Here is a 127,395-nt window from a genome sequence, read left to right as displayed (position 1 = left end):
TCCAGCAACTTCCTTCCCCTTTTCCCACTTATAAGGTCCCAAACTGTATGTTGGGAAAGCTGGTGACCTCCATTATACACTGACATACAGGATGCTGGGAAAGCTGGGTGACCTATTATACACTGACATACAGGATGCTGGGAAAGCTGTGTGACCTCCATTATACACTGACATACAGGATGCTGGGAAAGCTGGGTGACCTATTATACACTGACATACAGGATACTGGGAAAGCTGTGTGACCTCCATTATACACTGACATACAGGATGCTGGGAAAGCTGTATGACCTCCATTATACACTGACATACAGGATACTGGGAAAGCTGGGTGACCTCCATTATACACTGACATACAGGATGCTGGGAAAGCTGGTGACCTCCATTATACACTGACATACAGGATGCTGGGAAAGCTGCTGACCTCCATTATACACTGACATACAGGATGCTGGGAAAGCTGGGTGACCTCAATTATATACTGACATACAGGATACTGGGAAAGCTGTGTGACCTCAATTATACACTGACATACAGGATACTGGGAAAGCTGGTGACCTCCATTATACACTGACATACAGGATGCTGGGAAAGCTGGGTGACCTCCATTATACACTGACATACAGGATACTGGGAAAGCTGGGTGACCTATTATACACTGACATACAGGATGCTGGGAAAGCTGTGTGACCTCAATTATACACTGACATACAGGATACTGGAAAAGCTGGTGACCTCCATTATACACTGACATACAGGATGCTGGGAAAGCTGGTGACCTCCATTATACACTGACATACAGGATACTGGGAAAGCTGGGTGACCTCCATCACACTGACATACAGGATACTGGGAAAGCTGGTGACCTCCATTATACACTGACATACAGGATACTGGGAAAGCTGGTGACCTCCATTATACACTGACATACAGGATACTGGGAAAGCTGTATGACCTCCATTATACACTGACATACAGGATGCTGGGAAAGCTGTGTGACCTCAATTATACACTGACATACAGGATGCTGGGAAAGCTGGTGACCTCCATTATACACTGACATACAGGATGCTGGGAAAGCTGTGTGACCTCCATTATACACTGACATACAGGATGCTGGGAAAGCTGGGTGACCTATTATACACTGACATACAGGATGCTGGGAAAGCTGTGTGACCTCCATTATACACTGACATACAGGATGCTGGGAAAGCTGTATGACCTCCATTATACACTGACATACAGGATACTGGGAAAGCTGGTGACCTCCATTATACACTGACATACGGGATGCTGAGAGAGCTGGTGACCTCCATTATACACTGACATACAGGATGCTGGGAAAGCTGGGTGACCTCAATTATATACTGACATACAGGATACTGGGAAAGCTGTGTGACCTCAATTATACACTGACATACAGGATACTGGGAAAGCTGGGTGACCACCATCACACTGACATACAGGATACTGGGAAAGCTGGTGACCTCCATTATACACTGACATACAGGATACTGGGAAAGCTGGTGACCTCCATTATACACTGACATACAGGATGCTGGGGAAGCTGGGTGACCTCCATTACACTGACATACAGGATACTGGGAAAGCTGGGTGACCTCAATTATACACTGACATACAGGATACTGGGAAAGCTGGTGACCTCCATTATACACTGACATACAGGATACTGGGAAAGCTGTGTGACCTCAATTATACACTGACATACAGGATACTGGGAAAGCTGGTGACCTCCATTATACACTGACATACAGGATACTGGGAAAGCTGGTGACCTCCATTATACACTGACATACAGGATTAGGGGAGAGCTTGGTGACCTCCATTATACACTGACATACAGGATGCTGGGAAAGCTGGGTGACCTCCATCACACTGACATACAGGATGCTGGGAAAGCTGTGTGACCTCCATTATACTGACATACAGAATGCTGGGAAAGCTGGGTGACCTCCATTATACACTGACATACAGGATACTGGGAAAACTGGTGACCTCCATTATACACTGACATACAGGATACTGGGAAAGCTGTGTGACCTCCATTATACACTGACATACAGGATGCTGGGAAAGCTGGGTGACCTCCATTATACACTGACATACAGGATACTGGGAAAACTGGTGACCTCCATTATACACTGACATACAGGATGCTGGGAAAGCTGGGTGACCTCCATTATACACTGACATACAGGATTCTGGGAAAGCTGGGTGACCTCCATTACACTGACATACAGAATGCTGGGAAAGCTGTATGACCTCCATTATACACTGACATACAGAATGCTGGGAAAGCTGTATGACCTCCATTATACACTGACATACAGAATGCTGGGAAAGCTGGGTGACCTCCATTATACACTGACATACAGGATGCTGGGAGAGCTGGATGACATGTAAACTTTGGTGCGAGGGGCGGGGCTTATCGCGGGGGGGGGGGGGGCAGGGCTTATCGGGACATATCGGGGCTCCCTCTGTGCTGGATCCCCCACCAGATACTCACCTCTCCCCCTGCTGCCTCCAGGTCCTCTTCTTGGTGAGTCCGTCCTCTTCTGGCTTCCGGTGCAGGCAGCCACCTGTCATACAGAGGCCGCCTGCACAGGAAGCCGCTGTGTCTCTGCCCCGGCTGCTGTTTCCTTTAGCTGTGCCTGCTGTACGCACAGCTAAAGGTCTCTCTGGCCAGGGGATCTGGAACTTAAGATTCCAGATCCCCCGGCCAGCCCTGAGGATGCGGGGGCTGCGGGCCGGGTTCTGTCGGGTGCCGCAGGGCGCCCCCTAGCTGTGGGCGCCCCAAGCGGTGGCCTGGCTCGCCCGCCCCTAGAAACGGCCCTGAGGTGGCTAGGCCTCTCTCTCCTGTGTGTATAGTGCTGAGCTCTGGAGTGAGGGGTAGTGCAGAGGATGATGGTAGTAGTAGTAGTAGTAGTATAGGGTGTAGGTGGCTAGGCCTCCTGTGTGTATAGTGCTGAGCTCTGGAGTGAGGGGTAGTGGAGAGGATGATGGTGGTAGTAGTAGTATAGGGTGTAGGTGACTAGGCTTCTCTCTCCTGTGTGTATAGTGCTGAGCTCTGGAGTGAAGGGTAGTGGAGAGGATGATGGTGGTGGTAGTAGTAGTAGTAGTAGTATAGGGTGTAGGTGACTAGGCCTCTCCTGTGTGTATAGTGCTGAGCTCTGGAGTGAGGGGTAGTGGAGAGGATGATGGTGGTAGTAGTAGTAGTAGTAGTAGTATAGGGTGTAGGTGGCTAGGCCTCTCTCTCCTGTGTGTATAGTGCTGAGCTCTGGAGTGAGGGGTAGTGCAGAGGATGATGATGGTGGTAGTAGTAGTAGTATAGGGTGTTTGTGACTAGGCCTCTCCTGTGTGTATAGTGCTGAGCTCTGGAGTGAGGGGTAGTGGAGAGGATGATGGTGGTAGTAGTAGTAGTATAGGGTGTAGGTGACTAGGCCTCTTCTGTGTGTATAGTGCTGAGCTCTGGAGTGAAGGGTAATGGAGAGGATGATGGTGGTAGTAGTAGTAGTAGTATAGGGTGTAGGTGACTAGGCCTCTCCTGTGTGTATAGTGCTGAGCTCTGGAGTGAGGGGTAGTGGAGAGGAGGATGATGGTGGTAGTAGTAGTATAGGGTGTAGGTGACTAGGCCTCTCTCTTCTGTGTGTATAGTGCTGAGCTCTAGAGTGGAGGGTAATGGAGAGGATGATGGTGGTGGTAGTAGTAGTAGTAGTAGTAGTAGTATAGGGTGTAGGTGACTAGGCCTCTCCTGTGTGTATAGTGCTAAGCTCTGGATTGAGGGGTAGTGGAGAGGAGGAGGATGGTGGTAGTAGTAGTATAGGGTGTAGGTGGCTAGGCCTCTCCTGTGTGTATAGTGCTGAGCTCTGGAGTAAGGGGTAGTGCAGAGGATGATGGTGGTAGTATAAGTAATGGTAGTAGTAGTAGTAGTAGTAGTAGTAGTAGTATAGGGTGTAGGTGACTAGGCCTCTCTCTTCTGTGTGTATAGTGCTGAGCTCTGGAGTGAAGGGTAATGGAGAGGATGATGGTGGTAGTAGTAGTAGTAGTATAGGGTGTAGGTGACTAGGCCTCTCCTGTGTGTATAGTGCTGAGCTCTGGAGTGAGGAGTAGTGCAGAGGATGATGGTAGTAGTAGTAGTAGTATAGGGTGTAGGTGACTAGGCCTCTCCTGTGTGTATAGTGCTGAGCTCTGGAGTGAGGGGTAGTGCAGAGGATGATGGTGGTAGTAGTAGTAGTAGTATAGGGTGTAGGTGACTAGGCCTCTCTCCTGTGTGTATAGTGCTGAGCTCTGGAGTGAGGGGTAGTGGAGAGGATGATGGTAGTAGTAGTAGTAGTAGTAGTATAGGGTGTAGGGGGCTAGGCCTCTTTCTCCTGTGTATATAGTGCTGAGCTCTGGAGTGAAGCGTAGTGGAGAGGATGATGGTAGTAGTAGTAGTAGTAGTAGTATAGGGTGTAGGTGGCTCAGGGCAGTTTCTAGGTCATTTTGACAACAGGGCGAGTCTTGATAAAAGCGCCCCCCCCCCCCCCCCCCCTCACTCAGTTTAGCCCTGGGGAAGGTAGGGGGGCTTTTATCAAGATTCGGGTTATTAGAAAGAAGCAGTGTGTGTATTGCGGCATAGAACAGTGTTGCACCCCTGCCAAATAATGTTCCACTGAATACAAAATCATTATACAGGGACTCACAGGTGACGTCTTCTTTGATCTGACGGGTCCCTTTTCCTCTGCATCCGGCCCAGGCCTCCATGACGGTTTCTTGCAGCTACAATTCATCTCTTTAGGACCTGCCAGACAGACATCTTAGGCTCCGCACTTCCAGCAACTTCCTTCCCCTTTTCCCACTTATAAGGTCCCAAACTGTATGTTGGGAAAGCTGGTGACCTCCATTATACACTGACATACAGGATGCTGGGAAAGCTGGGTGACCTATTATACACTGACATACAGGATGCTGGGAAAGCTGTGTGACCTCCATTATACACTGACATACAGGATGCTGGGAAAGCTGGGTGACCTATTATACACTGACATACAGGATACTGGGAAAGCTGTGTGACCTCCATTATACACTGACATACAGGATACTGGGAAAGCTGGGTGACCTCCATTATACACTGACATACAGGATGCTGGGAAAGCTGGTGACCTCCATTATACACTGACATACAGGATGCTGGGAAAGCTGCTGACCTCCATTATACACTGACATACAGGATGCTGGGAAAGCTGGGTGACCTCAATTATATACTGACATACAGGATACTGGGAAAGCTGTGTGACCTCAATTATACACTGACATACAGGATACTGGGAAAGCTGGTGACCTCCATTATACACTGACATACAGGATGCTGGGAAAGCTGGGTGACCTCCATTATACACTGACATACAGGATACTGGGAAAGCTGGGTGACCTATTATACACTGACATACAGGATGCTGGGAAAGCTGTGTGACCTCAATTATACACTGACATACAGGATACTGGAAAAGCTGGTGACCTCCATCACACTGACATACAGGATGCTGGGAAAGCTGGTGACCTCCATTATACACTGACATACAGGATACTGGGAAAGCTGGGTGACCTCCATCACACTGACATACAGGATACTGGGAAAGCTGGTGACCTCCATTATACACTGACATACAGGATACTGGGAAAGCTGGTGACCTCCATTATACACTGACATACAGGATACTGGGAAAGCTGTATGACCTCCATTATACACTGACATACAGGATGCTGGGAAAGCTGTGTGACCTCAATTATACACTGACATACAGGATGCTGGGAAAGCTGGTGACCTCCATTATACACTGACATACAGGATGCTGGGAAAGCTGTGTGACCTCCATTATACACTGACATACAGGATGCTGGGAAAGCTGGGTGACCTATTATACACTGACATACAGGATGCTGGGAAAGCTGTGTGACCTCCATTATACACTGACATACAGGATGCTGGGAAAGCTGTATGACCTCCATTATACACTGACATACAGGATACTGGGAAAGCTGGTGACCTCCATTATACACTGACATACGGGATGCTGAGAGAGCTGGTGACCTCCATTATACACTGACATACAGGATGCTGGGAAAGCTGGGTGACCTCAATTATATACTGACATACAGGATACTGGGAAAGCTGTGTGACCTCAATTATACACTGACATACAGGATACTGGGAAAGCTGGGTGACCACCATCACACTGACATACAGGATACTGGGAAAGCTGGTGACCTCCATTATACACTGACATACAGGATGCTGGGGAAGCTGGGTGACCTCCATTACACTGACATACAGGATACTGGGAAAGCTGGGTGACCTCAATTATACACTGACATACAGGATACTGGGAAAGCTGGTGACCTCCATTATACACTGACATACAGGATACTGGGAAAGCTGTGTGACCTCAATTATACACTGACATACAGGATACTGGGAAAGCTGGTGACCTCCATTATACACTGACATACAGGATACTGGGAAAGCTGGTGACCTCCATTATACACTGACATACAGGATTAGGGGAGAGCTTGGTGACCTCCATTATACACTGACATACAGGATGCTGGGAAAGCTGGGTGACCTCCATCACACTGACATACAGGATGCTGGGAAAGCTGTGTGACCTCCATTATACTGACATACAGAATGCTGGGAAAGCTGGGTGACCTCCATTATACACTGACATACAGGATACTGGGAAAACTGGTGACCTCCATTATACACTGACATACAGGATGCTGGGAAAGCTGGGTGACCTCCATTATACACTGACATACAGGATACTGGGAAAACTGGTGACCTCCATTATACACTGACATACAGGATGCTGGGAAAGCTGGGTGACCTCCATTATACACTGACATACAGGATTCTGGGAAAGCTGGGTGACCTCCATTACACTGACATACAGAATGCTGGGAAAGCTGTATGACCTCCATTATACACTGACATACAGAATGCTGGGAAAGCTGTATGACCTCCATTATACACTGACATACAGAATGCTGGGAAAGCTGGGTGACCTCCATTATACACTGACATACAGGATGCTGGGAGAGCTGGATGACATGTAAACTTTGGTGCGAGGGGCGGGGCTTATCGCGGGGGGGGGGGGGCAGGGCTTATCGGGACATATCGGGGCTCCCTCTGTGCTGGATCCCCCACCAGATACTCACCTCTCCCCCTGCTGCCTCCAGGTCCTCTTCTTGGTGAGTCCGTCCTCTTCTGGCTTCCGGTGCAGGCAGCCACCTGTCATACAGAGGCCGCCTGCACAGGAAGCCGCTGTGTCTCTGCCCCGGCTGCTGTTTCCTTTAGCTGTGCCTGCTGTACGCACAGCTAAAGGTCTCTCTGGCCAGGGGATCTGGAACTTAAGATTCCAGATCCCCCGGCCAGCCCTGAGGATGCGGGGGCTGCGGGCTGGGTTCTGTCGGGTGCCGCAGGGCGCCCCCTAGCTGTGGGCGCCCCAAGCGGTGGCCTGGCTCGCCCGCCCCTAGAAACGGCCCTGAGGTGGCTAGGCCTCTCTCTCCTGTGTGTATAGTGCTGAGCTCTGGAGTGAGGGGTAGTGCAGAGGATGATGGTAGTAGTAGTAGTAGTAGTATAGGGTGTAGGTGGCTAGGTCTCTCTCCTGTGTGTATAGTGCTGAGCTCTGGAGTGAGGAGTAGTGCAGAGGATGATGGTAGTAGTAGTAGTAGTATAGGGTGTAGGTGGCTAGGCCTCTCTCCTGTGTGTATAGTGCTGAGCTCTGGAGTGAGGGGTAGTGGAGAGGATGATGGTAGTAGTAGTAGTAGTATAGGGTGTAGGTGGCTAGGCCTCTCCTGTGTGTATAGTGCTGAGCTCTGGAGTGAAGGGTAGTGGAGAGGATGATGGTAGTAGTAGTAGTATAGGGTGTAGGTGGCTAGGCTTCTCTCTTCTGTGTGTATAGTGCTGAGCTCTGGAGTGAGGGGTAGTGCAGAGTATGATGGTGGTAGTAGTAGTAGTATAGGGCGGTAGGTGGCTAGGCCTCTCTCTTCTGTGTGTATAGTGCTGAGCTCTGGAGTGAGGGGTAGTGCAGAGGATGATGGTGGTAGTAGTAGTAGTAGTATAGGGTGTAGGTGACTAGGCCTCTCCTGTGTGTATAGTGCTGAGCTCTGGAGTGAAGGGTAGTGGAGAGGATGATGGTAGTAGTAGTAGTATAGGGTGTAGGTGGCTAGGCTTCTCTCTTCTGTGTGTATAGTGCTGAGCTCTGGAGTGAGGGGTAGTGCAGAGTATGATGGTGGTAGTAGTAGTAGTATAGGGCGGTAGGTGGCTAGGCCTCTCTCTTCTGTGTGTATAGTGCTGAGCTCTGGAGTGAGGGGTAGTGCAGAGTATGATGGTAGTAGTAGTATAGGGTGTAGGTGGCTAGGCCTCTCTCCTGTGTGTATAGTGCTCAGCTATGGAGTGAGGGGCCAAAATCCACTACTTCTGGTTCGGAGAATTTCCCAAAAGGTCTTTGCACAACTTCCCCTCCTGAAGGCAAAAGAGACGGTACCGAGGCCAAGTTATCTCTTCTGCCAAATATACTCACGTCCACCAGCTAGGATTCCTGGATTGATGGTTCCCAGTAACAGTACAGGTGTGGGGTCTCTCCTCGGTGTGGAACGTGCAGCAGACAATCTCTCTCCCTCGTGGTCTCACCTCCAGCTGTCTTCTCCTCTGCTTATACTCCAGCAGACTCCTTGCTCCTCTCCTTTAACAGTTCTCTCCTCTGCCTGGTCCCAGCTGCCTCCTGTCACTGAAGGCAGGGCCGGCGTCAGCACCCGGCTAACTAGGGAAAATGCCTGGGCCCACAGCTCCTCTAGGGGCCCAGTTCCGTCTGTTACTACATTTTTTTGTTAGTAAAAAAAAAAAAGTGTAGTAACAAAGGGGACTGGGCCCCTAGAGGCCACATGTGACAGTTAGGGGCCCGCCGATACATACTGGAGTCCCCGGGCACCTGTCTTCCTTCACAAATCTTCCCTACAGCCGAGTAGGAAAGAGAAGGACCTTTGAGTGTGAAGGACCTTTGATGATGTCACGGGTCATGTGATCGGGCACCTGACCTGATAGAGGGCAGCACGGTAGGCTCTGCAAACTAATAGTCTACTGTATGTGCTGGAGCTTCTAGTTGTTTTGTGTATAGAGGTCCTGCTGTAATATATATATATCTATTACAGCAGGATATATATATATATATCTATTACAGCAGGACCTCTATACACAAAACAACTAGATATCTGTATCTATCTATCTATCTATCTATCTATCTATCTATCTCCTATCTTTCTATCTATCTATCTATCTATCTTCTATCTATCTATCTATCTATCTTCTATCTATCTATCTATCTATCTATCTATCTATCTATCTCCTATCTATCTATCTATCTATCTATCTATCTATCTATCTATCTATCTATCTCCTATCTATCTCCTATCTATCTATCTATCTATCTATCTATCTATCTATCTATCTATCTATCTATCTCCTATCTATCTATCTATCTCCTATCTATCTATCTATCTATCTATCTATCTATCTATCTATCTCCTATCTATCTATCTATCTATCTATCTATCTATCTATCTATCTATCTATCTATCTATCTCTCTCCTATCTATCTATCTATCTATCTCCGATCTATCTCATATATATGTGTGTGTGTATATATATATATATATATATATATATATATATATATACACACACTCACCGGCCACTTTATTAGGTACACCTGTCCAACTGCACGTTACCACTTAATTTCTAATCAGCCAATCACATGGCGGCAACTCAGTGCATTTAGGCATGTAGACATGGTCAAGACAATCTCCTGCAGTTCAAACCGAGCATCAGTATGGGGAAAAAAGGTGATTTGAGGCCTTTGAACGTGGCATGGTTGTTAGTACCAGAAGGGCTGGTCTGAGTATTTCAGAAACTGCTGATCTACTGGGATTTTCACGCACAACCATCTCTAGGGTTTACAGAGAATGGTCCGAAAAAGAAAAAACATCCAGTGAGCGGCAGTTCTGTGGGCGGAAATGCCTTGTTGATGCCAGAGGTCAGAGGAGAATGGGCAGACTGGTTCCAGCTGATAGAAAGGCAACAGTGACTCAAATAGCCAACCGTTACAGCCAAGGTAGGCCGAAGAGCATCTCTGAGCGCACAGTACGGCCAACTCTGAGGCAGATGGGCTACAGCAGCAGAAGACCACCCGTTACTAGCATGGTGTACCTAATAAAGTGGCCGGTGAGTGTATATATGACACGTCTATAGCACGGACTCTGCTGACATCTAGTGGTCAGTCCATGAACTGCTCCATTCCTCCCTCACACCCTGACGCCGCTCGCAGCCTGTGTGGACAGTGACAGGGAAGCGGGGTTACAGGTTACAGATACGGAAACGTTTAGAATTACATTACTGAGCGTGTAGCCTCCTGTAGTGTCCTGTACGGGGGAGGGACTACACGAGAAGCCACGCCTCCATACACCGCCAAGTCACGCCCTCACACCGCATAGGCCGGGCCAAATAACCTGACAGGCCACGCCCAACAACCTGATGTATAAGTGCGGGCGCGGAGGGATATGGCTGCAGTGACGCTGCGCTCCACTCCCGGTTATGGCTCCGCGGCAGGTTATGGCTGTGTCCCAGCAGATGGAGAGGACCCCGGGGGGCGTAGCCCCCCCACACCCCCCTCCTCACACCGGAGACCACCGGATACATCCACCAGGAGGAGGCCCGGGACCCGGAGACCGCTCCGCCCGAGCCCGGCGGGGACCTCAGCATCGGCCGCCCGGAGAAGGTGAGGAGCCGCACGGCATGCTGGGAGTTGTAGTGCGCCCTGTATATCCAGGTGTGATGGCTGTGATGTGTAGTACAGGTGTGTGATGTGTATATGTATATTACAGGTGTGTGATGTGTGTATATATGTATAGTACAGGTGTGTGATGTGTGTATATATGTATATTACAGGTGTGTGATGTGTGTATATGTATAGTACAGGTGTGTGTATATGTATAGTACAGGTGTGTGTATATGTATAGTACAGGTGTGTGTATATATGTATAGTACAGGTGTGTGTATATATGTATAGTACAGGTGTGTGGTGTGTGTATATGTATAGTACAGGTGTGTGTATATGTATAGTACAGGTGTGTGTATATGTATAGTACAGGTGTGTGATGTGTATATATGTATAGTACAGGTGTGTGATGTGTATATATGTATAGTACAGGTGTGTGATGTGTGTATATGTATAGTACAGGTGTGTGATGTGTGTATATGTATATTACAGGTGTGTGATGTGTGTATATGTATAGTACAGGTGTGTGATGTGTATATATGTATAGTACAGGTGTGTGATGTGTGTATATGTATAGTACAGGTGTGTGGTGTGTGTATATATGTATAGTACAGGTGTGTGTATATATGTATAGTACAGGTGTGTGATGTGTGTGTATATATGTATAGTACAGGTGTGTGGTGTGTGTATATGTATAGTACAGGTGTGTGTATATGTATAGTACAGGTGTGTGTATATGTATAGTACAGGTGTGTGATGTGTGTATATATGTATAGTACAGGTGTGTGATGTGTATATATGTATAGTACAGGTGTGTGATGTGTATATATGTATAGTACAGGTGTGTGATGTGTGTGTATATGTATAGTACAGGTGTGTGATGTGTATATATGTATAGTACAGGTGTGTGATGTGTATATATGTATAGTACAGGTGTGTGATGTGTATATATGTATAGTACAGGTGTGTGATGTGTATATATGTATAGTACAGGTGTGTGATGTGTGTGTATATGTATAGTACAGGTGTGTGATGTGTGTGTATATGTATAGTACAGGTGTGTGATGTGTGTGTATATGTATAGTACAGGTGTGTGATGTGTGTATATATGTATAGTACAGGTGTGTGATGTGTGTATATGTATAGTACAGGTGTGTGGTGTGTATATATGTATAGTACAGGTGTGTGATGTGTGTGTTACATGTGTATTCTGTATTTGTTTCCTGTTTCACGTTCACACTTTGCCCGGGTCGGGTCGGGCTTCTGCCTCTTCTGTCAGTGACTCCTCTTACTTTGTTCCTCAGAGTCGGCAGGTGCAGCGTGTGAACAATGTGCATCATGGCCGCCTGGTGCTGGCGGCACCTGGGGGTCTCCTCGTGGGCGGTCTCCTTGTATTGGTTGTAGTTCACTTTACTGGTAAGAAACATAAATCTTAGTGTAAATGAGTGTGAGTGTATAGAAAATGGCTGCATTAAGTGCTCCAGAGCAGGAACTCCTTTTATTATAGGGGAGGGACAGGTCGTGATCTGTGAGGGGATTTTCCACAGTTCCTGGGGGTCCGCGGCCGCTCCACACTGATATACAGGGCTGTGCAGTGACTGGATGTGCAGGACCGGCCGCTGCCCCCCTGGGGTCTTACATTGCTCTCTCTCCCTCCAGCCCCCCAGTGCCTGTCCCGCCCTCCGGACTCCTGCCCCAATAAGTGGACGCGGTCAGGTGATAAATGCTTCTTCATATCCAGAGAAACCAACGTGTGGGACTCCAGCCTGGAATTCTGCCGGTCAGGAGGAGGAACACTGCTCCCCGGGGGCCAGGAGAAGCAGGTGAGAGGGGCGGAGACACAGGTAAGGGGGGGAACAGGAGACGCAGGTAAGGGGGGGGGGGGGGTCCGGGAGACGCAGGTGAGAGGGGGGGGGTCCGGGAGACGCAGGTGAGAGGGGGGGGGGGGGGGAGACGCAGGTGAGAGGGGGGGGGGGGGCGGGAGACGCAGGTGAGGGGGGGGGGGGGGGCGGGAGACGCAGGTGAGAGAGGGGGGGGGGGGCCCGGGAGACGCAGGTGAGAGAGGGGGGGGGGGGCCCGGGAGACGCAGGTGAGAGAGGGGGGGGGGTCCGGGAGACGCAGGTGAGAGGGGGGGGGGGTCCGGGAGACGCAGGTGAGAGGGGGGGCTGGAGACGCAGGTGAGAGGGGGGGGGCGGCAGACCCAGGTGAGGAGGGGGTCGGGAGACGCAGGTAAGGGAGGAACAGGAGATGCAGGTGAGGAGGGGTACGGGAGATGCAGGTGAGGAGGGGAGTGGGAGACACAGGTAAGGGGGGGCCGGGAGACGCAGATAAGGGAGGGCCGGGAGACTCAGGTGAGGAGGGGCGGGGGCGGGAGACACAGGTGAGGAGGGGGCCAGGAGACGCAGGTAAGGAGGGGGCCGGTAGATCCAGGTAAGAAGGGGCCGGGGTACCAGGAGACGCAGGTGAGGAGGGGCCGGGGTACCAGGAGACGCAGGTGAGGAGGGGCCGGGGTACCAGGAGACGCAGGTGAGGAGGGGGCCAGGAGACGCAGGTGAGGAGGGGCCGGGGTACCAGGAGACGCAGGTGAGGAGGGGGCCAGGAGACGCAGGTGAGGAGGGGCCGGGGTACCAGGAGACGCAGGTGAGGAGGGGGCCAGGAGACGCAGGTGAGGAGGGGCCGGGGTACCAGGAGAAGCAGGTGAGGAGGGGCCGGGGTACCAGGAGAAGCAGGTGAGGAGGGGCCGGGGTACCAGGAGAAGCAGGTGAGGAGGGGCCGGGGTACCAGGAGACGCAGGTGAGGAGGGGCCGGGGTACCAGGAGACGCAGGTGAGGAGGGGGCCAGGAGACGCAGGTGAGGAGGGGGCCAGGAGACGCAGGTGAGGAGGGGCCGGGGTACCAGGAGACGCAGGTGAGGAGGGGCCGGGGTACCAGGAGAAGCAGGTGAGGAGGGGCCGGGGTACCAGGAGACGCAGGTAAGAAGGGGCCGGGGTACTAGGAGACGCAGGTGAGGAGGGGGTAGGAGTAGAAGCAGACGCAGGTAAGTAGGGGCAGGGGGACCAGGAATTGCAGGTAAGGAGGGGGCTGGGGGTGTAGGATTCATTCAGAATTCCCCCAGATAATATGCCGACTCTATAGAACCTCTGTCCTCATGTTACAGGAGGAGATTAGGGCGCTCCATCATCTGGTCGGTGACTACTGGGTCGGCCTGAGAAAGGACACAGATACCGGGGAGTGGAGGCAGCTGGATGGTTCAGTGTGGACGAGGCCCATAAAGTGAGTAAGAGTGAGCTTACTTCCCCAGACCACCAGGAGTAATGACAGGACCCCCTTACTTCCCCAGACCACCAGGAGTAATGACAGGACCCCCTCACTGCCCCAGACCACCAGGAGTAATGACAGGACCCCCTTACTGCCCCAGACCACCAGGAGTAATGACAGGACCCCCTCACTGCTCCAAACCACCAGGAGTAATGACAGGACCCCCTCACTGCCCCAGATCACCAGGAGTAATGACAGGACCCTCTTACTGCTCCAGACCACCAGGAGTAATGACAGGACCCCTTCACTACTCCAGACCACCAGGAGTAATGACAGGACCCCCTCACTGCTTCAGACCACCAGGAGTAATGACAGGACCCCCTTACTGCTCCAGACCACCAGGAGTAATGACAGGACCCCCTTACTGCTTCAGACCACCAGGAGTAATGACAGGACCCCTTCACTACTCCAGACCACCAGGAGTAATGACAGGACCCCCTCACTGCTTCAGACCACCAGGAGTAATGACAGGACCCCCTTACTGCTTCAGACCACCAGGAGTAATGACAGGACCCCCTTACTGCCTCAGACCACCAGGAGTAATGACAGGACCCCCTTACTGCTCCAGACCACCAGGAGTAATGACAGGACCCCCTTACTGCTGTACATCACCAGGAGTAATGACAGGACCCCCTCACTGCCCTAGACCACCAGGAGTAATGACAGGACCCCCTCACTGCCCTAGACCACCAGGAGTAATGACAGGACCCCCTCACTGCTTCAGACCACCAGGAGTAATGACAGGACCCCCTTACTGCCCCAGACCACCAGGAGTAATGACAAGACCCCTTTAGTGCCCCAGACCACCAGGAGTAATGACAGGACCCCCTCACTGCCCCAGATCACCAGGAGTAATGACAGGACCCTCTTACTTCCCCAGACCACCAGGAGTAATGACAGGACCCCCTTACTGCTCCAGACCACCAGGAGTAATGACAGGACCCTCTTACTGCTCCAGACCACCAGGAGTAATGACAGGACCCCCTTACTGCCTCAGACCACCAGGAGTAATGACGGGACCCCCTTACTGCTCCAGACCACCAGGAGTAATGACAGGACCCCCTTACTGCTCCAGACCACCAGAAGTAATGACAGGACCCCCTTACTGCCTCAGACCACCAGGAGTAATGACAGGACCCCCTTACTGCCTCAGACCACCAGGAGTAATGACTGGACCCCCTTACTGCTCCAGACCACCAGGAGTAATGACAGGACCCCCTTACTGCTGTACATCACCAGGAGTAATGACAGGACCCCCTCACTGCCCTAGACCACCAGGAGTAATGACAGGACCCCCTTACTGCCCCAGACCACCAGGAGTAATGACAGGACCCCCTCACTGCCCCAGATCACCAGGAGTAATGACAGGACCCTCTTACTTCCCCAGACCACCAGGAGTAATGACAGGACCCCCTTACTGCTCCAGACCACCAGGGGTAATGACAGGACTCCCTTAGTGACGGTATATGTTGTGTTACTGACCACCCCTTCTGTGTCTTGCAGGTTTGATGACCCCCAGAGGAGCTGCGCTCTTATTGATTCAGGGCACTATGTGGCTCTGGACTGTTCCACCCCCAGACGCTGGATATGTGTGAGGTCCCTGCAGCGGGGGGATCAGTGATGGGGGGGGGAGCGCCATCTGCTGTATCTTCTCTGCTTTACTGTAGGCTGGGACTGGGCAGTGAGCTTCCTATCCTATCTGTATAATCTTGCGATCCCGTGTGATCGCTACAGGGTGACCTGTCTGTATAGTCACAGGGTGTGATCTCTGCAGGGTCGCCTGTCTGTATAGCCACCAGGTGTGATGTCTGCAGGGTGACCTGTCTGTACAGTGCCTGGGTGCCATCACTGCAGGGTCACCTGTCTGTATAGTCATCAGGTGTGATCTCTGCAGGGTCACCTGTCTGTACAGTGCCTGGGTGCCATCTCTGCAGGGTGACCTGTCTGTATAGTCATCAGGTGTGATCCCTGCAGGGTGACCTGTCTGTACAGTGCCTGGGTGCCATCACTGCAGGGTGACCTGTCTGTATAGTCATCAGGTGTGATCTCTGCAGGTTGACCTGTCTGTGTAATCTCGCGATCAAAAAGTCGTATATGCGCAATCAAGGTACCGATAGAAAGATCGCATCATGGCGCAAAAACTGACACCTGATACAGCCCCATAGACCAAAGGATAAAAGCGCTATAAGCCGGGAATGGAGCGATTTTAAGGAACGTATATTTGTTAACAATGGTTTGAATTTTTTACAGGCCATCCGATACAATATAAGTTATACATGTTATATATCGTTGTAATCGTAACGACTTGAGGAACATATATAACAAGTCAGTTTTACCCCAGGGCGAACGGCGTAAATGCAAAACTCCCCGAAATGAAAACAAATTCGTTTTTTTTCAATTTGACAGCGCAAATGATTTTTTTCCGGTTTCACAACATATTTTATGGAAAAATAATGTCTGTCATTGCAAAGTACAATTGGTTTCGCAAAAAATAAGCACTCATATAGGTCTCTAGGTGAAAAAATGCAAGCGCTATGGACTTTTAAACATAAAATGGAAAAAGCAAAAGCGCAAAAACGAAAATTGGCTTGGACCTTAAGGGGTTAAAGGACTCCCATCTCATTGGGTTGTGTTCACTGCCTACCAGCATACAAAAGGGGGACTCCGCATACACCACCATACATCAGTGACCCATCTCTGGCAGTCGCCATATGGAGAGATTTCTTTATTAACACAACATAACCTCTACCCTCCCTAAGATCCCCCTCACTCCAGACTGCTACACCAGTACTTATCAGCTGGTGTATGTCCTGCAGGAAGTGGTATATTCTCTCCAGTATGACACAGCGCCCTCTGCTGCCACCTCTGTCCGTGTCAGGAACTGTCCAGAGCAGCAGCAAATCCCTATCGAAAACCTGTCCTACTCTGGACAGTTCCTGACATGGACAGAGGTGGCAGCAGAGGGCGCTGTGTCAGACTGGAGAGAATATACCACTTCCTGCAGGACATACACCAGCTGATAAGTACTGGAAGACTGGAGATTTATAAAGGGAAGTAACCTTCCAATCTGTTGTCCCTTTGAGGATTCTGGGAGGTTGGGAGACCTCTGTGGCAGATACTCAGTACATGCGGAGACCTCATCTCATCTGTTCTATAGGAACGTTCTTCCTAGATCCATGATGGAGGAGGATGAGAGTGACTGCTGTGTGTGCCGTATACCTCCAGTTACTATATATTATATAATGATTCCCTACCTGCACTGTTCTATACAGGTACCACAGCAATGGCTGCTACTACAGATCTCACCAGTCTGGGGTGATTAACCCCTCAGATGCTGCAGTCAGTAGTGGCGGAGCAGATTGGGCGCCAGGGCTGACCTGTGCCCCCAGTGATGTCTGCTGCCCGGGTGATGGTGGTGCCAGGTGTGTGGGCGCCCCTGTGCAGCCCGGTCCTGGAAGAGCCGTGTGTGCTCCGTAGTGACCAGATCTCTGCTTATATACAGTGGTCTAGATTCCCCTATATACAGGTACAGCGATGTATATGTGTGGTGGTGCCGGGCGGTAGACGTGTAAACCTTCTCTATTATATTATATATCATATTCACGTTGTTACGTTTACAGGAATTTATAATTGTATCTAATAAATATATAGTCTAATAAATGTATCACCAGATTATCCAAGTCTTTTCTGTGACGGTGACCTTACCATTACTACCCCTCCCCCTCACCCATCCTGCTGCTCCCATATTACTCCCCCACCCTGCTGCCCCCCCTGCTCCCATATTACTCCCCCACCCTGCTGTCCCCTCACCCACCCTGCTGCCCCCCCTGCTCCCATATTACTCCCCCACCCTGCTGCCCACCCTGCTCCCATATTACTCCCCCACCCTGCTGTCCCCTCACCCACCCTGCTGCCCCCCCTGCTCCCATATTACTCCCCCACCCTGCTGCCCCCCCTGCTCCCATATTACTCACCCACCCTGCTGTCCTCTCACCCACCCTGCTGCCCCCCCTGCTCCCATATTACTCCCCCACCCTGCTGCCCCCCTGCTCCCATATTACTCACCCACCCTGCTGTCCTCTCACCCACCCTGCTGCCCCCCCTGCTCCCATATTACTCCCCCACCCTGCTGCCCCCCTGCTCCCATATTACTCCCTCACCCTGCTGTCCTCTCACCCACCCTGCTGCCCCCCCTGCTCCCATATTACTCCTCCACCCTGCTGCCCCCCCTGCTCCCATATTACTCCCCCACCCTGCTGCCCCCCCTGCTCCCATATTACTCCTCCACCCTGCTGCCCCCCCTGATCCCATATTACTCACCCACCCTGCTGCCCCCCCTGCTCCCATATTACTCCCCCACCCTGCTGTCCCCTCACCCACCCTGCTGCCCCCCCTGCTCCCATATTACTCCCCCACCCTGCTGCCCCCCTGCTCCCATATTACTCCCCCACCCTGCTGCCCCCCTGCTCCCATATTACTCCCCCACCCTGCTGTCCCCTCACCCACCCTGCTGCCCCCCCCTGCTCCCATATTACTCCCCCACCCTGCTGCCCCCCCTCCTCCCATATTACTCACCCACCCTGCTGTCCCCTCACCCACCCTGCTGCCCCCCCTGCTCCCATATTACTCCCCCACCCTGCTGCCCCCCCTCCTCCCATATTACTCACCCACCCTGCTGTCCCCTCACCCACCCTGCTGCCCCCCCCTGCTCCCATATTACTCCCCCACCCTGCTGCCCCCCCTGCTCCCATATTACTCCCCCACCCTGCTGCCCCCCCTGCTCCCATATTACTCCCCCACCCTGCTGTCCCCTCACCTACCCTGCTGCCCCCCCTGCTCCCATATTACTCACCCACCCTGCTGTCCCCCCCCCCGCTCCCATATTACTCCCCCACCCTGCTCCCATATTACGCACCCTCACCCACCCTGCTGCTCCCATATTACTCCCCCACCCTGCTGCCCCCCCTGCTCCCATATTACGCACCCTCACCCACCCTGCTGCTCCCATATTACTCCCCCACCCTGCTGCCCCCCCTGCTCCCCTGCTCCCATATTACGCACCCTCACCCACCCTGCTGCTCCCATATTACTCACCCCCCTTGCTCCCATATTACTCACCCTCACCCACCCTGCTGCTCCCATATTACTCACCCCCCCTGCTGCTCCCATATTACGCACCCTCACCCACCCCCCCTGCTCCCATATTACGCACCCCCCCTGCTCCCATATTACTCACCCTCACCCACCCTGCTGCTCCCATATTACTCACCCCCCCTGCTGCTCCCATATTACGCACCCTCACCCACCCTGCTGCTCCCATATTACTCACCCCCCCTGCTCCCATATTACTCACCCTCACCCACCCTGCTGCTCCCATATTACGCACCCCCCCCCTGCTCCCATATTACGCACCCTCACCCACCCTGCTGCTCCCATATTACGCACACCCTCACCCCCCCTGCTCCCAAATTACTCACCCCCCCTGCTCCCATATTACTCCCCTCACACACCCTGCTGCTCCCATATTACTCACCCACCCTGTTGCCCCCTCACCCACCCCGCCGCCCCCCCATAAATAAATCCACTGTACACACGACACAGGATCACATTCTCTTTGTACAAATAAAATATCGAACAATAAAACCAGACGTTTCCTTATAAATCGGCAGCTTGTTAGGCTCCTTCAGTCGCCATCTTGTCTTTGAGGGTCTTGCGTTGGTGTCACATGACTCAGACGCTGGTGAAATATTCCTTCAGGGGAGCGAAGAGATGGCGGATGACCGGGACACTCCAGGACCTGCCCAGGAGCTTCTGCCGGGAGCTGTGACTTATTCTGGAGACGTCCGTGTAATGAGGCGGGAAACCGAAGACCCTGCAGGGGAGGAGGAGAGGGCGGGGTCAGAGGGGAGGGGAGGGTCACTTCTGGCCATGTGACCACTGTGGTCTAGTGTACCGGAGGAGATAATGTTAGTATCCCTGGTGGTCTAGTGTACCGGAGGAGATAATGTTAGTATCCCTGGTGGTCTAGTGTACCGGAGGAGATAATGTTAGTATCCCTGGTGGTCTAGTGTACCGGAGGAGATAATGTTAGTATCCCTGGTGGTCTAGTGTACCGGAGGAGATAATGTTAGTATCCCTGGTGGTCTAGTGTACCGGAGGAGATAATGTTAGTATCCCTGGTGGTCTAGTGTACCGGAGGAGATAATGTTAGTATCCCTGGTGGTCTAGTGTGGTACAGAGGATAATGGCAGCATGCTCTCTATTAGATGGTGGCTCAGGTGTGGGTGTTACCTCTCCATCTCTGTGCACCACAAGACGTCCTCCTTCCCGCTCATAGTGACAGGAAACTCGTGGTGTTTCCCCTGGCGCAGGGAGTACGAGTTGGTGGTTATTGTGCGGATTTTATGGAACTGTGAGAGATACGGACAAATAATCACCAGATACAATATAACTGTACAAGATATCCCTATATCCCTATACCCTGTATACAATATATCCCTATACCCCCTATACAATATACCCCTATACCCCGTATACAATATATCCCTATACAATATATCCCTATACCCCCTATACAATATATCCCTATACCCCCTATACATTATATCCCTATACCCCCTGTACAATATATCCCTATACCCTGTATATAATATATCCCTATACCCTGTATATAATATATCCCTATACCCTGTATACAATATATCCCTATACCCCTATACAATATATCCCTATACCCCCTGTACAATATATCCCTATACAATATATCCCTATACCCCCTATACAATATATCCCTATACCCCCTATACATTATATCCCTATACCCCCTGTACAATATATCCCTATACCCCCTGTACAATATATCCCTATACAATATATCCCTATGCCCCCTATACCCCCTGTACAATATATCCCTATACCCCCTGTACAATATATCCCTATACAATATATCCCTATACCCCCTATACAATATATCCCTATACCCCCTATACATTATATCCCTATACCCCCTGTACAATATATCCCTATACCCTGTATATAATATATCCCTATACCCTGTATACAATATATCCCTATACCCCCTATACAATATATCCCTATACCCCCTGTACAATATATCCCTATACAATATATCCCTATACCCCGTATACATTATATCCCTATACCCCGTATACATTATATCCCTATACACCGTATACATTATATCCCTATACACCGTATACATTATATCCCTATACACCGTATACATTATATCCCTATACACCGTATATAATATATCCCTATACACCGTATATAATATATCCCTATACCCCGTATACAATATATCCCTATACCCCGTATACAATATATCCCTATACCCCGTATACAATATATCCCTATACCCCCTATACAATATATCCCTATACCCCGTATACAATATGTCCCTTTACCCCGTATACAATATATCCCTATACCCTGTAGGCCTGCAGGACCTCCTATAGCTGCACAGAACATTCCCTATCACTGCTCTTACTGTAAAGAATCCTCCAAGAAGATGAAAATGAATGATAAAACCACAGTGACTGCAGGAGGGAGGATGCGGGTGATGGCGATCACTGATCCCTGCTGTGAATATCATGGCTCCTCCTTCACGTCACTTCTCACCTTTGCGATTCTTCCAGGTTCCAAACAGTCCTGAAGTTCCGTCTTATCACTTGCTGTAGCAACCAGAGTTCTAGAACAAGAGGGGAGTCAGTACACTATATATAAGAGGGGGCGGGGGATATGGGAGGTGGGTCTAAATGAAGAGGGGTCAGTACAGTCTATACACAGGGAGATAGTATAGTACAGTCTATATACGGGGGGGGGGGGGGGGGGTAGGACAGTCTATACACAGAGGGGTCAGTACAGCCTTATACAAAGAGTGGTCAGTACAGTCTATTCACAGAGAGGATAGTACAGTCTATACACAGAGGGGTCAGTACAGCCTAGCCAAAGAGTGGTCAGTATAGTCTATACACAGAGGGGATAGTACAGTCTATACATCGGGGTCACTACGGTTTTCAAAAACAGAACCACACATGTCCACAGGTTATAATGTTATCCCCCTGTCAGGGATGAGACACGACATTGAGCCCTAAGCCTGAACCCGCACACTGTCCCTACCTACTTGCCTACTAGGCAGCCGCGGACAACTACGAAGGTGGGCAGACAGACAAACACAAAAAGAAGAGTCAACAAGCCAAGGTCCAAACCAAACGGGCAACGCAGTACAAAATCAGGGGGCAATCGGATAGTGAAAGGTCAGGCGGGCGGGTAACAGGTCGAGCAAGCAGAGGAATTAGGAACGGGGATCGCAGGAATAGACAGGGGGAGCTGGGATCAGGGTATAACCCTTAATAGCCAGCAGAGAAGGACTGGCTCAGCTTTCATTTATGAGGATCAAGAGCCCGGTCCGGATCCTCATTGGACCGGCACTCTGATCCTCAAGGCTCCAGAGAGGCAGAGGAAACGTCAATCAAACCACACTGCCCAGCTGCAGCAATCAAGGCTAGCAGCGAGCGGTGTGACTCCTGCATTGCCAGTAAGCTAAAAAGCAAGCGGGTGTGTCACACAAAAAGTAAAAACAGGCCCAGTTCACACCAGGCTTACTGCACATTCCTGACAGCATCCCCCCCCATCTTACAAGGGGCCTCAGGACCCTTATTCAATGGACCCGGCCTTGAAGGCCTGTACCCAATGAGAATTAAGAATCTTCTCCACCTCATATTCCAACCAGGGGCGTAACTAGAAATGGCTGGGCCCCATAGCAAACTTTTGATTGGGGCCCCCCCGCCCCCCCCCCCCCCCCCCCCCCCCCCCCCTCTCGATCGACCACTATGCCATCAACACACTCAGCTCTACACAGGTTCTGTACACCATATAAATTACAGTACAGTTACATCAGGTGACTTACAGAGGACGTCTTCTCTGATCGGAGTTCTTCCCTTTTCATTTTCTTTTCCATCTGTCCTGGGCCGTTATGAGAACTTCTCCGAGCCACGAATCCACAGAATCTGCCAGACAGACATATTAGGCTCCACACTCTGACACCATCCTCATCTCTACCAACTGCACATCTGTATTGGCCCCTTTACACCCACATTTAGTAGGAAGGCTGACTCTATGTGATCCCATTTTAGTATATGGCCCTCCTCTCTGTCGCCCCTCCTTATAGATAGCTTCCTTATTTTGCCCCCCTCCGCTGTCCCCCTTATAGATGCCCCCCCATGTTGTCTCCTTATAGATGGTCCCCTATGTTGCCCCCCCTATAGATGGCACCCTCTTCCCTTATATTGTCCCCTTATAGATGGCCCCCTTTCCCCCTTTATTGTCCTCTTATAGATGTTCCCCTCTCCCCCAATGTTGTACGTTTATATCCCCCTCTCCCCCTATGTTGTCCCCCTCTCCCCCTATGTTCTCCCCTTATAGATGGCCTGCTCTCCCCCTATGGTGTCCCCCCCTTATAGATGGCCCTCTCCCCCCCCCCCCTTCCTTACAGATGTCCCCCTCCCCCCCTTCCTTATAGATGGTCTCTCTCTCCCCCCTCCCTTATAGATGCCCCCCTCTCCCCCCCTTCCTTATAGATGCCCCCCTCTCCCCCCCTTCCTTATAGATGCCCCCCTCTCCCCCCTTCCTTATAGATGCCCCCTTCTCCTCTCCCCCCCTTCCTTATAGATGCCCCCTTCTCTTCTCCCCCCTTCCTTATAGATGCCCCCCTCCTCTTCTCCCCCCCCCCTTCCTTATAGATGCCCCCTTCTCTTCTCCCCCCTTCCTTATAGATGCCCCCTCCTCTTCTCCCCCCCTTCCTTATAGATGCCCCCTTCTCCCCCCCCCCTTATAGATGCCCCCTTCTCTTCTCCCCCCCTTCCTTATAGATGCCCCCTCCTCTTCTCCCCCCTTCCTTATAGATGCCCCCTCCTCTTCTCCCCCCCTTCCTTATAGATGCCCATGCCCCCTTCTCTTCTCCCCTCCCCCCTTCCTTATAGATGCCCCCTCCTCTTCTCCCCCCCCTTCCTTATAGATGCCCCCTTCTCTCCTCCCCCCTTCCTTATAGATGCCCCCTTCTCCCCCCCCTTATAGATGCCCCCTTCTCTTCTCCCCCCTTCCTTATAGATGCCCCCTCCTCTTCTCCCCCCCTTCCTTATAGATGCCCATGCCCCCTTCTCTTCTCCCCTCCCCCCTTCCTTATAGATGCCCCCCTCCTCTTCTCCCCCCCCCTTCCTTATAGATGCCCCCTCCTCTTCTCCCCCCCCTTCCTTATAGATGCCCCCTTCTCTCCTCCCCCCTTCCTTATAGATGCCCCTTCTCTCCTCCCCCCTTCCTTATAGATGCCCCCTTCTCTCTCCCCCCCTTCCTTATAGATGCCCCCTTCTTCCCCCTTCCTTATAGATGCCCCCTTCTCCCCCCCCTTATAGATGCCCCCTTCTCCCCCCCCCCTTATAGATGCCCCCTTCTCTTCTCCCCTCCCCCCTTCCTTATAGATGCCCCCTCCTCTTCTCCCCCCCCTTCCTTATAGATGCCCCTTCTCCCCCCCTTATAGATGCCCCCTTCTCTTCTCCCCCCTTCCTTATAGATGCCCCCTCCTCTTCTCCCCCCCTTCCTTATAGATGCCCATGCCCCCTTCTCTTCTCCCCTCCCCCCTTCCTTATAGATGCCCCCTCCTCTTCTCCCCCCCTTCCTTATAGATGCCCCCTTCTCTCCTCCCCCCTTCCTTATAGATGCCCCCTTCTCTCCTCCCCCCTTCCTTATAGATGCCCCCTTCTCCCCCCCCCTTATAGATGCCCCCTTCTCCCCCCCCTTATAGATGCCCCCTTCTCCCCCCCCCCTTATAGATGCCCCCTTCTCCCCCCCCCTTATAGATGCCCCCTTCTCCCCCCCCCTTATAGATGCCCCCTTCTCCCCCCCCCCTTATAGATGCCCCCTTCTCCCCCCCCCCCTTATAGATGCCCCTTCCCCCCCCCCCCCCGAGAAAAGCAAGTTTAAAAAAAAGAAAAAAACTCACCTAACAACACGCTCCCCCGTCGAGCCTTCTTCCTGTCACCCCCTGTCTGATACGCGGCTGCCGTCTGATGACGCGTCCTAGCCCCGGCAGCGCGCGTATCATAGAGTTCTGTGTGGGCCTGTAGCCGCGACTTCCGGCACACGTCTCTGTGCCGGAAGTCGCGGGCCGCAGCACAAGCCCACACAGAACTCTATGATCCGCGCGCTGCCGGGGCTAGGACGCGTCATCAGACGGCAGCCGCGTATCAGACAGGGGGTGACAGGAGCGCTGTGGACCGGTCCCGTGCTCCTCCTGGCCCAGTGACTCCTTTTCCCTATGGTTGGGGAAAGGAGTCTCCGGGTCGGGAGGAGCACGGGACCGGCCCCCGGCTACAGCACCCGGGAGGCATGCTCAGCCGCCGGGTGCTGCAGGATATGTCAGCTCCAGGGGCCCGCGTCACGGGCCCCTGATGCGGCGGGGCCCCGTAGCAGCCGCTACGGCTGCTACGGCGGTAGTTCCGCCAGTGATTCCAACTCACCCTGGATGACCAGTGGAGCAGGAGGAGTAGATGGAGATACCGGAGGAATGTATTTTTCAGGAGTGATTTATGGAATACATTATGGACCCGGAATGAAGCAGGCAATTTCAGTCTAAGGGTAGCTTCACACGTACAGACTTGCAGCCTTAATAACGCTGCGAATCGGCTAGGTCCTGGCAGATCACTTTCATTACATACACACAGCGGTCTGAACGACCGCTGCGTGTATGTGATTCTGCCGGCCGCTCAACCCCTTCAGCTGCGCCCGGCGCCCGCTCTGTATACATTACCTGTCCGCGTTGCACGGGGTCCCGGCGTACTGCTCTCCCGCCCGGCCAATCAGTGGCTGCGGCAGGGCAACACACTGATTGGCCGGGCGGGAGAGCAGTACGCCGGGACCCCGTGCAGCGCGGACAGGTAATGTATACAGAGCGGGCGCTGGGCGCAGCTGAAGGGGTTAAGCGGCCGGCAGAATCACATACACGCAGCTGTCGTTCAGACCGCTGGGTGTACGTAATGAAAGTGATCTGCCAGGACCTAGCCGACTCGCAGCGTTATTAACGTTATCTCCACAATGGTATATGGACAAATATATTTGGGTGCCAGTTTGCCGGACTGCACCCTTAACCTTAGGTTCTTTGTAGAGAGCCAAACCTTTCCTCCTGATGGCCAGGTATGCGTCTTTTATTAGCATGTTTTTGGGATTCTTCTTGGGCTTTGACCAAACTGTGGTGAGCTTGGGCCCAAACTGTGCACAGTTTAGAAAATATGGCTTCAGCTAAGGGGTTAACGAATTTGACAAAATGAGTAGAGGAATACATAGGGTTAAACCCATAATTGCAAAAGAACGGTGACATCTTAAGCAAGCGCTGCTCATGATTGTTTAAAGCAAATTCAGCTAGAGATATAAAGTCCCTCCATTTGTCTTGGGCATCAGCAACAAAACATCTCAGAAACTGTTGGAGAGATTGGTTAATCCTTTCCGTCTGTCCGTTCGTTTGCAGGTGAAAGGCAGACGAAAAGGACAAGTACATACCCAATCGACCACAGAACTTTCTCCAGAACTTTGCAACAAATTGAACACCTCGATCAGACACAATATTTTCAGGAATATCATGCAGGCACTAAATGTGGTTTATGAACAGTGTAGCTAAGGTACGAGCATTTGGACACAGAGGGATGAGATGACACATTTTGGAGAATCGATCAACCACAACCCGAATAACGGTCTCTCTCTTAGATAGGGGCAAGTCTGTAATAAAATCCATCGAGATGTGTGTCCAGGGTCTCGTAGGCACTGGTAGAGGATGTAATAAACCCTCAGGTGGCCTACCAGGGACCTTGGACCTAGCACAGGTCTCACACGTGTCCACAAAGGACTTGACATCTCAAGCCCAGGAAGGCCACCAGTAATGGCGCGAGAGCAAGTACCTGGTTCCTGCCACCCCTGGGTGACCTGCCAACACAGAACTGTGAATCTCCTCCAAGACCCGGAGGCAAAAGATTCGGGGGTACAAATAGTACTGATTCCGGAATGTTCTGGGGCACCAGGGCCTGAGACTCAGCGATTTGAGTCACCAGGTCCGGCTGCAAAATGGCCAGTACCACATCAGGGGACAGGATTGTATCAGGTTGGAACCTGGACGTGGTCTCAATGTCAAAGCTGCGGGACTGGGCCTTGACAGTCTTGGAACCAGGCCAGTAGGTTATCTCAAAATTGAACCTAGTGATAAATAAGGCCCATCTGACCTGGCGTGGTGTGAGACGTTTGGCTTGATCCAAGGTTATGATCAGGAAGAACCACCACTTTATGTTTTGCTTCCTCAAGGAAGTGTCTCCATTCATCAAAAGCCATTTTTATAGCCAGCAACTCTCTATTACCTATGTCGTAATTGCACTCTGCCTTGGAGAACTTCCTCAAGAAGAATGCAACGGGTCGGAGGGCTGCGGACCCTTGAGATAGAACAGCTCCTACCCCCACCTTGGATGCGTCCACTTCAACTATTAAAGGACGCTCAAAGTCTGGCTGTATCAGCACCGGAGCCTCTGAGAAACACTGATTAAGCTTGTTAAATGCAAAGTTAGTGTCAGGGGTCCAATTTACCTGATCCGCCCTCTTTTTAGTTAAATCGGTAAGAGGTTTAGGTATGAGCGATGATGAATTTCTGGTAGTAATTGACAAAGCCCAAGAACCTCTACAGAGCCTTAAGGTTATTGGGTTGCTCCCAGTTCTCAATGGTTTGGACCTTTAGAGGGTCCATACTAAACGAGTTTGAGGTTTTTTTTATACCCCAAGAATGAGACCTCCTGAATTCCAAATTGTCATTTAGACAGCTTGGTGCACAACTGATTAGCTCTCAGAAGCTCCATGACAGTGCAGACATGCAAAATGTGAGAAGACCAATCGGGGGAAAAAATTAAAATGTCATCAAAATACACCACAAGAAACCGACCAAGGTACTCACAGAAGATATCATTAACGAAATGTTGGAAGAATGCCGGGGCGTTGTATAACCCAAAAGGCATTACAAGATTTTCAAAATGACCTTTGGGGGTATTGAAGGTGGCCTTCCATTCATCACCTTCCTTAATTCTAATAAGATTATATGCTCCCCGTAAATCTATCTTCAAAAAACATCTAGCACCCACAATCTGATTAAACAAGTCAGGGATAAGGGGTAGCGGGTGCAAGTTCTTAACCGTGATCTTGTTTAACTCCCGATAGTCAATACAAGGCCGAAGCCCACCGTCCTTTTTCCCCACTAAATAGAATCCCGCCCCCAAACAAGAGGAGGAGGGGCGAATGTGACCTTTACGTAGACTCTCCTTTATATACTCCTGCATGGCCTCCCTCATAGGGCGGGAAAAGTTAAATATGCGTCCCTTAGGATACTTTACATTGTAGTGCCCTAAGGCTAATACCAAGCTTGCCACAAGGTAAAACTTTAATTTTAATGAATCAATTAAAATTGTATTTGTGATCCGTGTGTATACAGTGTGATTAAAATAGTCGTGCCACTGTGTGTTTTTATTTTTATTTTTTTCTCTGTAGAATGTAGCGGCGGCGACTAGTACACCATGTGAGATTGATGTTGGCTGCTCACTGAAAAAGGTTGTAGGCTTGGGGGTCATGGCCAAAAGTTTTGAGAATGATACAAATATTATATTTACAAAGTCTACTGCTTCAGTTTTTAAAATGGCAATTTGCATATAGTCCAGAATGTTATAAAGAGGAATCAGCTTAACAGCAATTACTTGCAAAGTCAATATTTGCCTAGAAAATGAACTTTATCCCCCAAAACACATTTCACCATCATTGCAGCCCGGCCTTACAAGGACCGGCTAACATTGTGTCAGTGATCGCTCCAGTAACACAGGTGTGGGATGAGAACAGGGCTGGAGATCAATCTGTCATGATTAAAGAGGACCTGTCACCCCCCGTTCCGGGGTGACAGGCTCCCGACCCCGTTACAGCCCCCTATACTCACCTGATCCCACCGGGTCCCGCTTCCTGATCCGGTCGGGTCACGGAGATATGAGCGCCCGAAGCCCGGCGCGTCACAGGAGAGTCTGACACTCATAGAGAATGAATGGGGAGTCCGATGCTCCGTCATTCTTTATGGGCATCGGACTCTCCAGTGAGCGCACGCGCCGGGCTTTGGGCGCTCATATCTCCGTGACCCGACCGCCTCAGGAAGTGGGATCAGGTGAGTATAGGGGGCTGTAACTCCGACACAGGGGGTGACAGGTCTCCTTTAAGTAAGAATGACACCACTGGACACTTTAAAAGGAGGCTGGTGCTTGGCATCATCATTTCTCTTCTGTTACCATGGTTATCTCTAAAGAAACACGTGTAGTCATCATTGTACTGCACAAAAATGGCCGAACAGGGAAGAGTATCGCAGCTAGAAAGATTGCACCTCAGTCAGCAGGAACTTCAAGGAGAGAGGTTCCATTGTTGCCAAAAAGGCTCCAAGGTGCCCAAGAAAGACCAGCAAGCGCCAGGACCGTCTCTTAAAAGTGTGGTCAGCTGCAGGATGGGGCTACCAGCAGTGCAGAGCTTGCTCAGGAATGGCAGCAGGCAGGTGTGAGGGCATCTGCACTGTGCACTGTGAGACTGCGGAGACTCTTGGAGCAAGGCCTGGTCTCATGGAGGGCGGCAAAGAAGCCACTTCTCTCCAGAAAAACATCAGGGACAGACTGATATTCTACAAAAGGTCCAGGGAGTGGACTGCTGAGGACTAGGGGAAAGGTCCAGGGAGCGGACTGCTGAGGACTGGGGGAAAGGTGCAGGGAGCGGACTGCTGAGGACTGGGGGAAAGGTCCAGGGAGTGGACTGCCGAGGACTGGGGGAAAGTCATTGTCTCTGATGAATCCCCTTTCCGATTGTTTGGGACATCTGGAAAACAGCTTATTGGGAGAAGACGAGGTGAGCGCTACCACCAGTCTTGTCTCATGCCAACTGTAACCGGCATCCTGAAACCATTCATGTGTGGGGTTGCTTCTCAGCCAAGGGAATCGGCTCTCACAGTCTTGCCTAAAAACGCAGCCATGAATAAAGAATGGTACCAAAATGTCCTCCAAGAGCAACTTCTCCCAACCCTCCAAGAGCAGTTTGGCCACCAACAATGCCTTTTTCAGCATGATGGAGCACCTTACCATAAAGCAAAGGTGATAACTAAATGGCTCAGGGAACAAAACATAGAGATTTTGGGTCCGTGGACGGGAAACTCCCCAGATCTTAATCCCATTGAGAAACAAAAACCAACAAATTCTGACAAAATACAAGCATTGATTGTGCAAGAATGGACGGCTATCAGTCAGGATTTGGTCCAGAAGTTGTATGAGAGCAGCCGGGGAGAATTGCAGAGGTCCTGAAGAAGAAGGGGAAACACTGCAAATATTATAGACTTTCTGCAGTTACTCAGTCTAACTGTCAGTATAAGATTTTGTTACTCATAATATGATTGCAATTCTATTTCTGTATGTGATAAAACATCTGACAAACACAGAAAAACCAGAGGGCAGCAGATCAGGGGAAAATAGAAGATTTGTGTCATTCTCAAAACTTTTGGCCATGACTGTATGATTGATGTTGGCTGCTCACTGAAAAACGTTGTAGGCTTGGGGTTACGCTACCTCCAAGTCTAGTTTAAGAATAAATTGTTATTTGTGCGCCTGTAGAATTGCGCGTATGGTGAAGCAGTAAGGGGGGGTTCTCAGCGGTGAATCGCGGACACGAGATGCCACAGCCTAATACTTCAGGGTGAGCACAATGCCTAATCTCTATTATGCCTTACTGCCAGATACTGCTGGTCCAGTCGGACCTAGCCCATCAGAATTCTTATACTAGACTTGGAGGTAGCGTAACCCCAAGCCTACAACGTTTTTCAGTGAGCAGCCAACATCAATCTCACATGGTGTACTAGTCGCCACCGCTACATTCTCCAGAGAAAAAAATAAAAATAAAAACACACAGTGGCACGACTATTTTAATCACACTGTATATACACAGATCACAAATCCAATTTTAATTGATTCATTAAAAGTTAAGTTTTACCTTGTGGCAAGCTTGGTATTAGCCGTAGGGCACTACTATGTAATGTAGATCATACCTCCCACAAGGTTGGGATCCTCATTTCCCTCCCTTAGGATACTTGGCACCTGGTAAGAGATCAATAGAACAATCATAGGGTTGATGGGGGGGGGGGGTAAACCCTCTACCGAACCCTCATCAAATACGTCCGCATAGTCATTTAAAAACTCTGGAATCTCCCCCTCCCCAGGGGAACATTGTGTGAGTGACACAGCAACACAATGAGGACCGTACTTAGGCCCCCACTGAACCAGTTCCCTGCTGGACCAATTGCACACTGGGTTATGTGCTTTCAGCCAGGGCGACCCCAGGATCACATCAGAAGACAGATGGTTCATGAGGAGAAAATCGAGAGTCTCCACATGAACAGACCCCACCTTAACTTCGAGGCGGGGGGTAATGTACCGAACATCCCCCTGAGCAAAGGGGGTAGAGTCTGCTCCAGTGACATTCACCGGACACCTGAGCCTCAGGGGACATGCCTCTAAACCAGACCAAAACATGGGATCAATAAAATTGGCAGAAGAACCAGAATCTACCTGGGCGTACCCAGAAATACATCTATCCCCAAACACAAGAGATATAGGTAATTATAATTTACTTATTTAGTTAAGGTTACCTGTGCACCTGAGTGACCCCCTCAATAGTTGTTTAGGCGCCTGGAGATTTCTGGTGGTGGTTCCGGCATGGAAGGACATTGCCGTACTCTATGTCCCGCATTCCCACAGTACAGACAGAGGTTGTTCTGCAGACGGTGTGTCCGACTGGCCTTGGTCTCTGTGGCATCCACTTGCATGGGTTCCTCCAGAGGGGGAGAAACAGGAGGGGAAGGTTTTGGGAAGGAGGTCGGAGACAAGAAGGTTCTGGTAAGGTCTGGGGTACCCCTCTCCTACTGTCGGTCCCTCAACCGTCATCCACCCGAATGGTCAAGGACATGCTTTCCTTGAGGGTGTCAGGACTCGGGTAGGGCACTAAAAGGTCTTTAGCTTGAGCAGTAGTCCTCAACTGGATGTTTACCCTGCCGTAACACGGTTAGTTGTCGCTCGGCATTGGCTGCACTGTCCTGGTCATCATTCTCCAGGCCCAATGCGGAGAAGAACCATTCGACTGTTTGCAAGTCGGGGGAGTCAGATGACACGGAGAAGGCCCATTCCTGAGGAGGCCCTTGGAGGAGGGACATAACTGTGCCCACCTTCTGAGTCTCATCTCCAGAGGAACGAGGACACAGTCATAAAAAAAAAAGCTTACATCCCTCCCGGAAAGTGCAGAAGCTTCTCCTGTCCCCCTGACCCCCCACACACTGTCCCTACCTACTTGCCTCAAACGGCCCTAGGCACCTGTGAACAACCACGAAGGTGGTCCCTGCTCTGGTATAAGTGTAACACAGAACGGGACAGACAAATAAACACAAAAGGAGAGTAAGCAAGCCAAGGTCCAAACCAAACGGGCAACGCAGTACAAAATCAGGGGGCAATCGGATAGTCAAAGGTCAGGCGGGAGGTCAGGTAACAGGTCGAGCAAGCAGAGGAATTAGGAACGGGGATCGCAGGAATAGACAGGGCGAGCTGGGATCAGGGTATGAACCTTAATAGCCAACAGAGAAGGACTGGCTCAGCTTTCATTTATTAAGATCAAGAGCCCGGTCCGGATCCTCATTGGACCGGCGCTCCGATCCTCAAGGCTCTGGAGAGGCAGAGGCATGCGTCAATCAAACCACACTGCCCAGCTGCAGCAATCAAGGCTAGCAGCGAGCAGTGTGACTCCTGCATTGCCAGTAAGCTGAAAAGCTTTTTGTGTTAGACAAAAAGTAAAAGACAGGTCCAGTTCACACCAGGCTTACTGCACATTCCGGACACCCCCCAATCACTTCAGTGGAGCTGATCTGTAATACTAGACACAACTCATGGACAGGTGGGGAGATGTTTCTGGAAAAGTCCATCAAATATTGGTGAAACAGAAACGGATTTCAGATCTGATCTGGTAATAGCTTATTATATAGCTATGAATGGCACAGGGGCCCCGGGGGTATATAAGGGGAAGCGGCTAATCATCACCATGGCTCCCAGAGAAATTGTCACCGTGAGAAAGCCATGATGGAGGGCCCCATAGGGGCCCCATATACTGGTCCTACATAGGGGCCCTCTGCTGAGGATCACACAAGGTCCGGAGAGTAGGACCTCCATTAATGGCTGCTTATTGAGACCCAACCATAGACAGGGGTGTGCTGCAGGATCAGTGCTGGATGGGTGGCGATGTTTCGGCTCTCCTCATCACTCTCTAACACGCCAACCACTTAATGAAAACATGAGAAGGTGCCTCCTCCTCCTTACATCAGAATGATAACAATCACCTTCATTACTGCAGAGGATTCGCTGATCTCATTGTGGGAACAAAGACAATGGTGTCTATTCGGCGGTAATGTTTGTCTTACGACACATCTCCTCATCGCTGTCATAACCCTAAAGACTATAAAAGCTGCCACAACCAGCACGGCTTAAAATAGTTCTGCAGGATGTGATACACTATGTACGGACGTGCAGACATGTATATTGTCTCCATACCAGTCTATAGTTCCTGGGGGGGAGCGCACTATGCATATGGTCTCCATACCAGTCTATAGATCCTGGGGGGAGGCTACGCATATGGTCTCCATACCAGTCTATAGTTCCTGGGGAGATGTTACACATATGGCCTCCATACAAGTCTATAGATCCTGGGGGGGGCACTATGCATATGGCCTCCATACCACTCTATAGATCCTGGGGGGGCACTATGCATATGGTCTCCATACCAGTCTATAGATGCTGTGTGGGGGGGGGGGCACTACGCATATGGTCTCCATCCATACCGGTCTATAGATCCTGGGGGGGGGGGGCACTATGCATATGGTCTCCATACCAGTCTATAGATTCTGGGGGTGGCACTATGCATATGGTCTCCATACCAGTCTATAGATCCTGGGGGGGGCACTATGCATATGGTCTCCATACCAGTCTATAGATGCTGTGGGGGGGGGGGGGGGGCACTACGCATATGGTCTCCATCCATACCGGTCTATAGATCCTGGGGGGGGGGCACTATGCATATGGTCTCCATACCAGTCTATTAATCCTGGGGGGGGGCACTATGCATATGGTCTCCTGGGGGGGCACTATGCATATGGTCTCCATACCAGTCTATAGATCCTGGGGGGTGGTGGGGGGCACTACGCATATGGTCTCCATCCATACCGGTCTATAGATCCTGGGGGGGGGCACTATGCATATGGTCTCCATACCAGTCTATTAATCCTGGGGGGGGGGGGAACACTATGCATATGGTCTCCTGGGGGGGCACTATGCATATGGTCTCCATACCAGTCTATAGATCCTGTGGGGGGGCCATTATGCATATGGCCTCCATGGCATTCTATAGATCCTGGGGGGAGGCTACGCATATGGCCTCCATACCAGTCTATAGATCCTGGAGGGAGGGTATGCATATAGCCTCCATACCAGTCTATAGATCCTGGGAGGGGGGGCACTATGCATATGGCCTCCATACCAGTCTATAGATCCTGGGGGGGGGGGCACTATGCATATGGCCTCCATACCAGTCTATAGATCCTGGGGGGGGCACTATGCATATGGTCTCCATACCAGTCTATAGATCCTGGGGGGGGGGGGGGCACTATGCATATGGCCTCCATACCAGTCTATAGATCCTGGGGGGGGGGCACTATGCATATGGTCTCCATACCAGTCTATAGATCCTGGGGGGGGGCACTATGCATATGGTCTCCATACCAGTCTATAGATCCTGGGGGGGGCACTGTGTATATGGCCTCCATACCAGTCTATAGATCCTGGGGGGGGGGCACTATGCATATGGCCTCCATACCAGTCTATAGATCCTTGGGGGGGGCACTATGCATATGGTCTCCATACCAGTCTATAGATCCTGGGGGGGGCACTATGCATATGGTCTCCATACCAGTCTATAGATCCTGGGGGGGGGGGGCACTATGCATATGGTCTCCATACCAGTCTATAGATCCTGGGGGGGGGGGGCACTATGCATATGGCCTCCATACCAGTCTATAGATCCTGGGGGGGGGGCACTATGCATATGGTCTCCATACCAGTCTATAGATCCTGGGGGGGGGGCACTATGCATATGGTCTCCATACCAGTCTATAGATCCTGGGGGGGGGGGGGCACTATGCATATGGCCTCCATACCAGTCTATAGATCCTGGGGGGGGGGGGGGGGCACTATGCATATGGTCTCCATACCAGTCTATAGATCCTGGGGGGGGGGCACTATGCATATGGCCTCCATACCAGTCTATAGATCCTGGGGGGGGGGCACTATGCATATGGTCTCCATACCAGTCTATAGATCCTGGGGGGGGGGCTCTATGCATATGGCCTCCATACCAGTCTATAGATCCTTGGGGGGGGGGGGGCACTATGCATATGGCCTCCATACCAGTCTATAGATCCTGGGGGGGGGCACTATGCATATGGTCTCCATACCAGTCTATAGATCCTGGGGGGGGGGCACTATGCATATGGCCTACATACCAGTCTATAGATCCGGGGGGGGGGGGGCACTATGCATATGGTCTCCATACCAGTCTATAGATCCTGGGGGGGGGGCACTGTGTATATGGCCTCCATACCAGTCTATAGATCCTGGGGGGGGGGCACTATGCATATGGCCTCCATACCAGTCTATAGATCCTGGGGGGGGCACTATGCATATGGCCTCCATACCAGTCTATAGATCCTGGGGGGGGGGCACTATGCATATGGCCTCCATACCAGTCTATAGATCCTGGGGGGGGGGGGGCACTATGTATATGGCCTCCATACCAGTCTATAGATCCTGGGGGGGGGGCACTATGCATATGGCCTCCATACCAGTCTATAGATCCTGGGGGGGGGCACTATGCATATGGTCTCCATACCAGTCTATAGATCCTGGGGGGGGGCACTGTGTATATGGCCTCCATACCAGTCTATAGATCCTGGGGGGGGGCACTATGCATATGGCCTCCATACCAGTCTATAGATCCTTGGGGGGGGCACTATGCATATGGTCTCCATACCAGTCTATAGATCCTGGGGGGGGCACTATGCATATGGTCTCCATACCAGTCTATAGATCCTGGGGGGGGGGGGGCACTATGCATATGGTCTCCATACCAGTCTATAGATCCTGGGGGGGGGGCACTATGCATATGGCCTCCATACCAGTCTATAGATCCTGGGGGGGGGGCACTATGCATATGGTCTCCATACCAGTCTATAGATAGATCCTGGGGGGGGGGGCTCTATGCATATGGCCTCCATACCAGTCTATAGATCCTTGGGGGGGGGGGCACTATGCATATGGCCTCCATACCAGTCTATAGATCCGGGGGGGGGGGGGGCACTATGCATATGGTCTCCATACCAGTCTATAGATCCTGGGGGGGGGCACTGTGTATATGGCCTCCATACCAGTCTATAGATCCTGGGGGGGGGGGCACTATGCATATGGCCTCCATACCAGTCTATAGATCCTGGGGGGGGCACTATGCATATGGCCTCCATACCAGTCTATAGATCCTGGGGGGGGGGCACTATGCATATGGCCTCCATACCAGTCTATAGATCCTGGGGGGGGGCACTATGCATATGGCCTCCATACCAGTCTATAGATCCTGGGGGGGGGGGGCACTATGCATATGGCCTCCATACCAGTCTATAGATCCTGGGGGGGGGGGCACTATGCATATGGCCACCATACCAGTCTATATATCCTGGGGGGGGGGCACTATGCATATGGACTCCATACCAGTCTATAGATCCTGGGGGGGGGGGGGCACTATGCATATGGCCTCCATACCAGTCTATAGATCCTGGGGGAGGCTACGCATACGGTCTCCATACCAGTCTATAGATCCTGGGGGGGGGGGGCACTATGCATATGGCCTCCATACCAGTCTATAGATCCTTGGGGGGGGCACTATGCATATGGCCTCCATACCAGTCTATAGATCCTTGGGGGGGGCACTATGCATATGGCCTCCATACCAGTCTATAGATCCTGGGGGGGGGCACTATGCATATGGCCTCCATACCAGTCTATAGATCCTGGAGGCGCTAGATTGATGACATTTTATCTCAGCATCACCAACCTGTTCATGCCGGGCAGGTTACCCCAGAAGTATCTGGGGCGATAAGCGGCCGACACCAAACCCGCATCAATCTTCACTGGGTTTGTCTGGAGGGAAAAAAAAAATGATTGAGGCCCTGATGTGCTCCTGATATTACACTGACGGTAGAATGTAGAACAGCGGTAAGGCAGGGATCAGGCGTGGGGTGAGACATCACAGACTCAACCCGCTACTGTATTACTAGGCCTTATACTCCAGTCACCTCCAGAGCAGCATTCAGAATTCTGGTCCTTACTGGCTGCTGAACAGCTTGGGATGTAACTGGAGATAGTTATAGTGGCCCCCGCTATATACTGCGCCTCACCTCTAGGTGCTGGGATATAGTTCTCTGGAAACGCTTCTCCATGGCCACCACATTTTCGAACAACCAGAAAAACGGGCGATCTTCGCCGGGCTGAGGCCGGACTTTATGCAGCAGACGAGGGAAATCAAAAAAGAGCGGTCCGGAGCCCCCTGGTGGAGAAGACCATGAATATCTACACATCCCCTCATCCACAATATCAACTTTCTTTCTGGATTTCTCCAGAATTGTGACCTCCCATTCAGTATTGTCCTATATCTCTACATCTCTATACAATACACATACCGTCATACTATACACATAAAAATGTACCATATAGACCTTTCCGGGCCGGGTTCACCAAAGATAAATCATTACATGGACTCCCACCGATCAGCAAATCAAAGGGCCCCCAATCCTGTATCTGCAGGGAGAATCATAGGAAAACCAGTATTATAGTAGTATATTCCTGTATATAGGAGCAGTATTATAGTAGTTATATTCCTGTATATAGGAGCAGTATTATAGTAGTTATATCCCTGTATATAGGAGCAGTATTATAGTAGTTATATTCCTGTATATAGGAGCAGTATTATAGTAGTTATATTCCTGTATATAGGAGCAGTATTATAGTAGTTATATTCCTGTATATAGGAGCAGTATTATAGTAGTTATATCCCTGTATATAGGAGCAGTATTATAGTAGTTATATCCCTGTATATAGGAGCAGTATTATAGTAGTTATATTCCTGTATATAGGAGCAGTATTATAGTAGTTATATTTCTGTATATAGGAGCAGTATTATAGTAGTTATATCCCTGTATATAGGAGCAGTATTATAGTAGTTATATTCCTGTATATAGGAGCAGTATTATAGTAGTTATATCCATGTATATAGGAGCAGTATTATAGTAGTTATATTCCTGTATATAGGAGCTGTATTATAGTAGTGATATTCCTGTATATAGGAGCAGTATTATAGTAGTTATATTCCTGTATATAGGAGCAGTATTATAGTAGTTATATTCCTGTATATAGGAGCATTATTATAGTAGTTATATCCCTGTATATAGGAGCAGTATTATAGTAGTTATATTCCTGTATATAGGAGCAGTATTATAGTAGTATATTCCTGTATATAGGAGCAGTATTATAGTAGTTATATTCCTGTATATAGGAGCAGTATTATAGTAGTTATATTCCTGTATATAGGAGCAGTATTATAGTAGTATATTCCTGTATATAGGAACAGTATTATAGTAGTTATATTCCTGTATATAGGAGCAGTATTATAGTAGTTATATTCCTGTATATAGGAGCATTATTATAGTAGTATATTCCTGTATATAGGGAGCAGTATTATAGTAGTATATTCCTGTATATAGGGGGCGGTATTATAGTAGTTATATTCCTGTATATAGGAGCAGTATTATAGTAGTTATATTCCTGTATATAGGGGGCAGTATTATAGTAGTTATATCCCTGTATATAGGAGCAGTATTATAGTAGTTATATTCCTGTATATAGGGGGCAGTATTATAGTAGTTATATTCTTGTATATAGGGGCAGTGTTATAGTAGTTATATTCCTGTATATAGGAGCAGTATTATAGTAGTTACATTCTTGTATATAGGAGCAGTATTATAGTAGTTATATTCTTGTATATAGGAGCAGTATTATAGTAGTTATATCCCTGTATATAGGAGCAGTATTATAGTAGTTATATCCCTGTATATAGGAGCAGTATTATAGTAGTTATATCCCTGTATATAGGAGCAGTATTATAGTAGTATATCCCTGTATATAGGGGCAGTATTATAGTAGTTACATTCTTGTATATAGGAGCAGTATTATAGTAGTTATATTCCTGTATATAGGAGCAGTATTATAGTAGTTATATTCCTGTATATAGGAGCAGTATTATAGTAGTTACATTCTTGTATATAGGGGCAGTATTATAGTAGTTATATTCCTGTATATAGGAGCAGTATTATAGTAGTTATATTCCTGTATATAGGAGCAGTATTATAGTAGTTATATTCCTGTATATAGGAGCAGTATTATAGTAGTTATATTCTTGTGTATAGGAGCAGTATTATAGTAGTTACATTCTTGTATATAGGAGCAGTATTATAGTAGTTATATTCCTGTATATAGGAGCAGTATTATAGTAGTTATATTCCTGTATATAGGGAGCAGTATTATAGTAGTATATTCCTGTATATAGGAGCAGTATTATAGTAGTTATATTCCTGTATATAGGGAGCAGTATTATAGTAGTATATTCCTGTATATAGGAGCAGTATTATAGTAGTTACATTCTTGTATATAGGAGCAGTATTATAGTAGTTATATTCCTGTATATAGGAGCAGTATTATAGTAGTTACATTCTTGTATATAGGCCCAGTTCACACTGAGCAAAACAGGCAGAATTGAAGAGGAAAGTTTACTGACTGAAATTCTGGCGTACTGATTTTGCACATAATTCTGCCGTTTTTGCTCAGTGTTAAATCCTTTTTAAATTCAGCGCTGAATATTTACAAGGAGTAAAAATTCTCTCCATTGATTTTCCATGGGATCCGCCTAGCGTAATCCACCCAAAGAATTCACATGTTAAATCTTTTGGACGGAAAGCGCATCCGCGGTGGAATTTTCCACACGGAATTCCGTAGAATTACGCAGTGTGAACAGTATAGCGGAAATCCCATTGAAATCAATGGGAAATCAATCGGCAGCTTTTTTTAGGCAGAATTTTGAGCGGAATAGGCGGAAAATTGACGCGGATTACGCTTGAAATTCTGCCTGTTTTGCTCAGTGTGAACAGGGCCTTAGGGTTGAAGTGTTTTTATCACATTTGCAGTTTTTATTTCTGACCTGTTTTCGGGTGATGTCCTGTACGTCCCCCACATATTCAATCTCTCCCGGATGTCGCACTGTTCCCACTGCGATGGCGTCCTCACACACCTCAGATGCAATATATCTCTCCACCCTGATACCGAGGGTCTTCAGCCCCAGTAACCCTGCGTCACGTAGGATTAGATGATCAGCCGTGAGTTGTGAACTATAAGAAGGACTATGACCATACCGCCCGTCACATACTGTCCTGTCCTCCACCGTATCACCCCCTACATGGTAAGGTCACTGCCCCTCTCTCTGCATACTCTGCTCCTAAAATACTCTGTGCTGCGGGGGACCTGCTCTTTATTCTGTCCCCAACCCCCCAACCACACACAATATAAAAACCATTCCCTCCTAAAACCCTCTGTGAGGAGAACAATGAGTGGGGATCTCCTGAAATCCTCTGCGCTGCAGCTCACCTGTTGCAATTCCATCAAAGAGGGATAGGACCCGGAGCGGCCTCCTCCTGTTTGCGGGCAGTGGGGGGTAGATCACTGGAGGGTCCTGTAATATTGGTAGTAAATGACTTGATCTTTAGACACCATGTGTATGTGACGCCACAGTCGCCCGTGCTACTCACGTAGTCCAGGTCGTGAGTGTTGCACAGCAGGTATTGCAGGTGGGTCGACCAGTCTTTGCGTCTCTGCAGGAGGTCGTGCACCTTCTCCTCTCTGCACATGTAGCAGTTCCAGGGATCTTCCTCTTCAGCGGCCTGAGCTGTTCCTGGTCCCACCAACAAGTCCACACAGTCCACACAGAAACACCTGGGACACAAAGGGTTACTGGCCTGCATGTGCATGACGACTTGCAGATCTCACTCATTCCCTGAGCTGCAGTACTCAAGTAACTTAGGGGCACAGAGGGGACCTGACTACTATATGCGGAAAAAGAGGGGACCTGACTACTATATGCGGGCACAGAGGGGACTTGACTACTATATGCGGGCACAGAGGGGACCTGACTACTATATGCGGGCACAGAGGGGACCTGACTACTATATGCGGGCACAGAGGATACCTGACTACTATATGCGGGCACTGAGGGGACTTGACTACTATATGGGGGCACAGAGGAGACCTTACTACTATATGGGGGCACAGAGGGGACCTGACTACTATATGGAGGCACAGAGGATACCTGACTACTATATGCGGGCACAGAGGGGACCTGACTACTATATGGAGGCACAGAGGATACCTGACTACTATATGCGGGCACAGAGGGGACCTGACTACTATATGCGGGCACAGAGGGGACCTGACTACTATATGCGGGCACAGAGGGGACCTGACTACTATATGCAGGCACAGAGGAGACATAGAAACATAGAAACATAGAAACATAGAAGATTGTCGGCAGAAAAAGACCACTGGGTCCATCTAGTCCGCCCTTTTAGTATTTTCTTCCTTATTATCTTAGGATAGATATATGTCTATCCCAGGCCTGTTTAAATTCTGTTATTGTATATTTACCAACCACCTCTGCTGGAAGTTTGTTCCAGGTATCTACTACTCTTTCAGTAAAATAATATTTTCTTACATTGCTTCTGATCTTTCCCCCAACTAACCTCTCACTGTGTCCTCTTGTTCTTGAGCTCAGTTTTTTACTAAAAACACTTCCCTCCTGAACCTTATTTAGTCCCTTAACATACTTAAAGGTTTCAATCATGTCCCCCCTTTCCCGTCTTTCCTCCAGACTATACAGATACAAATCCTTCAGTCTTTCCTGATATGGTTTATGCCTCACACCCTCCACCATTTTTGTAGCCGTCTTTGGACCCGTTCTATTTTATCAATGTCCTTTTTTAGGTGAGGTCTCCAGAACTGGACACAGTATTCCAGATGTGGCCTCACCAGAGCTCTATACAGCGGGATCACAATCTCCCTCTTCCTACTGGTTATACCTCTAGCTATACACCCCAGCATACCATTATATATATATATATATATATATATATATATATACAGCCCAGCATAGCATTATATATATATATACACCCCAGCATACGATATGCTTTCCCCACCGCCTGGTTGCACTGGTGACTCATTTTAAGGCTTTCAGAAATCATTACCCCTAAATCCTTCTCTTCAGAAGTCTTTTCCTACACAGTACTGCCGATGTGATACTCGGATAGAGGATTCCTCCTCCCCAGGTGCATTATTTTACATTTGGAAACGTTGAACTTCAATTTCCACTGTTTGGACCACGTATCTAGCAAAGATAAATCATTTTCCATATTACTGACACCTCCAGGAATATCCACCCTATTGCACACTTTTGTGTCGTCAGCAAACAGACAAACTTTACCTATCAACCCTTCTCCTATGTCACTATCCTTACCCACCAACCCTTCTCCTATGTCACTATCCTTACCTACCAACCCTTCTCCTATGTCACTATCCTTACCTACCAACCCTTCTCCTATGTCACTATACTTACCTACCAACCCTTCTCCTATATCACTATCCTTACCTACCAATCCTTCTCCTATGTCACTATACTTACCTACCAACCCTTCTCCTATATCACTATCCTTACCTACCAATCCTTCTCCTATGTCACTATACTTACCTACCAACCCTTCTCCTATATCACTATCCTTGCCTACCAACCCTTCTCCTATGTCACTTACAAACATATTAAAAAGAATAGGACCCAGAACAGACCCTTGTGGCGCACCACGTGTAACCAGTCTCTGATCGGAATATTCACCATTAACAACAACCCTCTGATATCTATCCTGCAGCCAACCACAAATCCACTGAACTATCCAGGGATTTAGTCCAATTTTCTCCAACTTCTCTATCAGCTCTTTATGGGGAACTGTATCTGCGGCTTTGCTGAAGTCCAGATAGGCGATATCCACAGCACCACCTTCATCCAGCACTTTTGTGGCATAATCAAAGAAATCAATGAGATTAGTCTGACATGATCGGCCCTCAGTAAAGCCGTGCTGGTTTGGATCCATCAAATTGTTGATTCTTAGGTGATCCATTATCTTATTTTTTAGAAGAGTTTCCATCATTTTCACTACTACAGATGTCAGGCTCACTGGCCTGTAGTTACTGGGCTCTTCTCTATTCCCCTTCTTGTGGATTGGTATAACATTGGCTGTTCTCCAATCATCGGGGACATCTCCTGTTAGCAGGGATTGGTTATACAGATCTGTCAGGGGGGCAGCAATCACAGATCTGAGTTCTTTAAGAACCCTGGGATGGACGCCATCTGGACCCATCGCCTTAATTAGCTTTAAACGGGCAAGTTCCTCTGCAACTTCAGCCTCTGAAAATACTGTAGTTGAACCCATATAGCTGGAGGCAATGCTGTGTCCAACCATCCTGTGATTGTGAAGGCCGCCTTCTGAAAACACTGAGCAGAAGTAACTATTCAAATAGTCAGCGACCGCCTTATCTCCACCAATAAACGTATTCTCCCCATTACTTATTTTAGTAATGCTGCAGCCATTCTTCTTCTTCTTCCTGTCACTTATATATCTGAAGAAGGTTTTATTCCCCGCAGTAACAGATTTTGCCATTTCCTCTTCTTTTGAGTCTTTAGCAGCATTTATAATCTGCTTTGCCTCCTTCTGTATACTTTTATACGTCTCTCTGTCAGCTACCCCCCCCCCCCAGGCTCTGTATACCTCCTATAGGATATGCCTCCTTCTGTATACTTTTATACGTCTCTCTGTCAGCTTCATTCCCAGTCTCCTTATACTTCCTATACGCTGCCTTTTTTCCTTTTACAATGGCCTTAACCTCTCTAGTAAACCATAATGGATTCTTCTTCCTTTTACTTTTGCTAACTTCTCGTACATATAGTCTAGTTGCCTTTAATATGACATTTTTTAATTCTGCCCACTGAGTGCTCGCTCCCGATGTTTTATCCCACCCTCCTAATTCTTTATCTAAATACTCCCCCATTTTATTAAAATCTGTCTTCCTAAAATCCAATACTCTTGTTGTAGTATGGGATTGGACGTAGTCAGATTGTACGTCAAACCATAGACACTGGTGGTCACTGGAACCTAGATTTTCTTCCACTCTAACTTCAGACACCCGATCCACATTAGTAAATACTAAATCTAGAATGTTCTCTCCTCTGGTAGGTGACCTCACAAGCTGTTTCAGAGATGCCCCTGTAAGGGTCTCTATTATATTCTTGCTTTTACATGTAAGTGCAGAAGGGATATTCCAATCCACATCCGGCATGTTAAAGTCGCCCATAACTACAATGTCCCCCTTTAATGACATTTTAGTAATTTCATCCATCAGCATATTATCATAGTCCTCGCTTTGCCCCGGAGGCCTATAGACAACACCTATCCTAATAACAGATCCCTATAGACAACACCTATCCTAATAACAGATCCCTATAGATAACACCTATCCTAATAACAGATCCCTATAGATAACACCTATCCTAATAACAGATCCCTATAGATAACACCTATCCTAATAACAGATCCCTATAGATAACACCTATCCTAATAACAGATCCCTATAGATAACACCTATCCTCATAACAGATCCCTATAGATAACATCTATCCTAATAACAGATCCCTATAGATAACACCTATCCTAATAACAGATCCCTATAGATAACACCTATCCTCATAACAGATCCCTATAGATAACACCTATCCTAATAACAGATCCCTATAGATAACACCTATCCTAATAACAGATCCCTATAGATAACACCTATCCTAATAACAGATCCCTATAGATAACATCTATCCTAATAACAGATCCCTATAGATAACACCTATCCTAATAACAGATCCCTATAGATAACACCTATCCTAATAACAGATCCCTATAGATAACACCTATCCTCATAACAGATCCCTATAGATAACACCTATCCTAATAACAGATCCCTCTTTGGACTGCATACAAACCCAGAGAGTCTCCAGCTCTTTATATGTATTTTGGATGAGTGTCGATTTAAGACTATCCCTGACATAAATGGCTACCCCGCCTCCCCTTCTCTCTGCTCTGTCTTTCCTGTATACTATATACCCCGCCTCCCCTTCTCTCTGCTCTGTCTTTCCTGTATACTATATACCCCGCCTCCCCTTCTCTCTGCTCTGTCTTTCCTGTATACTATATACCCCGCCTCCCCTTCTCTCTGCTCTGTCTTTCCTGTACAGAATATATCCCGGTATAACTATTTCCCAATCATTAGACTCTTTGAACCAGGTCTCTGTTACAGCAACAAGGTCCAAATCATCTCTAGACATAATGGCCGTCAGCTGACAGATCTTGTTTCCTAAGCTGCGAGCATTCGTACACATTGCCCGAAGATTACTAAGCTTCATAATACCTTTATTCCCAAATTCATCTACCGCACCAACAGCACCTTCCTTACCACCAATAACCGCACCAACCATTGCATCTACAGCACCAATAACCGCACCAACAACTGCGTCAACAGCACCAACAACTACATCAACAGCACCAACCACTGTGTCTACAGCACCAACCACTGCACTTTCACCAATCCGGATACACTTATTTGTCTTTACTGGTCGGGGACAGAAATCCTCCTCCTCTATTATACTTCTGTCCCCTTCATCTAGTTTAAATGTCTGTCCAAAAACAATCTGAATTCCTCACCAAGTACCTGTGTACCTATGTGTGATGGGTGCAAACCATCCCTCTTGAACATCTCCTTTTTGGACCACTTGCAAAAGCTATGACTACCAAACCCAAACCCTTCTGCCTTACACCACTGCCGTAACCATGCATTAAACTCTGAGATACGACATGCCTTGTTGTTCTGATTACAGACCGGCAAAACCTCTGAAAATGTCACAGAATCTGTTATCTTGCTCAGCTCCAGACTAAAAGTTTGAAATTCCTTTTTAACCAAATCCACATCTCCTTGGGACAAGTCATTGGTTCCAAGATGAACCACCAGATCAACCTTGCTATCTATACTAGCAGCCTTCACAATGTTCACAATCCGTCTCCTATCCCTCCTGACAGTAGCACCTGGGAGACATCTCACCTCTCTAAACACATCCTCCTCCTGTCCTACCACAACACCTCTAACAATCGAGTCACCAACTAGAAGACGCCTTCTCTTCTTACTAACCTTTACTTCTGCCCTCAGTGGCCCATCCAAAACAACATCCCCATTGGAAATAACCTGAGCAGCCATGTCTCCAACAGCAACTGCATCTCTATCAATATCAGCAAGAACACTAAAACTATTCTGCACAGAGAGGCCAAACGTGCTATGCTTCTGCTCTACAGCTCGCAACCTACCTGAACCAACTGTTTTCCAAACCGCCCGTCTCCTCTGAGGTCTTTGAGGAAGAGGTGGCTGATAACCAGGCTGCACAGCAACTCCTGGCTGGGATAGTCTCCTCACATCAGATTGCAGTGTACAGACTAAGGACTGCAGCCTAGAAATTTCACAACGTAAACCAGAAATCTGCATGCAAACTGGACAGCACCCCAAGTCCCAAAGGGTTCTACGGAAAACTACAGCCAAACAAGAATTACACTGCACCAAACCAGACATCATTTAAGAACAAGTGAAAGCAAGTACTGAAAAAAAAAAGAATCTCGTGCAGTCACCAAACTCCTGCTGTTTTCAAACTACTGCAGTTTTTTAACTACTCACTTTTGCCTCATTGCACTTCTGCCACGCTGCTTCTACCAGTAGTCAACTCTCCTACTATATGGGGGCACAGAGGAGACCTGTCTACTATATGGAGGCACAGAGGAGACCTGTCTACTATATGGAGGCACAGAGGAGACCTGTCTACTATATGGAGGCACAGAGGAGACCTGTCTACTATATGGAGGCACAGAGGAGACCTGTCTACTATATGGAGGCACAGAGGAGACCTGTCTACTATATGGAGGCACAGAGGAGACCTGTCTACTATATGGAGGCACAGAGGAGACCTGACTACTATATGGGGGCACAGAGGAGACCTGTCTACTATATGGAGGCACAGAGGAGACCTGTCTACTATATGGAGGCACAGAGGAGACCTGTCTACTATATGGAGGCACAGAGGAGACCTGTCTACTATATGGAGGCACAGAGGAGACCTGTCTACTATATGGAGGCACAGAGGAGACCTGTCTACTATATGGAGGCACAGAGGAGACCTGACTACTATATGGGGGCACAGAGGAGACCTGTCTACTATATGGGGGCACAGAGGAGACCTGACTACTATATGGGGGCACAGAGGAGACCTGTCTACTATATGGGGGCACAGAGGAGACCTGTCTACTATATGGAGGCACAGAGGAGACCTGACTACTATATGGAGGCACAGAGGAGACCTGACTACTATATGGAGGCACAGAGGAGACCTGTCTACTATATGGGGGCACAGAGGAGACCTGACTACTATATGGGGGCACAGAGGAGACCTGTCTACTATATGGGGGCACAGAGGAGACCTGACTACTATATGCAGGCACAGAGGAGACCTGTCTACTATATGGGGGCACAGAGGAGACCTTACTACTATATGGGGGCACAGAGGAGACCTGACTACTATATGCAGGCACAGAGGAGACCTGTCTACTATATGGGGGCACAGAGGAGACCTTACTACTATATGGGGGCACAGAGGGGACCTGACTACTATATGGTGGCACAGAGGGGACCTGACTACTATATGGTGGCACAGAGGGGACCTGACTACTATATGGTGGCACAAAGGGGACCTGACTACTATATGGTAGCACAGAGGGGAACTGACTACTATATGGTGGCACAGAGGGGAACTGACTACTATATGGTGGCACAAAGGGGAACTGACTACTATATGGTGGCACACTGAGGCATTACTACTATGTTGATTCACAGATTGGACCTTACTACTATATGAGGGCACAGAGGGGGGCCAAATTACTATATGGGGGGAAAGATCACACCTGTGCAGTCTCTCCCTCCTGCAGTCAGTATGTGCAGTCTCCTCTTTTTGTGCAGTCAGTATGTGCAGTTTCTTCCTGCTGTGCAGTCTGTATGTGCAGTCAGTATGTGCAGTCTCCTCTTTTTGTGCAGTCAGTATGTGCAGTCTCTTCCTGCTGTGCAGTCTGTATGTACAGTCTCTCCCTCCTGCAGTCAGTATGTGCAGTCTCTTCTCCCTGTGCAGTCAGTATGTGCAGTCTCTTCCTCCTGTGCAGTCAGTATGTGCAGTCTCTTCCTCCTGTGCAGTCAGTATGTGCAGTTTCTTCCTCCTGTGCAGTCAGTACGGCAGTCAGTATGTGCAGTCTCTTCCACCTGTGCAGTCAGTATGTGCAGTGTCCCTTCGTCCTAGCACATCCTGTCATCAGCTATTCTTGTATGTCTCTATGCTCTGGACTGAAGGTTGCAATGTTGCAGATAAAGCCTGCCAGGGACTTGTTTACATTAGTCATCTCAGAAGGGAGGAGGGAGGAGGAGGAGACAGAGAGAAAAGCTCCCACACAGATTTTTGTGCCTTCAGCAGAAAGCAGCAGCTGAGAACTGGGGGAAGGAGACTGAATAGATAATAACAGGTATGGAAGGAATTGTTAGTCTCACTAGGGCAGCAACATATCAGAAGTTATGTCTGAGTAGAGTACCCCTTTAAGTGAAGTGTTCCACTTCTTTAAGAGCTTGTGGTTACACCGTCCTCACACCTACACCTGTGTGTCCGTGTACCTGGGGGAGGGCACACCTTTCCTTGCCCCAGTGACCAGTGCCGAGCCACTACCCCTAACACCTCGCCCGCTGCTAACACCCGCACCCCCAGGTGACCCCAAACTATCAGTGCTTCTAATCCAGAGGCTCCTCCCCTTCTCTCTCCAGGCTCCACCCCCTCCCTCCAGTGCAGAGACTAAGAGCCCTATTCCACCGGACGATTATCGTTCGCATAATGGTTAACGATTAACGATCTCAAACAACCGCTATTGCGAAAGACCTGAAAACGTTCACTCATTTCCATGGAACGATAATCAATATTATTTCTTCGCTAATTCTTCGCTATTGCGTTCGTATCTACTGCGAATGACCGAACGACGTCTTATTCAATGCGAACGTTTTGCGAACGAGCTACGATAAAAATAGGTCCAGGTCTTATGAAGCGATCAACGATTTCTCGTTCGGTTGTTAATCGTTAACTGCATTTCAACCGAACGATTATTGTTTAGATTCGAACGATTTAACGATAATCTGAACGATAATCGTCCGGTGTAATAGGGCCCTTAGTGACTGGGTCTCTGTGCAGTGTCCCGGTACCTGTGGGACGTTGTTGTGTGGCTGAGGCATCTGTGTACCTGGGTGTTTGTGAGCAGATTATACACAGTCACCTCTACTATTGTTATCTACTATTGCATCTGTGACCATACAGACTGCCAGAGGGACTACTACCCTCATCAGCCTAGGACTACTCCACTCATCCTCCTCATGGACACCACAACTGTCACGTGTGACACATAATGTGCATCAATGACCAAACAACCATCAGGGATGTGTCAGCCAGGCCAGAGCCTTTACAACTAGAAAAACAAGGAATGCTGGGAGCTGTAGTCCTTCATTCCTTAGTATGGCCAGCGGATGGCAGTGAAGCCTTTATAAGGCCATGTTCACACAACGTACGTTCTGTACCAATCACAGCTGTTGTTACAACGGCCGATAGGGAACTTATGTTGTGCTGCAGCTGAGGGAATCCCAGCCAGAGTGTATACACATAATACACACACATATATATATATATATATATATATATATATATATATATATACACACATAGTATACACATAGTACATATATACATACACATAGTATACACATAGTACATATATACATACACATAGTACATATATACATACACATAGTATACACATAGTACATATATACATACACATAGTATACACATAGTACATATATACATACACACAGTATACACATAGTACATATATATACATACACATAGTATACACATAGTACATATATATACACATAGTATACACATAGTACATATATACATACACATAGTATACACATAGTACATATATACATACACATAATATACACATAGTACATATATACATACACATAGTATACACATAGTACATATATACATACACATAGTATACACATAGTACATATATACATACACATAATATACACATAGTACATATATACATAGTATACACATAGTACATATATATACACATAGTACATATATACATACACATAGTATACACATAGTACATATATACATACACATAGTATACACATAGTACATATATACATACACATAATATACACATAGTACATATATACATACACATAGTATACACATAGTACATATATACATACACATAGTACATATATACATACACATAGTACATATATACATACACATAGTATACACATAGTACATATATACATACACATAGTATACACATAGTACATATATACATACACATAGTATACACATAGTACATATATACATAGTATACACATAGTACATATATACATACACATAATATACACATAGTACATATATACATACACATAGTATACACATAGTACATATATACATACACATAGTACATATATACATACACATAGTATACACATAGTACATATATACATACACATAGTATACACATAGTACATATATACATACACATAGTATACACATAGTACATATATACATACACACAGTATACACATAGTACATATATACATACACATAGTATACACATAGTACATATATACATACACATAGTATACACATAGTACATATATATACACATAGTACATATATACATACACACAGTATACACATAGTACATATATACATACACATAGTACATATATACATACACATAGTGCACACATAGTACATATACAAACACATAGTACATATATACATACACATAGTATACACATAGTACATATATACATACACATAGTATACACATAGTACATATATACATACACATAGTATACACATAGTACATATATACATACACATAGTATACACATAGTACATATATACATACACATAATATACACATAGTACATATATATACACATAGTACATATATACATACACATAGTATACACATAGTACATATATACATACACATAGTATACACATAGTACATATATACATACACATAATATACACATAGTACATATATATACACATAGTACATATATACATACACATAGTATACACATAGTACATATATACATACACATAGTACATATATACATACACATAGTATACACATAGTACATATATACATACACATAGTATACACATAGTACATATATACATACACATAGTATACACATAGTACATATATACATACACATAGTACATATATACATACACATAGTATACACATAGTACATATATACATACCCCTGTATACACATAGTACATATATACATACACATAGTATACACATAGTACATATATACATACACATAGTACACACATAGTACATATATATACACATAGTACATATATACATACACATAGTACTCACATAGTACATATATACATACACATAGTATACACATAGTACATATATACATACACATAGTATACACATAGTACATATATACATAGTATACACATAGTACATATATACATACACATAATATACACATAGTACATATATACATACACATAGTATACACATAGTACATATATACATACACATAGTACATATATACATACACATAGTATACACATAGTACATATATACATACACATAGTATACACATAGTACATATATACATACACATAGTATACACATAGTACATATATACATACACATAGTATACACATAGTACATATATACATACACACAGTATACACATAGTACATATATATACATACACATAGTATACACATAGTACATATATACATACACATAGTATACACATAGTACATATATATACACATAGTACATATATACATACACACAGTATACACATAGTACATATATACATACACATAGTACATATATACATACACATAGTGCACACATAGTACATATACAAACACATAGTACATATATACATACACATAGTATACACATAGTACATATATACATACACATAGTATACACATAGTACATATATACATACACATAGTATACACATAGTACATATATACATACACATAGTATACACATAGTACATATATACATACACATAATATACACATAGTACATATATATACACATAGTACATATATACATACACATAGTATACACATAGTACATATATACATACACATAGTATACACATAGTACATATATACATACACATAATATACACATAGTACATATATACATACACATAGTATACACATAGTACATATATACATACACATAGTATACACATAGTACATATATACATACACATAATATTCACATAGTACATATATACATAGTATACACATAGTACATATATATACACATAGTACATATATACATACACATAGTATACACATAGTACATATATACATACACATAGTATACACATAGTACATATATACATACACATAGTATACACATAGTACATATATACATACACATAATATACACATAGTACATATATATACACATAGTACATATATACATACACATAGTATACACATAGTACATATATACATACACATAGTATACACATAGTACATATATACATACACATAATATACACATAGTACATATATACATACACATAGTATACACATAGTACATATATACATACACATAGTATACACATAGTACATATATACATACACATAGTATACACATAGTACATATATACACACACATAGTACATATATACATACACATAATATACACATAGTACATATATACATACACATAGTATACACATAGTACATATATACATACACGTAGTATACACATAGTACATATATATACACATAGTACATATATACATACACATAGTATACACATAGTACATATATACATACACATAGTATACACATAGTACATATATATACACATAGTATACACATAGTACATATATACATACACATAGTATACACATAGTACATATATACATACACATAGTATACACATAGTACATATATACATACACATAGTATACACATAGTACATATATACATACACATAGTATACACATAGTACATATATACATACACATAGTATACACATAGTACATATATACATACACATAGTACATATATACATACACATAGTATACACATAGTACATATATACATACACATAGTATACACATAGTACATATATATACACATAGTACATATATACATACACGTAGTATACACATAGTACATATATACATACACATAGTATACACATAGTTCATATATACATACACATAGTATACACATAGTACATATATACATAGTATACACATAGTACATATATACATACACATAGTACATATATACATACACATAGTATACACATAGTACATATATACATACACATAGTATACACATAGTACATATATATACACATAGTACATATATACATACACGTAGTATACACATAGTACATATATACATACACATAGTACATATATATATACACATAATATACACATAGTACATATATACATACACATAGTATACACATAGTACATATATACATACACATAGTATACACATAGTACATATATATACACATAGTACATATATACATACACATAGTATACACATAATACATATACATACACATAATATACACTCCGGCTGGGATCTCTAGCGGCGCCCTAGAAATATGATATGTCAGTTTTCTGCGGCCGCTATTCAGTGAATAACGTCCGCAGAAAACCATGTCAGTGCACACAGTGAAGCAAGCGGCTGCGGGCCGTACGCTCCATGATGTGCGTGGGGAGTTCAGATGCAGGTGCGCACGGCTGCTCCCGCATCAGACCTCAGCACCGCGACAGATCATCCAGTACCGGCCGGGATGATCTTTTCTGAGACCGGCCGTTCCGTGATCCGGCCGGGTCACGGAACGGCCGGTCTTATAGCAAATGTGAATAAGTTACATATCCTAAATTAGTTTCTTGAAAGTATAGACTTTATCACCACCTGCTGGCCAGGACAGGCACTACGTCTTTGTATTCAGCAGGACTGCCAGTGGAGGGTCGTCCCCCGTCTAGAGCGCCCCCTCTGATCACACATAGGAACAGGGACACAACAGGGACGCAGCTGCCTGCACTGAGGGATTCAGAGCACAAGATCCAACCTATCTACCACAATAGGGGTCTACTTACTGTATGCCTAATATATACAGAGCCCACCTACCTACTATATACAGAGCTCACCTACCTACTATATACAGAGCTCACCTACCCACTATATACAGAGCCAACCTACCTACTATATACAGAGCCCACCTACCTACTATATACAGAGCCCACCTACCTACTATATACAGAGCCCACCTACCTACCATATACAGAGCCCACCTACCTACTGTATGCCTAATATATACAGAGCCCACCTACCTACTATATACAGAGCTCACCTACCTACTATATACAGAGCTCACCTACCTACTATATACAGAGCCCACCTACCTACTATATACAGAGCCCACCTACCTACTATATACAGAGCCCACCTACCTACTGTATGCCTAATATATACAGAGCCCACCTACCTACTATATACAGAGCCAACCTACCTACTATATACAGAGCTCACCTACCTACTATATACAGAGCTCACCTACCTACTATATACAGAGCCCACCTACCTACTATATACAGAGCCAACCTACCTACTATATACAGAGCTCACCTACCTACCATATACAGAGCCCACCTACCTACTATATACAGAGCCAACCTACCTACCATATACAGAGCCCACCTACCTACTATATACAGAGCCAACCTACCTACCATATACAGAGCCCACCTACCTACTGTATGCCTAATATATACAGAGCCCACCTAGCTACTATATACAGAGCCCACCTACCTACTATATACAGAGCTCACCTACCTACTATATACAGAGCTCACCTACCCACTATATACAGAGCCAACCTACCCACTATATACAGAGCCAACCTACCTACTATATACAGAGCCCACCTACCTACCATATACAGAGCTCACCTACCTACTATATACAGAGCTCACCTACCCACTATATACAGAGCCAACCTACCTACTATATACAGAGCCCACCTGCCTACCATATAGAGCCTACCTACTGTATGCCTACTATATACAGAGCCCACCTACCTACTATATAGAGACCACCTACCTACTGTATGGGGGGCACATTATTACTGTATGGGGGCACATTGTTACAGTGTGTGTGGGGGCACATTATTACTGTGTGTGTGGGGGCACATTATTACTGTGTGTGTGGGGGCACATTATTACTGTGTGTGGGCACATTATTACTGTGTGTGTGGGGGCACATTATTACTGTGTGTGGGCACATTATTACTGTGTGTGGGGGGGCACATTATTACTGTGTGTGGGGGGGCACATTATTACTGTGTGTGTGGGGGGGCACATTATTACTGTATGGGGGGCACATTATTACTGTGTGTGTGGGGGCACATTATTACTGTATGGGGGGCACATTATTACTGTGTGTGGGCACATTATTACTGTGTGTGGGCACATTATTACTGTGTGTGGGGGCACATTATTACTGTGTGTGTGGGGGGCACATTATTACTGTGTGTGGGGGGCACATTATTACTGTGTGTGGGGGGCACATTATTACTGTGTGTGGGGGCACATTATTACTGTGTGGGGGGGCACATTATTACTGTGTGTGGGGGCACATTATTACTGTGTGTGGGGGCACATTATTACTGTGTGGGGTGGCACATTATTACTGTGTGGGGGGCACATTATTACTGTGTGTGGGCACATTATTACTGTGTGGGGGGGCACATTATTACTGTGTGGGGGGGCACATTATTACTGTGTGGGGGGGCACATTATTACTGTGTGGGGGGGCACATTATTACTGTGTGGGGGGCACATTATTACTGTGTGTGTGGGCACATTATTACTGTGTGGGGGGCACATTATTACTGTGTGTGTGGGGGGGCACATTATTACTGTGTGTGTGGGGGCACATTATTACTGTGTGGGGGGCACATTATTACTGTGTGGGGGCACATTATTACTGTGTGTGGGGGCACATTATTACTGTATGGGGGGCACATTATTACTGTGTGTGTGGGGGCACATTATTACTGTGTGTGTGGGCACATTATTACTGTGTGTGTGGGGGCACATTATTACTGTATGGGGGGCACATTATTACTGTGTGTGTGGGGGCACATTATTACTGTGTGTGGGCACATTATTACTGTGTGTGGGCACATTATTACTGTGTGTGGGCACATTATTACTGTGTGTGGGGGGCACATTATTACTGTGTGTGGGGGCACATTATTACTGTGTGTGGGGGCACATTATTACTGTGTGGGGGGGCACATTATTACTGTGTGGGGGCACATTATTACTGTGTGTGGGGGGCACATTATTACTGTGTGTGGGGGCACATTATTACTGTGTGTGGGGGCACATTATTACTGTGTGTGGGGCACATTATTACTGTGTGGGGGGCACATTATTACTGTGTTGGGGCACATTATTACTGTGTGGGGGCATATATTACTGTTGGGGGGCACATTATTACTGTGTGGGGTGCACATTATTACTGTGTGGGGGGCACATTATTACTGTGTGGGGGGCACATTATTACTGTGTGTGGGCACATTATTACTGTGTGTGTGGGGGCACATTATTACTGTGTGTGTGGGGGGCACTTATTACTGTGTGGGGGGCACATTATTACTGTGTGTGGGGGCACATTATTACTGTGTGTGTGGGGGCACATTATTACTGGTGTGTGGTGGGGCACATTATTACTGTGTGTGGGGGCACATTATTACTGTGTGTGGGGGGGCACATTAGTACTGTGTTGTGGGGGCACATTATTACTGTGTGTGGGGCACATTATTACTGTGTGGGGGGCACATTATTACTGTGTGTGGGGGCACATTATTACTGTGTGTGGGGCAACATTATTACTGTGTGGGGGGCACATTATTACTGTGTGTGTTGGGGCAATTATTACGTGTGTGGGGCACATTATTACTGTATGGGGGGCACTAGTTATTACTGTGTTGGGGGGCACTATTGATTACTGTGTGTGGGGGCACATTATACTGTGTGGGGGCACATTATTACTGTGTGGGGGGCACATTATTACTGTGTGGGGGCACATTATTACTGTGTGTGGGGGGGCACATTATTACTGTGTGTGTGGGGGCCACATTATACTGGTGTGGGGCACATTATTACTGTATGGGGGGCACATTATTACTGTGTGTGTGGGGGGCACATTATTACTGTACTGGGGGGCACATTATTACTGTGTGTGGGGGCACATTATTAACTGTGTAGTGGGCACATTATTACTGTGTGGGGGCACATTATTACTGTGTGGGGGGGGCACATTATTACTGTGTGTGGGGGGCACATTATTACTGTTGTGTGGGGGCACATTATTACTGTGTGTGGGGGCACATTATTACTGTATGGGGGGCACATTATTACTGTGTGTGGGGGGGCACATTATTACGTGTGTTGTGGGGGGCACATTATTACTGTGTGTGTGGGGGGCACATTATTACTGTGTGTGTGGGGGCACATTATTACTGTGTGTGGGGGCACATTATTACTGTATGGGGGGCACATTATTACTGTGTGTGGGGGCACATTATTACTGTGTGTGGGGGGCAAGTTATTACTGTGTGTGTGGGGGCACATTATTACTGTATGGGGGGCACATTATTACTGTGTGTGTGGGGGCACATTATTACTGTGTGTGTGGGGGCACATTATTACTGTGTGTGTGGGGGGGCACATTATTACTGTGTGGGGGGCACATTATTACTGTGTGTGGGGGCACATTATTACTGTGTGTGTGGGGGCACATTATTACTGTGTGTGGGGGCACATTATTACTGTGTGTGGGGGGCACATTATTACTGTGTTTTGGGGCACATTATTACTGTGTGTGGGGGCACATTATTACTGTGTGTGGGGGCACATTATTACTGTGTGTGGGGGCACATTATTACTGTGTGGGGGGGCACATTATTACTGTGTGTGGGGGGGCACATTATTACTGTGTGTGTGGGGGCACATTATTACTGTGTGTGGGGGGCACATTATTACTGTGTGTGTGGGGGCACATTATTACTGTGTGGGGGGGCACATTATTACTGTGTGTGGGGGCACATTATTACTGTGTGGGGGGCACATTATTACTGTGTGTGGGGGCACATTATTACTGTGTGTGGGGGCACATTATTACTGTGTGTGGGCACATTATTACTGTGTGGGGGGCACATTATTACTGTGTGTGGGGCACATTATTACTGTGTGTGGGGGGGCACATTATTACTGTGTGTGTGGGGGGGCACATTATTACTGTATGGGGGGCACATTATTACTGTGTGTGTGGGGGCACATTATTACTGTATGGGGGGCACATTATTACTGTGTGTGGGGGCACATTATTACTGTGTGGGGGCACATTATTACTGTGTGTGGGGGCACATTATTACTGTGTGGGGGCACATTATTACTGTGTGTGGGGGGCACATTATTACTGTGTGTGTGGGGGCACATTATTACTGTGTGGGGGCACATTATTACTGTATGGGGGGCACATTATTACTGTGTGTGTGGGGGCACATTATTACTGTATGGGGGGCACATTATTACTGTGTGTGGGGGCACATTATTACTGTGTGTGGGCACATTATTACTGTGTGGGGGCACATTATTACTGTGTGGGGGGGCACATTATTACTGTGTGTGGGGGCACATTATTACTGTGTGTGGGGGCACATTATTACTGTGTGTGGGGGCACATTATTACTGTGTGGGGGGCACATTATTACTGTGTGTGGGGGGGCATATTATTACTGTGTGTGTGGGGGGGCACATTATTACTGTGTGTGTGGGGGGCACATTATTACTGTGTGTGTGGGGACACATTATTACTGTGTGTGGGGGCACATTATTACTGTGTGGGGGGGCACATTATTACTGTGTGTGGGCAGATTATTACTGTGTGTGTGGGGGCACATTATTACTGTGTGTGTGGGGACACATTATTACTGTGTGTGGGGGCACATTATTACTGTGTGTGGGGGCACATTATTACTGTGTGGGGGCAGATTATTACTGTGTGTGTGGGGGCACATTATTACTGTGTGGGGGCAGATTATTACTGTGTGTGTGGGGGCACATTATTACTGTATGGGGGGCACATTATTACTGTGTGTGTGGGGGCACATTATTACTGTGTGTGTGGGGGCACATTATTACTGTGTGTGTGGGGGGGCACATTATTACTGTGTGTGTGGGGGCACATTATTACTGTGTGTGTGGGGGCACATTATTACTGTGTGTGGGCACATTATTACTGTGTGAGGGCACATTATTACTGTGTGTGGGCACATTATTACTGTGTGGGGGCTTATTATTACTGTGTGGGGGGGCACATTATTACTGTGTGGGGGCACATTATTACTGTGTGGGGGGCACATTATTACTGTATGGGGGGCACATTATTACTGTGTGTGTGGGCACATTATTACTGTGTGTGTGGGCACATTATTACTGTGTGTGTGGGGGGGCACATTATTACTGTGTGGGGGGCACATTATTACTGTGTGTGTGGGGGCACATTATTACTGTGTGTGGGGGGGCACATTATTACTGTGTGTGTGGGGGCACATTATTACTGTATGGGGGGCACATTATTACTGTGTGTGTGGGGGCACATTATTACTGTGTGTGGGCACATTATTACTGTGTGTGGGCACATTATTACTGTGTGTGGGCACATTATTACTGTGTGTGGGGGGCACATTATTACTGTGTGTGGGGGCACATTATTACTGTGTGTGGGGGCACATTATTACTGTGTGGGGAGGCACATTATTACTGTGTGGGGGCACATTATTACTGTGTGTGGGGGGCACATTATTACTGTGTGTGGGGGCACATTATTACTGTGTGTGGGGGCACATTATTACTGTGTGTGGGGGCACATTATTACTGTGTGGGGGCACATTATTACTGTGTGGGGGGCACATTATTACTGTGTGGGGGCACATTATTACTGTGTGTGGGGGGGCACATTATTACTGTGTGTGTGGGGGCACATTATTACTGTGTGGGGGCACATTATTACTGTATGGGGGGCACATTATTACTGTGTGTGTGGGGGCACATTATTACTGTATGGGGGGCACATTATTATTGTGTGTGGGGGCACATTATTACTGTGTGTGGGCACATTATTACTGTGTGGGGGCACATTATTACTGTGTGGGGGGGCACATTATTACTGTGTGTGGGGGCACATTATTACTGTGTGTGGGGGCACATTATTACTGTGTGTGGGGGCACATTATTACTGTGTGGGGGCACATTATTACTGTGTGTGGGGGGGCACATTATTACTGTGTGTGTGGGGGGGCACATTATTACTGTGTGTGTGGGGGGGCACATTATTACTGTGTGTGTGGGGACACATTATTACTGTGTGTGGGGGCACATTATTACTGTGTGTGTGGGGGCACATTATTACCGTGTGGGGGCACATTATTACTGTGTGGGGGCAGATTATTACTGTGTGTGTGGGGGCACATTATTACCGTGTGGGGGCACATTATTACTGTGTGGGGGCACATTATTACTGTGTGGGGGCACATTATTACTGTGTGTGGGGGCACATTATTACTGTGTGGGGGCACATTATTACTGTGTGGGGGCACATTATTACTGTGTGTGGGGGCACATTATTACTGTGTGGGGGGGCACATTATTACTGTGTGGGGGCACATTATTACTGTGTGTGGGGGCACATTATTACTGTGTGTGGGGGCACATTATTACTGTGTGTGGGGGGCACATTATTACTGTGTGTGTGGGGGGCACATTATTACTGTGTGTGGGGGCACATTATTACTGTGTGTGGGGGCACATTATTACTGTGTGGGGGCACATTATTACTGTGTGGGGGGGCACATTATTACTGTGTGTGTGGGGGGCACATTATTACTGTGTGTGGGGGCACATTATTACTGTGTGGGGGCACATTATTACCGTGTGTGGGGGGGCACATTATTACTTTGTGTGTGGGGGGCACATTATTACTGTGTGTGGGCACATTATTTCTGTGTGTGGGGCACATTATTACTGTATGGGGGGCACATTATTACTGTTATTACTAATGTTATTGAGGGAGGGCACTATGGGTGGGGACCTTTTTGTCCCTTGCCCTGGTACATTATGGGTGAGTGCCCGCTTCCCTTGGGGTCACCTATCCCCCCATCTCTCACCTCCAGCAGCTCCTGTTGCTGCAGATCAGGATCTTCTCCCCAGAGGAGCAGACACTGCAGTAGCTCTGCCGCCCCTCCTCGTCTACATAGTAGCCCCAGCTCAGGAACCAGGTCTACAGGGGGGAGAGGAGGGACAGCAGTGTATGAGGGTGGGTCCGCCGCAGATATACCCCCCCCCCCCGGTGACCCCTGTATATCACAGCCTCCTCATGATTGTAGTCCCCTGTATACTCTATGGGAGAATCATTACCGTACATCTGCTGCACAGACCCCCAACAAAGAGGGGGTGCCGGCCGGTGACGCCCAGGACTCCACAAGCCAGGCAAAAATCTGTAAGAAGGAGAAGACGTCACAAGATGGTCTGATGGTGGGAGATACGAGTATGAGTATGAGTGGAGACTCCACACACGTCCCTCACCTTCCAGGTCTCTTAGCTCCTTCCTCACATCATCAATGAGGCGCCCTGAAAAACAGAAAGGACCCATATGTGTACCCATGTTATACCATAATCTGTGCCCATGTTATACCATAATCTGTAACTATGTTATATCATAATCTGTACCCATGTTATACCATAATCTGCGCCCATGTTATACCATAATCTATGTCCATTTTATACCATAATCTGCAACCATGTTATACCATAATCTGTGCCCATCTTATACCATAATCTGTGCCCATGTTATACCATAATCTGTACCTATGTTATATCATAATCTGTGCCCATGTTATACCATAATCTGTACCCATGTTATATCAATAGCCGTACCCATTTTATACCATAATCTGCACCCATTTTATACCATTATTTGTACCCATGTTATACCATAATCTGTACCCATGTTGTAACTCTCTGTCCCCCCCCTCTGGCTCTCTGCCCCCCCCCTCCGGCACTCTGTCCCCCCCCCTCCTCTGGCTCTCTGTCCCCCCCTCCGGCTCTCTGTCCCCCTGCAGTGTCCCAGTACAGGCTGTCCCTTTCTCACTTTAAATCTACTTTTATTATTATGGTCCTGCCTGTCCTGGTAACTCTATGCACTGCAACTACTTGCTGTTTCACCCCTATTGCTCTCAGGATCCTGTACAATTCTATGTATGTTTCTGTGTGTATAACTATGTACAGTGGTATACAGAGGCTGGTGATCACGTGACCGTGCCCCGTAGCCATGGTTCCTCCAATGGCCGTCGAGCTTTGGCCAGGGGTTACCATGTGACTTCCCATTATTGCGTAGTTCTGTCCTCTACCTCAAGAAGGACGGATGTATTCCTGCAGCCCCTCTTCACCTTTAGAAGAGAGGCTGGTGCGTTGCTGTTGCAGTTATCGGCTGTCCGTCTGCTCAAGTGCCAGGAGTATCCTCTCATCTGGGTGTCGTTCCTGTTCTCCATCTCCTCATCAACTCAAGATATTCACTGCAAGTACTCTAATCCACCCAGCCTCTCTATTCCTCTATCACTACTACTCCCATCATCCGGCACGTTTCACTCTCAGCCTATGCAGCACCACCCTTGCTCTGCAAGTCCTGCATAGTACTGCAGACCGGCCTCCAGCTGTGCCACCCTCGTGCCCTAACCGTGACCACTCTACATCCCACAGCTGCCCCGGTTACTGGCTGCAATACCATCCGCACTGCGGAGTGACCCCCTCGGGTCAGGGCATCGCATTTTGGCGTCACGAACAGGATACACCAGGCGGTGTCCATCATTCTACTGTCTGCAAGCTAGTCGTCCCCCAAAGAGACTTTGCCCGATTATCATGGGTGTAATTGAAGTGCTCCGGGCCTCAGACTGTGCACAAAATGGCCGCTGTCTTCTTCAATTTTTAGCTGCGCCATACCCCGGAGAGGAGGGGGTTAACCGCCTTGCTGCTAAAGAGCGGGAATCGCACCATAGACTTTGCATGGACTGGTCCTGATTGGCTGCCTGTGCCAGATGACGTCACTGTTGCCGGGCAGACTACAGGGCCGGAACTTCAGCCCCTGCGCTCCGCCTCCTCCCAGGTCCTCAAGGCCGCGCCAGAACGTGACAACATGGCGACCCCCGAGGAGTGCATCTCTGCTGCCGCTGCTCCAGTAGTGCCCGAGTGTCCCGAAAGCCTATTGGAATTGGACCAGGCCTGTCTCCTAGCTCCGCTACCTCCGGACAGCGACTCCAGCAGAGGCTCCGCTGCGTCGGAGGACGCAGGTTCCACCCGGGCCTCCACTCCGCTCCGCACTGACCGGGCCGAGGAGTCCTTAGCTGATGACAGTCTCTCCTTGGGCACTGGCCGTTCTAGTGAATCCGACCTGGCCTTCTCCATCGGAGGATCCACTTCACCAGACGGTGACTTGAGTGTGAGTAGTGAAGCCCCGGGGCCCCCTATCCCTGTCCCTAGCGGGGAAAGAAACCTCAAAGCTTCCTGCTTTACGAGCCCCTGGCGGCTTCCGGGGCCCGAGACACCTCCATTACCCCAGTGGGTGTTCCGGGATGAGCCAGCCATCGTTAAGCTAGCAGAGGAGATCCGACAGGCACTGTTTCTGCTTCCGCCCGCCACTAAAACCACTTTCACTATGGTTACGACGGTACCAGCGCCTCTACTTCTGTCCGGCACACCACCACAGCTCCCAGTGCCAGTGAGGTACCACCTGTCAAAACCGGCCTAGCGCCTGAACCGCCTCCTGCCGTGCCTTACCCGGATTATGCCCCGCTCTGGGGACACCCCTACACCCCATACCTGGAGTCCAATGCTGCATCCGAGCGGCTCTTTATTCGGAAGCTCAAATGACCCAGGCCAGGCTCAGCCCCTCTGGAGAGAAGAAGGGGCACCGTCACTAAGTTTGATAAGAAGCGGGGTTATGGCTTAGTGATGGACTCATACACCGGCCTCCTGGTGTTAGTCAATCGCCGGGCTGTTACGAGGGACTATCAGCCGGGTTATCTGAACAACCTCACTCCCGGGGAGATTGTGGAATATACCCTCGTAGGGTCCCCAAAGGTCCCTGGGCTGCAGCTGTGACTAGGCCTAAGAAGGCTGTACAACGGCCCTTCTTGCCAACCCCCTCAGAGGATTGGGACGAGGACTGGCAAGACTTTACCCCCTTGGGATCTCTCAAGGCTATTTCCAGAGCTGCAGCTTCCACCCCCACATCGGTTCCGTCTGCTGCTTCCACTGTGGTGGCTAAAGCCGCTTCTTCCCTGTCACCACGGTGACATATCATGTGGCTCCTATAGTCTCCCCTGTCACCACGGTAACCCCTAGCATTGTGATCACCACTACCCCTAGGGATGCCTCTTCTTCTGGCCCTCCATGTGTTTGCTACCCATGGCAGAAGAAGAGGAAGAAACCTGCTGGGGAGTCCTCTGCCTCCTATTAAGGCTCCAGTCCGGAGCTCGGCCCTATGGGATATACTGTTCTGTTGTTTTTTTTTTCTTTTGTTGTTTACTGTTCTGCTCTGTTCAGGTTCTTGTGTGATTAAAGTTTATCTGCAACGTTTAAGGTTCGCACCTGGTCCTCCTGACCAAGCTCCCTGCACTATCCAGCCATGTGATGATGGACACTCAGGTTATTGTATTGTTCTCTAGTGCCTGTCCCATTCTCTAGTGCCCGTCCCATTCTCTAGTGCCTGTCCCATTCTCTAGTGCCTGTCCCATTCTCTAGTGCCCGTCCCATTCTCTAGTGCCCGTCCCATTCTCTAGTGCCCGTCCCATTCTCTAGTGCCCGTCCCATTCTCTAGTGCCCGTCCCATTCTCTAGTGCCCGTCCCATTCTCTAGTGCCCGTCCCATTCTCTAGTGCCTGTCCCATTCTCTAGTGCCCGTCCCATTCTCTAGTGCCCGTCCCATTCTCTAGTGCCCGTCCCATTCTCTAGTGCCCGTCCCATTCTCTAGTGCCCGTCCCATTCTCTAGTGCCCGTCCCATTCTCTAGTGCCCGTCCCATTCTCTAGTGCCCGTCCCATTCTCTAGTGCCTGTCCCATTCTCTAGTGCCCGTCCCATTCTCTACTGCCCGTCCCATTCTCTAGTGCCCGTCCCATTCTCTAGTGCCTGTCCCATTCTCTAGTGCCTGTCCCATTCTCTAGTGCCCGTCCCATTCTCTAGTGCCCGTCCCATTCTCTAGTGCCTGTCCCATTCTCTAGTGCCCGTCCCATTCTCTAGTGCCCGTCCCATTCTCTAGTGCCTGTCCCAGAGCCTTTTACATGGACAATGGTCTAATTGCCTAAAAGAGACTCCACCTAACAGAGACACTTAACCCATTATTCCCCAAAGTACTTTTTATGATTATGGGATATCAACAGGTTATTATTGCACTTATTCTAGTGATGCACCTATTTCTATGTTGCACTTCAAGTCGTATCAAGGGTATTTGTGTATTTCCTCCTCTGAGTCAGCAGAAGGTCCCTGAGAGCCTCAGAGTAGAACCGAGCCGAAGAACCTTGTCTCCACTCAGAGTAGAGCGCCTCTTTTGGAAAACAGTCTATATTTTTCTGGTGTCAGAGTCAGATAGCTCCTCCTCTGAGTAAGAGAAGTCAGTCTATATACATCTCAGAGAAAGTATAGTTTTGTAGGAGTGTATTTTCTTATAAAGTCTTGTGTTTTCCATTACAGTATTATTATATCTACAACTGGAAAGATTAGTGGAGCCAGTTTTCTTCAGATTTCTTCAGATCTATTTGAGCCAGTTCACCTTAAGACCTCACAGTGTTTGTTGTCTTCTGTGTTTCCCTTCCTTTTGTTTCCAGTATTTGTTCACCTCTGTCTTGTCCCCACATAGTAGTTATCACACATAGTCACACTCAACCTTTACATTTGTCCATACACATCGCACCCTGGATTCCTTTTCGTGTGTTCGGCCTATGGAGTGCTTGTGTGGTATGATTGGGTGGTGTGTATGAGGGTACCTAGATGTATGTTTGCTTTTATTATTTTATTCTTTCTCTTCCAGGTGTCCAGGACACTTCACACAAACACCCAAGGCAGTACACAGGTCTTCACAGTTCTCTTTTTCCAGTAGGGTAACACATTTCACTGTAAACCTACTGTCTAACTGGCTGGAATATTGAGGGTCACCCGCCAGCAGTTAAGTTGTCCTGGCTTACATGTCAGATGGTTCACGCACTAACTACCTGTAACCAGAGTAAGTTAGGCACCCCTAGGTGAAGTCCTGCCACTAGGGTTTTCTTCTTCTTCACTCTCCCTGTTGCCACCTGTGCCTTGAGCGTGGGAAACACACACTTCAACACTCACAGTCACCATTCATTCCTGTTGTCTAATTGTCCAGTCCATTCATGTACCCCTCCAGATTCGCCGAGGTCGGCTCAAACTTGCTAGGGAGGTATGCAGTGTCCCAGAACAGGCTGTCCCTTTCTCACTTTAAGTCTATTTTTATTATTATGGTCCTGCCTGTCCTGGTAACTCTATGCACTGCAACTACTTGCTGTTTTACCCCTATTGCTCTCAGGATCCTGTACAATTCTATGTATGTTTCTGTGTGTATAACTATGTACAGTGGTATGCAGAGGCTGGTGATCACGTGACCGTGCCCCGTAACCATGGTTCCTCCAATGGCCGTTTAGCTTTGGCCAGGGGTTACCATGTGACTTCCCCTTATTGGATAGTTCTGTCCTCTACCTCAAGAAGGACGGATGTGTTCCTGCGGCCACAGAAGAGTGGCTGGTGCGTTGCTGTTGCAGTTATCGGCTGATCGCCTGCTCAAGTACCTGGAGTATCCTCTCATCTGGGTGTCGTTCCGGTTCTCCATCTCCTCATCAATTCAAGATATTCACTGCAAGTACTCTAATCCACCCAGCCTCACTATTCCTCTATCACTACTACTCCCATCATCCGGCACGCTTCGCCTCAGCCTATGCAGCACCACCTTTGCTCTGTTTGTACAAATCTGCTATATACCCGGTTGCATCCGGAAGAGACTGTTGCTACCAGTTACCTCAGTTACAATAAAACTGTAACCACTGCTGTTACTGAGCCCTGGCATTGGTGTCCAATATCTGGTGCCCTGACTAGGTACAACGAGGAATCGCATGCCCAGTGTCTCCGCATAGTACCGCAGACCGGCCTACAGCTTTCCCACCCTCATGCCCTAACCAGGACCACTCTACATCCCACAGCTGCCCCAGTTACTGCCTGCAATACCATCCGCACTGCGGAGTGACCCCCTCGGGTCAGGGCATCGCACCCCCCCCTCCGGCTCTCTGGCCCCCCCCCCTCCGGCTCTCTGTCCCCCCCTCCGGCTCCCTGTCCCCCCCCCTCCGGGTTGTACCATGTTAGTTATCTTTCTTGGACTGACCTCGTTTCTGCAGATTCCTCTTTCTCCTCGCTTTCTCCATGAGATACGATTCCTCATCATCAGGAACATAGATATAATCGACTGTAAGGAAAAGGGATCAGTCAGACCACCCATATGTGATATACGCATCCCCCCGCCTGTATACATGTCCCTCCTGCCCTGTATACATGTCCCCCCCGCCCAGTATACATGTCCCCCCGCCCAGTATACATGTCCCCCCCGCCCAGAATACATACCCCCCGCCCTGTATACATGTCCCCCCTGCCCTGTATACATGTCCCCCCCGCCCAGTATACATGTCCCCTCGCCCTGTATACATGTCCCCCCTGCCCTGTATACATGTCCCCCCCGCCCAGTATACATGTCCCCCCGCCCAGTATACATGTCCCCCCCGCCCAGAATACATACCCCCCGCCCTGTATACATGTCCCCCCTGCCCTGTATACATGTCCCCCCCGCCCAGTATACATGTCCCCTCGCCCTGTATACATGTCCCCCCTGCCCTGTATACATGTCCCCCCCGCCCAGTATACATGTCCCCCCCGCCCAGTATACATGTCCCCCCGCTAAGTATACATGTCCCCCCGCCTGTATACATGTCCCCCCACCTGTATACATGTCCCCCCGCTCAGTATACATGTCCCCCCCACCCTGTATACATGTCCCCCCCGCCCTGTATACATGTCCCCCCCCGCCCAATATACATGTCCCCCACCATGTGTTTTAATACAATACAGTTCTAAAAGCCATAGAGACCCCCATATCACTGCCACACAGTGCCACCCATATCACTGACCACACAATGCCCCCATATCACTGACCACACAGTGCCCCCCCATATCACTGACCACAAAGTGCCCCCCCCATATCACTGACCACACAGTGCCCCCCATATCACCGACCATACAGTGCCCCCCATATCACTGACCACACAGTGCCCCCCATATCACCGACCACACAGTGCCCCATATCACCGACCACACAGTGCCCCCCGATATCACTGACCACACAGTGCCCCCCATATCACTGACCACACAGTGCCCCCCCCATATCACTGACCACACAGTGCCCCCCAATATCACTGACCACACAGTGACCCCCCATATCACCGACCACACAGTGCCCCCCCATATCACTGACCACACAGCGCTCCCATATCACTGACCACACAGTGCTCCCCATATCACCGACCACACAGTGCCCCCCATATCACTGCCACACAGTGCCCCCCATATCACCGACCACACAGTGCCCCCCATATCACTGCCACACAGTGCCCCCCCATGTCACTGACGACACAGTGCCCCCATATCACCGACCACACAGTGCCCCCCATATCACTGACCACACAGTGCCCCCCCATGTCACTGACGACACAGTGCCCCCATATGTCACTGACGACACAGTGCCCCCATATCACCGACCACACAGTGCCCCCCATATCACTGACCACACAGTGCCCCCCATATCACTGACCACACAGTGCCCCCCATATCACCGACCACACAGTGCCCCCCATATCACTGCCACACAGTGCCCCCCCATGTCACTGACGACACAGTGCCCCCCATATCACCGACCACACAATGCCCCCCCATATCACTGACCACACAGTGCCCCCCATATCACTGACCACACAGTGCCCCCCATATCACTGACCACACAGTGCCCCCCCATATCACTGACCACACAGTGCCCCCCATATCACTGACCACACAGTGCCCCCCCATATCACTGACCACACAGTGCCCCCCATATCACTGACCACACAGTGCCCCCCATATCACCGACCACACAGTGCCCCCCATATCACTGCCACACAGTGCCCCCCCATGTCACTGACCACACAGTGCCCCCCATATCACCGACCACACAGTGCCCCCCATATCACTGCCACACAGTGCCCCCCCATGTCACTGACCACACAGTGCCCCCCATATCACCGACCACACAGTGCCCCCCCATATCACTGACCACACAGTGCCCCCCCATATCACTGACCACACAGTGCCCCCCATATCACCGACCATACAGTGCCCCCCATATCACTGCCACACAGTGCCCCCCCATGTCACTGACGACACAGTGCCCCCCCATATCACTGACCACACAGTGACCCCCATATCACTGACCACACAGTGACCCCAATATTACTGACCACACAGTGCCCCCCATATCACCGACCACACAGTGCCCCCCCATGACACTGACCACACAGTGCCCCCCCATATCACTGACCACACAGTGCCCCCCATATCACCGACCACACAGTGCCCCCCATATCACCGACCACACAGTGCCCCCCATATCACCGACCACACAGTGCCCCCAATATCACTGACCACACAGTGCCCCCCCATATCATAGAAACATAGATTATGTAGAAACATGGGGGCACCTGATGTGTTGTCATCATCATCATCATCATCTATCATCTTCTTCCTCTTTGAGCTTCCCGCTGTAGAACCTGGTTCATCCTCCTCCTCACTGGACTCCACATATATGTAGTCTGCTATAATATAGGAACAAGCAGAGACAGCGCTCCATGGTGTAGAAGTATCAAACAGCGGTAAGGGTGGGCGCCCTGACCTGGGGGAGATGGGCAGACCGAGGCATAACCCTCACTACAGCGTCTGCGGGACTATGGGATATGGGGGGCACTGTGTGGTCAGGAATATGGGGGCACTGTGTGGTCAGTGATATGGGGGGCACTGTGTGGTCGGTGATATGGGGGCACTGTGTGGTCCGTGATATGGGGGGGGGCACTGTGTGGTCAGTGATATGGGGGGCACTGTGTGGTCGGTGATATGGGGGCACTGTGTGGTCGGTGATATGGGGGGCACTGTGTGGTCAGTGATATGGGGGGCACTGTGTGGTCGGTGATATGGGGGCACTGTGTGGTCAGTGATATGGGGGGCACTGTGTGGTCGGTGATATGGGGGGCACTGTGTGGTCAGTGATATGGGGGCACTGTGTGGCAGTGATATGGGGGGCACTGTGTGGTTGGTGATATGGGGGGCACTGTGTGATCAGTGATATGGGGGGCACTGTCAGTGATATTGGGGGCACTGTGTGGTCAGTGATATTGGGGGCACTGTGTGGTCAGTGATATGGGGGTCGCTGTGTGGTCAGTGATATGGGGGGCACTGTGTGGTCAGTGATATGGGGGGCACTGTGTGGTCGGTGATATGGGGGCACTGTGTGGTCAGTGATATGGGGGGCACTGTGTGGTCGGTGATATGGGGGGCACTGTGTGGTCAGTGATATGGGGGCACTGTGGCAGTGATATGGGGGGCACTGTGTGGTTGGTGATATGGGGGGCACTGTGTGATCAGTGATATGGGGGGCACTGTCAGTGATATTGGGGGCACTGTGTGGTTAGTGATATTGGGGGCACTGTGTGGTCAGTGATATTGGGGGCACTGTGTGGTCAGTGATATGGGGGTCGCTGTGTGGTCAGTGATATTGGGGGCACTGTGTGGTCGGTGATATGGGGGTCACTGTGTGGTCAGGGATATGGGGGGGCACTGTGTGGTCAGTGATATGGGGGGGTGTCAGCATACAGACACAGGTATTGATAATTCACCCCTCCCCCATAACAGACAGTAAATAGAAACATGGCGGCACCTGATGTGTTGTCATCTTCATCATCATCATCATCATCATCATTTATCATCTTCTTCCTCTTTGAGCTTCCCGCTGTAGAACCTGGTTCATCCTCCTCCTCACTGGACTCCACATATATGTAGTCTGCTATAATATAGGAACAAGCAGAGACAGCGCTCCATGGTGTAGAAGTATCAAACAGCGGTAAGGGTGGGCGCCCTGACCTGGGGGAGATGGGCAGACCGAGGCATAACCCTCACTACAGCGTCTGCGGGACTATGGGATATGGGGGGCACTGTGTGGTCAGGAATATGGGGGCACTGTGTGGTCAGTGATATGGGGGGCACTGTGTGGTCAGTGATATGGGGGGCACTGTGTGGTCAGTGATATGGGGGGCACTGTGTGGTCGGTGATATGGGGGCACTGTGTGGTCAGTGATATGGGGGGCACTGTGTGGTCAGTGATATGGGGGGCACTGTGTGGTCGGTGATATGGGGGCACTGTGTGGTCAGTGATATGGGGGGCACTGTGTGGTCGGTGATATGGGGGCACTGTGTGGTCAGTGATATAGGGGGCACTGTGTGGTCAGTGATATGGGGGGCACTGTGTGGTCAGTGATATGGGGCGCACTGTGTGGTCAGTGATATGGGGGGCACTGTGTGGTCGGTGATATGGGGGACACTGTGTGGTCAGTGATATGGGGGGGCACTGTGTGGTCAGTGATATGGGGGGCACTGTCAGTGATATGGGGGAGCACTGTGTGGTCAGTGATATGGGGGGCACTGTGTGGTCGGTGATATGGGGGGGCACTGTGTGGTCAGTGATATGGGGGGCAATGTGTGGTCGGTGATATGGGGGGCACTGTGTGGTCAGTGATATGGGGGGCACTGTGTGGTAGGTGATATGGGGGGCACTGTGTGGTCAGGGATATGGAGGCACTGTGTGGTCGGTGATATGGGGGGCACTATGTGGTCAGTCATATGGGGGGCACTGTCAGTGATATGGGGGGCACTGTGTGGTCGGTGATATGGGGGGCACTGTGTGGTCAGTGATATGGGGGGCACTGTGTGGTCAGTCATATGGGGGGCACTGTCAGTGATATGGGGGGCACTGTGTGGTTGGTGATATGGGGGGCACTGTGTGGTCGGTGATATGGGGGCACTGTGTGGCAGTGATATGGGGGGCACTGTGTGGTTGGTGATATGGGGGGCACTGTGTGGTCAGGGATATGGGAGCACTGTGTGGTCAGTGATATGGGGGGCACTGTGTGGTCGGTGATATGGGGGGCACTGTGTGGTCGGTGATATGGGGGGCACTGTGTGGTCAGTGCAGGGGCGCATTAACTTTACCATAGGCCCCGGGCTGTTCAATAAGCCTGGGCCCCCCCACCCCACTGTAACTATGGCAGCACTAGCGTGGCGTTCATAGTACAGGACAGATAATATCATGATGTCCTGATTTGTGCAAAATTGCCATAAAAACACAGTGATTTTTTGCAAATCATGGCAGAAGTGTAGCCAGGAGACAGTACACCATTGAAAGTATAAGTCTTTTTGGGTGGTCATGGGCCCCCCAGGAGCTCAGGGCCCCGGGCTGCCGCCCAAAACGCCCCTATTATAATCCACTACTGGGTCAGTGATATGGGGACACTGTGTGGTCGGTGATATGGGGGCACTGTGTCGCAGTGATATGGGGGGCACTGTGTGGTCAGGGATATGGGGGGCACTGTGTGGTCGGTGATATGGGGACACTGTGTGGTCAGTGATATGGGGGGCACTGTGTGGTCAGTGATATGGGGGCACTGTGTGGTCAGTGATATGGGGGGCACTGTGTGGTCAGTGATATGGGGGGCACTGTGTGGTCAGTGATATTGGGGGCACTGTGTGGTCAGGGATATGGGGGCACTGTGTGGTCAGGGATATGGGGGGCACTGTGTGGTCAGGGATATGGGGGGAGCACTGTGTGGTCAGTGATATGGGGGGCACTGTGTGGTCGGTGATATGGGTGGCACTGTGTGGTCGGTGATATGGGGGGCACTGTGTGGTCGGTGATATGGGGGCACTGTGTGGTCGGTGATATGGGGGCACTGTGTGGTCAGTGATATGGGGGGCACTGTGTGGTCAGTGATATGGGGGGCACTGTGTGGTCGGTGATATGGGAGGCAGTGTGTGGTCAGTGATATGGGGGGCACTGTGTGGTCAGTGATATGGGGGGCACTGTGTGGTCAGTGATATGGGGGGCACTGTGTGGTCGGTGATATGGGGGCACTGTGTGGTCAGTGATATGGGGGGCACTGTGTGGTCGGTGATATGGGGGGCACTGTGTGGTCAGTGATATGGGGGCACTGTGTGGCAGTGATATGGGGGGCACTGTGTGGTTGGTGATATGGGGGGCACTGTGTGATCAGTGATATGGGGGGCACTGTCAGTGATATTGGGGGCACTGTGTGGTCAGTGATATAGGGACACTGTGTGGTCGGTGATATGGGGGCACTGTGTGGCAGTGATATGGGGGGCACTGTGTGGTCAGTGATATGGGGGCACTGTGTGGTCAGGGATATGGGGGGGCACTGTGTGGTCAGTGATATGGGGGGGTGTCAGCATACAGACACAGGTATTGATAATTCACCCCTCCCCCATAAAAGACAGTAAATAGAAACATGGCGGCACCTGATGTGTTGTCATCTTCATCTTCATCATCATCATCATCATCATTTATCATCTTCTTCCTCTTTGAGCTTCCCGCTGTAGAACCTGGTTCATCCTCCTCCTCACTGGACTCCACATATATGTAGTCTGCTATAATATAGGAACAAGCAGAGACAGCGCTCCATGGTGTAGAAGTATCAAACAGCCGTAAGGGTGGGCGCCCTGACCTGGGGGAGATGGGCAGACCGAGGCATAACCCTCACTACAGCGTCTGCGGGACTATGGGACCCCCATCCTCCTGTGACCACACAATTGGGGGGAATCAGCAACCCCCCCCCCCCCCAATCCACTTCATCTAGAACCCAGGTAAGTAGGCGCAGGTCGTCCACCACAAGGGACAGATCATAGGGAATATAAGATGTAATAACCAAAACAATAAAATACATAAAAGGGTAAAAGCACAACTATCACACTCTATATATATATATAAGAACAAAGGAAATGACATTGTCATTCATAAAAATAAAGATGGCGCTCAATTTAAAGAGACAGTACCAAATAAATACAACTTGACAAGTAATAAAAAATACAATGCAACAAACATATAAGACTATACCAGCTCAATGGTCTCATAATAAATAGACAGACATACTGGATTTTCAGGTTGTGCGCACAAGCTCCAAATGGTCTCAATGAGAGAGGAGGAGGAGGGGGGAGCGGCTGTCACCGGGAACAGGTGAGACCACCGAGAGGAGGAGGAGGAGGGTAGAGAGGCTGTCACCGGGAACAGGTGAGACCACCGAGAGGAGGAGGAGGAGGGTAGAGAGGCTGTCACCGGGAACAGGTGAGACCACCGAGAGGAGAAGGAGGGGGGAGACTGTCACCGGGAACAGGTGAGACCACCGAGAGGAGGAGGAGGGGGTAGCGGCTGTCACCGGGAACAGGTGAGACCACCGAGAGGAGGGGGAGGCGAGGCGGCTGTCACCGGGAACAGGTGAGACCACCCAGAGGAGGAGGAGGAGGGGAGAGCGGCTGTCACCGGGAACAGGTGAGACCACCCAGAGGAGGAGGAGGAGGAGGGGAGAGCGGCTGTCACCGGGAACAGGTGAGACCACCCAGAGGAGGAGGAGGAGGAGGGGAGAGCGGCTGTCACCGGGAACAGGTGAGACCACCGAGAGGAGGAGGAGGGGGGAGCGGCTGTCACCGGGAACAGGTGAGACCACCCAGAGGAGGAGGAGGGGAGAGCGGCTGTCACCAGGAACAGGTGAGACTACCAAGAGGAGGAGGAGGAGGGGAGAGCGGCTGTCACCGGGAACAGGTGAGACCACCGAGAGGAGGAGGAGGGGGGAGCGGCTGTCACCGGGAACAGGTGAGACCACCGAGATGAGGAGGGGAGCGACTGTCACCGGGAACAGGTGAGACCACCGAGAGGAGGAGGAGGGGAGCGACAGGTCACCGGGAACAGGTGAGACCACCGAGAGGAGGAGGGGAGTGACTGTCACCGGGAACAGGTGAGACCACCGAGAGGAGGGGGAGGTGAGGCGGCTGTCACCGGGAACAGGTGAGACCACCGAGAGGAGAAGGAGGGGGGAGACTGTCACCGGGAACAGGTGAGACCACCGAGAGGAGGAGGAGGGGAGCGACTGTCACCGGGAACAGGTGAGACCACCGAGAGGAGGAGGGGAGCGACTGTCACCGGGAACAGGTGAGACCGCCGAGAGGAGGAGGAGGGGAGCGACTGTCACCGGGAACAGGTGAGACCACCGAGAGGAGGAGGAGGGGAGCGACAGGTCACCGGGAACAGGTGAGACCACCGAGAGGAGGAGGGGAGTGACTGTCACCGGGAACAGGTGAGACCGCCGAGAGGAGGAGGAGGGGAGCGACTGTCACCGGGAACAGGTGAGACCACCGAGAGGAGGAGGAGGGGAGCGACTGTCACCGGAAACAGGTGAGACCGCCGAGAGGAGGAGGAGGGGAGCGACAGGTCACCGGGAACAGGTGAGACCACCGAGAGGAGGAGGGGAGTGACTGTCACCGGGAACAGGTGAGACCGCCGAGAGGAGGAGGAGGGGAGCGACTGTCACCGGGAACAGGTGAGACCACCGAGAGGAGGAGGAGGGGAGCGACTGTCACCGGGAACAGGTGAGACCGCCGAGAGGAGGAGGAGGGGAGCGACTGTCACCGGGAACAGGTGAGACCACCGAGAGGAGGAGGAGGGGAGCGACTGTCACCGGGAACAGGTGAGACCACCGAGAGGAGGAGGGGAGCGACTGTCACCGGGAACAGGTGAGACCGCCGAGAGGAGGAGGAGGGGGGAGCGGCTGTCACCGGGAACAGATAAGACCATTGAGAGTTTGAAATAAAAGCTGGTTTACATGCCCAGAATTAGTTACATATATCGCTATAGTCTTATATTGGTTTTCTTTATGTTTGTTGCATTGTAACTTTTATTACTTGTCAAGTTGTATTTATTTGGTACTGTCTCTTTAAATTGAGCGCCATCTTTGTTTGTATGAATGATGATGTAATTTCCTTTGTTCTTATATATATAGAGTGTGATAGTTCAGTCCCCTCATGCACCTGAGGAAGAGGCAGCTCCGGCCTGGAAACACGTTGTGCTTTTACCCTTTTATGTATTTTATTGTTTTGCTTATTACATCTTATATTCCCTATGATCTGTCCCTTGTGGTGGACGACCTGCGCCTACTCACCTGGGTTCTGGACGAAGTGGATTGGAGGGGTAGTTGCTATAATATAGGATGGAGGTGAGGGGATACACAGGAGCCCCCCTGCCCCCTGGGATATACCGGAGGAAATGACCACTGATCACTAGAGATGATGGACATTCTCTAAATCCTGACCCACCAACCCACCTGGTGACATCCTCTGCCCCTCCCCTTGCCCAGTGACATCATCTGCCCCTCCCCCTGCCCAGTGACATTCTCTGCCCCTCCCCCTGCACTGCCCAGTGACATCCTCTGCCCCTCCCCTGCACTGCCCAGTGACATCCTCTGCCCCTCCCCTGCACTGCCCAGTGACATTCTCTGCCCCTCCCCTGCACTGCCCAGTGAAATTCTCTGCCCCATCCCCTGCACTGCCCAGTGACATCCTCTGCCCCTCCCCCTGGCCAGTGACATCCTCTGCCCCTCCCCCTTCCCAGTGACATCCTCTGCCCCTCCCCCTGCCCAGTGACATCCTCTGCCCCTCCCCCTGCCCAGTGACATCCTCTGCCCCTCCCCCTTCCCAGTGACATCCTCTGCCCCTGCCCCGTGACATCCTCTGCCCCTCCCCCTGCCCAGTGACATCCTCTGCCCCTCCCCCTGACCAGTGACATCCTCTGCCCCTCCCCCTTGCCCAGTGACATCCTCTGCCCCTCCCCCTGCCCAGTGACATCCTCTGCCCCCCTGCCAAGTGACATCCTCTGCCCCTCCCCCTTCCCAGTGACATCCTCTGCCCCTGCCCCGTGACATCCTCTGCCCCTCCCCCTGCCCAGTGACATCCTCTGCCCCTCCCCCTGACCAGTGACATCCTCTGCCCCTCCCCCTTGCCCAGTGACATCCTCTGCCCCTCCCCCTGCCCAGTGACATCCTCTGCCCCTCCCCCTGCCCAGTGACATCCTCTGCCCCTCCCCTTGCCCAGTGACATCCTCTGGTTATATCCCTTGCCCCTCCTCCTCCCCCGTTGACGTCCCTTGCGCCCCCACCTCCCGCGTGCACTCACCATCTTTTCCGTCCTCCTCTTCTTCATCAGACTCCACATTGATGCAATCTGACAGAACAGAGAGGAGAAGCAGTCAGTGACATCACAGCCTAGTAGCCCCGCCTCCTATAGGACCCTATGACAACTCTGACAACTCAGACTATGATGTTTCCCAGGGATCCTTGCTACTTCCTCCATCATGGCTCCTGATGCTACAGGGGTCATCTGTCCATTATCTGCAGGGGTCCGACTGCTGGGACCCCCACACATGTGCACTGACGCTCCCACTATTAGGGTCCCTATAATGCTGGACCCTTACCTGGGACCCCTCCTCTTATTAGGACCTCAGCTGTCTCACCTGTGGGGTCCAGCCGGCCGGGGGTCCTGGACGAGCTCCATCCTGCGGTGTCCTTATCAGCTGTGCTCATTGTGTCGTCACTGTACAAAGAGACCACCCTGGTTATATATATTCCTGCCCCCTCCCCCCAGGGGGTAACACTATAATATACTGCACATAGAGACCACCCTGGTTATATATAATCCTGCCCCCTCCCCCGGGGGGGGGGAGGTAACACTATAATATACTGCACATAGAGACCACCCTGGTTATGTATAACTGCCCCCCCCTCCGGGGTAACACTGTAATGTACTGCACAGAGATGAGATGTGGTGTCCCACTAGGGGTGTTACTGTTACATACACCCTTCGCAAAAGTCTGTACTTTTTGTGGTCTTTTTATGGTGAAAGTAGTATTAAGAGTTGGCCACTAGATGTCGCTGTATTGTGTGAACATAGCCTTAAACCTCTTAGGAGAGGACCAGCCAAAAGATAATCTCAACCCACGCTGTGGACAAGGAGAAGTCACAGAGCAGGACAGTATCCACTATTAGTGATGAGCGAATACTGTTCGTTCAAATAGATATTCGATCGAATAGTGAGGTATTTGATCTATCGAATATTATCGAATAGTTTGCTGAATATTCGATAAATATTCGATAAGCGTTCAAATCCCCCAGCTTCCGGATTTTACCTCCAAGTGGTCAAATAGATGTTTTTCAATAATCGAATACTTGTTCCCATAGACTTCAATGGGATCGAATATTCGAATATTTCACTATTCCCTCATCACTACCCACTATAGAGACACAGAGCCAGGAACTGATCCGGGGGGAGCAAAGTTGCAGTAAGTCTATTAACTCCATCTCGCAGCGCAGGTGTCAGCAGGGAACCCTCAGCATTCCGCTCAACAAGGTCTGGGGCTTGTGTCACCCATAAGTACGGTTCAACCAAAGCTAGTGGGTATAAAGTGGTGTGAAGACTGAAGTGAAAGGTCAATACACAGGCACAGGTCTTCTTCTTCTTCTACTAAGTATTCTTCTTCTACTAAGTATTCTACCTCATCCTCCAACATCCCGGCAGAGCACATTACTACATGGGTTGAGACTCTCACGGCATCCTCCTCTCTGCTACTCTACCTCAGCACAACTCCACCGGCACACTTATATCCCACACTGCACTTCTACTACAGATCTGATTGTTCTCTTATCAAGTGTTTATTGGAACTTTGTCAAGTGTCTCAGAGACTTTTAACTAAAGGAACTTTATACTGTCACTTCTGTATTACCTGCTGCACATCTACAAGGAGTAAACCCCCTCAACGTTATCCATAGAGTCTGTGATCATTCATCACCACCTACACAGTATATACACTATACACCGGAACCTTGGGACACTTCCTTTCTGTGGGTGGCGGTCCTACTATCCGGGAGGGTCATCACACCGCTCTGCCCATCGGTGACTACAGCATCTGTGACTACACTATCCCAAGGGACCTGGCAGCACCCCGACAGGACACCGACCACAGGGGAGAAGGGTACAACCCTTTACACACTAAAAGCAGGCGTGCCATCACACCTGTGTGCCCACCAGGCACTGGCGTCATGTGACAACATAATAAGGTCCGGCTGTATCTCGGCCAACCACCACAGGAGTGGCCTCACACTTCCATCTAGCAAGTGATCGGCCGTCCCTCCGATATAACACCATCCGGGGGGGTACACAGCACATACAATATACAATAATACACACACACATACAATAATACACAGCACATACAATATACAATAATACACACACACATACAATAATACACAGCACATACAATATACAATAATACACACACACATACAATAATACACAGCACATACAATATACAATAATACACACACACATACAATAATACACAGCACATACAATATACAATAATACACAGCACATACAATATACAATAATACACACACACATACAATAATACACAGCACATACAATATACAATAATACATACACACATACAATAATACACAGCACATACAATATACAATAATACATACACACATACAATAATACACAGCACATACAATATACAATAATACACACACACATACAATAATACACACACATACAATAATACACACACACATACAATAATACACACACATACAATATACAATAATACACACACAATGACACAATGATATAGTACAATCATACACTATATACTGTATATATGATCTACTCCTCACACCCAGTAATATAAAACATATACAATAATATCAGCTATTAGACTCAGCACATACTGTATCACAGCACACAGACACTAATACACCTGACATATACAATAACACACTATATATACAGTTATATACAACTATATACACTAATACACATCATATATACAGTTATACATAGCTATATACACTAAAACACATCACATATACAGCTATATACACTAATACACATCACATATACAGTTATATACAGCTATATACACTAATACACATCACATATACAGTTATATACAGCTATATACACTAATACACATCATATATACAGTTATACATAGCTATATACACTAATACACATCACACACACATACATGTATACATAGTTATATACCACTGCACTGTCTTGCTGTATTATTATCTGACTCCTCCTCACCTTTCTCGGGCGATTTGTAGGCTGCCGGCAGAGGGCGCAGTATCTGTGCACAGCAATACCCTGCACTTCCACATAAGAGCAGCAGAGGGCGCACTATCTGAGCACAGCAATACCCTGCACTTCCACATAAGAGCAGCAGAGGGCGCACTATCTGAGCACAGCAATACCCTGCACTTCCACATAAGAGCAGCAGAGGGCGCTGTGTAACCGCTTATTACAGATAATAGGGTGAATAGGAAGGTGGAGAAGGTGAGATAGGGAGAGCAGGGTGTTTTATATGAAGTCCCTGATCTCCCCCCATAGACCTGAGCCAGTAATATGTGGGGTGAGAACATCCCTGGGAATGGTGGGAATACGTATTGTACTGCGCTACAGCTCTGATTCATATGATTCCAACGCAACATCTCCTGGCTGTCAATCACTCCACTAATAATATAACCAAATACTAAATAGGGGAACAGAGACAACCCCCATCATCTGCTGCATGGCTATCCCTGGAGACAACTCCCATCATCTGCTGCATGGCTATCCCAGGAGACAACCCCCATCATCTGCTGCATGGCTATCCAGGAGACAACCCCCATCATCTGCTGCATGGCTATCCCAGGAGACAACTCCCATCATCCCCTGCATGGCTATCCCAGGAGACAACTCCCATCATCTGCTGCATGGCTATCCCAGGAGACAACTCCCATCATCTGCTGCATGGCTATCCCAGGAGACAACTCCCATCATCTGCTGCATGGCTATCCCTGGAGACAACTCCCATCATCTGCTGCATGGCTATTCAGGAGACAACTCCCATCATCTGCTGCATGGCTATCCAGGAGACAACTCCCATCATCTGCTGTATGGTTATCCAGGAGACAACTCCCATCATCTGCTGCATGGCTATCCAGGAGACAACTCCCATCATCTGCTGCATGGCTATCCCAGGAGACAACTCCCATCATCTGCTGCATGGCTATCCCAGGAGACAACTCCCATCATCTGCTGCATGGCTATCCAGGAGACAACTCCCATCATCCCCTGCATGGCTATCCCTGGAGACAACTCCCATCATCTGCTGCATGGCTATCCCAGGAGACAACTCCCATCATCCCCTGCATGGCTATCCCAGGAGACAACTCCCATCATCTGCTGCATGGCTATCCCAGGAGATAACTCCCATCATCTGCTGTATGGCTATCCCTGGAGACAACTCCCATCATCTGCTGCATGGCTATCCCAGGAGGCAACTCCCATCATCTGCTGCATGGCTATCCCTGGAGACAACTCCCATCATCTGCTGCATGGCTATCCCTGGAGACAACTCCCATCATCTGCTGCATGGCTATCCCAGGAGGCAACTCCCATCATCTGCTGCATGGCTATCCCAGGAGACAACTCCCATCATCTGCTGCATGGCTATCCAGGAGACAACTCCCATCATCTGCTGCATGGCTATCCCAGGAGACAACTCCCATCATCCACTGCATGGCTATCCAGGAGACAACTCCCATCATCCACTGCATGGCTATCCCAGGAGACAACTCCCCTCATCCCCTGCATGGCTATCCCAGGAGGCAACCCCCATCATCTGCTGCATGGCTATCCAGGAGACAACTCCCATCATCTGCTGCATGGCTATCTAAGAAGACAACTCCCATCATCCTTTCTTGCTGTTGGCTTCTCTGCTATCACCGTTCTGTCCCAGTATAACCAGTAATACCAGTATATAGAGAATATATCACCGCACCTTGACAACCACCGTCTCCACCACACACATAAAGGTAGATACAGCTGGTACACAGGCGCTGCACCCCATGTAAGTGATTACAGAGCAGTTACCTCCAGTGACTCACAGGGGGGGCGGCTTCTCTGATGGGAGTCGCTCACTTAGGGCCGGCCGTCATGAAGACGTCTCCCAACCACAACTCATCTTTGCAGAATCTGCTCTGCTTCGGCCGCATGCTCCATTGTTGGCTATGGTGAATTGGGATGCGGGTGAACACGGAGACAAATGGGGGCAGTCTCAGGATGGCAGGACACATGGAGCAGTCTCAGGATGATGGGTCACATGGCATCATTCTCAGGATGGGGGGGAACACATGGCAGCAGTCTCAGGATGGTGGACACATGGGGGCAGTCTCAGGATGGTGGACACATGGGGGCAGTCTCAGGATGGTGGACACATGGCAGCAGTCTCAGGATGGTGGACACATGGGGGCAGTCTCAGGATGGCAGGACATATGGAGGTAGTCTCAGGATGGCAGGACACATGGGGCAGTCTCAGGATGGGGGGGACACATGGGGGCAGTCTCAGGATGGGGGGACACATGGGGGTAGTCTCAGGATGGTGGACACATGGCAGCAGTCTCAGGATGGTGGACACATGGGGGCAGTCTCAGGATGGTGGGACACATGGGGGCAGTTTCAGGATGGTGGACACATGGGGGCAGTCTCAGGATGGTGGGACACATGGGGGCAGTCTCAGGATGGGGGGGACACATGGGGGCAGTCTCAGGATGGTGGACACATGGGGGCAGTCTCAGGATTATGGAACACATGGGGGCAGTCTCAGGATGGGGGGAACACATGGCAGCAGTCTCAGGATGGTGGGTCACATGGGGGCAGTCTCAGGATGGGGGGACACATGGGGGCAGTCTCAGGATGGGGGGGAACACATGGCAGCAGTCTCAGGATGGTGGGACACATGGGGGCAGTCTCAGAATGGGGGACACATGGGGGCAGTCTCAGAATGGGGGACACATGGGGGCAGTCTCAGGATGGTGGACACATGGTTGCAGTCTCAGGATGGGGGGGACACATGGGGCAGTCTCAGGATCATCGGTCACATGGCATCAGTCTCAGGATGGTGGGACTCATAGGGGCAGTCTCAGGATGGGGGGGACACATGGGGGCAGTCTCAGGATGGGGGGACACATGGGGGCAGTCTCAGGATGGGGGGGACACATGGGAGCAGTCTCAGGATGATGGACACATGGGGGCAGTCTCAGGATGGTGGACACATGGGGCAGTCTCAGGATGGTGGGACACATGGGGGCAGTCTCAGGATGGTGGGACACATGGGGCAGTCTCAGGATTATGGGATACATGGGGCAGTCTCAGGATGGGGGGGGGGACACATGGGGGCAGTCTCAGGATGGTGGACACATGGGGCAGTCTCAGGATTATGGGACACATGGGGCAGTCTCAGGATGGGGGGGGGACACATGGGGGCAGTCTCAGGATGGTGGACACATGGGGGCAGTCTCAGGATGGGGGACACATGGGAGCAGTCTCAGGATGATGGACACTTGGTGGCAGTCTCAGGATGGTGGGACACATGGGGGCAGTCTCAGGATGATGGACACATGGGGGCAGTCTCAGGATGGTGGACTCATGGGGCAGTCTCAGGAATGGGGGGGCACATGGGGGCAGTCTCAGGAATGGGGGGGACACATGGGGGCAGTTTTAGGAATGGGGGGGACACATGGGGCAGTCTCAGGATGGGGGACACATGGGGGCAGTCTCAGGATGGTGGGGCACATGGGGGGCAGTCTCAGGATGGTGGGACACATGGGGCAGTCTCAGGTTGGGGGGACACATGTGGCAGTCTGAGGATGGTGGGACACATGGGGGCAGTCTCAGGATGGGGGACACATGGGGGCAGTCTCAGGATGGGGGGACACATGGGGGCAGTCTCAGGATGGGGGGACACATGGGGCAGTCTCAGGATGGGGGACACATGGGGGCAGTCTCAGGATGGGGGGACACATGGGGGCAGTCTCAGGATGGTGGACACATGGGGGCAGTCTCAGGTTGGGGGGACACATGGGGGCAGTCTCAGGTTGGGGGGACACATGGGGGCAGTCTCAGGATGGCGGGACTCATAGGGGCAGTCTCAGGATGGCAGGACACATGGGGGCAGTCTCAGGATGGGGGGACACATGGGGGCAGTCTCAGGATGGTGGGACACATGGGGGCAGTCTCAGGTTGGGGGGACACATGGGGGCAGTCTCAGGATGGTGGGACTCATAGGGGCAGTCTCAGGATGGCAGGACACATGGGGGCAGTCTCAGGATGGGGGGACACATGGAGGCAGTCTCAGGATGGGGGGACACATGGGGCAGTCTCAGGATTGGGGGGACACATGGGGGCAGACTCAGGATGGGGGGGACACATGGGGGCAGTCTCAGGATGGTGGGACACATGGGGCAGTCTCAGGATTGGGGGGACACATGGGGGCAGACTCAGGATGGGGGGGACACATGGGGGCAGTCTCAGGATGACGGGGCATTACCCTAAAATTAGGAATGGTTGGGTGGTAGGTATAAGGTTATGGGGGTCTCCCGACTCTCCACCTTCTGATGATGTCAGTGGTGATTGGGGTCACATGTGATGGATTTTCACTTGTTGTTCTCATTGATCTCTGACACCAGTGTTTTTTCTATGACCCCCACCACATCCTGACACCAGAGTTATATCAGGGATCCTGTGACCCACGGCCACATCTGTATGTATGTAAATCCCTGCACAAGTCGGTCATCTCTCCCGGAGCTTTATATTTTCCTTCTCCCTGGAAATATAAAGGGATGAAAGCCGCCTCTCTGGCTCCCCCTGGTGCAGGCAGCGTAGGGTAAGTCAATGTCCCGGAGTCTTGGGGTTCTTCCCATTCCTCCATCGTTTTGGGGGTGACCAAAATACAGCAGCTTTTTGGGTGTTTTTACATTATAATCTCTTGTGTTTTATGCTTCAGATTGGAGAAGAGAGGCGACCACCGACAGGAATGGAAGTGGCCTCTGGGATCAGCGCTGTCGCTGATCTCCTGCACGGACGCACGACGTCCGATCACGGACACATAAAACTTCTCTACCTGTCACTGGGTTATTGAGTTGTTTAGATGTTGGTTATAATTGTGATGATTGTTGAGCTGTGGATTCTATCACCTAGGGAGGAGGAGACGCTGAGCGGCGCTGCGGTTACCTGGGACTGCTGAGGAGCCACCTCCAGGGTCTGACGCCTCCGAGAGACCTGACGTATAAATGTATGAGATAAAGGGAGGACGCAGAGAGAAGAGACTGAGGGGAGACGCTGCCCCCCCCCCCATACACCGAGAGCAGTGAGTACCCACAACCTCACCGATGTAGCAGAGCTGACCGCTGCAGTCCTATGTAACAGCACAGATAACACAGGGATATCCCTGAGTACAGATAATGTAGTAGTCACCTGCAGTCCTATGTAACAGCACAGATAACACCGTGATATCTCTGAGTACAGATAATGTAGTAGTCACCTGCAGTCCTATGTAACAGCACAGATAACACAGTGATATCTCTGAGTACAGATAATGTAGTAGATGCCACCTGCAGTCCTATGTAACAGCACAGATAACACAGTAATATCTCTGAGTACAGATAATGTAGTAGTCACCTGCAGTCCTATGTAACACCACAGATAACACAGTGATATCTCTGAGTACAGATAATGTAGTAGTCACCTGCAGTCCTATGTAACACTACAGATAACACAGTGATATCTCTGAGTACAGATAATGTAGTAGTCACCTGCAGTCCTATGTAACACCACGGATAACACAGTGATATCTCTGAGTACAGATAATGTAGTAGTCACCTGCAGTCCTATGTAACAGCACAGATAACACAGTGATATCTCTGAGTACAGATAATGTAGTAGTCACCTGCAGTCCTATGTAACAGCACAGATAACACAGTGATATCTCTGAGTACAGATAATGTAGTAGTCACCTGCAGTCCTATGTAACACCACAGATAACACAGTAATATCTCTGAGTACAGATAATGTAGTAGTCCCCTGCAGTCCTATGTAACAGCACAGATAACACAGTGATATCTCTGAGTACAGATAATGTAGTAGATGTCACCTGCAGTCCTATGTAACGCCTCAGATAACACAGTGATATCCCTCTGAGTACAGATAATGTAGTAGCTGTCACCTGCAGTCCTATGTAACACCACAGATAACACAGTGATATCTCTGAGTACAGATTATGAAGATGTCACCTGCAGTCCTATGTAACAACACAGATAACACAGTGATATCTCTGAGTACAGATAATGAAGATGTCACCTGCAGTCCTATGTAACAGCACAGATAACACAGTGATATCTCTGAGTACAGATAATGTAGTAGTCACCTGCAGTCCTATGTAACAGCACAGATAACACAGTGATATCTCTAAGTACAGATAATGTAGTAGTCACCTGCAGTCCCATGTAACACCACAGATAACACAGTGATATCTCTGAGTACAGATAATGTAGTAGTCACCTGCAGTCCTATGTAACAGCACAGATAACAGTGATATCTCTGAGTACAGATAATGTAGTAGTCACCTGCAGTCCTATGTAACACCACAGATAACACAGTGATATCTCTGAGTACAGATAATGTAGTAGCTGTCACCTGCAGTCCTATGTAACACCACATAACACAGTGATATCTCTGAGTACAGATAATGTAGTAGATGTCACCTGCAGTCCTATGTAACAGCACAGATAACACAGTGATATCTCTGAGTACAGATAATGTAGTAGCTGTCACCTGCAGTCCTATGTAACAGCACAGATAACACAGTAATATCTCTGAGTACAGATAATGTAGTAGTCACCTGCAGTCCTATGTAACAGCACAGATAACACAGTGATATCTCTGAGTACAGATAATGTAGTAGATGTCACCTGCAGTCCTATGTAACGCCTCAGATAACACAGTGATATCTCTGAGTACAGATAATGTAGTAGTCACCTGCAGTCCCATGTAACACCACAGATAACACAGTGATATCTCTGAGTACAGATCATGTAGTAGATGTCACCTGCAGTCCTATGTAACAGCACAGATAATACAGTGATATCTCTGAGTACAGATAATGTAGTAGTCACCTGCAGTCCTATGTAACAGCACAGATAACACAGTGATATCTCTGAGTACAGATAATGTAGATGTCACCTGCAGTCCTATGTAACACCACAGATAACACAGTGATATCTCTGAGTACAGATAATGTAGTAGTCACCTGCAGTCCCATGTAACACCACAGATAACACAGTGATATCTCTGAGTACAGATCATGTAGTAGATGTCACCTGCAGTCCTATGTAACAGCACAGATAATACAGTGATATCTCTGAGTACAGATAATGTAGTAGTCACCTGCAGTCCTATGTAACAGCACAGATAACACAGTGATATCTCTGAGTACAGATAATGTAGATGTCACCTGCAGTCCTATGTAACACCACAGATAACACAGTGATATCTCTGAGTACAGATAATGTAGTAGTCACCTGCAGTCCTATGTAACAGCACAGATAACACAGTGATATCTCTAAGTACAGATAATGTAGTAGTCACCTGCAGTCCCATGTAACACCACAGATAACACAGTGATATCTCTGAGTACAGATAATGTAGTAGTCACCTGCAGTCCTATGTAACAGCACAGATAACACAGTGATATCTCTGAGTACAGATAATGTAGTAGTCACCTGCAGTCCTATGTAACAGCACAGATAACACAGTGATATCTCTGAGTACAGATAATGTAGTAGATGTCACCTGCAGTCCTATGTAACAGCACAGATAACACAGTAATATCTCTGAGTACAGATAATGTAGTAGTCACCTGCAGTCCTATGTAACAGCACAGATAACACAGTGATATCTCTGAGTACAGATAATGTAGTAGTCACCTGCAGTCCTATGTAACAGCACAGATAACAGTGATATCTCTGAGTACAGATAATGTAGTAGTCACCTGCAGTCCTATGTAACAGCACAGATAACACAGTGATATCTCTGAGTACAGATAATGTAGTAGTCACCTGCAGTCCTATGTAACACCACAGATAACACAGTGATATCTCTGAGTACAGATAATGTAGTAGATGTCACCTGCAGTCCTATGTAACAGCACAGATAACACAGTGATATCTCTGAGTACAGATAATGTAGTAGCTGTCACCTGCAGTCCTATGTAACAGCACAGATAACACAGTAATATCTCTGAGTACAGATAATGTAGTAGTCACCTGCAGTCCTATGTAACAGCACAGATAACACAGTGATATCTCTGAGTACAGATAATGTAGTAGATGTCACCTGCAGTCCTATGTAACGCCTCAGATAACACAGTGATATCTCTGAGTACAGATAATGTAGTAGTCACCTGCAGTCCCATGTAACACCACAGATAACACAGTGATATCTCTGAGTACAGATCATGTAGTAGATGTCACCTGCAGTCCTATGTAACAGCACAGATAACACAGTGATATCTCTGAGTACAGATAATGTAGTAGTCACCTGCAGTCCTATGTAACAGCACAGATAACACAGTGATATCTCTGAGTACAGATAATGTAGATGTCACCTGCAGTCCTATGTAACACCACAGATAACACAGTGATATCTCTGAGTACAGATAATGTAGTAGTCACCTGCAGTCCTATGTAACAGCACAGATAACACAGTGATATCTCTAAGTACAGATAATGTAGTAGTCACCTGCAGTCCCATGTAACACCACAGATAACACAGTGATATCTCTGAGTACAGATAATGTAGTAGTCACCTGCAGTCCTATGTAACAGCACAGATAACACAGTGATATCTCTGAGTACAGATAATGTAGTAGTCACCTGCAGTCCTATGTAACAGCACAGATAACACAGTGATATCTCTGAGTACAGATAATGTAGTAGCTGTCACCTGCAGTCCTATGTAACAGCACAGATAACACAGTAATATCTCTGAGTACAGATAATGTAGTAGTCACCTGCAGTCCTATGTAACAGCACAGATAACACAGTGATATCTCTGAGTACAGATAATGTAGTAGATGTCACCTGCAGTCCTATGTAACGCCTCAGATAACACAGTGATATCTCTGAGTACAGATCATGTAGTAGATGTCACCTGCAGTCCTATGTAACAGCACAGATAACACAGTGATATCTCTGAGTACAGATAATGTAGTAGTCACCTGCAGTCCTATGTAACACCACAGATAACACAGTGATATCTCTGAGTACAGATAATGTAGTAGTCACCTGCAGTCCTATGTAACAGCACAGATAACACAGTGATATCTCTGAGTACAGATAATGTAGTAGATGTCACCTGCAGTCCTATGTAACGCCTCAGATAACACAGTGATATCTCTGAGTACAGATCATGTAGTAGATGTCACCTGCAGTCCTATGTAAAAGCACAGATAACACAGTGATATCTCTGAGTACAGATAATGTAGTAGTCACCTGCAGTCCTATGTAACACCACAGATAACACAGTGATATCTCTTAGTACAGATAATGTAGTAGCTGTCACCTGCAGTCCTATGTAACACCACAGATAACACAGTGATATCTCTGAGTACAGATAATGTAGTAGATGTCACCTGCAGTCCTATGTAACACCACAGATAACACAGTGATATCCCTCTGAGTACAGATAATGTAGTAGATGTCACCTGCAGTCCTATGTAACACCACAGATAACACAGTGATATCTCTGAGTACAGATAATGTAGTACCTGACACCTGCAGTCCTATGTAACAGCACAGATAACACAGTGATATCTCTGAGTACAGATAATGTAGTAGATGTCACCTGCAGTCCTATGTAACACCACAGATAACACAGTGATATCTCTGAGTACAGATAATGTAGTAGTCACCTGCAGTCCTATGTAACACCACAGATAACACAGTGATATCTCTGAGTACAGATAATGAAGATGTCACCTGCAGTCCTATGTAACAACACAGATAACACAGTGATATCTCTGAGTACAGATAATGAAGATGTCACCTGCAGTCCTATGTAACAGCACAGATAACACAGTGATATCTCTGAGTACAGATAATGTAGTAGTCACCTGCAGTCCTATGTAACAGCACAGATAACACAGTGATATCTCTAAGTACAGATAATGTAGTAGTCACCTGCAGTCCCATGTAACACCACAGATAACACAGTGATATCTCTGAGTACAGATAATGTAGTAGTCACCTGCAGTCCTATGTAACAGCACAGATAACAGTGATATCTCTGAGTACAGATAATGTAGTAGTCACCTGCAGTCCTATGTAACACCACAGATAACACAGTGATATCTCTGAGTACAGATAATGTAGTAGATGTCACCTGCAGTCCTATGTAACAGCACAGATAACACAGTGATATCTCTGAGTACAGATAATGTAGTAGCTGTCACCTGCAGTCCTATGTAACAGCACAGATAACACAGTAATATCTCTGAGTACAGATAATGTAGTAGTCACCTGCAGTCCTATGTAACAGCACAGATAACACAGTGATATCTCTGAGTACAGATCATGTAGTAGATGTCACCTGCAGTCCTATGTAACACCACAGATAACACAGTGATATCTCTGAGTACAGATAATGTAGATGTCACCTGCAGTCCTATGTAACACCACAGATAACACAGTGATATCTCTGAGTACAGATAATGTAGTAGTCACCTGCAGTCCTATGTAACAGCACAGATAACACAGTGATATCTCTAAGTACAGATAATGTAGTAGTCACCTGCAGTCCCATGTAACACCACAGATAACACAGTGATATCTCTGAGTACAGATAATGTAGTAGTCACCTGCAGTCCTATGTAACAGCACAGATAACACAGTGATATCTCTGAGTACAGATAATGTAGTAGTCACCTGCAGTCTTATGTAACAGCACAGATAACACAGTGATATCTCTGAGTACAGATAATGTAGTAGATGTCACCTGCAGTCCTATGTAACAGCACAGATAACACAGTGATATCTCTGAGTACAGATAATGTAGTAGCTGTCACCTGCAGTCCTATGTAACAGCACAGATAACACAGTGATATCTCTGAGTACAGATAATGTAGTAGATGTCACCTGCAGTCCTATGTAACACCTCAGATAACACAGTGATATCTCTGAGTACAGATCATGTAGTAGATGTCACCTGCAGTCCTATGTAACAGCACAGATAACACAGTGATATCTCTGAGTACAGATAATGTAGTAGTCCCCTGCAGTCCTATGTAACACCACAGATAACACAGTGATATCTCTGAGTACAGATAATGTAGTAGTCACCTGCAGTCCTATGTAACAGCACAGATAACACAGTGATATCTCTGAGTACAGATAATGTAGATGTCACCTGCAGTCCTATGTAACACCACAGATAACACAGTGATATCTCTGAGTACAGATAATGTAGTAGTCACCTGCAGTCCTATGTAACAGCACAGATAACACAGTGATATCTCTGAGTACAGATAATGTAGTAGATGTCACCTGCAGTCCTATGTAACACTACAGATAACACAGTGATATCTCTGAGTACAGATAATGTGGTAGTCACCTGCAGTCCTATGTAACAGCACAGATAACACAGTAATATCTCTGAGTACAGATAATGTAGTAGTCACCTGCAGTCCTATGTAACAGCACAGATAACACAGTGATATCTCTGAGTACAGATAATGTAGTAGATGTCACCTGCAGTCCTATGTAACACCTCAGATAACACAGTGATATCTCTGAGTACAGATCATGTAGTAGATGTCACCTGCAGTCCTATGTAACAGCACAGATAACACAGTGATATCTCTGAGTACAGATAATGTAGTAGTCCCCTGCAGTCCTATGTAACACCACAGATAACACAGTGATATCTCTGAGTACAGATAATGTAGTAGTCACCTGCAGTCCTATGTAACAGCACAGATAACACAGTGATATCTCTGAGTACAGATAATGTAGATGTCACCTGCAGTCCTATGTAACACCACAGATAACACAGTGATATCTCTGAGTACAGATAATGTAGTAGTCACCTGCAGTCCTATGTAACAGCACAGATAACACAGTGATATCTCTGAGTACAGATAATGTAGTAGTCACCTGCAGTCCTATGTAACACCACAGATAACACAGTGATATCTCTGAGTACAGATAATGAAGATGTCATCTGCAGTCCTATGTAACAACACAGATAACACAGTGATATCTCTGAGTACAGATAATGAAGATGTCACCTGCAGTCCTATGTAACAGCACAGATAACACAGTGATATCTCTGAGTACAGATAATGTAGTAGTCACCTGCAGTCCTATGTAACAGCACAGATAACACAGTGATATCTCTGAGTACAGATAATGTAGTAGTCACCTGCAGTCCTATGTAACACTACAGATAACACAGTGATATCTGTGAGTACAGATAATGTAGTAGTCCCCTGCAGTCCTATGTAACAGCACAGATAACACAGTGATATCTCTGAGTACAGATAATGTAGTAGTCCCCTGCAGTCCTATGTAACAGCACAGATAACAGTCATATCTCTGAGTACAGATAATGTAGTAGATGCCACCTGCAGTCCTATGTAACAGCACAGATAACACAGTGATATCTCTGAGTACAGATAATGAAGATGTCACCTGCAGTCCTATGTAACAGCACAGATAACACAGTGATATCTCTGAGTACAGATAATGAAGATGTCACCTGCAGTCCTATGTAACAGCACAGATAACACAGGGATATCTCTGAGTACAGATAATGAAGATGTCACCTGCAGTCCTATGTAACAGCACAGATAACACAGTGATATCTCTGAGTACAGATAATGTAGTAGTCACCTGCAGTCCTATGTAACAGCACAGATAACACAGTGATATCTCTGAGTACAGATAATGTAGTAGTCACCTGCAGTCCTATGTAACACTACAGATAACACAGTGATATCTGTGAGTACAGATAATGTAGTAGTCCCCTGCAGTCCTATGTAACAGCACAGATAACACAGTGATATCTGTGAGTACAGATAATGTAGTAGTCCCCTGCAGTCCTATGTAACAGCACAGATAACACAGTGATATCTCTGAGTACAGATAATGTAGATGTCACCTGCAGTCCTATGTAACAGCACAGATAACACAGTGATATCTCTGAGTACAGATAATGTAGTAGATGTCACCTGCAGTCCTATGTAACACCACAGATAACACAGTGATATCTCTGAGTACAGATAATGTAGTAGATGTCACCTGCAGTCCTATGTAACAGCACAGATAACACAGTGATATCTCTGAGTACAGATAATGTAGTAGATGTCAACTGCAGTCCTATGTAACAGCACAGATAACACAGTGATATCTCTGAGTACAGATAATGTAGTAGTCACCTGCAGTCCTATGTAACACCATAGATAACAGTGATATCTCTGAGTACAGATAATGTAGTAGATGTCAACTGCAGTCCTATGTAACAGCACAGATAACACAGTGATATCTCTGAGTACAGATAATGTAGTAGTCACCTGCAGTCCTATGTAACACCATAGATAACAGTGATATCTCTGAGTACAGATAATGTAGTAGTCACCTGCAGCCCTATGTAACAGCACAGATAACACAGTGATATCTCTGAGTACAGATAATGTAGTAGTCACCTGCAGTCCTATGTAACACCACAGATAACACAGTGATATCTCTGAGTACAGATAATGTAGTAGTCACCTGCAGTCCTATGTAACAGCACAGATAACACAGTGATATCTGTGAGTACAGATAATGTAGTAGTCCCCTGCAGTCCTATGTAACAGCACAGAGAACACAGTGATATCTCTGAGTACAGATAATGTAGTAGATGCCCCCTGCAGTCCTATGTAACAGCACAGATAACACAGTGATATTTCTGAGTACAGATAATGTAGTAGCTGTCACCTGCAGTCCTATGTAACAGATAACACAGTGATATCTCTGAGTACAGATAATGTAGTAGTCACCTGCAGTCCTATGTAACAGCACAGATAACACAGTGATATCTCTGAGGACAAATAATGTAGTAGTCACCTGCAGTCCTATGTAACACTACAGATAACACAGTGATATCTCTGAGTACAGATAATGTAGATGTCACCTGCAGTCCTATGTAACACCACAGATAACACAGTGATATCTCTGAGTACAGATAATGTAGATGTCACCTGCAGTCCTATGTAACACCACAGATAACACAGTGATATCTCTGAGTACAGATAATGTAGTAGATGTCCCCTGCAGTCCTATGTAACACTACAGATAACACAGTGATATCTCTGAGTACAGATAATGTAGATGTCACCTGCAGTCCTATGTAACACCACAGATAACACAGTGATATCTCTGAGTACAGATAATGTAGTAGATGTCACCTGCAGCCCTATGTAACAGCACAGATAACACAGTGATATCTCTGAGTACAGATAATGTAGTAGTCACCTGCAGTCCTATGTAACACCACAGATAACACAGTGATATCTCTGAGTACAGATAATGTAGTAGTCACCTGCAGTCCTATGTAACAGCACAGATAACACAGTGATATCTGTGAGTACAGATAATGTAGTAGTCCCCTGCAGTCCTATGTAACAGCACAGAGAACACAGTGATATATCTGAGTACAGATAATGTAGTAGTCCCCTGCAGTCCTATGTAACAGCACAGATAACACAGTAATATCTCTGAGTACAGATAATGTAGTAGTCCCCTGCAGTCCTATGTAACACCATAGATAACAGTGATATCTCTGAGTACAGATAATGTAGTAGTCACCTGCAGTCCTATGTAACAGCACAGATAACACAGTGATATCTCTGAGTACAGATAATGTAGTAGTCACCTGCAGTCCTATGTAACAGCACAGATAACACAGTGATATCTCTGAGTACAGATAATGTAGTAGATGTCACCTGCAGTCCTATGTAACAGCACAGATAACACAGTGATATCTCTGAGTACAGATAATGTAGTAGCTGTAACCTGCAGTCCTATGTAACAGCACAGCCTTTGCTGCACCTGGGTTATGTTGGTATATCTCGGTGATATAATCTCCTGTATATCAGATGTCCTGGAGCCTGAGGCTGGGCTCAGTATGAGGTGTCTGGGGGTCTCCCGGGGGTCTCTTCTGAGATATCTGGCCCAGGGTCCTGTTACAGTTAGGAGGTCACCTGGATATTCTCGTCTTCAGGACAATCCACCAAGAAGGGAGTGATCATCAGTGGAGCAAACAGCACAAGCCGAAGTACTCCATTGGATCTTGCTCGTCCTATTCGGGTAATCTTGAGGGGTTGTGTCCCCCTGGGACTCGTACTATCAGACCGGACCCTCACTGGACTTGTTTGGCATAAGACGGTCTAGGATCCTTCTTCTCCTCCTAACTGTGAGTTTGAGACTCTTCTTCTCTACTAAAACTCTCTACAACCATCCCGGCAGAGTACTGTACTGTGAGGCCCCTGCACCTAGCTAGTCTTTCCTTCTACCTACTGCAGCCTCCGGGGTTGGAGTGGCCCCAAAGCTGGGCTCCCAGATACTGCCCCCAAATACTGCCCCCAGATACTGCCCCCAAATGGGCCCCCAAATACTGCCCCCAAATGGGCCCCCAGATGCGCCCACAGATACTGCCCCCAGATGGGCCCCCAGATACTGCCCCCAGATGGTCTTCTCCTCGGTCTCCGCAGTCTTCTCCTCGGTCTCCGCAGTCTTCTCCTCGGTCTCCGCAGTCTTCTCCTCGGTCTCCGCAGTCTTCTCCTCGGTCTCCGCAGTCTTCTCCTCGGTCTCCTCCTCGGTCTCCGCAGTCTTCTCCTCGGTCTCCGCAGGCTTCTCCTCGGTCTTCGCAGTCTTCTCCTCGGTCTCCGCAGTCTTCTCCTCGGTCTCCGCAGTCTTCTCCTCGGTCTCCGCAGTCTTCTCCTCGGTCTCCGCAGTCTTCTCCTCGGTCTCCGCAGTCTTCTCCTCGGTCTCCTCCTCGGTCTCCGCAGTCTTCTCCTCCGTCTCCGCAGTCTTCTCCTCGGTCTCCGCAGTCTTCTCCTCGGTCTCCGCAGTCTTCTCCTTGGTCTCTGCAGGCTTGTGCTCCGGTCAGAGGGCCGGTGCCCCTGGGTCTGTAGATTCAGTGTCTTCTTCTTTGTCTTCTGGGCGGTCTAGCAGTCTCTTCACCTCCCTGGTCTCTCTCTGCAGGACCGCAGGCTACTGACTGATTTCCTTTATTACTAGAACCTTCTAGTGGGCGGGGTGGAGGCCTTAACAGATACAATGTTTCAGCTTTAGCCTGCCATAGACTTGTATTGAGTTTCCATACAAGTCTATGGGAATTATACAGCAGCTTCTTTCTAGACATAAACAACGTTGATAAGGTCAACATGTCAGCTTGTTTCCCTCCAAAAACTCAGCCCTGCAGACTATCGCACAGCAACAATGGAAAATTACCGGCTTCTAAGCTTTCTGTGCCATTGCTTGGCTTTCTATTAACCCCTTCAGAGTCTGGTGCAGGTGAGGTGACCATAACGAAGACACATTACATAGCAAACAATGCTAGTAATACTACAACACAGTACAAGGCTACGCTCACACAATGTAAGTTTAGTATTAATCACGGCCATTGGTGCCGATTTGCAACAACGGCCGTGATTAATACTAAACTTACATTGTGCTGCAGCTAGAGGGCAACCTGGCCGGAGTGTATACACATAAATAGTACATAGATACATACACATAGTATACACTCCGCCCGGGATTCCTAGCGGCTGCACAAGAAACTGACATGGCATATAGACTTACTGTCCTTCTGTATTCCGGCCTCCAGCAGGACCATCGAGCCACCATCACTCCGCTCTCGGCTGTCGGCGACTAGTCAGCTGCAGGAAACACGACATGATGATCTTTTTTTAATCTTTTTTCTTTGGTAACGATGGAAACCAGGAACCAAACCGTCCTGACAGAGTTCATCCTGATTGGATTTCCTCAGAATCTGAAGACTTGTGTCGCCATATTCGTCTTCTTCTCCCTACTCTACGCTTTGACCATTGTGGGTAACACGTTCCTGATCTGTACGGTTGTGGTCAGTCCTCGGTTACACAGCCCGATGTACTTTTTCCTCTCTAACTTATCCGTCTTGGACCTCTGCTATTCATCCAGTTCTCTGCCCAAGGTCCTACTTGATATGTTCTCCAAGAGAAGAACCATTTCCGTCCTCGGGTGTTTGGCCCAAATGAACCTCGGGCTGTTTCTTGGAGAGACTGAGTGTATCCTTCTGGCGGTGATGGCCTACGACCGCTACATTGCCATCTGCTTCCCCTTGTATTACACCACTGTGATGAATCGGAGGGTTTGTAGGAACGTGACAATCCTCATGTGGTCAGTGAGCTTCATGACATCAACACTTCCCGCCATCTCCAGGCCCCTGGTCTTCTGCAGAAGGAATAAGTTGGACCACTTTGTCTGTGAGATCTTGGCGCTCCTCGAGTTGGCCTGCGGTGACCTCTCCTTCTATAAGACCACAATCTTTTTTATGAGTCTTTTCACCCTTTTAGCCCCGTTTCTTTTCATCACCGGTTCATATATTTGCATCATTTTTGCCATATTAAAAATACGTTCCACAGAGACAAGAACCAAAACCTTCTCCACCTGCGCCTCCCACCTGACCGTGGTTCTTATGTTTTATGGAGCAAGTATGACCATGTATCTGGGGCAGACAAGGACATTTTCATATCAACTAAAATATATCTCTCTGATGTACGGGGTCATGACTCCGGCCTTAAACCCTTTGATCTACAGCTTGAGGAACAATGACGTTAAAGAGGCTTTTCGGAAAATCATGGACAACCACTGTCTGGCGAAATCGATCTGACTACATCATCGCCGATCCCATAGGAAGCCTCTGCCACCTCGTAGACGTTCAGAGCCTTGGACTTTGCACAGTGTTTGGGCTTCAGAGCTGTTCCTCTACTATAAGTTATGGAGAACCTGGATGCGAATCTATGTAGGCACCTTCTTCTCTTCCCCATTTGCTTCCATATCTGATGTATACAAAGCTGATCACACACATTGCATAGTGTAGAGACTGTATAATGAGTATGGTGACCTCCAAACCCTTCTCCAGTGGCAGATGTTGGAGTAGAGATGGATCGGGCATGTTGGATTTCAATTGCTCCATCCATTTGTTCTTGTGGAGATAAAGCGCCACCACAGGAACCAGTGAGTATATATGTATATGTGGGTCTAGGCATCTATTGGGCAAATGAGTGATCAGCCAACAACTGCATTATGGGAGTGGGCTCTAGTCACACCATTGTGTCCATCGTGTAGGGACATCACATGACAGCCCACTGGCAGCCTCCGAGCCAACAAGACCAACCTCCTTCTAGAGTTTTCATTCATTTCAGGAAAATCTGTTTCGGAATGATATGTGATTTAAGGTTTCAGCAGTTTTTTTGTTTCTTTCTACTCCTGAATAAAACTCCATAGTATTCTGTCACTTTATTGACCGTTTTAGTGTTTTATCAATGATATCAATGAAAAATCTAAAAAAACAAATAAACAAAAAAAAAAAAAAAAATTAAAAAAAAAGTGAAGCTGAAGCTCAGATGCCCCAGGGGGCAGATACTATGGAGATGTGGATGGTAAAATTCAAGATGAAGAGGTTTCACACTGTATTTTTTGCACTCTGTTTTTTATCGTTCTTCTGCAAAAAACTGATGAAAAAACGGATGTATTTGTGTGCATCCATTTTGATCCACTTTTCTGGTGGTCACACGTTTTTTTTTATATAATGGAAGTCAATGGAAAAATGGATGCACACAAATACATCTGTATTTTCATCTGTTTTTTCATCCCCCCCCCCCCAAAAAAAAACCCAAACAGATGCAAAACAGACAGCAAAAAACCCAATATACGTTTATTTTAGCAAACTGTAGAAAAAGGCGGAACTCCAAAAATCCATTGTGTATGTATCTCCCGACTTCAGCAAAGTGCGGGGGTGGTGGAGGTACATTGACGACGTTTTCCTTGTCTGGGAGGGGACTGTGAATGAGTTGGAGGACTTCTTTAGATTCCTGAATGATGCTGATCCAGACATGAAATTTGCAATGAATTACCCTAGTGGGGGGCTCCAATTCTTGGACACGTGGAGATTCAGGGAAGAGGGAGGTTGTGTACAGACATTTATCTGAAACCGACGGATAGAAATAACCTTTTCAGGTTATCTACACCCCAGAAAAATGGTGGAATCCCTACCACGTAGCCGACTCCTGGATAGGAGATTAGGGGAGATGAGTCAGAAGTTGCAATGTAGGGGGATACCCAAATAAACTGGTTAAGAGAAATGTGACACAGATTAAACACTTAAAGGGGAAGTGCGGCGTTTAACATTTATTCACTAAATAACACACATTACAAAGTTATACAACGTTGTAATGTGTGTTATTTAAGTGACTGGCCCCCTTCCCTGTGTTCCCCCCACCCTGGAAGTGTGGTGCAGTATACTTAGTCGACCCCAGCCGCCATCTTGGGTCAACAACATCATCTTCAGGAGGCCGACCGGACCGCTCCAGCCCTCCCTCATGCCGGCCCCCCTCTGCCGCGTCATCAGCTGCTCAGCCTCCCAAAGATGACGTCGTCGACCCAAGATGGCGGCCAGGGTCTACAGCAATTGATAAGTATACTGCACCACACTTCCGGGGTGGGGGGAACACGGGGAAGGGGGTCATTCACGTAAATAACAGACATTACATAGGTGTGATGTTGGTGCGATGCCCTGGCCCCTAGGGGCCACTCCGCTATACAGATGTTGGATGGGTGCAGGAATCGGGGCAGCTGTAGGATGTAGTGGTCACGGTTTAGGCACGAGGGTGCTACAGCTGGAAACCGGGCTCCTGACCGTGCGGGAATACTGGGCATGCGATTCTTCGTTGTCCTTAGTCAGGGCACCAATGATCACACCAATGCCAAGGTTCAGAAACAACGGTAGTTGTATATTTATTGTAACGGTGGTAACTAGTAGCAACAGTCTCTCCGGATGCAACCGGGAATAAGGCAATCTTGGATAAAGCAGAGTAATGGGTGATGCTGCAATAGGCTGTGAGAGTAGCGTGCTGAATGATGGGGGTAGTAGTGATACTGAAGCAGAGATGCTGGGTGGAATGAGACTTGAATTGAATACTTGCTGTTGATGATTTGAGAAGATGATGATGAGATGAACTGAAGAATGACTGAAGAATCGACACCCAGATGAGAATCTTGAGACTTGAGACAGGAACACAGCCAGTGGACTGGAGCAGCAGAGCACACAGAGGCCTCTCTCCTTAGCAGGGAGAGAGAGGACCAACAGACAACCTATCCCCTTGATGGCAGGGAACAGACTGAGGTAGCACAGGAAGTCACATGGTAACCCCAGCCAAAAGCTCGATGACCATTGGTGTTACCATGGAAGCAGGGCACAGTCACGTGACATCCAGCCATTGCATCATCACACCATTAGGCATATACAGAGGAATATGCATGAGAAGTACCATCCTTGAACACTAGGAGGCGACATAATACCTTTTGACACTGATACTTGAATTCACATGCAATAAATGACTGAAATGGCAGACTTAAATACTGAGAAGGGGGACACAATACACGCAGTTTGCAGTGGACCATAGCTTTCCAGAACAGAACTGTTTATAATGAAAGTGTGAGCATAAGAAGGGCTGTTCTGGGACACTGCATTGGTACCTGCTGTTTTGTGCGGCTGGCTGTGTTCCCCCTAATGGTCAGTGACCTGCCGGGCTGTGATGGGTCCCATGGCCTCTTGTCACATTAGTCCTGACCCCACTGACCCACCTGGACTGTCAGTACCGCCACCCAAAGAAAGGGGAAAAATAACTCAAGACGTGCGGCTAGTGTGTATGGGTGCTGGTGCGGAGGAAGAGATGACCCAGTGATATCAAAATATAACAGCTTTACTGTACAGTCTCTTAGTACAATACTCTCCCCCAACTGAGAAAATCTGAGCGTGAGTCCACGGCCTAGCACCTGGGGAAAAGGATTGCCTGAGAGCTTAAGGCACAGCATGGGTTATAATAGAAGAATGTAAAATAGACATAGAAAACATTATAAATAACTTTGGCATTAGGCGGGGCGTGGCCTGGAGATGGCGCCGAGCGGACGCACCTGAGCAGAGCTCCGTAGCAGCCGCCGCTCCAGAGCCGACAAACAGCGTCTGACAGCCGGGAAAACAGTGCCCATATGCCGGGTAAGCCCCGCAGACGCCTCCGGCACTCACCCGCAGCGATACCGGGCCGGACCCGCAGCGGCATCCGACGCTTCTTGGTGGACTCGTCCCCACGCGGCCAGAGCAAGATGGCCGCCCACCCCGCCACAGCAACTTTGCGGCCGGATCCTCAGGCGCCAGCAGCAGCCTCCCCTCAAGCCCTGTCACAGGACTTCCCGGCTCTGCTCCGGGACGCAGGGCCTCCGGACTCTGGGAATGAGGTACAGCACAGCTCTTCCCCACACATTCTGGGGGCACAGCACCATATCTCTTGCCCCACACAGGGGCTTGACCTCCTTTCTCTGCAATCTCACATGGCTTCTATGCCTACTAAGACTGATATGGAGGGGTACATTGCACGCATGGAGGCTGTATGTAAGGCTGAAATCCGGTCCCTGAAAGAGGACATAGGGACTCTGTCCACTACTGTGCACACACTAGAGCAGAATACTGCTGACTTGCAAATAGCTCAAACTTCCCACCAACAGCAGTTGGACTTGCATGCACAACAAATCCAGGCCCTGTTCGACATGGTGGACGACGCGGAGAATAGGAACCGCCGCAACAATGTCAGGGTGAGAGGGATACCGGAGGCGGTTAAACAGCCAGACATCATGCCCACCCTCCAAGGCATTTTTAACTCCCTCTTGGGGAGACCACCGACTGCTCCACTGGACATTGATAGAGCTCACAGAACCCTGGGCCCGCCGAGCACTGACCCTGATAGGCCGAGGGACATTGTGTGCAGGGTGCACTACTTCCAGGAGAAAGAAGAGATAATGCGCAGGGCCAGAGAGGCGGGCTCCGTGGATTTTGATGGCGCCACTATTTTGCTCCTCACCGATCTGTCTCGTACCACACTGGCTAAACGCAGAGCTCTGCGCCCATTGCTTCACCTTCTTAGGGACAAAGGTCTGGCGTATTCCTGGGGGTACCCATTTCAATTGCAAATCCGATGTGACAATCGCACCTATCACCTACGTACCCCAGGGGATCTCCCCCAGCTCCTTGAGGACTTGCGACTCCCCCCGGTTACCATCTCTGAGTGGCCACCCCTCCCCCCTCTGCAACAGAGAGCCCCCCGACGCACAACAGGTCCATCTAGGGGCCCCTTACCGAATAGAAGACGGAGGCGGCGCTCGTCTGATCGAGGCCCGAATAGACCGGAGGACTGAGCATCTCCCTGGAGCACCCCTCTCCCGACAGGCTTCAATCCCCTCGTGACTGCCTAGCGGCTATTATAGCGTTCGGCTCCTAGTCACTCGGGGGCATTTCATAAGTGCCTCATTAGCCATACGTTCTTTTTTTTGTTTTGGCGTTGTCCACCGTTGGAACAGGGCAATGCCTGAATGTAATGCGTGTGTCTTGTTTGCCTATGTTACTGTTTTTGCTGGTTAAAATCGTGTTTATATTGCCATTTTCCAATGCAGGTGCCGCCACCCCCCCCCCCCCCCCCTCATCCCTCATCCCGCATCCCTCATCCTGTTTTTCCTGCCCTCCCATCAGTCCCTGCCCTCCCACCAGCCACCGATCCTCCTGAGTTAGCCCCTTCTTCCCCTCCTCCCCACCCTCCCCCCCCTCCCACACCTCCCCCCTCCCTCCCCCTACCTTCTCCGCTCCTCCCCACCTTTCCCTCCCCTCAACACCTCCCCCCTCCCTTCCCCCTTCCTTCCCTCCCCCCTCCTCCCCTTCCCACCTTTCTCCCCCCCCCCCTCCCCCTTGCAGCTAGCGGGGGTGCCTCGGCTCAGTTTGTTATCCGATATAACTGTCTGTTTTCCCATGCCACCTCCTTAGGTGGTTTGTCTCAATAGCAGGTTCTGGGAGCTAAGGCTTCAGCATTTTGATCGGTTCATTCCCAGTTACCTCCCCACTTAGGTTTTTATGACGGTATAATTATTGTCACCGTCCTTACTGGTTCCTTTTCCTTGGCCCTTAGTGGACCAAGTCGGATAGTCTGTCTGTAGACTCGTCCTTATCTCCTTTGCTACCGGCTGGTAGCGGCTCCGTTTACTTTCCCCTCCTCCGGGAGGTGCTGTTCCTTTTCTCTCTCCTTAGCCTGACCTTTTTTCTCCCTTCTCTCTTTTCCTCTCCCTGCCCTCCCTTTGCCCCTTCCCCAGGGACACTGTCCGGAGGGGAGGCCGCCATGGCTTCTTTGAAGATTACCTCACTGAATATTAGAGGCTTTAACAAGCCAGAACGGCGGTCTCAACTCCTATATCATATGCACAAGCAGAGAACGCATATACTTTTACTGCAGGAAACCCACTTCAAGACGGGTCATGCTCCAGCAATGCCCACCCGGTACTTTAACCAGTGGTATCATAGCACTAACCCAGTTGCCAAAACAAAGGGTGTCAGCATAGGACTTCACAAATCACTGCCTGCCTCTGTCCTTGACACGCTGATAGATCCCGAGGGACGTTATCTTTTCCTGAAGATACAGCTCGCAGGTCGCCTGTTCACCATTGCTAACTTTTACTTTCCTAATCATCACCAGGTCCAGACGGGGCACCGGTTAGTGGAGGAGCTCGCCAGATTCTCGGAGGGACTCCTAATAACAGCGGGGGACTTCAATTTGGTCCTAGACCGCAGCATGGATTCCTCTTCGGGCAGGTCTGCTATGACGCCTTCGCAAGTTCGTTCTCTTCGGTCACTCCTCTTCAAGCACAGGTTGGTGGATGTGTGGCGGATCCTGCACCCGGGAGTGAGAGATTATACCTTTTACTCTGGAGTGCACGATTCCTACAGTAGGATAGATTTCTTCCTCATAGACCATCACTTGCTCTCCTGGCACCCTCACTCAGATATAGAGCCCATGACGTGGGCAGATCACGCCCCAATCACCTTGTCGCTGACTTTGCCTGACTCGGCTCCGCGGGAGTGGACGTGGAGGCTTAACCCTAACCTCCTTAGGGACGTGGCTTGTCAGGCGGACATCAGGAAGGCAATTAGCGACTTTGCCTCCACGCATGTCGACGACAACACTCCCTTACCCTTCCAATGGGAGGCGCTCAAGTGCGTGTTGAGGGGGGTTTTCATTAGTCACGGCTCTCGTCTCAAAAGAGACCATGCCGTTAGCATTCAGAAGTTGGTCGCCAAGATCCACGAAGGCGAGATTAATCACAAACGCTCTCGTGACCCCGCAGTGCTGGCTACTCTTATGGCTGATAGAAGCCAACTGCTCCTGCTCCTGGACAAAAAACATGCACGCTTCAGGGAACGTATGAAACGTTTCTTCTATGAGCACTCGAACAAGTGTGGGGCTTCCCTGGCGAGGTTCCTTCACCCCAGGTCGGCAAACACATTTGTTCCTCTGCTTAAAGCGGCGGACGGGGGGACCAGTCATAAACCGATAGAGATAGTGGGGGCCTTCCAGTCATACTATAGCTCCCTATATAACCTAAAAGGCCCCTTAGCAGACATGGATCCTCAGGCATTCCATGCTAAAGTTGAGGCCTACGTAGCCAATACAGGTCTCCCAACACTGCCTGCGGAGGTGGCGGCTGGCTTGGAGGACCCGTTCTCTGTCGGTGAATTGGCGGCGGTCCTCAAAGACACGCCCAGTGGTAAGAGCCCGGGCCCAGACGGGTATACCGCGCACTTTTACAAACTTTTTGCCTCGCAACTGACTCCTTTCTTGGCCAAAGTTTTTAATTCTATATCCCCATCCTGCCCCTTCCCCCGACAATCCCTGATGGCTACAATAGTGGTACTCCCTAAGCCTGGGAAGGATGGTGCGTATTGCTGCAACTATAGACCAATCTCCCTCATCAATGCGGACGTAAAAATGTTTTCTAAATTGATTGCAAATAGACTGGCCCCACACCTCCCTACACTGATTCACACTGACCAAGTGGGCTTTGTCCCAAAGAGGGAAGCCAGGGACAACCTGAATAAGACTGTCCTGCTGCTCTCCCATGCCCAAACTGCTAGGATCCCCGCGTGTCTTGTTTCGGTCGACGCCGAAAAGGCGTTCGACCGAATACATTGGACATTCTTGCGTTCCGCGCTGCTCCAAACGGGACTGAGGGAAGGCTTACTGGGGAAAATCATGGCCCTGTATAACAATCCAACGGCCAGAGTTAGGGTTAACGGCCTCATGTCCACCTCCTTTGCCATTGCTAACGGCACCAGACAGGGATGCCCTTTGTCCCATGCTGTATGTATTGGCAATGGAGCACCTGGCTGTAGCCCTGCGGGCCTGCACAGACTTTACTGGCATTCCAGTTGCCCGCTCCCAATATAAATTAGCTTTATACGCAGATGACCTGCTTCTTTATGTCACCAAGCCGCTTATCTCCCTCCCTGCCATCTTAGGTGAGTTCGAAAAGTTTGGCCAGGTCAGCAACTTTAAAGTGAACTACAATAAGACGGAGGCGCTGAACGCTTCCCTCCCACCCTCGCTATTGCCACAGCTAAAAGCCGCTTTTTCATTTAAATGGAAGGACAAAGCGATCAAATATTTGGGTGTATGGGTCCCTGCTGACCTTGACACCGTCTTCGCTTTGAACTTTCCACCCCTCTTGGCACGCACGAGAGCAGAACTGACGGCCTACAACCGGCCTCAGTTGTCTTGGTTTGGCAGGATGAATGCCATTAAAATGGACATCCTCCCCAGGTTTTTATATTTTTTTCAAGCATTGCCTATCAATGTCCCTCACACCTTTCTAAGACACCTTCAGGCTGCTCTCACGAAGTTCGTGTGGGGTTCCCTGCGACCCCGGCTGAAATTCAAAACACTCACCCGGCCCAGGCATCTGGGGGGGGCTGGCCTGCCAAACCTCTCCCTGTATTACAAAGCGGCGGTCCTGATGAGAGTGGTGGATTGGTTCCATGGCGCTGGAGTTAAGCAGTGGGTCGGTCTGGAGGCGGAGATGTCCCCGATTGCTCTACGTTCCCTACCATGGGTGTTGCCCATTCATAGGCCTCAGATGGCGTCCCTTCCGTACCTGACACGCTGCTTTCTCCGGGTTTGGGATAGGCTACTACCTGTGTACTCTCTGTCTCACCGGCCGGGCGTCATGAGCCCTCTATTCGGCAATCCGGCTTTTCCCCCAGCCATGCGCAGGGACACCTTTCTCCTGTGGTCAGCCTCTGAGGGTGCCAGGTTGAGCCAGGTTTTGGAGGGAAGCTCCTCTCTGCGCCCCCTTCCTGAATTGCAGCGGGACTGCCCGGAGAGAGTCCTTTCTTGGTTTGAATACGAACAGCTGAAGGCCTTTCTATGGACCCACTTCCCCTCTGGGATTCTGGTGACCTCTTCCACGGACCTGGAAACCCTGCTGCTGCAGACCGCCCCGCCGACCAAGGTAATTTCTCAATTATATAGGCTGTTGTTGAGCAAGGAAGCTGATGGGACTCTTCCGTTTATTTCGGCGTGGGAGAGAGACCTTAACATCACCCTATCTGAAACCGACCAACTAAAGATCTTCACATTAACGCATAAACTACCGGTGGCCTGTGTTGCCCAGGAAAAGAATTTCAAAATCCTCACAAGGTGGTATAGGTGCCCTCAGCTCCTACACAAATGCTACCCGACTGTTCCCGAGACCTGTTGGCGTTGCGAGGCGGAGATAGGCTCAATGCTACACATTTGGTGGGACTGCAGGGTGCTCCAGCCGTTCTGGAAAAATGTCTTTAAAATCTATACCCAGGTAACAGGCAAATCACTTTCCCCTACACCCAGCATTGCTCTGCTTTCATTGATCCCCGGCCCGGTCTCTGCGATCAAAAAGGGACTGCTACGCCACTTTCTGACAGCAGCTAGGGCAGTCATACCCAGGCATTGGAAGTCCACAGCTCCCCCATCCATAGCGGAGTGGGCGACCGAAATGGACTTTCTTTTCCGTATGGAATCCATGATGGCGGATGACCTCGACCGGGGATCTAAGGTGGAACGGCTGTGGCTGCCATGGTCCTCTTTTAAGGAGGGCCAGGCCCTTACACCATACCTCTAAGCAACGACCCTAGAGGCGCCTCACTGCTTTCTCTGATTGGTTGGCTCTCGCACTTCTGGACAGTGTCCTTGCCCCTCCCCCTCTCCCCCCCCCTTCCCCCCGCCCCCCCCCCCCCCCCCTTCTTGCTTCCATTCTCCCCATATTTTTCCTCTGATCTTTTCTTATTTCTTATACTTTACGGCTCCTTAACCGCTGGTTGCGGTACATGCCTAGACTAACGTATAGCGGGGGCCCTAGACCGCACCTCGTGTTACTGGGAGGTCGGTATTTCAGCATACTTTGACGTTCAAGGAGCAGCGGGATAGTGCTAAGCTTTTCGTGTATCAACATGTTGTACACAATGGTACATATTTTATCTATGACTTGTTTATAATGCTGCTGATCTCAACCCGCTATTTTCTATTCTTTCTTGTATGGTTTGATTTAACGATTCTTATGGCTGGGATTTTTCCCCGCCAGGCATTTGCTACTTTCTAAATGTCTTTTTCCTTTCTGTTATGCTTCAAATATCTTCTAATAAACTTTGATTTACAAAAAAAAAAAACTTTGGCATTAGGCTATATCGTCCATAGGGCAATAACTTATTAGTAAACTGGAACAACAGGATGCTTCAGTCCATATACACCCTCAGTGCTATGTCAGTCCATATACACCCTTAGTGCTATGTCAGTCCATATACACCCTCAGTGCTATGTCAGTCCATATACACCCTTAGTGCTATGTCAGTCCATATACACCCTTAGTGCTATGTCAGTCCATATACACCCTTAGTGCTATCTGCATACCTCCCAACTTTTGCAAAAAGCAAAGAGGGACATGTGCGCCGCGGTCCCCATAGCCACGCCCCCATAGCAAACCTCCATAGCCACGCCCCCATAGCAACCCTCCATAGCCACTCCCCTACAGTCACCACATGCTGCTGACTGAATAGTGCCCTATACAGTATCCAATCCCCCCAAAAATGCCCTATATAGTATCCAATCCCCCATTATAGTGCCCCACCTAGAATCCAATGCCCCCATATAGTGCCCCACATAGTAGCCTATGCCCCCATATAGTGCCCCCCATAGTAGCCTATGCCCCCATATAGTGCCCCACATAGTAGTCTATGCCCCCATATAGTGCCCCACATAGTAGCCAATCCCCATATAGTGCCCCACATAGTAGCCAATCCCCCATATAGTGCCCCACATAGTAGCCAATCCCCATATAGTGCCCCACATAGTAGCCAATCCCCCATATATGCCCCACAGAGTAGCCAATCCCCCATATATGCCCCACAGAGTAGCCAATGCCCTCATATAGCGCCTCCCATAGTAGCCAACCCCCCATATAGTGCCCCACATAGTAGCCAATCCCCATATAGTGCCCCACATAGTAGCCAATCCCCCATATATGCCCCACAGAGTAGCCAATCCCCCATATATGCCCCACAGAGTAGCCAATGCCCTCATATAGCGCCTCCCATAGTAGCCAACCCCCCATATAGTGCCCCACATAGTAGCCAATCCCCATATAGTGCCCCACATAGTAGCCAATCCCCCATATATGCCCCACAGAGTAGCCAATGCCCTCATATAGCGCCTCCCATAGTAGCCAATGCCCCCATATAGCGCCCCACAGAGTAGCCAATCCCCCCATACAGTGCCCCACATAGTAGCCAATCCCCATATAGTGCCCCACATAGTAGCCAATCCCTCATATAGTGCCCCACATAGTAGCCAATGCCCCCATATAGTGCCCCACATAGTAGCCAATGCCCCCATATATGCCCCACATAGTAGCTAATGCCCCCATATATGCCCCACATAGTAGCCAATGCCCCCATATAGTACCCCACATAGTAGCCAATCCCCCATATAGTGCCCCACATAGTATCCAATCCCCCATATAGTGCCCACAGAGTAGCCAATCCCCCATATAGTGCCCACAGAGTAGCCAATCCCCCATATAGTGTGGCCCCAGCTAAAAAAACAATAAACCAGTAACTCCCCTGTCCTCCGGTCCCAGCAGCTCCTCTCCCGGCAGAGCGCGCACTCCCGTCATCCTCCGGGGCGGGCAGCGGGATATACAGACACTGACTGTACCGGAAGTGAGTCATGACAGAGGCTGCAGGTCACTTCCGGCACAGTCAGTGTCTGTATATCCCGCTGCCCGCCCCGGAGGATGACGGGAGTGCGCGCTCTGCCGGGAGAGGAGCTGCTGGGACCGGAGGACAGGTGAGTTACTGATTTATTGTTTTTTTCGCTGGGGCAACATATAATGCGGGACAAGGGGGGGGGCGTTCCGGGACTGCGGGACAGCACCCCGAAAACGGGACTGTCCCGCGGAATCCGGGACAGTTGGGAGGTATGGCTATGTCAGTCCATCTTTTTAGTAGCAACACAAGTAGATTTTGGAAGGCACTTGTTCCTAACAAGAAACGGGATGAAAGGGAAGGGGATGACGGCTAGGCCGGGCACGACAGCTTAACAGGGGTGTTGCTAACTGGGGACACTGCACACAAAAACTTTGGGGAGCCAACGGGGCTCAACTTGAGCTCAGAAGAGCGTCCATCTTTTCTTCTTAACAGAAGAGCGTCCTTAGTTGTAATGTCACAGGACACTCTCTACTCCTGTGCAGGAACTGGAGGCGCAGCAGGTGCAGTGGTTGTCACAGGAGTACCCCGGGTATAGTCTGGGCTGGGGGTATATACACCGGGTATAGTCTGGGCTGGGGGTATATACTCTGTTACCCCGGGTATAGTCTGGGCTGGGGGTATATACACCGGGTATAGTCTGGGCTGGGGGTATATACTCTGTTACACCGGGTATAGTCTGGGCTGGGGGTATATACTCTGTTAAACCGGGTATAGTCTGGGCTGGGGGTATATACTCTGGTTACACCAGGTATAGTCTGGGCTGGGGGTATATACTCTGGTTACACCGGGTATAGTCTGGGCTGGGGGTATATACTCTGTTACACCGGGTATAGTCTGGGCTGGGGGTATATACTCTGTTACACCGGGTATATAATCTGTTACACCGGGTATAGTCTGGGCTGGGGGTATATACTCTGTTACACTGGGTATAGTCTGGGCTGGGGGTATATACTCTGTTACACCGGGTATAGTCTGGGCTGGGGGTATATACTCTGTTACACCGGGTATAGTCTGGGCTGGGGTATATACTCTGTTACACCGGGTATAGTCTGGGCTGGGGGTATATACTCTGTTACACCAGGTATAGTCTGGGCTGGGGGTATATACACCGGGTATAGTCTGGGCTGGGGGTATATACTCTGGTTACACCAGGTATAGTCTGGGCTGGGGGTATATACTCTGTTACACCGGGTATAGTCTGGGCTGGGGGTATATACTCTGTTACACCGGGTATAGTCTGGGCTGGGGGTATATACTCTGGTTACACCGGGTATAGTCTGGGGGTATATACTCTGTTACACCAGCTATAGTCTGGGCTGGGGGTATATACTCTGTTACACCAGCTATAGTCTGGGCTGGGGGTATATACTCTGTTACACTGGGTATAGTCTGGGCTGGGGGTATATACTCTGTTACACCGGGTATAGTCTTGGCTGGGGGTATATACTCTGTTACACCGGGTATAGTCTGGGCTGGGGGTATATACTCTGTTACACCGGGTATAGTCTGGGCTGGGGGTATATACACCGGGTATAGTCTGGGCTGGGGGTATATACTCTGTTACACCGTGTATAGTCTGGGCTGGGGGTATATACTCTGTTACACCAGGTATAGTCTGGGCTGGGGGTATATACTCTGTTACACCGGGTATAGTCTGGGCTGGGGGTATATACTCTGATACACCGGGTATAGTCTGGGCTGGGGGTATACACTGGCCTGTTACACCGGGTATAGTCTGGGCTGGGGGTATATACACGGGGTATAGTCTGGGCTGGGGGTATATATTCTGTTACACCGGGTATAGTCTGGGCTGGGGGTATATACTCTGTTACACCGGGTATAGTCTGGGCTGGGGGTATATACTCTGTTACACCGGGTATAGTCTGGGCTGGGGGTATATACTCTGGCCTGTTACACCGGGTATCGTCTGGGCTGGGGGTATATACTCTGTTACACCGGGTATAGTCTGGGCTGGGGGTATATACTCTGTTACACCGTGTATAGTCTGGGCTGGGGGTATATACTCTGTTACACCGGGTATAGTCTGGGCTGGGGGTATATACTCTGGCCTGTTACACCGGGTATAGTCTGGGCTGGGGGTATATACTCTGTTACACCGGGTATAGTCTGGGCTGGGGGTATATACTCTGTTACACCGGGTATAGTCTGGGCTGGGGGTATATACTCTGTTACACCGGGTATAGTCTGGGCTGGGGGTATATACTCTGGCCTGTTACACTGGGTATTGTCTGGGCTGGGGGTATATACTCTGTTACACCGGGTATAGTCTGGGCTGGGGGGTATATACTCTGGCCTGTTACACCGGGTATAGTCTGGGCTGGGGGTATATACTCTGGTCGGTACATGGAGCAGTATAACAATATCTGCGGTCTGACTTATACATCTAGAAGGAACCTATGTGGAATAGTGTAAGAACTCATTCATAAAACATTCCAGCCAATCACTGTCCTATGTTGACGCGGCATTGCTGAAGCGCTGTTTTCCTAGTGTCACACCTTATACAACACTGCCACCTAGTGACCAAGCTTGATAATTACATCTGACTATGTTATATACTGGTTCCCAGCAATTCTCTCCTACATGTATTTCCATTCACACTCAGTCCCGATATTTTACGTCACATTTTATTATACTTTAATAATAAGCCAAGTTTTATTCTCCCATCTCTGCCACCATCTCTGCCCCCTCATCTCTGCCCCTCATCTCTGCCCCTCATCTCTGCCCCCTCATCTCTGCCCCTCATCCCTACCCCTCATCTCTGCCCCCTCATCTCTGCCCCATATCTCTGCCCCCTCATCTCTGCCCATCTCTGCCCCTCATCTCTGCCCCTCATCCCTGCCCCCTCATCTCTGCCCCCATTATCTCTGCCCCCTCATCTCTGCCCATCTCTGCCCCTCATCTCTGCCCCTCATCCCTGCCCCCTCATCTCTGCCCCATATCTCTGCCCCCTCATCTCTGCCCCATATCTCTGCCCCCTCATCTCTGCCCCTCATCTCTGCCCCTCATCTCTGCCCCTCATCCCTGCCCCTCATCTCTGCCCATCAATCTACCCCTCATCTCTGCCCCTCATCTCTGCCCCCCTCATCCCTGCCCCCTCATCTCTGCCCCTCAATCTACCCCTCATCTCTTTCCCTTATCTCTGCCCCCTCATCTCTGCCACCATCTCTGCCCCCTCATCCCTGCCCCTCATCTCTGCCCCCTCATCTCTGCCACCATCTCTGCCCCTCATCTCTGCCCTTCATCTCTGCCCCCTCATCTCTACCACCATCTCTGCCCCCTCATCTCTGCCACCATCTCTGCCCCCTCATCTCTGCCCCTCATCTCTGCCCTTCATCTCTGCCCCCTCATCTCTGCCCACCATCTCTGCCCCCTCATCTCTGCCACCATCTCTGCCCCTCATCTCTACCCCTCATCTCTACCACCATCTCTGCCCCTCATCTCTGCCCCTCATCTCTGCCCCTCATCTCTGCCCCTCATCTCTGCCCCTCATCTCTACCACCATCTCTGCCCCTCATCTCTACCACCATCTCTGCCCCTCATCTCTACCACCATCTCTGCCCCTCATCTCTGCCCCTCATCTCTACCACCATCTCTGCCCCTCATCTCTGCCCCTCATCTCTGCCCCTCATCTCTACCACCATCTCTGCCCCTCATCTCTACCACCATCTCTGCCCCTCATCTCTGCCCCTCATCTCTACCACCATCTCTGCCCCTCATCTCTACCACCATCTCTGCCCCTCATCTCTGCCCCTCATCTCTGCCCCTCATCTCTGCCCCTCATCTCTACCACCATCTCTGCCCCTCATCTCTGCCCCTCATCTCTACCACCATCTCTGCCCCTCATCTCTGCCCCTCATCTCTACCACCATCTCTGCCCCTCATCTCTGCCCACCATCTCTGCCCCCTCATCTCTACCACCATCTCTGCCCCTCATCTCTGCCACCATCTCTGCCCCTCATCTCTACCACCATCTCTGCCCCTCATCTCTACCACCATCTCTGCCCCTCATCTCTACCACCATCTCTGCCCCTCATCTCTACCACCATCTCTGCCCCTCATCTCTACCACCATCTCTGCCCCTTAGAATCATAAAATTAACCCTATCAGGGACTCTCTACTTTTATGTGCTGGCACTTCTAATTTAAAGGCCTGTATGTATATATATGTATATGTGTGTGTAGTCATACAGGTATGGTGCAAAAAGGTAAAATCCCATCCCCTGGCCTTATCAGGGGCACCTAGGCCTCAGTGTATATAGGGGGCACCTAGGCCTCAGTGTATATAGGGGCACATAGGCCTCAGTGTATATAGGGGGCACATAGGCCTCAGTGTATATAGGGGGCACATAGGCCTCAGTGTATATAGGAGGCACATAGGCCTCAGTGTATATAGGAGGCACATAGGCCTCAGTGTATATAGGGGGCACATAGGCCTCAGTGTATATAGGGGGCACATAGGCCTCAGTGTATATAGGGGGCACATAGGCCTCAGTGTATATAGGGGGCACATAGGCCTCAGTGTATATAGGGGCACATAGGCCTCAGTGTATATAGGGGGCACCTAGGCCTCAGTGTATATAGGGGGCACATAGGCCTCAGTGTATATAGGGGCACATAGGCCTCAGTGTATATAGGGGCACATAGGCCTCAGTGTATATAGGCCTCAGTGTATATAGGGGCACATAGGCCTCAGTGTATATAGGGGCACATAGGCCTCAGTGTATATAGGGGGCACATAGGCCTCAGTGTATATAGGGGCACATAGGCCTCAGTGTATATAGGGGCACATAGGCCTCAGTGTGTACAGGGGCACATAGGCCTCAGTGTATATAGGGGGCACATAGGCCTTAGTGTATATAGGGGGCACATAGGCCTCAGTGTGTACAGGGGCACATAGGCCTCAGTGTGTACAGGGGCACATAGGCCTCACGGAAATGCAAGCCCCAACCCCCAAACACTTATCTAAAAGAAAAACACTACAACCTTTATCATTGGAAAACTTTATGGCCGCGGATCTTCATAAGGGTTTACAAACCATCATAAATTGCATAAATAAATAATTAACTCATAAAACACCATAGTCCATTGCCAGTCACATATCCAGCCCAGAATAGACTGGGCGATTAACCCCCACTAGCCTGAGACACAGTCACAGCCCCCCCCCCCAAAAGAACCGCGGCACCAGCCTCAATCATGGACTGAAGGTCCATGTTGAATATATCCAAACCGATTTCTGATAAGTGTACCAAGTCGGACCAATAAAGACCAGGTAAGAAACCTTCAAGCTCAGTGTGTCTATAAGAGACACCTCCAATAGATGGCATAAATTTTTCTATACTGTGATTAATGCGCTTACGAATACGCTCACAGTACATCATTCCTTTTACTTTCCATTCCAGTCTTGGTACAATATCAGAAAAAATTATACACACCTGTGGAAAAAGGAGAGTTAACAAATATAGATCCCTTTTCATTTCTTCAATGAGGACATCTGTCCTGACCTTGCTCACATCATTGCCTCCCATGTGAATGATCAGGATGTCAGGTGGGGGCAATGATGTAGCTGAACGTAGCACTTTGTAATATAACTCCTTCCACCTCAACCCTCTATAGCCGAACCAGTAAATTAAATAACTACTAGGGTCCATGTCTAAGTTAACTGAATACGAACGTATGCTTGCTCTCTGTTCTGCCCAGTATATAAAGGAGTGTCCCACAATCCACACAGAAAGCTGCTTACCTAGAAAAGAAAGAGTTAAGATACTACAAGTCCTGGACGAACATACAATTTATACCTACTAGAACTCCATCTACCAATACGCTTTACAACTTGTTCTTGCAGACCCAAGGCAGCCGCCTCGGTTGCTGCGCCAATTCTAAAAGAATGACTGCTAATTTTTAAATTAGATAAACCCAGATGAACTAAACTTTTTTTAAAACTGAATTAAACTGAAAGATAGACAAGAAAGACCAATCTTCATGCAACAGAAACACCCCATCCACTGGTGGGCGAATCGCTAAGTAATCTACAACTGCTTGTACAGGACAAACAGGGGACCCGCTATAACGATTAACCCGAACTATAGTCCCCCTACCCAATACATCCGTTTTGGAAAAACGAATTAATATATTCAAACCAGAGGGATAGACAGTCACATCTGACAGAAAAAGACCAGATACTGTAGTTTTATTTTTTGCTACCAGTTCACTGATTCTCAGAGCAGCAAAAAATGCCAAACAAAATGCTACATACAAGGGGGAGCTACACACCACCTGAAGAACATTGCACAGCTTCACTAACAAGTCTACAGTAATAGGCCTGCGTAAGTCACGAAAAGGAGATTGTTTCCTGTAACCTTTTAAAGCCTGGGCCACAGGAAAATAACTCATTAGACTCTGGCCACCAAACAATTTCAGAAAGAACGAGATACCAGCTAAGTGCTTGGAGAGGGTAGCAAACGACCACTTCCTAACAGAAACATGCTCTAAATAGGCCAAAGCCAACCACACATCCCCTTCTAAATACTCAACCTGCCTAGCTTCACAAAAACGCTTCCACTCCAGCCATGCGGCTGAATACCCAGCCCATGTTCTGCTGGACAGAGAACTAGCCAGTAAGCTAGGAACTATTCCCATACGAGATCCCACAGGTGACACGGGCATGTTACCCCCTTTTGCTCTGCTCCTGGGGCCAGGGTTCTGAAGATGGCAAACTGTCGACGAGAGAGAGAATCGGCAATTACATTTTTTGAACCTTCTAAATACGCAGCCTTAAGCCATATGTTAAACTTCATACAACACAGCACTAGATGGCGCAACACTTTTACTACCTCTGGGGACATAGATGACAGGCAATTTACCGCAAATATCACACCCTTGTTGTCAGATCTCAACAATATTCTTTTATTCTTAAAATACTGACCCCAAACCACTATGGAAACTAAAACTGGAAATAGCTCTAACAAAACAATATTCTTAACTAAGCCATTAACTACCCAGGACTCAGGCCAGGACTCTGCAGACCACTTCCCATCCCAGAATGCCCCATAACCTAGTGAACCGGCTGCATCCGTATACAATAGTAAAGACTCCACAAATTCCTCTTGCCAAACAGTTCGACCATTGAAGCGAAATAAAAATTCCTGCCACATACTTATATCCTCCTTTAATGGCTTAGTCAGCCGAATGTGCGCATAAGGCGACTTTAGACCTGCAGTAGCCATATATAATCGTCTGGAGAATATGCGGCCCATGGGAATCACTCTAAGTGTAAAGTTTAATAAACCCAACAAGGACTGCATTTCCTTCAGCAAAACTTTCTTTTTAACTAAAAACTGTCCTAATAAATTATTCAACCTAGTCAATTTATCTGCTGGGAGTCTAAATTCCATATTAACTGTATCAATAGTAACACCTAAAAACTCTAAGCACTGGCATGGGGAAACTGTCTTGTCCTCTGCAATAGGAATGCCAAACTTACTAGTGACTAAACGAAATCTATTCAATAAATCAAAACACACACTAGAATCTACCCTCCCAATAAATAAGAAATCATCAAGATAATGAATAATACCCCCTTCTGGCACCCCAACACTAACTACCCACTCAACAAATGTAGCGAAGCTCTCAAAATAAAAACATGACAGAGTGAAACCCATAGGTAAACATTTATCAAAGAAAAAATTACCATCAAAGAAAAATCCCAAAGAATTGAAACCCTCCGGATTGACGGGCAAAAGTCTGAAAGCTGACTTAGCATCACTTTTAGCGAGCAATGCACCCACACCAAAAATTCTTAATACACGTAATGCGTCCTCAAAGGATGCATACTCCACGGATGCATACTCCACGGATGCATTGCTTTTGTCCGTCAATGCGTTTAACGAATCCCCAACAGGAAATGATAAATGATGAATCAACCTAAATGAATTAGGTTCCCTCTTGGGCACAATACTTAAAGGGGAAACTCTGAAATCAGGGAAAGGAGGGGCAGGAAAAGGACCTGCCACCCTCCCCTCCCTCACCTCTTTGAAGATTTTTTCCCTCACAATTTCTTTAAAACGATGCACAGACTTTAAGTTATCAACAATGACACAACCTGACCCAGTATAAGCAGGAACGTGAAAACCGTAAGTAAAGCCAGCGCAAATGAGGTCAGCCCTCTGTCTGTCTGGGTAGGCTTCTAGCCAAGGCAACATGTTTTGGAGGTTCACTGGCGTCCACGCTTTTAACCATTGCCTGGTGGTGGGCTGCTGGGACGCCTGAGCTGCCTTTTTGAAGCAGTGACACATTGAGTGTTGTCCGCCACAGTGAGAGCATTCATGGCGATATTTACAGTTGGCTGCCCACTTGCACTGGCCCTCATTATATGCGAAACAAAAACCTGCTCTACGAAAATTAGACTGTGTACTACCAGGTTGTTTAGAAATCACACTCCTCTGTGGTAACATTAGGTTCAGCCACAGCCCAACATCCTTTGAACCAAAACGCATATTGGGATGTACTGCCAGTTTCTGACGATACATTTCGTCGTATGAAAACCATCCCATACCACCAAAATTTCTATACGCTTCTAAAATACTATCAAGATGTTGGAAAAGGGCTGAACACAATTCGGGGTGTTTCTCTCCAAGAACCGCACTGTAAATACAAAACCCCTGGATCCAATTAAATATTGATCTAGGCACTCTTTTTCGCTCCTCCTCTTTATCATCTTTTTTGTCAGATTTAACCATAGGCTCTTTTACTGAGGGGAGCAATGACAATACATCCACAAACTCTCTCTTCCATATTTTCTCCTTTACATTACCACTTAGATAATAACCCAAGGGCGAGAGTTCGCACGTCAGAGCCTCTTTAACGCAAATTTCAGCAGTACCCGCACCTTTCTCCAAACATGGAGGAATAGAGCGCTCTGGAAACAAGGTCGGCATAGCTGGAACATCCCATACATTGGCCAAAGGTGGCGTAACTGGTGCCCCCTTTGCCAATAAGCCACAAAATTGCCTTACAGCAGGATTAGCAAGTAACATAGAAACATCAGACAAGGCAGGGTTAACTGCCAACTCACCCCCAGCTGCTGAAGACGATCCTCCTGGCTGCTGTGGTGTTGAAGTAGAAGCTGGAGGAGGCTGGATCTCCACGGCAGAGTGGCTACTGGCATGACCATGTGAGTGCCTGCTGACTCTTCTGATGGAATGCCTGCTGGAGTGCCCGCTGTGGTGCTCGCCTGAGCGCCTGCTGGAATGCCCGCTGGAGTGCCCCCTGCACTGACTGTCAGTCGACCTCATCTCTGCTGACCGACCTCTGACAGGGAAATCTCTGGGAGCAGACCTCTCTCGGCTAACCGGGCAGCTGCTTACAGGGGGGGCCGACGAAGGCGGAGGATGGTTAGCTCTTTTACCCCTCCGCCTCCGCTTGACCGGCCTTTCCCCCCTCCGCAGCTCGCCCTCTTCTGGCTCCTCGCTCGCCGCTTCCACCGCTTGCTCGTCTTGTCTAGGGGGCAGGATGGGGAACACCAGCCTGGTAGGGGCACTGCTCGGGACCTCCAGTGGCTCTTCTAGGCATCTCCTCAGCCAGGCCTCTCCGCCGGAGCTCTCCGCTCTCCTCAGCAGTGCCGACAGCAGGTCCTTCATCTTGATGACGTCGGGACCGGATGACAGTAGGCGGGACTTCCGGTTCCGGGGCCGGTCACTTCCTGTTGCCGCGCAGCTCCTTCTCGCCTGACGACCCGCTGCTGCGATGCCGCGCCAGCCCAGGGGAAACAGCTTGACCGCAACGAGTCTCCGCTCCCACGCTGCTGGGCAGTTTCTCCGCTCGCCACCGGCTTCTGCTGCTCCGCGCCGCTCCTCTCAGCTCCGCTGGACCTCTTCAGTCTTCCTCCAGGTAGCTTCTTCTCCTAGGGATCCGTGCCGACTGAGCTCCCAGCTGCGCGTCTCCCCTTAAATTCAAACCCAATCTCCCGCACTTTTTTAAACAGCCAATCCCAGCTGACAGCTCGACCGTTGCTCCAATCAGCTGTTGGCAACAGCTGTTCAGGGAGAATCTTCTAGAATCCAACCGAACCATCTGTGAGGAGAAAAGAGGTGGAGGGCGACAAAGGTAATGGGACAGACCAAGTCTGCCCTATACACATATATAGCAAAAATGGGGGGGGGGGCTGCAGTTCCGTGTGTCCCCCCATTAATTTGGGGGGGCCCTCGCAGTGTATATAGGGGGCACATAGGCCTCAGTGTATATAGGGGCACATAGGCCTCAGTGTATATAGGGGCACATAGGTCTCAGTGTATATAGGGGCACATAGGCCTCAGTGTATATAGGAGGCACATAGGCCTCAGTGTATATAGGGGCACATAGGCCTCAGTGTGTACAGGGGGCACATAGGCCTCAGTATATATAGGGGGCACATAGGCCTCAGTATATATAGGGGGCACATAGGCCTCAGTGTATATAGGGGGCACATAGGCCTCAGTGTATATAGGGGCACCTAGGCATCAGTGTATATAAGGGGCACACAGTGTGTACAGGGGGCACATAGGCCTCAGTGTGTACAGGGGCACATAGGCCTCAGTGTATATAGGGGGCACATAGGCCTCAGTGTATATAGGGGCACATAGGCCTCAGTGTATATAGGAGGCACATAGGCCTCAGTGTATATAGGGGCACATAGGCCTCAGTGTATATAGGGGTACATAGGCCTCAGTGTATATAGGGGGCACATAGGCCTCAGTGTGTACAGGGGCACATAGGCCTCAGTGTGTACAGGGGGCACATAGGCCTCAATGTATATAGGGGCACATAGGCCTCAGTGTGTACAGGGGCACATAGGCCTCAGTGTATATAGGGGGCACATAGGCCTCAGTGTATATAGGGGCACATAGGCCTCAGTGTATATAGGGGCACATAGGCCTCAGTGAATATAGGGGTACATAGGCCTCAGTGTATATATGGGCACATAGGCCTCAGTGTATATAGGGGGCACATAGCCCTCAGTGTATATAGGGGTACATAGGCCTCAGTGTATATAGGGGGCACATAGGCCTCAGTGTGTACAGGGGCACATAGGCCTCAGTGTATACAGGGGCACATAGGCCTCAGTGTATATAGGGGGCACATAGGCCTCAGTGTATATAAGGGGCACATAGGCCTCAGTGTGTACAGGGGCACATAGCCCTCAGTGTATATAGGGGTACATAGGCCTCAGTGTGTACAGGGGCACATAGGCCTCAGTGTATATAGGGGGGCTGCTTCCCCTTGGTGACACCAGATCGCACAGGCGGCTGATGGTATCTCAGGACTGACTGTGGTGTGAATCCAGGACACCAGGAGATGGAAGGATGAGACCAGACAATGCAATGCTATGGGTAACTTTACCTTCAGTAAGGATCATCTGTAGTGTACAACACAATTGCAGCAGCTGGGCCTAGGATGGCACCTGATCACCAACTCTATGTCCTATGTAAAGTCATGCTATGTACTCTCTGTCACTGGCAGAGAATGAGTTACATTGCCTCACACTACACTGGCAACAGTGACACCTGCAGGCCTTTGTAGGAACTGCCTTAGGTAGTGTTAGAAGTTTCCAGCTCTTTCTAGAACCTGGGTGGAGCATGCTAATAGGTTCAATACAAAACTCCAGCTGTAGCAGGCAGTGGGGTTGTTCAGTGAGTAGGCCAGTCAAGGCCAGACAGTCGGTCTACAGGTAATAAGGCGAAAGAGACCAAGGAGAAGAAGTGACAGTGTGTGAGAGAGTTCTTCAGGAGTGCTTTCTATAACAGATACATCTGCTGTTAGTGAGGATTCTCCTCAACCCAGGAACCCAAAGCAAGTGGGCTTGAGTATATTTGGTAGCAAATTAACTTAGGTCTCTGTACCATATCTTTCTGGGTTCAAAGGGGAGGTTGAACAAGGACCTTTGGGCAATCCTAGGAACTGCAAGTAGCAGCTTTTGGCCCGGCATGGATACTTAAAAGAGTATTCCACTCAAAACTTTTATTAGTTAGTTAAATGTAGAAGCATACTTACTTGCATTCTGTAATATGCTTCTATTTTCATTTTTGCTGTTTTTTCCTCTCTCAGATGATGGAATCAGCTTCTCTTCAGATCCACTCTGACATGCTCCTCTTCTCTTTCTCCCTCCAGCTGAGAAGGGGTCACGTGATCCATGGTCAGGTCAGCTAACCAATGAGATGTCACTATATGCAGCTTCTCCCCTAATGATTCCCCCCCCCAACCCCGCTGTCAGCGCTGGCCCGGCCCGCTCCTGTTATCTGTGCCGCCTGCATCAGTCCCACTTCGCCCTGGGTATACTCCGCTGGGGATCGCTCCTGACCTCGGATGAGATCACCCCACACCCCTGTCTGTACCAGTCCCTCACCAACAGAGCGATCGCACACACCCCCGACCTGCACCAAGACCCCCCCAACCCCGCTGTCAGCACCGGAGCGGGGGGCTGGGGGGTGTCTTGGTGTGGGATGGGGGGCGATCCCCAGCAGAGTTTACCAAGGGGGAGGGGGACTGATGCACCACGCGCCATGGATTTCTGTCAGCCCCGTCCCGGCCGACTCCCCTGATCCTGCTATCCATCCACATGACAATTTATCAGACATGACAATTTATTGGATGCATAGCAGCTTGCTGGGATCTGTACTTCTACAGAAGCTCTGAGACCTCATATATTGTGTAGAACTACTGGTGCCAGCAAGCTGCTATCCATCCACATCACAATATATCAGGTCACAGAGTTTCTGTAGAACTACAGGTTCCGGCAAGCAGTGAGAAGCACGGCATGCTGGGAAATGTAGTTTCCTGGCCGGCGCCATATTGGATATAGATGGTTTTAGAAAAACTTTTTTTCAGGAACGGCAGCGGCTAGAAAGACTGGAGACGACTCAAAATATTCAGGGGGATTAAGTGAATAAGACCAGCTAGGTTTGGGGTCATTTAATTTTTTTAGCTCGTGGGGGTAATACCCCTTTAAGCAGAGAGCTCCCTAGCGGACTGGGAGGGAAAGACTCAAGCTTCAATAGGAAAGATCTGGATCATTGTGCCCCTCAGCGTCCCACTCATAGTAACAATCTGTGGTTTCACACCGAGCACAGGAAACCATTCTTGGTCACCAGCCTTAAGAACTGTATGTAAGTGTCTATAAGTTATCAGTAAAGTATCCCTCGCAATAATCCCTGGGAGGGTGCGTGTGGGTGGACTACATGGAGGCCAGTGTCCCTAGTAAAACTACCATATTACCGGCAAAATGGCCGCTGCATGCGTGTGGGCTGTTTGGTCTATATACGCCATCTGTTCCTCAGGACTTTACCTTGATAGGGAGGAAAGCGATGAAGGAGAGGAGGTAAGTGATCACTATGGTCCGGAATATTTGGAGACGAATGTTAGAAAAAAAGAAAGTGAAATTATGAAAAAAATCTGTAAATGGACTTAAGAGTATCAGCCTGAATGTATATGGTCTATAGTATATATATGTTATACAGTCAGGGCATATGTTATGTAAGGGTATATAGTGTCATTGTATGTATTAGATAGAAGAATAATCCATCCATCTGCCTGACACAGAGTTACGTTCCGGCACAGTCTCTGCAGAAAGGAACTCTATGGGGAACGTGTGTAATAAGACGACGCTTACTCTCTTACTGCTATACGTGCGGAGCTATAATCACAGTGCGGTGAATACAGCGGACGGGAAGCTCAGGTGTCGTCTGATTTAATTATCACTTAATTTCCCCGGCGGCTCCGAGCGGCAGAAACCCCTGTGGGGAACCTGATGAGAAGAAGAATATACACCTGTGGATTCAGCGACATCTTATTGTCCTTTATGTCTTTACTATTGATCTACGGTATTTTATGTATATGAGGTGGAGTCACTTAGAATAATCCATGTTACACTGACTTATATGGCCAAAAATATAGTAAATAAGAACTTAGTAAATATCTCATTGTTAAACCATGATGGACATTACAGGGGTTATCGGGACTCCCAAAATGATGAAGACCCTTGTATTGCATCTCAATTATTCAGCAGATGAAGGAGGAAACACTGACAGAGCTAAATGAGCCGTGGACCATAGATAGAAACCATAACCAAGAGAGCCATCATACAACTCCTACAGAACACGTATGTCTATGGGGGGAGAGGACCTCCAGGTGGGATCTAATGTCTTACGTCCCCACAGTATCTATTTCCAGACAAGTAAATACAAAAAGTGACAACCGTGGCTGACGGGTTAGTAAGGATAAAACATAATCTGTCTGATGGATACAAATCCATAGGGAATAGAAGTAACATATAGGAAGTCCCTACAGCTGTAGTAGTTACTAGGTCAACATGGAGCAATGGTGAATGTCCATGGGAGAGTAACAGGTAGTGGAATAACAGGTGTTGTTTGTCCTGGTAAGTCTCTGCCTGATCACTAAGGACCTGAGCTGCAGTAACCAGACGCAACCTCTACACAGTGACTGGGGACAAACTCCCTCCATCTGCATTCACTCTGTAGAGCAAGCAGTTTATGGTGGAGACCACTAACTGACTTGTGGTGACCCGGGGTGCTAGGTGGTATATGCAGGGACTAATGTTGTGGTACCGCTGCGGCACTTGTCACAGGGCTCAGAGTGGTAGTAGCCCTCCCTAGGTACCAGCACACACCCATGATAAGGTAACATCTGTGCCCCCTGTAGTGTGGTGGTGCAGGACAATACACCACAAAGTCCAGGATGCCTATTAGCTTTAGCAGGCAAGCTGAGAATAATCTTAAGGTTTTGGTAAAGTCTCTTGTAAAAGGTGGCTTGTTAAAGATGTAGACTTGTGAACTAGGCTGGGAACTATCTAGTTGGTGCTGTACTCTGCTGTCGGGGCTCTAACCACTTTGGAATCAATATACTTGAAGACCCAACCTGCACTTACAGCTATAATGATCCGTCTATTGCTCGGCGAGGGTATTGAGTGACACGTGCTGGCTGAAGACTAAGGGGCCTATTCCGCTCTGTGTTCCCCGGGTCCCGTGGCGCAGCATCAACTCCGGAGCGGCCTGACTGAGCTGTCATACTGCTCAGCCAATCACAGGCTGGGACCGCCGCGGCCAGTGATTGGCTCCGGAATTGATTCTGCGCCGCGGGACCCGGGGATGAAGACAGCGTGGAGAAGACCTGCAGGTAATGTATGATGCTGCAAGGGCTTCAAGGACATCGGTAACGATGTCCCTGCAGCCCTCGCTAAACGATCATCGGGCCATGGAATAGGCCCAGTAAACGAGCGCCGATCTAGCAGATTGGCGCTCGTTTACATCGGTGATCGGCCCGTGGAATAGGGCCCTAAAGCTCCTGTAGAATTCAAAACTTGGAAAGAACAGGATAGCCCGTCAGCGTGGATGGGTTGTAAAGTCCCCTTTAGCAGTAGCTACACCCAAAGTTTACTAGCCCGACATGGCTAGTGTACAGGAACACTGTAAAACTGACAGGATCAGGATACACCATACTCCTCCAAATACTACACTGATTGGCACTGTTCTGAGAACTCCACTAGTCTGAGCACATGGTCCACTCCACTTCTACTTAAAGACTCTTGGGAGCTTGGCTATTGCTGGAGAGGAACCTGGGGAGACAGGGAAGAAGCCTGACCTTTGGCATGAAGCCCAGAGTAACAACTGGGACTACAGCCTGAGGTCATACCCATACTACGGGTTACAGAAAAGGTCTGATAAATCATAGATCCAAATGTGAATTTCTCATTGGTCTTGCGACACCTAGAGTAGTGTCCATGGAGGGGGCTATGAAGACCCCTGCAGCCATAAGTGAAAGAGTACTATGGATTACAGAAAACATCTGATAAATTATAGAACTGCCATGAGCCGGGGTATCTGTACGGTGTTGTGGCAGCTAGGTGGGTGTGGGGTCACTTGGGCACTTGTCACGGTGGCCAGGAGTGGTGTTGGAACCCACCCCTGGACTAACGGGCACTGAAGGAGAGGATAGCCCAAGCAAAGGTGCGACGAAAAAAGGACAGAGACCAGCACTTAACCAGATGAACAGTTTATTTGAAATCTTCAGTGTAGGGATACCTCTTGGGGGCCTTGTCCAGGTAGTGATGTACTCTACTGGGATAAGTTTTAGTAGAAGATGTGTAGAGAAGAATACTAGTACTCATGCTTAGATAGGTTGCTATCTGACCGCTTTCTGCCAGTTCACCGAGTGCCAGGTTGGGTAGTACGAGCCCCACGCCTTTACAGCTGGGCGTATCAGACTTTCCAAGTATTCCCAGAAGAGCTGTGCACAGACAGTGGGATACGTCAGCTTTCCACTATTTGTCCTACTGGGGTCAGTACCTAGCGGTAGGTACTTAGGTTACTGAAGAGGGATCCTGGGTGTGGATAAGGTTTCCTCAGAGGACGGTTACCCCTCCCAAGGGTTTAGTACTACATGCTAATGCAGATTACTTGCATAGAAGAAAGTGATCTTGCTTGAGTGTCTCAGTCCCTCCCCACTTCTACTAACAAAAGACCACCCACCAGGAACTAACCTTCCTTTTATAGGGGTAAACTAAGCTCTCTTGTGATTGGTGGGCTGTGGAAAGAGGAGATAGAAGAAGTGTAGTCGGTGGAAAAGGTATAGAACATAACATGTGACAAACAGTTAACCCGTTATACCTTCAGCTGTACTTAACACATAACATGCAAGAAAGACAGTGACACCTAGTGGGGAAAACACATAACAACATCTCCCTCATCCCCTTATCCCCTTTGTGCGATACCTGACAGTCATACTTTACAGCGTTTTACCTGCTGTTATAATATGTCCCACAGATTTTCGATGGGGTTCAAGTCAGGTGGTTTTTCAGGCCAATCGAGATGTAATAGGGT

At 48.8% G+C, this 127,395-nt stretch overlaps 4 protein-coding genes across 6 annotated transcripts; 2 read left to right on the top strand and 2 right to left on the bottom strand.

Moving 5' to 3' along the window:
• Window positions 1-10,648: 10,648 nt before the first annotated feature.
• LOC138795359 (killer cell lectin-like receptor subfamily G member 1) lies at window positions 10,649-16,938 on the top strand. The gene is made up of 5 exons (XM_069974346.1): window positions 10,649-10,832; window positions 11,979-12,248; window positions 12,492-12,655; window positions 13,989-14,104; window positions 15,653-16,938. Exons 1-5 carry the CDS (start codon window positions 10,649-10,651, stop codon window positions 15,768-15,770), a joined length of 852 nt encoding a protein of 283 aa, XP_069830447.1. The 3' UTR covers window positions 15,771-16,938.
• A 2,828-nt stretch (window positions 16,939-19,766) lies between these two features.
• On the bottom strand, window positions 19,767-119,697 carry LOC138795156 (DNA (cytosine-5)-methyltransferase 3A-like). 3 transcript variants are annotated; one of them, XM_069974137.1, is made up of 19 exons: window positions 119,601-119,697; window positions 78,670-78,749; window positions 78,333-78,380; window positions 74,634-74,762; window positions 71,986-72,111; window positions 70,757-70,870; window positions 68,359-68,439; window positions 62,503-62,547; window positions 62,335-62,414; window positions 62,085-62,197; window positions 41,247-41,430; window positions 41,086-41,170; window positions 40,643-40,788; window positions 38,100-38,190; window positions 37,791-37,939; window positions 37,448-37,533; window positions 21,791-21,860; window positions 20,441-20,559; window positions 19,767-20,021 (listed from the first exon to the last, which is right to left on the bottom strand). In XM_069974137.1, exons 2-19 carry the CDS (start codon window positions 78,737-78,739, stop codon window positions 19,880-19,882), a joined length of 1,878 nt encoding a protein of 625 aa, XP_069830238.1. In that variant the 5' UTR covers window positions 78,740-78,749; window positions 119,601-119,697; the 3' UTR covers window positions 19,767-19,879. The 3 variants fall into 3 exon arrangements, with proteins under 3 accessions (XP_069830238.1, XP_069830239.1, XP_069830240.1); XM_069974138.1 differs by having other exon boundaries at window positions 38,109-38,190; XM_069974139.1 differs by lacking the exon at window positions 70,757-70,870 and having other exon boundaries at window positions 119,601-119,695.
• Window positions 96,635-97,976, bottom strand: LOC138795358 (uncharacterized). Its single transcript, XM_069974345.1, has 2 exons — window positions 97,943-97,976; window positions 96,635-97,224 (listed from the first exon to the last, which is right to left on the bottom strand). The coding sequence occupies exons 1-2, from the start codon at window positions 97,974-97,976 to the stop codon at window positions 96,635-96,637; spliced, it is 624 nt and encodes a 207-aa protein (XP_069830446.1).
• On the top strand, window positions 98,073-99,011 carry LOC138795357 (olfactory receptor 2G3-like). Its single transcript, XM_069974344.1, has one exon. The coding sequence runs from the start codon at window positions 98,073-98,075 to the stop codon at window positions 99,009-99,011; it is 939 nt and encodes a 312-aa protein (XP_069830445.1).
• Window positions 119,698-127,395: the final 7,698 nt, after the last annotated feature.

This window comes from Dendropsophus ebraccatus, chromosome 6 (genome assembly GCF_027789765.1).
Source record: "Dendropsophus ebraccatus isolate aDenEbr1 chromosome 6, aDenEbr1.pat, whole genome shotgun sequence".
Lineage (NCBI taxonomy): Eukaryota > Metazoa > Chordata > Amphibia > Anura > Hylidae > Dendropsophus > Dendropsophus ebraccatus.
Note: the sequence above shows the minus strand (reverse complement) of the source record. Positions and strands in the feature narration are given on the sequence as shown.

Excerpts from the sequence above, each read along its gene's own strand:
- LOC138795357 (XM_069974344.1), top strand. The coding sequence starts at position 98,073 with ATGGAAACCAGGAACCAAACCGTCCTGACAGAGTTCATCCTGATTGGA.
- LOC138795156 (XM_069974137.1), bottom strand. The coding sequence starts at position 78,739 with ATGAGCACAGCTGATAAGGACACCGCAGGATGGAGCTCGTCCAGGACC. Across the intron at positions 78,381-78,669 it reads CGGCCGGCTGGACCCCACAG|ATTGCATCAATGTGGAGTCT; the intron begins GTGAGACAGCTG and ends CTGTTCTGTCAG. Across the intron at positions 70,871-71,985 it reads TGAAGATGACAACACATCAG|CAGACTACATATATGTGGAG; the intron begins GTGCCGCCATGT and ends CCTATATTATAG.
- LOC138795358 (XM_069974345.1), bottom strand. The coding sequence starts at position 97,976 with ATGGTCCTGCTGGAGGCCGGAATACAGAAGGACA. Across the intron at positions 97,225-97,942 it reads GGCCGGAATACAGAAGGACA|AGACCAAGGAGAAGACTGCG; the intron begins GTAAGTCTATAT and ends ACAAGCCTGCAG.
- LOC138795359 (XM_069974346.1), top strand. The coding sequence starts at position 10,649 with ATGGCTCCGCGGCAGGTTATGGCTGTGTCCCAGCAGATGGAGAGGACC. Across the intron at positions 12,249-12,491 it reads GGTTGTAGTTCACTTTACTG|CCCCCCAGTGCCTGTCCCGC; the intron begins GTAAGAAACATA and ends CTCTCCCTCCAG. Across the intron at positions 14,105-15,652 it reads GTGTGGACGAGGCCCATAAA|GTTTGATGACCCCCAGAGGA; the intron begins GTGAGTAAGAGT and ends TGTGTCTTGCAG.